Here is a 144,179-nt window from a genome sequence, read left to right as displayed (position 1 = left end):
GCTTACATTCATGTTAAGCTGATATTCTTCAAGTACTTATGTACCATGATTTGAGTTGTTGTTCCTTTACTGTTCTACATTTAATACGAACATCTGTCGTAGTGTAATGTGTGTGGGACTATGCATTAGTCCAGGAAATCGGTAATCGGCCTTAAGATCGTGGCTGAGGTTGCTTTCACCACGTAGGACGTATTAGACGAACCCGAGTCGTATTAGAGTTGTCGGCAGTGGTTTGGCCACGCGGAGTGTTTACGCACTCTATGTCGTTCAACCCAACGTGCGCTCGTGCTAGTCGAGTTCGTCAAGTAACCCGATTGTCCGATGTATGTTCACCATGTATGGATGCTACTGCTTGAATCTAGGGTACCGAACTTACCAGTGAAATCCTATTAACCATGGTACCTTGATCCGCTAAGACTCATGAGCCGGACATGGTGGTATGGGACACCGTGGTCGAGCTGTCGGCCTACGCTGGGGTGACGAGCCTCCCCGTAGTGACCAGTGAGCAACTAAACTCGTGAGCCGATTATGGTGGTATGGGACACTATATTCGTGCTGTCGGCCTACATTGATTGGTGACGAGCCCTTTGTAGTGACCTCGAGCATACCTGGATACCGCATTGAGGTGACGAGCCGAACTGTGGTAATAAAGGTGTGATAGGCGTGCATTGATTGGTGACGAGCCCTTTGCTACGACCTCAAACCATATGATCGTATGAGATGCCTAGGATTGATGACCCTAGAATGGATCACTGTTTGGATGGTGATATGAGGAAGGTATCTTAGCTTCCCAATCCTGCTATATGAAAAGGACTAATAACAACTTGGTAATCATATCCATGCACCGCATTTGCATGTGCTTTGTAGATGTGGCGCACTTTGAGGTGGTGTCATGCGTAACGTAAGATGAAGACGCTGAGGGTGTACGCGTGAGGGCACGCATCATTTTGCATACATCCTTGCATTAACAAGAGTACTTAGGTTATGTTTAATTGTTCTGCTTTATAACTGCGCTGATTGAATCGATAACATGTTAACCTTAGTGCCTTATTATTCCACCGAGTTGATCACTCACTCCCACGTTTCGGCGTGTTAAACACCCACCAAACTCGTCTTAGGTTCTCGTTGATGTTGATGTTAAACATCACTCCCACCGAGTTGATGTGCAGATGTTGATGCGACTTCCGAGGCAGAGCGGAGATGGATGATGATGAGGCTACTTTCTCTTATATGCAGTTGAAGGGTTCTAGTGAGCCTTGGTCTGATGCGGGGACTCCGGGATTATTTTTGGGATTTAAATGATGTAACTCGATACTTGTAATTTTGATAGGTAACACTTTCATATGACCTGGTTTGTATATGTACTTGGATTTATACTTGTTCACATATATTTCTATAAGTCTTCCGCTTGCTTTCTTCACTTATCCCTCAATTATCTCTGTTTTGGCTTAATCTATTCCATGTTTATGCACTAATACAATCAACATACATCCATCATTAAATATGTTGCATATGTGATGTTTTGGAACTCGGGAAGCTGAGTTATGCTCGACCCCGAATTTCAAGGCGTACAGGCATATAGGCGTGTTGACTATAGAGGAGAATTGTCTTGGGCATGGGAGGAAGAGGAAGATTTTGTGATATATTGTATTATGATGTGAATGATATCTTATATTAAATTAATGGTGATTTGTGAATTGTGAAATGCTGATTTGTGAATAGAGAATGGTGATTTGTTTGTGAATGGTGAATAGTGAAATCCTATGTACTTGGTGCATTCAAAGGGTACTTTATATTTTTCAACGAGTATGTTGTAAGTTTAACCGAGTACTCGGTCAAACAACTCTGTACTCGGTGAATATTCACCAAGTACTTGGTCAATTCCTCTTCTGTACTATTGTGAATAGTTATCGACCCATGGACAACCTCCTCGACTAGTAGACAGGTCGAAAGCCATGCCCGACAGGTTGAAATGGCAAAAAATAAGACAAAAGAAAACTCATGAACCTGAATATTTTGACCCATGGATGGATTATTTTGACAGGTCGAAGATTAAGTTCCACAAGTCAAAAAGAAGGGTCAACAGATCGAAAGTTTTAAAATCTTGATAGAAAATAAAACTCATGATCCTGGAGATTTAGACCCATAGATGGATTATTTCAGCCGGTTGAAGGTCATTTTCGATCGGTCGAAAAGAAGGGTTGACAGATCAAAAGTGGAAAAACTTGGACGGAAAAGAAAACTCATGATCCTGGAGATTTTGAACCATGGATGGATTATTTCGACAGGTCAAAGGTCAAGTTCGACCAGTTGAAAAGAACGGTCAACAAATCGAAAGCAGCAAAATCTAGACAAAAAAGAATACTCATGATCTTGGAGATTTCGACCCATAGATGGATTATTTCGATAGGTCAAAAAGAATGGTCGACAGATCAAGAGTGATAAAATCTGGATAGAAAAGAAAACTCATGACACTAAAGATTTCGACCCATGGATGGATTATTTCAATAGGTCGAAGGTCAATTTTGACCGGTCAAAAAACAACATATCGAAAGTGGCAAAATTCGAGCAGAAAAGAATAATTTGTGCCACTTACTCAACCACTTATTTTTTATCAAGGTAATTATTTAAGACTAAGTTTGATTAAATTTGTGACATTAGCCATATCTCTAAGTCATACTTGTAATAGTAAATCCATAATTTTAATAATGTTTAAAGATATCTCGCTATTAAATCATTCACTGTTACATTATATTCAAACAAAAAGTACATTAATGTGCATTAAAAAAATACATTAATGTCCATCTTAATAGGGAAAGTATGATACATTATTACTTTGGTATTGGAAACTTGTACCTCCGTCAATTATGCCACATTTCTTTGCACCTTTCATACTTTACTATTTTTTTATCCCTCTTCGCATGAAGGAATTATTGTCTTCTTCGGTCTTCTAGCTGACCTCTTCTGTTCTGGGGGTTTAATTTTCGCATAATACTCCTTGAATTTGTTTAATATTTTCCATTCGCACTTATCACGTATTGGGTACATGGATTCTTTTAATGTGATTTGGTAATTTTGCAATGTATAGTAATTATGTGATGTATAGAATAGGGAACAGTGGGTATAATGAGGAAGATTATATTGTTAGTGCACTGATTTGTGCATCGTGTTTATCAATCGCGTGAGTCCTTGTGTCATGTAGTTGATTGAGCCTTTAGACGCCAATGATCAAAGACAAAATAGGACAAGAGCATCAAGGAGCAAACAACATGTAAAAGAGGTGACATGATGACCCTAACCCATGACCTAAAACAACTCTTGAACTTCTAGATGATCTTGACTTAATAGATCAACCTTTCAAACAGTCGACCCATTCAACTTGCAAAGAAACAGGTCTTTCAAACAGTCAACCCGCTCAAGTAATATAGTAGGTCTTTCAAACAGTCGGCTCACTTAAGCAAAGAATGGGCCTTTCAAACAGTCAACTCATCCATATATACAGATTAGCCTTTTAAACAATCAGCTCATCCCAAATAAGAAAATGGACCATTCAAATAGTGGGTCCATTGAGGAAAGATAATGGGTCTTTCAAACAGTCGACTCATTCAACTTGCAAAGGAACGAGTCTTGCAAAAGGAACGGGTCTTTCAAACAATAGTTTAGGCAGTCAAATATTGCATATTATCCTCCATTTATTAATTGGTTTTATGAACATGATAATGTTTAATGTTCTATTTTAATCATGTTTGTGTTGCAAGGTAAATTTAAGAGCTTGGATTGAAAAGGATGTTAAAAGTATCGATTTAACGCTCAAGAATCACCAAAGGATGGATCTTGTGAGACCAAGAATGAAGAATTCACGTGCCAAAGATATAAGAAACCAAGTAAGGAATGAAGAAAATTGAAGACTTGAAGTGAAGAAAAAGAGCCCTAAAAATCTGCCGGCTTCAATTAGTCTAAAGTCCTCCTTCAACCGGTTAAGCTTTGGCTCGACTAGTCGAAGGAACTTCGACTTAAACTCCAGCGATCAAAATCCTCTAAATTCCCTTCATCCTCGACTAGTCGAAGGTAACCTTCGACTAGTCGAAGGTGACCTTCGACCAGTCAAAGGCTATCCTCGACCAGTCTAAGGTTACGTAAATTCTACGCGGACTACATATATTTGAGGCGGTTTTCGGATTTTTCCAACTCGGTGCGAAAGTTGGAGTTACATAACTATAAATAGGAGTCCCTAGGATGTTCCTAGACATCTTCTAGGATTTGAGGAGTAGAGAAAAAGCATGGAGAGCTGCCGTTAAGTGTTTTTCTTATTCTTCCTTAGTTGTTTTTATGCTTTTCTTTATATATTTTAGTTCAACCATATTTATGGTTGGCTAAACCTCTAAGTTAGGGCTAAGAGGTGAAGCTTGCAGCCTAATTGGGATTTTTTTTCTTTGATTCATGTTTATGTTGAACTTCATGAATTCTAATTTAATTTTTAAGGAATACTTTAAGTTTTTAATAGTTTGTTGTGACTCAAATTACAATAGAATTGCGATAGCTTTGAATATCTTCTTTTCCTGATTTGAGATTGTGAAATTAGTAAGCCCCATTGTTCACCATCGTCCCTTGGGCATGGTAGGGTGATGGAATCCTTCTTAATCTTCATAATTCTCCTATGATCGGTTGTAGGTTTAGTATATCCTGTTGTTTGCCATTGTCTCATGGGCATGGTTGGATGATGGAATCACTTCCAATCCTCACAACTCTCATCCATTGAGACTAGGTTCATGAAGTTCAAAGATTCAATTATCTCTCTTTTCCAATTGGATAGGATAGGACTCCAATTCTAGTTAGATTTCTTGAATCAAGCAAGGTAGCATCCTGAGAAGCTACAAGTGGATCCTTGGCACCCTAATTCCTTTTAATTGATAATTTAAACCTTATTCATAATTACTCCTTTAAATTCAGATTTTTGTTTTAGTTCTTCATCTAGTTCTAGTTCTAGTTAAATTCAAAAGACACACAAGTTCAGTCCCTGTGGATTCAACCTTGGTCTCACTGAGATTATTACTACATCGTGACCCTACACTTGGAGTTGTGAACATCGCCTCCAATTTACGCACTCTGCACAGTTTTTCAAAATATGCTCGAGTTTAAACCACCTCAAATTTACGCACTCAGCGCAGTTTCCAAAAATAGACTTAGAGTTTCAAAATACGCTTTTTCAGGAATATGTTTGTTTTCAAGATTCCTTTTCTTTACTTCAAATCTTTGATTCTCTTTATTCCTCACTTTATTTTCTTGGATCTTTGGTATGTGAATTCTTCATTAATAACTTTCAAATCTCCAAATCTTCATTTAGTAATCTTTTGAGCATAAATCTTCCTTTTGACATCAATCTCACATTTAAGCTCTTAAAAGCATCTCGCACATGAAAACATGCATAATAAAATTGATTAAGCACTATCATGTTTATGAAACAACGTATAAATATAGGAAAATATGCAATATTTCACACTCAACATGTACAGCATGTGCAGCAGGCTATGTACGGTCGAGGTGGGGTCCACATTCAGATTTTAATAAACGATGGATTTTTAGATTTAGGTCAGTCTATCAAAGATATTAAGGTCTTAAATAGATGTCTCTAAAGTTGTGATGGACTCTTTTGAAGACAAAAGAAAACTCATGAACCTGAATATTTTGACCCATGGATGGATTATTTTGACAGGTCGAAGATTAAGTTCCACAAGTCAAAAAGAAGGGTCAACAGATCGAAAGTTTTAAAATCTTGATAGAAAATAAAACTCATGATCCTGGAGATTTAGACCCATAGATGGATTATTTCAGCCGGTTGAAGGTCATTTTCGATCGGTCGAAAAGAAGGGTTGACAGATCAAAAGTGGAAAAACTTGGACGGAAAAGAAAACTCATGATCCTGGAGATTTTGAACCATGGATGGATTATTTTGACAGGTCAAAGGTCAAGTTCGACCAGTTGAAAAGAAAGGTCAACAAATCGAAAGCAGCAAAATCTAGACAAAAAAGAATACTCATGATCTTGGAGATTTCGACCCATAGATGGATTATTTCGATAGGTCAAAAAGAATGGTCGACAGATCAAGAGTGATAAAATCTGGATAGAAAAGAAAACTCATGACACTAAAGATTTCGACCCATGGATGGATTATTTCAATAGGTCGAAGGTCAATTTTGACCGGTCAAAAAACAACATATCGAAAGTGGCAAAATTCGGGCAGAAAAGAATAATTTGTGCCACTTACTCAACCACTTATTTTTTATCAAGGTAATTATTTAAGACTAAGTTTGATTAAATTTGTGACATTAGCCATATCTCTAAGTCATACTTGTAATAGTAAATCCATAATTTTAATAATGTTTAAAGATATCTCGCTATTAAATCATTCACTGTTACATTATATTCAAACAAAAAGTACATTAATGTGCATTAAAAAAATACATTAATGTCCATCTTAATAGGGAAAGTATGATACATTATTACTTTGGTATTGGAAACTTGTACCTCCGTCGATTATGCCACATTTCTTTGCACCTTCCATACTTTACTATTTTTTTATCCCTCTTCGCATGAAGGAATTATTGTCTTCTTCGGTCTTCTAGCTGACCTCTTCTGTTCTGGGGGTTTAATTTTCGCATAATACTCCTTGAATTTGTTTAATATTTTCCATTCGCACTTATCACGTATTGGGTACATGGATTCTGTTAATGTGATTTGGTAATTTTGCAATGTATAGTAATTATGTGATGTATAAAATAGGGAGCAGTGGGTATAATGAGGAAGATTATATTGTTAGTGCACTGATTTGTGCATCGTGTTTGTCAATCGCGTGAGTCCTTGTGTCATGTAGTTGATTGAGCCTTTAGACGCCAATGATCAAAGACAAAATAGGACAAGAGCATCAAGGAGCAAACAACATGTAAAAGAGGTGACATGATGACCCTAACCCATGACCTAAAACAACTCTTGAACTTCTAGATGATCTTGACTTAATAGATAAACCTTGCTGATCATCCCTTAGCCTTAAAAACCTAATTGGAACATGATAAGTAAGGCTAGAAGAGGTGTGAAGTTATTGTAAAAATATATGCCCAAAATAACAGATTTCGAGTGATGCTCGATTCCATCGAGCAAACCTCGAGCGGTCTTCAATGGCATCAAACAGAAAGTCAGATATGTCCCACAAGAATTGATCATTTTATCTTATTTTCACGATGGCATCAGAGGTTCACTTCGATGGCATCAAAGACCACTCGACGGCATCGAAAGGTGACTTACATACGTTGTAACGCCCCGGTTTTCGAAACCCGAGTATACGACTCGTTTTCCGAAAACCTGAGTGTTAACCTTTAAACATAGCCAAATTTCATGAACATTTTTTTCTTTTATTTTCTTTTTCAGAGTTCGCGATCTAGAGGAAGAGTGGCAAATTAAACATAAAGGGAAGTCCAAGTATAATATCCAAATATCGAAGTGACTACTCGAAGGCTTATACAAACCAATATCTCAATCTTACAATTAAATGAAGAAATAACTTGATATATGAAACAAAGCAACATTTTAACTAATCTTGAACTGTAAGATCATGCAGCAGCTCTTGGGGTAGACTTTGTACCCTACTCCCATCCACCTGAACATGTATATCATTTAAAACCACCTGCACTACTTGTACAGTTATATATTTAAAGGATAAGTGGCTAGCTCAATGTGAATTCCCCTTAAGATTACACACTGCCGCATTAGTTAAGCATAATTTAAACAAGGAAATATATAAAATAATCCAAGATGCGATCTTATTTAAATGCATGGATGTGTAAATGCACATCAACTGGGGATGCACATCAAGTTGGCCAAATGAATGGACCATTCAAATAGTCAGTCCATTCATGCAAGAGAATGAGCCTTTCAAACAGTCGGCTCATTCATACATAGGAATGAGCCTTTTAAATAGTCAACTCATTCCTAATAAGAGGATGGACCTTTTAAACAGTCAGTCCATAAAGCAAGAGAATGGGTCTTTCAAACAGCCATCTCATTTAACTTGCAATGGAACGGGTCTTTCAAAAAGTCGACCTACTTAAGTAAGATAGCGGGCCTTCCAAACAGTCGGCTCACTTAAGTAAATAATGGGCCTTTCAAACAGTCGGATCATTCATGCATGAGGATGGGCCTTTCAAACACTCGGCTCATTCATGCATGGGGATGGGCCTTCCAAACAGTCGGCTCATCCTAAATAAGATAATGGACCTTTCAAACAGTCGGTCCATCAAGGCAAGAGAATGGGTCTTTTAAATAGTCAACTCATTCAACTTGCGAAGGAACGGGTCTTTTAAATAGTCAATCTGCTCAAGTAAAATAGTGGACCTTTCAAACAGTTGACCTGCTCAAGTAAAATAGTGGACCTTTCAAACAGTCAGCTCACTTAAGTAAAAAATAGGCCTTTCAAATAGTCAACTCATTTATGCATGGGGATGAGCCTTTCAAACAGTCGGCTCATCCCAAATAAGAGAATGGACCTTTCAAATAGTCGATCCATTGAGGCAAGGAAATGGGTCTTTCAAACAGTCGACCCATTCAACTTGCAAAGAAACAGGTCTTTCAAACAGTCAACCCGCTCAAGTAATATAGTAGGTCTTTCAAACAGTCGGCTCACTTAAGCAAAGAATGGGCCTTTCAAACAGTCAACTCATCCATATATACAGATTAGCCTTTTAAACAATCAGCTCATCCCAAATAAGAAAATGGACCATTCAAATAGTGGGTCCATTGAGGAAAGATAATGGGTCTTTCAAGAAGTCGACTCATTCAACTTGCAAAGGAACGAGTCTTGCAAAAGGAACGGGTCTTTCAAACAATAGTTTAGGCAGTCAAATATTGCATATTATCCTCCATTTATTAATTGGTTTTATGAACATGATAATGTTTAATGTTCTATTTTAATCATGTTTGTGTTGCAAGGTAAATTTAAGAGCTTGGATTGAAAAGGATGTTAAAAGTATCGATTTAACGCTCAAGAATCACCAAAGGATGGATCTTGTGAGACCAAGAATGAAGAATTCACGTGCCAAAGATATAAGAAACCAAGTAAGGAATGAAGAAAATTGAAGACTTGAAGTGAAGAAAAAGAGCCCTAAAAATCTGCCGGCTTCAATTAGTCTAAAGTCCTCCTTCAACCGGTTAAGCTTTGGCTCGACTAGTCGAAGGAACTTCGACTTAAACTCCAGCGATCAAAATCCTCTAAATTCCCTTCATCCTCGACTAGTCGAAGGTAACCTTCGACTAGTCGAAGGTGACCTTCGACCAGTCAAAGGCTATCCTCGACCAGTCTAAGGTTACGTAAATTCTACGCGGACTACATATATTTGAGGCGGTTTTCGGATTTTTCCAACTCGGTGCGAAAGTTGGAGTTACATAACTATAAATAGGAGTCCCTAGGATGTTCCTAGACATCTTCTAGGAATTGAGGAGTAGAGAATATCATGTTTATGAAACAACGTATAAATATAGGAAAATATGCAATATTTCACACTCAACATGTACAGCATGTGCAGCAGGCTATGTACGGTCGAGGTGGGGTCCACATTCAGATTTTAATAAACGATGGATTTTTAGATTTAGGTCAGTCTATCAAAGATATTAAGGTCTTAAATAGATGTCTCTAAAGTTGTGATGGACTCTTTTGAAAATCAATCAGATGGATGACTTATTATTAAAATGAAGGTTGTACTATACGGTTAAGATGGATAGGTAAGTTACGTGTGTTCCCACACACATGTAACTAATTTAAATCACCATAGTAACACCCGAGTACTGAAAAGTATGGGGTGTTACATATGTCCAACAAGAAACATACCATATTATCTAATTTTCTCAATAGCATTGAGGTACCCTTCGATGCTATTGAAGGTCACGTCGATGGCATTGACAGAGTCGTTATCAGCCCGTTTTCTAATCATTGGAACTCAAACTTCTTATCAAAAGGCATTCAGTTCTTGAGCATTGGTATGGGTTTTTGGTGTAATAAAAGCTTAGGTAAATCAATGATCATATCCATCATCCCAAGCCTCTAAACCAATAGTTCTAAGTCATCTTCCTTAATATTAACACTCTAATGAAGATTCCAACCTCCACCTTGAAGATGTGCTTAAACTCCATTTTTTAGAGTTTAGACTTAACCTCTATAAAAAAACCATTGTTTAAATCCTCTAGAAGACTCATCTAAGTGAATCCCTTCGGAAATACAACTTTTCAATAGTTGTAAGAGATTCAACCAACCTCCCATCACCTTGGTCACCTCAAAGGAGCACTACATGTAAGGTGTTTGATCTTGGAACTGGAGCTTTGGTAAAGCATCGGCATTATGATCAAGGGAGAAAAGGGGAGCTAATTGAAGCACATGAGAGTATAGATCAAGCAACCCAAGATGGAGCTACAGAAGGGACTCAATCCAATAAGTATGTTGTCAAGTGTAAGAATTTGTATACTCTCTTTCCTTGGATAGGATTAAGAGTAAGAGTTTATGATCCAAACTTGACTAAGTTCTTATGTAGGACCTTGACTCTTGTGTAGGGCCTAAATCCAGGTTCTTGTGTAGGACCTTGACTTTGTGTATGGCCTAAATCAAGTCTTGTATAGGCCATCGGACACGGGTGCATATGTGTTATTCTCCGTGGGAGCCTCCGGCATGAGCAAACGTAAGCCATTATACTAAGACCGAGGTTATTAGTTAGCCTATGAAAAACCAACTAAAGTCTCTTGTAAAGCCTTTGACGGGAGTGTACGTCAGTAGGTTCTTATGTAGGACCGATGTTTTTAGTGAACATATATAAAACCACATAAAGTCTCTTGCGGTAGCCCTTCCTTGTGTAGGATTGTAAATGTTAAAGGTTAACCTAATTTAAAACCTCCGAAAGTGAAATATGGTACACTCATAGGTTGAGTGCGTCCGCCAGAAGTGGAGTAGGAAAATCAAACCACTATACATGCTTGTATTTGGGATTGTCATTTGCGCACCTGTTTAATTATGTTTAAGTGATTGAATGTTTAATTATCTATATGTATGATTGGATGAATGCTAAAACTTAATAGTTAGCACATCCCACACACACATATACATATAATTTGTGAGTTTATGTGATTGGACCCTCTATTAGCTTAAAAGTGTTAGAGTTAATTGCCTTACTTAGCTTAATTTGCATATTAACATCAATAGGTAATTACAGTTTAAAAAGATGAAAAAAAAAAAATTGGTCATAATCACCCCCCGCTCCCCAAGACATAGCCTTCACTCATTAGCTTCACCAATCTTCTGCACGCATAGTCGTGGTAATCCCATTACACCACAAGTGAATTTTCATATACCATGTTGAAAGAACATGCAAACAAAGCAACCCTTTGACGTCAAACTCGTGATATGTAAACAAAATCTCATTGAGTTTAATTATGTCATTATAATCTCCTACAATATAATACTCGTCTTAAGAAATTGCATGACAATGGACATCAGGTGCCTTCGGTAGAAGAACCTTTAGTCGTTCCTCCACCCATGGTGTCAACGATCCAGTAAATGGTGATGCAAATTCTCTTCTCTTATAGAACATTTCTTGGATCTTAAATCTAACCGTCTCTATCAGTATGGTCATTGAATATTCTCTTGCTTCCTTGAATAAAGTATTAACACACTCCGATATTTAGTAGTGACCAAGTTGAATCTTTTTCCTGAAAAATGCGAAGATACCTATTTTTCGTATCCAATTTCTGTCAACCATGAGTGTACTGGGGGGTTAGCTATTTCGATATTATGTATTGATTTTCCAAATGCAGCCTTCATGCATGTTTTTATAGCCCACCCATAATATTTTTCCAACAACTTGTCTTTAAATGTGTCAACCAAGTTTTTATAGATAAGGTAGGCGCAGTAGTCATGGATTACATATCGGAAGACTTCGAGGACTTCTTTCATTAAACCTTTATGTTGGTCTAATATAATGACAAGACCCAGAAGATACCCCAATGTATAATTGAGATGGGAATGAACTAATTCCAACTATTACTGTTCTCCGATTCCCCGATACCAAATGTTATTAGTAGGATATGATTGTCTTCATCCAAGACTATAGCCATGAATAGAACACCCTTGTATTTACCTTTTAGGTGCATCATGTCGATGACCAACACCCTTCGTAAAGAATTTTAAATACTTCTAACGCACTATCCGAGAGAAAGAAAACATCTCTTGAACCTACAAGTCTATGGGTTAACAAGCACGACAGTCACCATCCCTATGCTGGCCCTCCTCAGCTCATACAAATAGACTGGGAGTTCATTGTAAGAGTCATCATAAGATCCCATTACATACTTGATTGTGATCTTCTTAGCCCGTCATGCCTTCTTATAGCTAATAAGAATATTATATTTCTCATGCATAACTAATATAATGTTACTTGGCCTTAATCCCATGCGCTGCTTAATATTACTAATAACCAACTCATTGGCTAACTTATTACTCGGTTGTCAGTGATCGCTCTTCATTCATGACATGTCACATGTGTGTTTGGACGTGTAAGTCCTTATCTTGAATATCCCCACAGCATTCACCCTAGATGCATGAACCCTCTATTCACAATTATCTTCGAAACACATCATGGTGAATCTCTTGGATGATAAGTACATGACCCTATATTCAAAAATTTTACAAATTGTAAATTCACTCAAAACATATTAGCACCGACTCTTGTCCTTAAATGTTTGTCCAATGACTATGTCAATCGGGTCATCTAATAAATCTGAATATTCTTACAGATATGCATCGATGAATGTACCATCCTCGAAAGGCACATTAACTTGACTGATCATGAAGTTTGATGTTCGAGGTAACTCGGGTAGTGGAATGTCGCTTAGACATACATATTCATCACCGGTGATGGAGGATCAAGGCACATGCACTCTTATAGATAAAGGTGATGACATATATTCACATTTGAGGTTAAGGTCAATTGTCTAGCTAACACCATGTTCCTCACACAAATTTTCATCCTTGAAAGGCACATTAACTTGACCAATAATGAAGTTTGATGTTTAAGGCGGCTCAGGTGGTGAGATGTTGCTTAGATGTACTCGTAAAAGTGATGTCATATATTCACATTTCAGGTTAAGGTTAGTTGCCCAGCTAACGCCACATTCCTCATACGGATATCCAACTACAAGGGTATCATATTCAACACCACTACAACCGACAGGGTCTTTGTTTATGGTCTCATTAATGTGTTGTATTGTCTCTATGATTGAAGGTATGTATGCATTTGGATGCTCCAACTGTGCTGCCAAGAACACTCGCACATCTTCATCGTCTTCAATTTCAGATGGAGGGATTAATTGGTTTGAGTATGGGTACAATACTTTCATCCTAATATCATAATCTTTTGGTGTACTCTTAATAATCTATACATTTTAGATAGAAGCTCCTCATATGTAGTCCTTGTCGAATGTGAAATATTGCATATTTCTCCCTTATTCTTCCTTGGTTTTATGAACATGGATGCACTTAATCGATCTAATTACAGATGTTTTCTCTAATGAGGTGATTTTGAGAGCTAAGGAGAAAAGGATACTTAAAGTGATGATTTGATGCTCAAATGATTACCAAGGAAAGGATCGAATCTATGAAGGTCAAGATTGAAGAATTCAAGAGCCAAATATCCAAGGAAACCAAGCGAGAAGGGAAGAAAATCAAAGTTGTAAAGTGCTGAAATCGACACTTCGATGCCATCGATGACACTTTTAATGCCATCGATGACACTTTCGATGTCATCGAAGTAAGTGTTGAATGACATCAAAGTCGCTCGATCCCATCACAAAAATCATAAATTTTTAATTTTGGTTGTTAGACATATTGGAGCATTCTTCGAAGCTATCGAGGAGATGTTCGATGCTATGGAAGCTAGTTCGATCCTATCAAAGAAGGTTCGATGACATCGAGAAAATATGTAAATTTGAAAGTTGGTTGCGGGAAAGTTTTCTATTTTCATCCGGACTCTACGATGGGACTTCGATGCCATCGAAGCTGCGATAGTTGTGTAAATTTGAGTAAGTTTTGAAGTCAGTCCGAATCAAGCCTATAAAAATGGTTGTTTTAGGAGTTTCTAAGCACGAATTAAGGTAGAAGGAGTAGAGCAATGAGTTGTGGAGCTTCAAAGAGTCATCCCTCCTTTTTAATCCTTCGGTTTTAGTTGGTTTTTATATTTTTTTCTATTTGAGTTTTAGTTCTACCATGTCTATGGTTGGCTAATCTCTTAGCCAAGGCTAAGGGATGAAGCTTATAATTAATTTCAGTACTTAGCTTATTGGTTTCAATAACATTATTTTGAATGATGATAGTAGAATTGATTTGGTTTGAATTTACTTTAAGTCTTTGAGTTGTTCATGTCTAGATTTGTTGTGCACTGCGGGTATAATCAAATGTTTTGATTTAACAATTGTTTAGCTTGATTTAAAGAATGATTTAATTTGTATAATTGATTGATCCAATGTCGCCTATGAGTGCTTTAGATGCTTTTGATTCCTTGCTATTGAGATCCAAATATTTAATGAGAGAATCAATCAATTGAAATCATATTCATATTAATATTTATGAATGGTTTAACTGAATTAACTTTCGATTGGATATGAAAGGACTTTTGACTCTAATTGAGATATATATTGAATCAGTAAATTAATATTGTAATTTCTATGAGTGGATTCCTGAATCCTTAGTATTTATTTATTTGTTTTTATTCTTAATTCATTCGCAGGATTAAAAACCCAGACAAATCGTTAGACTTAGATTAGTTCTAAATTGTGTTCCTCATTCCTTGTGGATTTGACCTCGGTTTTATTGAGTTATTACTACTTGCAACCTTGCACTTGGGGTTCGTGAACTGTCCCAACACTCAAAGCAATACGTTTTTACTTTCGACCCTTATATGTGTATCCATTATTTTCACATATTAACTCCCCACTTGTAATGTCCTGGATTTTTGCTATTTTGAATTTCTAAAAATTCTTGAAAATCTTTGATATGACTAACCTATGTTGTCACTTGTTGACCCTTAACGCTTGAACTGAGCCTATATACGGGTAATACCAGTAAAGAACCACACAAATCCGATCAATTAACTGTAGGAAGCCAACGAACCTGCCCGATCACTTAAACATCAAGCTTAGCCTCGGGATTTATTCACGTAGGGTCCAAATCTAGCCGACTTATCACTAACTCTAAATAAAGAGCTACCCAAAGCAGAGACAAGTAGGGGTCAGATCTTAATTAACAAACAAAATCAATCCAGTTACTTCTTTAGCCTAAAAACCAACGATTTAGGGTTATTAAGACCGAATCATCATTTCTGCTAATTATAAATAGGTCATACTATGAACGTAGTTAATCTAAACCCTAATAATTGCACACAAGAAATCTTGATACCTAATTCATTCCAAAAATGCCCTGATTTTCCGAACAAGCTTTAGACCGCTCATTAGTGGGCTACTAGTTCCGAAACTATAGAATAATGTCCATCTCGCTGGGCTTGACATCCATCTGGGTGGAGAATCATGATAGTACCCAGAACTACGCAACTTGGGCCAGAGGCCGAGTGCTTGAAATGCGTAAATACCCTACGCTGAAGCCTGAAACTTAAGTGAAATAAACTTTTCGCTCTTTCATGAAGTTGGAGCTTTTTTACCATTAGATCGTAACCAAACTCGAGGTATGAGTTAAATATACTTCCTTACTCATATCCGTATAGCCACGGCCTCAATCAATCACTGACGATCACTAACGACCATTCATCGTAAGTGGGGCCCCCATGATTGATCGAAGAGTCCAATTGCCACCTAATTCTGACAAACTATAGATCCTATAGTGGGGCACCTTTCCCCTGACATGGATGAGCCCCCGAAAAGACCCTATAAGTGGGAAATAACCTCCCTTAGGGTTAATATAATGGATAAAGGGCCAACAGGACCATTTTCACCACTTTTAACACTATATAATGGCCTCATTTGGGCACCCCCTTCTCCCATACGAATTTCATACCTAGCTTGGGTGAAGGAGAAAAGAAAGAGAAAGAGAGAGATTGAGAGAAAAGAAAGAGAAAGAAAGAGAATGGAGAGTGTGTGTTTGAGTGATGGAAATCTTGGTGCTTGTAGGGTTAGTACTTCTTCAACCAAACCTTTAGCTACTACCAAACTTCCACCAAATCCACCCATGCCAAGAATCGGAAGTAAAAATTATATCTTACCCTTCGATTAAGCAACCTAGTGTAGATTTCTAGTCATTAATTGTGTTTTCTTGATTTTGATTTAAGAATTGATGATTTTTCCCCAAATCCCTAGCCTTAGGACCTCAAAATCGGAGATTTCTTCTTAAAGGTGTGGACCATTATTTCTAAGTTTCCATTTATCAACCCTTGAGGGTCTCAAATCAATGATTTTGTTATTTGTATATGGTTGGTATATACTAACATATTCACATATTGATTTGATCACAACACATGTTATTACTTGGTTATGGATGCCCATATGTTTAATAGAATACCTAAGTAAATAAATGTGTTATTTTGTTGATGATCACATGTTTGATGGAATGCCTAGGTGAATGTTTGGTTTTTATTAATGCTCACATATTTGATGAAATGCCTAAGTGATGGTGTTATGTTATTGATTCTCACATGTTCGATGAAATGCATAAGTAGCTGTGTTGTCAAATTTAGGTTTCATATGAAATCTTAATGCGATTTCCTGATGAATTGTTAGCTCTTAGCGATGTTTAGAATTATTTAAGTATTGGGTCAGTCGGTAAATCACTCAAACTAAGAGGTGGCCCAAGTTAAGGCGGCCACCCTAGGCTTATTCAATCGATCCGAGTTGAACACAGACGACCGACAGTAGCTGGACTACACGGGATGCTTGCACCCAATGCCTATTGCGTCGTGGTTCTCCCAAGTCAATCAAATTAGCCCACTAGCTAACTAATCATGTATGTTCACAATATATGACACGATTAAATGGAATCTAGGATACCACGTTCCCAATGGATGTGTTCATTCATAACCATTAGTGCAATACGATCCCACTAAGACTCATGAGTCGGGCATGGTGGTATGGGATACCGTATCCGAGCTGTCTGCCTACGTTGGGGTGACAAGCCTCTCTATAGTGACCAGTGAGCAACTAAGACTCATGAGTCAGGCATGGTGGTATGGGACACCGTGTCCGAGCTATCGACCTATGTTGGGGTAACGAGCCTCTCCATAGTGACCAGTGAGCACTGATGGAGGTGATAAATCATTATTCGAATGGCCCCCATTAAATTACTCGGCCAATGATTCTATGCCAGAGTACCATTTAAACGACATGGATGTGAATGAAATTGGGTGACAAGCCCTTTCCTTGTGGTAATTTGATTTTATGTGATAAGCCCGCACCTCTGTAATGCCCCAACCACTATTCGTCCGGATTGTGGTCCGAGCGTGGGTTGGGGTGAACCGTCTAATCCGGACCCCCTTCGAAAATAGCGCTCCAGTCGGTCAGGGCAGCATGTTGTGGGTTGTTACAACCTTAGAATTGAGTGATCATACTCGGTTTGGGTGACAACCCATACCGGGTTGATCCTCATACATTTAGGTATTAAACCGTACCCTTGGAATTGTTAATTTGTAAGATAAACGGGTGATACCTAAATTTGGATCAAGGGACACTGACAAGGAGTCGTTGAAATTGCGGTAAAGACCGCTCTAGTAGAAGTAGGAATAGGTCAAAGTGTCCTAGAGGGGGGTAAATAGGACTTTATAAAATTTTATGACAGTTTAAAATCCTATCATCATCATCTTGATCTAAATAACAATTTATCAAGATATCTTTATCTTAACTCTAATGGCTTCCAAGCCAAATAGAGTATCCAATCACAAGACTATTCAATATCTAAGCAATACATAAATTTAGTCTATGATGAATGGACAGAGTGGCTATGTGTGAGATGTGATACTTATCAGTTCTAAATAATCATGCATCATGTGATCATTCAAAGTATACACGATAATAGAGTATGTAAATAAAAATCTCAAACACAGTCATTTTATAGTGGTTCGGCTATATGCCTACTCCACTTCCAGTGGACGCACTCAACCCTTGAGTGTACCAGATCTCATTAACAGAGGTTTTAAATCAGGTTCACCTCTAACCTTCACAACCTACACAAGGTCGACTCTAGGACCTACACAAGGAACCTAGATGTGTCTCCACGAGACACAAGTTTATGCCACACACAGGAACAAGGGTCAACACACAGCACTTAAGTTTTATGCTCTACACACGAGCAAAGGATCCACACAAGGAACCTATGGTTTTAAGCCACATAGACCAAGGATCCACACAAAGAACCTAAAGTTTATGCCCTACATAAGAGCAAAGGTCAACACACAACACCTAGGGTTTTAGGCCACACAGGCCAAGGACCTACACTAAGGACCTAAGTTTATGCTTACCAAGAGCAAGGGTCAATACACAATAGCCACACGTATTCTCCCATTGGAGGCCTCCTATGAGGACTTGAAAGGGGTGAAAATCACTTGTGACCCGATCCTACATAAAGGAATGATCAGCAGGGTCTCTGGACTTTAATGACTTACAAATAAGTAGATAAGCCCCATTAAGCACGTTGATGAAGATCTCCTCCTTTGATGACGAAGAATCTTCAGCTCCCTTGATCTGCAACACTTATGATACTCTGATGTAAGGCAACAAGTTGAGTCAAGGTTTTGTTGGTAATTACTCTATTAAATTATTAATCATTGGAGTGACAGAGTAATACCACGATCAATGCATTCAGGGAATCTCAGCTCAGCAATTTGCCATTAAGGTGGTACCTGAAGGATCTTTGAATGCAGAAGTTCATTCACCAATCCACTCTATTGAATATCAATGATGAGGGTGGATTGAGGAATGAACTCCCATGAGAGAAAAGGGCTTAGGGTAGGTGATCTGAATTAAACACTCAAAAGCTCTATCTATTTTCTCTTAAAAACAACCTACGGCAAGCTCTCATTAAATAGGCAAAAAGTTCCAATGGAAATAAAACGGTCATATTTTTTTTACAGAGTTCGATATCATCAAGCGGGCTTTGATATCATCAATCGTATACTCTTGATAACGTTGAATGGCCACTCGATGACACAAACTCAATCTGTCGAATGCTTTTGAACCTTTTTTCCAACTTAATGATGATATCGAATATGTTTCAATGTCATCGGATTTCGAACTCTGATTTCATCGACCCATGGTTCGATTCCTCGACATTTAAAAACACGAGAGCAGACTTGCCTTTAGAACTGAACAGATATCGATATGATCGATCATTCCTCGAAATCATCTAGTTTTGAATTCGATGATATCAATACCAGTTTCAATTCATCGATCTTTTTAAGGAATTTTCCTATAAACTTGCTGGACAGCTTTGTGTCCCAATTCGATGACATCGACCTGGTCTCGATATGATCGATCTTTGAATATTGATATTATCGATTGATTCTCAATACCTCAAATATTTAAAAGAGTTTACCTGAAAGCTTGCTGGACAAATTTGTGTCCCAATCCGATATCATATAAGATCCATCAATATCATCGAGATTTGAAATTTGAAGATATCAAGGTTCTCTTCGAGTCATCAAAAATCACATGATTTTCCTTAACTGCTTACTGGACACAAACTGACCAAATGTCGATTTTATCGAGCCGGTTCGATGAACTCGATATTCAAAAGTCGATGATATCGATCCTGTCATCGATTCATCGAGACTTCAGCCCAAGTTTCATTTTAGTTGCTGGACATCTAAAGTCCTCATTTCGATAACATCGAGTGATTTTTGAGGACATCGATAATAAAGCCTGATTTCATCAAAGCACTATCGATAAATAGAAAAAAGCTGAAAACTTAGAGATTTTCCTGATTTTGCAAAACAATTTTTACACTTTAAACCCTATGTTGTTCTAACCATTTTTAAGGGTTTTATATACCTGGTGTTTTGGGACATAGGATGTGAGACTAAGTTTACCTTTGTAAAGATCTGAGGCCACATCAGTTAAGGCAGACGCTTGAATGATCTTCCTATGGGGCTCACTTGTCTTGCTGACTCAACACTCACGCTAATTGACAAACTAGAGCACTTTCAGTCGCTACGTGCGGCAACGAGCTACGTGATCCAAATAAGGACTAATGATATAACATCAGTATCCTAGTTTTGCCAATATATTAGATGAATCGAACTTAATAATTACTCGGCTAACATGATCATTCATCGCATCACATTAGTTTAGAATGTGGTCAAACAGGCGTTGAAGTCGCATGTTAAGGAAGTGTTGTCATTTACAAACCATAGTCGCATGTGAGGGAGTGTTGTTTAGAAAGGGCATGCATCATGTCATATCTTCATATGCACATTTAACAAGAGTATTTAGAAATTGTTTGATTTCTTATTTATCATTGACTGTGCTGATTGTGTTGATAACATGTGTAACTTAGAACTAATGGAACCACTGAGTTAGCTACTCAGTCCCACCTGGGACGGTATTTTAAAACACCAACTAGGAGTATCATTGATGCAGGTACTAGTGAAACCTTAGACTGGTAGGCTTATATCGGGTTGTGCCAATGCCACTATGTTTTAGAGAATTAGGCGTAAACTGAAAGCTTTATACTTTAATCATCTTGGGTATGTATATTGTGGCTTGTATAATCCCATTTTGGGCGATCATTACTACTGGAATTGTATTTTTGACTCTTAGCCCTATATTTTTGAATCTTTCACTATCTATACCTCACTTTGGATCCGCTAAGTGAATTACGTTACTTTAATTATCCATGTGCGGAATGAATGTGAATCTGAATTAAGTCACATGTGCATTCTCATTAGGTTAACACCCGGGAACTCGAGATCGGGCTCTTTGTACTCGGGTGCCAATTTTTGGGGTGTTAAACTACTATAAGAGCATACAATGATTCTCGCAGCCATTAACTACAAACAAACACATTGAAATATTCTTAGCGAATCGTTGCACGTTAAAGTTTTTTTGTCAAAAGAAATTGAGAAATTTTCCTCCGTAGACTTCAAAGAGTATAGTGAAATTGACTGAGTTCTCTTTGAATTTCAATATACTTGGTCAATTTCACTGAGTAATGTGATATTTAGAGAGAACTCGATTAATATTCACCTGCACTCAGTGAATTTTCATTTATACTTGGTGAATTTTCACCTACACTAGGTCAATATTCACCTATACTCAGTGAATTTGCACATGTACTCAGTCAATATTCACTTGTACTTAGTGAATTTACGCCTGTACTTGATTAATTTCTCTATACTCAATCAATTCCTCTATACTCAGTCAATTTCATTGTACTCAGTCAATTTCACAGAGCACAATGATATTCAAAGAGAACTTGGTCAATTTCACTACGAAAAAAACACATTCATTCTTCACTCTTACATCCCACAACCATCGTTCTAATGAAACATGAGTTCAAGAAGAAGATGAAGAGTGCAGTGAAGTGAAACATGATTTCAAAATAGAAAACCCTCATAGACAAAACCTAGAAGATTCCAAGTTTATCAACGTGACCAATGAACAGAATCCTGAGAAAGATTTGAGATGTAAAATGACAATAACTGATGATTTAACTGGAGATTCCAGGAAGAAAATGAAGAGACGAATATGGAGTTTTAGGTGTAGCTGAATGAAAGGAATATAACCCAAAAAATAAGGGTATTTTCGTCTAAAAAGGCCAATTTGTATAACATAGGTTTAGAAATGAAAAGTAAAGTTTTTAAGGTTTAGTTAAGCTGGTCGGTGAAAAGTAAAGTGTAACGTCTCGAAAAAATCCGTACCAAGACCCGAGTACACCTCAGGCAAAAATCACTCAGGACCAAATCCTTTAGAAATTAGATGAGAATTAACTAAGTGTTAAACGAGATTATCTATGAAATTAGCTTAGATCACTTTAAATACAATCTGCAAGACCCAAAACTAGTAGAGTCATTTACGCTATATTACCCTGAAATCTAGTATCAATCTCAAAACCCAGTTGCTCTCGGGAGCATCGCAAAACTCCGTATTGGACAAGGACCGCACGTCGAAAGTCCGATTACCCCAAGACTATACAGTTATGACCGCCTTGTTGGGCTTGATGATGAAATCAAGTCCTAATAATATCCAGAAATGCACAACTTGATCCCAGAGTGAAGTGTGTGAGAAACGCGAATATCTTTAGAAAATGAACTGAAACTTAAGTGAATTGAGTCATTCGCTTGCAGGCCAAATCTAAGGTTTCAGACCGTCAGAATCTGACCCAATTACACCCTCGGATCAGGGAAAATTCCCTACACAGGTCAGTGTACTTGTGGTCCTGATCGAGTGCCGACGACAATTGAACTGAAACTGGTCTGCCACGGTCGATCCACAAATCCGATTAGACTGAAAACTTAGTCTGGTATAGATCCAATGTCAAGAAACTTTCTCTGGACCGTATGCAAAAAAGAGGCCTCCAGATGTGCTCCGTTAGACCGAAACAGCGACTATTTGGCTATAACCTAAGTATACAATGGCCCTGGGGCCATTCCCATCAATTTTGGGCCTATATAAGGGCCTTAAACCCTCTCTCTCCCTTCACATACAAATTTACAAACCCTAGGAGAGAGGAGAGAGCAAAGAGAGAAGGAAAGAGAGAGAAAGTATGTGAGAAAGTGGGAGATCATTCCTGGGATTCTTCCCTGCCACTCCACGTGCTTAACCACCGTTACCGTATCGCTATTCCGGCGATTTTGACTCCGCACTTGGGTAAGAAATCCTAACCCTAATCTGTTTTAGGGATCCAAATAGAGTATGTGATGAAATAGCTAACCTATTTCATACTATAGGTTGCCGTTGTGCCGTAGACGATGAGTTAGTGTTCGAACTGAGTTCGTTACGAGTCTACCGGCGTAAGGTGTGGACTATAAACATTTAGGTTATGGTTTTCAAGGCCTTCAACGTCAGCAATGATTTATATCTGAGTTGATTGCTATCACATATGCCTAGATACAATGTCTTCCGTATATTTCATATATATGTATACTATATTGATTTTAATGCATTCCGAGTGTTTGTTTAAATGTCTGAATGAATATGGAATTATGATTTATGCTTGCCATGATTGTTGTTTGGGTATGCATGATTGTTGTACGTGTGGCAACTCCCTTGTGAAAGGATTTGCTATAATACCTGTTATAACTAATATATTACATGTATGTTGATTTGTGTAATGTAAGTGTTTGATAAAATACCTGAATGAGAAAATGCTTGTTTAAAGGTATGTAATAAGGGTGTTGAGATAGGATTCTCAATTCCCTTATCTATGGTTACAGTTTCCTTCATGTTATCTATCTTACTACTAACTGATTTATTGATGAAATGCTTATATATGTTAACATGTACTCTATGTGCTTGTAAGAATGTTGAGATGAGATTTATATTTAAATTGGTTGTTACTTGCGATCTGGACTAGCACATATGAATGTCATTGTTTGGAGTGTGATTTAGGGCTATAACGTAGTCCAGGTAATCGGTAATGGCTTACGATCGGTGGTCGAACTGGTTTAGCCACGATGGATACGTTCAAGGAATCTAAGTCGTACGGTAATTATCGACAGTGGTTAGGCCACAAGGGGTGCGTATGCACTCCATGTCGATTAATACAACGTATGTTCGTACTAGTCGAGCTTGTCAAGTAACCCGATTAGCCCAATGTATGTTCACCATGTATGGACACTACTGCTTGAATTTAAGGTACCAAACTCACCAGTGAAAAACCCGTTTAACCTTAGTACCTCGATCCGCTAAGACTCATGAGCCGGGCATGGTGGTATGGGACACCGTGGTCGAGCTGTCGGCCTACGCTGGGGTGACGAGCCTCCCCGTAGTAACCAGTGAGTAACCCAGACTCGTGAACCGAATATGGTAGTATGAGACACTGTATTCGAGCTGTTGGCTTACGATCAGGTGACAAGCCCATAGTGACCTCGAGTATACATTAGGACTATGTTAAGGTGACGAGCCTTTCCGCAGTAACTTCAAGTATAAACCAGGCCTGCGTTGAGGTGACGAGCCACTCCGTAGCAACCTGGAACTACCTATGGTATGAGACTAACTAGGATTGATGACCCTAGATGGATCATTGTTTGGGAAATGACATAAGGGAGGTACCTTAGCTTCCCAATCCTGCTGTATGAATAAACCTAATTAAGTATTGGCTAACACGATCATGCACCGCATTGCATGTGCTTTGGCAAGGAAGCGCACGTTTCGGGAGGATGTCATGTGCGAACGTGAGATGAAGTCGCTGAGGGAGTGTAGGCGAGGGCATGCATCATTATCACATACCATGCTTGCATTAACAAGAGTAATATAGGACATGATTGTTGTATTGTATTATCACTACTGCTTGACTGAATTGATAACATATTAACCTTTGCCTTATAATTCTATTGAGTTGATCACTCACTCCCACTCTGGGACGGTGTTTTAAAACACCAACCAGACTGTCTTAGTTACAGATAATGGTGCGGCTTATGAAGCGGAGCCTGATTTTGATGTCAATGAGGAGTTCTCGTATATGCAGTATTCAGGCGGGTCATGTAGGCCGCATTCTAATCGTTGGGGCTACAGGGATTTCATGATGTAGACGGACCTACACCTTTGATATTTTGTAATTTGAAATGATACATGTAATTGTTTAACCTGGAACATGATTATACTCCGGAGACGCACTACCACTTATATGTTTTATATATATATATCTATTACAGTCTTCCGCTTGCGAAATTTAACTATCTCTGGAGTATGATATGCTGTTTTGGTATAATCACACTCGTGCCTAATGCACTAACATAGACAACATTAAATCATCACTTTCTATGTTGCATAAGTGATGCGTTGGAACTCAGGAGTTGGGCTCCTGCTCGACCCCCCGATTTTCAGGGCGTTACATAAAGTCTACAGAGGGAAATTTCTCTAAACTTTAGTGCGGATTGTCTGTGTTAAAGGAAAAGGAAATTCCAGTGTCGTCACTTCTCATTGGTCTACGTCATTTTCGATGACTCGAGCTAACAATATACACCATATTTCTCTCTTCCAAATAGATTGCATGCTGCACAACATGACTTTTAACGTATGGAACTTCTTTGCCCCCATAGTAACTTATGTTTTAGATCCACAATGTCCATCAATTTTTACAGAACATTCTAGATCATGAGACCAAAAATGAGCCACATTCAAAGCTCAAGTGGACCCCACAAAAAAGTAGTGGGGATTAAACAAACTATCGTTGAAACTTTCATATGGCCAATCTTGAGGCTTATTTTCCATTTGACATGTTCATAAGATCACACATACCTAGATGAGATTAAAATACAATTATTAGCTTAATCAGAGGCTTTTGTGGCCCCAAGAAGCTTTCAACGGTAGCATCAATTATTTTTGTTGCAAGTGGCGTGGTCTAGTTTAGGTTTGGATCTGCATTGGTTTTGGGCTTGTATCCTAAAATGATCTGAAAAAAATTTATGGACGGTGTGGATCTAAGAAATACATCATCATGGGGCCCACTTAAATTTTAGACGTTAGGAAATTATGTTGCTTGTTGTAGTGCATGGGAACAGATTAAGTGAGACCCAGCCTCACCCAAGGCGTTGCAACCCTTACCGTGGGGCTCACCTTGATGTGTGTATTATGTGTCCACTCCGTCCATTTGTTTTTTCATATCATTTTAGAGCATGATACCAAATTTTAAGAAGATCCAATTATCAAGTAGACTATACTCTACGAAACATTGGTGATTGAACACCCTACAATTAAAAACTTCTTGGGCGCACTCGTTGATAAGTTCACATAAGCCTGGATGAAGGGAAAAAACAAATATTGGCTTAATCGAAAACTTTTTTCCCATTAATGATGAATCACTACAATTTCCTATGGTATGGCCCACCTGATAATTGGATCTAATTCATTTTTTCCATAATGTTGTAAAGTGATCTTGAAAAATGGGTGGACAGGATTGATACAGAATACACAAATAAAGGTGGGCACCACGGCATGGGTCTCACCCTCTTGGGTGAGGCAAGGGTCTCACCTAATTCGCTCCAACGGTGCATCACATTCTAGCTGGAGAGAAGAAACCCAAGTGTTGACATGTGGAACTTCCGTCGACCTTATCATGATGTACGTATCAGATCCACATTGTTCATCCATTTTTTCATACCATTTCAAGGAATGAGAAAGAAAACGAGGTAGAGCCAAGGCTAAAGTGTGCCACACTACAAAAATAGTAGGAATTGAACGCCTACTGCTGAAAACTTCTTAAGGCCACAAAAGGTCTCTGATCAAGTTGATATTTATATTTTCCCTTCATCAAGTCTATGTAACATTATGAAGATGTTAGATGGCAAAACAAACCTCATAGTGGACCCTAGAAAGATTTCAACAGTAGTTGTTTAATACCTAGTGCTTTCTGTGATATGGTGCATTTGAACTTTGGATGTGCCTCATTTTTGGGCTCATGCTCTAGAATGATATGTAAAAATTGATGGATAGTGTGGATCTAAAACATAAATAATTGTGGGGCCAAAGAAGTTCCACATGTTAAAAGTAATGTTGTGTAACACGCAAAGTATTTGGGAGAGAGAAATCTGGCGTATCTTGGTAGCCGAGTCAAGAGGCGATGACGTGGACCAATGAGAAGTGACAACATTGAATTTTACTGAGCCTTCAACACAGATGATCCGCACTCAAACCACAGACTGGATCCAGATTGAGGTTTTCTTAAGGGGTCGTTCAGATGCCTACAAAGTCTTTAAGTTGTAAAGGGATTATAACTAATTCGATTGCAAGGGCTGTTTGGATGCATGTATTTTCCTTTAAAGGCTTTATAGGCTATAAACAAATTACAACTGTAACACCCCAAATTTCCAAGGCTTGAGTCTTTGCTCGCCTAGGGAATTCTAGCGTTAATTCCATTCACACGTCGTTCAAATAGTGTGATTAAATTCATACATTCTGAGTATTCAAGCACCACTCATGAAAAGGAAATTCTCTGTAATTATTATTCCAATTTAAAGGAAAAGAAAGTTCAACAAATCATTAAATGCTCACTCAGATGGGAGTTTATTACAAATTCAAGTTACAACAGAAATGTAAATAAAACAAATCATGAAACTATTTTCTTGTCTATTCAATATAGTCTTCCTCGGGGAAGTGGTTCTCTGGGTCTTCAATCTGTTTATCACCTGCATCATCTATACGGTTGAAGAGGGTCAACGCCCTACTCATAGTGATGGTCATTCCTTTAAAAAGATTAAATAATTTATAAGGGTATTAAAAGGATACCAATATACCTCATGGTCCACCTACATAAGGGATATCGGTGTGCGTTACATTCTACATAAAGTATATGCCTAGTAGAGTATGTGCGATCCATCATATGCAGTGATCATGATTACAAGGTGGAAGACAGTTTACTATATCCGACTCGCCCCGCATTCTCACACTACGAAAATTCGTCGGCGTGTCTAATGTTAACGTGGTTTTACGCAAACATCTCAAGGCGACACAACAACGCGGTTGGGGGATTTACGTAACACAATATGTTCATGGAGCGACTAATTGCGACATCCAATCCTGAAAAGTAATGTAACACGCATGACGATTTACTTATATAGATTATGCATTGTGCTAACCAACCCATGGAATTACGTGCCGACCAAGAGGGCAGCCACTCATAACGCATTACGTTCACAACGTTATATTGACCACTAGGAGTATAATTTTAGACACAATACTTGCGTGCATGAACAATAAATAAAATGAGGAAAGAATACAATAGGGATTCAAAGGTGTATTAGCAATGTAAGGTAGAAACTACTAAGATTCTTTTTAAAAATCGTAGGAAAACCCTCACCTTGGTTGTTTGGATGTCTTTTTAGGTTTTAATGTTTGGGTAGCTTTAGGACCAATATCGCTTCACCTGTTTTGAATTCAACTAAAACGACTTTAGATTTTTCTAAATTAGGCTTATGTAAACTCAAGTTTTCGGGACTTGAGTGTTCTTCTACGAGTCATCTTGATCCTATTTTGGTGGAATTCTCCTTCACTATAGGTAAAGGAGGTTTGAAAGAGAGTTATTAGAGGAAAGAGGAGGGTAGGTTTTCACCAACCGTAGTGCTCGGACTAACCTGAATTGCTGCTGGCATCCGTTGAATTTCGACGGAATTCGGCGCTTCTTCTTTCTTCGTTCTTTCCTTCTCCCTTTCTTTCTTTCTTTCTTTCTTTGCTCCCTTTTTTCTTTCATCCGTTCTTCCCATCTCTTTCTCCAATTGCATGTATCTCTCGAACGGAGGGATCGATCCCCTTTTATAGCTATCTGTTTTCTGGATTCTTACTGCGTATCTCCGATGCAGTCGAACAGCGGAACGAGTGACGTAATCTCGTTCGGTCGAGAATTGCGGTGGTGTTTACATAATGGTATTACTCCCGTTCTTATCTTTTCTTCCTTCTGAAATCTTAGTGGGTCATTCATTAGGTAATGGCCTTCTTAATCGTTCAGAACATCATCTATCGTTTGGCGTTTATTAGGCAGGTGGGTTCCTATTTTAATGGCGTTTCTGGCTAGCCTCATCCCTTGTCTGATCAGCTCCGTCAGACGGTCTGGATCCTGTTGCGAGTGATTTCTGGTCCTTAAGATCAGCAGCCCGGATCGCTCTACAGCAGTTCTTTCGAGAAGGTCTTTCCGTAAGACATCCGTGTTGGAGAGAAAGACGGAGTGTCTCTCTTCGATCCCGCTCGACCCGACTCCTTTGTTGGAAGGGATCGGAACATCCATCCTCGAGAATCGAACGGTCCAGATCTTCTTTGGGCAGCGATGTATGTCGGTCGGGAATCCCTCATTCTCAGGTCCTTGGCGCGGATTTCTGTTCGTCCACAGAGTTGGGGCCGTTCTCTGGCTCTTCATGGTCAAGAACTTCCAGGCTTTGATCGGATGTGGGACCCACATTCGATGGACGTCTCGGATTTCTTGATTAATCCTTGGTGGTGGACCCCATCTCCGTCCGAATTGCGGGCATTTTAAACGTTCCCAACGCGTGAGCGTGTAAGACGAAGAGGCTCGGGCGTAGTCCGGTCAAAGCATGCTTTGACTGGGTTTATTTTGTATGGTTTGTGGCTATTAACGTAACAGGTGCACACGCGCCATGTTGTGGTCATTTGGTGATGGCTTTAGAGGATCCACTTCGTCCATTTGGAGCGTAGGGTCCCTTTAGGGGTGGGGTTAGATCTGAGTTCTAAGTGGTTACGTTTTGGCAGTTTTATTAATACTTTGTAGTTTGTTTTAGTGTGTATTTTTGTTTGGTGTATATATAGTTTGATGTATGTTCGTGCTTTGTCTTTGCAAGGGTGTTCGAGTATTAATTGGGAGGATTTTGGGGTGTTACAACAACTTTTACCTGCAATCTGAAACCTGGCAAAAAGCCATGTTTCATATTACTGGTAAAGTTTTTAAGCTAAAAAGGCATTATACATAGTGAAACACAATTGTTAATATACACTCATGATATGTGGGGCCCACCGTATTGTGTATGGTACAACAATCTATCCATCATCTGCTTCCCTTGATGCTCTCCCATGGCTCTAAAAAATAGTTATTTGATTATTAAATGGACCACATGAGGGAAGGATGGGATGTCCACTGTTACAAACTTCCAAATTGCATTTGGGCCCCACTATGATGGGTGGATAACCAATTCATCTAGTGTGCGCATATTTTGATGCTCTCCCCCCCCCCCCCCCCTTTTAAAAAAATAAAAACAAATCAAATCTTTATGTGGTACGGCTCACATATTTGTGGGTTCCAAGTACCCGACACAGGAATATCTTCGTTGCAGGGTCATAGGCAATCTGCTTCCTACAGAAATCTCTTGAGGCCGGGTCAGAGAGCGTATGGCCCGTCAACCATTATCAGAAGCTTGTGGGGCCCACAGAGGCATTAGAAATCTACTCTATCCATCAGTTTTGCAAGACCAGAATAAGACATGAATCTAAAAATCAGGGAGATTCAAAACTCACATGTGCCATGTCACGTGTGTTAGCTTTACAAAGCCCAAATGGTGACAAGTGCAGCTCCCAATACAAGGGAGAAAGAAAATATGTTGTATTATTTTTCACCAAAGGCTGTTACTGCTGTAAAGAGAGGCACTTGCTGCTTTTTTTTTATACAGCTACATGTTTATAGCACTCCTATTTATAAGTTTAATAAGAGATTACAAAAGACACTACTGCCCCTGTATGATACATTCACCAGGAGTAAATACACCACAAAATTCTAAAAATAATAAATAGCATTAGGTAGCCAACATTTTTTTAGAAAAATCTGTATTATACAGGGATGATGAATGTAACGCCCCAAAAATCGAGGGTCGAGCAGAAGCTCAACTCCCGAGTTTCAACGCATCACTTATACAACATAGATAATGATATTTAAATGTTGTTCATATTAGTGCATTAAACATGAGTGAGATTATACTAAAACAGCATATCATACTCTAGAGATAATTAGATAACGCAAGCAGAAGACTGTGATAAATATATAAAGTACATAAGTAGTTGTAAACCCCCAGAGTATGACCATGTCACCAGGCTGAATGTATACATGTTTGTTCCAAAATATACAAAATGACCAAATGTAATGTCCAACTAGTTTATATCCTTGTAATCCCATCGACGCAACTCCATGTCTACATAGACCCGCCAGAGAGTTGTATGTAGGAGAACTCCTCGTCATCATAAAAGTCAGGCTCCACCTCGTAAGCCTCGCTATCACCTGTAGCTACAACAGAGTCTGGTTGGTGTTTTAAAACATTGTCCCAGAGTGGGAGTGAGTGATCAACTCAGTGGAGCTATAAGGCAAAGGTTAACATGTTATCAATTCAGTCAAGCAGTAATGATAAGGTAATACAGCAATCATATCCTAAGTACTCTTGTTAATGTAAAGATGGTATGTGATAATGATGCATGCCCTCGCCTACACTCCCTCAGCGACATCATCTCACGATCACGGCATGCACCACTCCGGATACGTGCGCTTCCTCGCCAAAGCACATGCAATGCGATGCATGATCGTGTTAGCCAATACTTAATTAGGTTTATTCATATAACAGGTTCAGGAAGCTAAGGTACCTCTCTTTATATCATTTACCTAAACGATGATCCTTATAGGGTCGTCAATCTCAGTTAATCACATATGATAGGCAAGTTAGAGGGCAACGTCACCCCTGATTTAAGAGCAGTGGACGGGCAAGTTCAGGTCGCTACGGGAGGCTCGTCACCTTGGCATAGGCTTAGTTTATACTCGAGGTTACTACGAGAAAGGCTCGTCACCTTAGCGTAGGCTAACAGCTCGAATACAGTGTCCCATACCACCGTATTCGGCTCACAAGTTTGGGTTGCTCACTGGTCACTACGGGGAGGATCGTCACCCCAGCGTAGGCCGACAGCTCAACCACAGTGTCCCATACCACCATGCCCAGCTCATAAGTCTTAGTGGATCATGGTACTAAGGTTAAACGGGCTTTTCACTGGTAAGTGGTACCTTAGATTCAAGCAGTAACGTCCATACATGGTGAACATACATTAGGTCAATTAGATTACTTGACAAGTTTGACTGGTACGAGCGTACGTTGAATTAGTATCGCAATCTCGTTATGGGCTGTCACTACTCTAGTATCGCAATCGATCTCTACCTTTATCTCAGTGAGCCAATCCATACCAAGAATGACATCATAATGACATAATGGGGCGACCATCAGGTCAATGAGTATTGTTCTACTCCCTAAGTCTATCGATCAACCTCTACAAGTATTGATGGAGTCTGAGAAGGTCCCTGTGGCAGTGAGGATTCTCACCCCAACTATAGGAGTAGTTTCTAACACTAGTCGCTTGACCGCTACACATGATATGATCGAAATAGTGGACCCAGTGTCCACCAATAAGAAGATTGGTGTACCTTGGATATGTGTCGTGACTTCGAAAGCCAAAAGTGTTGCGGTTGCTGCCTCGGATGCCTCAGCTGCAAGTGAGTGCACATGAGCCTGTTGAGAACAGTTCGGTTGTGGTGCCATAGGCCGTTGAGGCGGCCTAAATCGAGGTACGAGTGGCCTATAAGATGGTTGTGCAGGTGGTACTGATCGCAGAGGTGGAGCTGAGATGGCTTGAGGTAACTGACGGTTAATCTTCTGAGGCGGCGCGAAGCCGTTGTCCCTTATCCTGGTGAAGCAGTAAGTGTCAGTATAGCCCGACCTCTTGCAGTAGATGCACAACATATCAGATCGTCTCAACTATGTCGATGGAGCCATAAGCTTAGGAGGCGAATCGGAACGTGGCCTCTTGCCGAGGAAGTCTGCTCGGTAAATCTAGTCGAGGCCTCGAACCTATGGGTGCACGTGTACGGGACAGTCTGTCCCCATCCTACTCAGCTTGCAGAGACATGTTCACTAGCTCAGCATAGTTGAGAATGCTGGCATAACACATCTTCGTACGTATCTTAGGTTGCAAACCCTCAGAAAATCGCCGCATTCGCATCGGATCGTCTGTTAGTATCAACGGAGCATATCTGGTCAGCTCCGTGAACCTGTTCTCGTACTCTGCCACGGTCATCTCTCCCTATCAGAGGTGAAGAAACTCTCCCTCCTTTTCATTGCGGTAAGTGAGAGGGAAGTACTTCTCATGGAAGCGGGTCTCAAAAGTGCCCCACGTCCATACATGTCCTACGGGAACTGTCCGCAGGATGCTATCCCACCATAGGTTGGCCTCCTTCTCGAACATGTAGGTGACCATCTCAACCTGCTCTGCCTCAGTGCAGTGCAGTGGCTTTAGCTTCTTAGAGATGCGGTCAAGCCAATACTCGGCCTCCTCAGGTCTGTGAGTACCCGCAAAAGTAGGAGGCCGGAAGTGTTGGAATCGCTCACATAAGCCGCCGACACTCATGTTTCCATCAGGGTGCACAGGTGGTACAGATGGGGTCATGCTCATATTCTAGGCAAGGGCCCCAGCGATGGTGGTCCAAATCTTCTACTGCTGTTGCATAAGGAGCATCATCTGCTCCAACCTATCAAGAGGAGGAGCCTGATGCATGTGGGGCGTCGACGAGGACGCACGGTTCTATTCCGGAACCGGTGGTGCCCTAGGTGTTGGCCCATTGGTGGGGCCAGTGGCCGGCTGAGAATCTAGCATAGTCCGTGATTCGGGCCCAAACTGGGGTCCGTCTGCCTATCGCTTAGGGGAGGTGCCCCATCACTTGATTCGCCAAGTGTAAGACGTACCGTACTCCAAGTGACCTTAGATGGCATTCCCTATATACAACATAGGGTGCAACGTGTGTGAGATTCAGCATAACAACACTTAATTTCTAACCAAAATTGTCACAATACATGAGAAGTAGTTTTACATGGATCATGATAGAAGATGCATGTGAGCTAATCTAAACAAAATTTTTGAACATTAAAACATACCAACCACTCTACCATACAACTAAGCCTATCAAGGCTATATCATAGAAAATAAGAAAGCAAAGAAGACCCAAAGATGACTACAACATAGGATTAGTCATCTGAATCTGGTGATGGTGGAGGAGCACTCTTGTCCTACAGACAGCACGGGAGAGCCTTAAAGGTGCAAGACACCTTCTTAAATTTTTATTTCATGAAGGCCCGACTCTCTTCAAGCTTGGCCCGGGTCTCTCCGACCTCCTGTCGCAGGGCGACTTGGCTCTCCTCCATCTGAGTTAAGTGGGCCTCTATGGCGGGCTGATCACGGCGCTGCTCATGTGTAGCAGGAGGAGACCCCTCTTCAGCCTCTTGGGCCTCCTCTTCACCTTCCTGATGCCCCTCTTCATCACTACCTTCATCTTCTCTGCCTTCCTCACCACTCCCTTCTTCTTCGCCCTCACTTTCTTCCTCTCCTTCACTTCCCTCGACATCTTCGCTCTCTTCTTCTATATCATCGCTCTGTTCCTCAAGTTGGGCTCGGCGTCACCTAAGCTAAATTTCCCATGTTGTCGAGCGTGTTTTCGCTAATAATGTGGATTGGGGCAACGTCATTCATATGGAGTCGAAAATAGTAGTGGCGAGCAATTTTGTATACAAGTCGTCCAAAAGGTAGCGAGGAGTTTTCCCTAGTAGACCGTGCAGTGCGGATTATCTGGGATAGGATAAGAGTAGGCAGGCACACTTTCTCTCCCTGCCCAACTCTGAACAAGAAATCCACCATGAATCTTATGTATTTGGTGCAGTTATTCCACCTAGGATACACGTTATACGTGCATATGTGGTGGAGCAGGCGGAAGTCGTTCATCAACAGTATCATGTTCATAATTCCAGGCAATAACTGGGGTATAATATGCAATATTTGACCCTCAACACTCACTAGCGAGGTTCTTCTCACTAGCGTGCACCACACCTCTTTCAACTCCCATAATGTGGGCAAACTCGTCACACCAACTATAGCCTCCTGCCTTCCCAAAGGGATAGAAAACTGGAGAGGCTTCAACAGTGGATTCCGAATGTGAGCATAGAAGGCGCGCAAAGTGCCTTCTCTCGCATGAGTGTTTCCCTCAAATATGGGACCCCACCCATTTTTCAGGAGAAATTCGATGACTAGGTACGTCCCAAACAACTTCTCATCAACATAAACCTCAAACACAACCCTGCAGTTGCGGAACTTACCAAGAGTGGCGTCCGGTGGTAGCGATCTCTCCAATGGAACTCGAGGATCGAGGTCCCACTTGGACCTTCGTTCAAGCTCGGCACTCGTACTGGCTTTGGCGTCCGCCCTCTTCATAGTACGGCATGGTCGGCTCGGCCCGGCCTCATCCAGGGCCGCTCTCTTCCTTGCCATGAGAGAAAAATGCATAGAGAGTGAGGAGATGGTGGCAACAGACTCAAAAGGGGCCCTTGGAAGCAGAAATGCTTGAAGGATGAGATAGGTTGGTGGGTTTTTTGAGGGTTTGAGATGCAAAAGGAGAGCCTTTGTGCTCAATTGATGGAAATAGGAAAGAAAGGGAGATGAAAATGATAGTTTCAAAGCAATGGAGGTGGGTAGATGTGATGGGTAGAGGGTTTGGAAGATTTGGAGACACAAAAGGGGGCTTTTGTGCTCAAATGAGTGAAAATAGTGAAGGTGGAGAGATGAATTGAGGAATGGGAAGGTAATGATGAACAAAGTGGGGGATTTGAAGGTTGAAAGTGTAGGGAAGAAAAGATTTGAGAGGGAAAGGAAGTTTTTTGGAGGGTTTAGAGGGCTAGGAGTCGAAGGAAATAGCAAAAGGGGAGGTGAGGGGGGGTCAAACGGTGCCTCCGCCCGGACTCTAGTTGTCCAGCGGTGGCTCCGCCTAGGGGCGTTGTCCACCCCTCCCCGGGATGCAAAAAATATGTGAGACCCCCCTGAGTCCCTTTGTAAATTATGGTGTGGCCCCCACAATCGTTTGAGGTACTTTCGAACTTCAACTCGCACGTATTCACGCTTTTAGCTTGTTTTGAGCATGGGATTTGCTAAATCATCGCCCAAACTCGTCGATTGACGGTTTAGAAGGGGATTGGGATCATCTTTACATGATCTTATACGCATACGGGGTGAAATTCAATGGTCGGTTTTGCCTGCCAATGAAACTAGGAAACTTACGTTTGTTTCTACATTTTTTTTGCCCCCACCTAAGTCAAACTACGTCAGCGTGCGTCACGTTATCATAACCTAGGTCTAGTTTAATCCAAATTGTGCTCTGATACAAACTTGTAACGCCCCGAAAATCGAGGGTCGAGCAGAAGCTCAACTCCCAAGTTTCAACGCATCACTTATGCAACATAGATAATGATGTTTAGATGTCGACATAGCCCCCCGAAAGAAAATGTTTCTTGAATCCATTAGTTCCAATACCAAAAAAAAAGCAATGACGACAATAGAGGTATGGGAGGTACCATGACCCATGTCATTGCTGCACATGTGACATGCATACATTAGATCCAAACTGTCATGCTTGAGCAATCAATACAAGAATTGATATCCTTGTAATCCCATCGACGCAGCTCTAGGTCTACATAGACCCGCCAGAGAGTTGCATGTAAGAGAACTCCTCATCGTTATAAAAGTCAGGCTCCACCTCGTAAGCCTCACTATCACCTGTAGCTACAATAGAGTTTGGTTGGTGTTTTAAAACATCATCCCAGAGTGGGAGTGAGTGATCAACTCAGTGGAGCTTAAGGCAAAGGTTAACATGTTATCAATTCAGTCAAGTAGTAATGATAAGGCAATACATCAATCATATCCTAAGTACTCTTGTTAATGCAAAGATGGTATACGATAATGATGCATGCCCTCGCCTACACTCCTTCAGCAACATCATCTCACGATCGCAGCATGCACCACTTTGGACACGTGCGCTTCTTTGCCAAAGCACATGCAATGCGGTGCATAATCGTGTTAGCCAATACTTAATTAGGTTTATTCATACAACAGGTTCGAGAAGCTAAGGTACCTCCCTTTTTATCATTTACCCAAACAATGATCCTTATAGGGTCGTCAATCCTAGTTAATCACATATGATAGGCAAGTTATAGGGCAACATCACCCCTGATTTAAGAGCAGTGGACAGGCAAGTTCAGGTCACTACGGGAGGCTCGTCACCTCAGCGTAGGCCTAATTTATACTCAAGGTCACTACGAGAAAGGTTCGTCACCTTAGCGTAGGCCGACAGTTCGAATACAATATCCCATACCACCGTATTCGGCTCACGAGTTTGGGTTGCTCACTGGTCACTACGGGGAGGCTCGTCACCTCAGTGTAGGCCGACAGCTCGACCACGGTATCACATACCATAATGCCCGGCTCATGAATCTTAGTGGATCGTGGTACCAAGGTTAAACGGGCTTTTCACTGGTAAGTGGTACCTTAGATTCAAGCAGTAGCGTCCATACATGGTGAACATACATTAGGTCAATCGAATTACTTGACAAATTTGATTGGTACGAGCATACGTTGAATTAGTCGAGATGGACCGTATATGCACTCCTCGTGGCCTAACCACTGTCGATAATCACCGTACGACTCGAATTTATCGAACGTATCTATTGTGGTGAACTAGTTTGGCAATTGATCGCAAACTGTTATCGATTGCTTGGACTACGTATTAGTCCCAATCATACTTAAACACAATAGGCATTCATATGTGATAGTCAAGTAGCATGTGACAACCAATTCAAATACAAATCTCATTTAAGCATTTTATCAAGCACATGGTATACGTGTTGTCATATATAGGCATTTCATTCATAAATCACGTAGTAGTACGACAGGTTACATGAAGGAAACTGTAACTATAGATAAGGTAATTGAGAATCCTATTTCAACACCCTCATTAAATATATTTCAACAAGCATTTTCTCATTCAGGCATTTTATTAAACACTTACACTACACATATCAACATACATGAAATAAATTTGTTATAACATATATTATAGCAAATCCTTTCACAAGGAGTTGCCACCCATGTAACAATCATGTATTCTCAATCAATAATCATGGCAAGCATAAATTATGATTCCATATTCACTCAAACATTTTAACAAACACATGAAATGCATTATATTCAAAATAGTTCATATATATGTGTAATATACAAGAAACATCTCATCTAAATACATGTGACAGCAATCAAGTCAGTCATAAATTATTAACTGATATTGAAAGCATTGAAAACCATAACTTAAACGTTTATAGTCTGCACCTTTCGTCGGTCTACTCGTATCGAACTCAGTTTGAATCTTATGTTCCCAAATACGGAATAACGTTACCTATACATTGAGATAGGTTAGCTATTTTATAGATTCTTCTATTTGGATTCCTAAAATGAGATTAGGGTTAGGATTCCTTACCCAAATCACAGTCGAAACCAGTTGAGTAGCATAGCAAAGAGGCGATCTAGGGCGTGTAGTTGTACGAGAGAACCACCGCCTCGATCTCCTTAACCTTCACCTTTCTCCTCACACTTTTCTCTTCTTTTCTCTCTTAGGGTTTGGAGGAAATTCGTATGGAACGAGAAAGGGGTGAGTTAAGGGTCGTATATAGGCTCAGAAGTGATGTCAATGGCCCCAGGGATATGGTATACTTAGGTTATAGCCAAAAGTCGTCTGTTTTGGGCCAACGAAGCCCATCTGGAGGTCCATTACCTGCATACGGTCCGGAGAAAGTTCCTTGACAATAGATCTATGCCAGGTTAGGGTTTTGGCCTGATCGGATTAGTGAATTGATCGTGGAAGACCCGTTTCCATTCAACGGTCATCGTTATTCAATCAGGGCCACAATATGCCAATGAGTGCAGGGAAATTTCCCTGATCCAAGAGTATAGTTAGGTCAGGATCTGACGGTCTGAAACCTTAAATTTGGCCTACAAGCGAATGGCCTAATTCACTTAGGTTTGAGTTCATTTTTTAAAGATATTCTCATTTCTCACACACTTCACTCTAGGCTCAAGTTGTACGTTTCTAGATATTATTTGGACTCGATTTCCGTGATGGTTGTCAAGCCCAATATAGCAGTCATAACCTTATAGTTTTACATTAATCGGACTTTTGACATGTGGTCCAGGTCCGATACGGAGTTTCAAGGTACTCCCGAGAGCAACTGGGTTTTGAGACTAATCCTAAGTTTCTAGGTAATGTTGGGTTAGCGATCCTAATAGTTTTGGGTCTTGCGGTTTGTATAGAAAGTGGTTCAAGCTAATTCCACTGGTGATTGAGTTTAGTACTTAATTAATTTTCGTCTGATTACTAAAGGATTCTCCCATTAAACATTCTTGCCTGAGGTGGTACTCGAGTCTTTGTACAGATTTTTTCGAGACGTCACAATGAATTTTCTGGATGAATATGAAATTCTAGGGAGAATGAATCTGCTAGATGAATCTAAAATTCCAGGAAGAATGTATCTGGTTGAATCTGGACAATTTGGTTTGGACATTTCAACACTTCCCTTCAAACCAAAACTGGCTTCGTTCCGAGCATTAACCTTAATCGTTTGAATCAATTTGTCGATAGTGCCTTGGTGAAAATATTTGTCACCTGTTCAATAGTATGGCAGTACTCCAATTTCACCGTTTTCTGCTTGACTTGATCTCTTAGAAAGTGATACCTAGTATCAATGTGCTTGCTCCTTCCATGCTGCACTAGATTTTTAGGAAGTTCGATTGCTGACTTGTTACCCACGTATATAACATGGATTCCTCTAGTGGATGTTTCAACTCCTTTAGCAAGTTCTTTAACCATATTTCTTCACAGACTATGGATGATGTTGCCACATACTCTACTTCACGTGTGGATAAAGTGATTACGCTTTGTTTTTTAGTTCCATGTGAAGGCAATCGACCCAAGATAGAATACATATCCTGTGGTGCTTTTTCTTTCATCTTGATCACCTCCCCAATCACTGTCTGAGTATCCATATAATATTGCTTCATCATTGTGTGGATAGAAGAGATCGAATTTCACGGTTCTTTTGACATACCTAAGGATTCTTTTTGCAGCGAGTCAGTGTGATTCTTTTGGTGTTTCCATGTACCTGCTTAGAAGTCCAGCACTGTAAACGATATATGGCCTAGTGATTGTGAGATATCTTAGAAACCCACACTTCTTCCTTCTCTTTCTTTTGTCATCTTTAGGTCCGTTACTATAGGCGTATTTACAATATTGCAGTCGGTCATATTGAACTTTTCAAGAAGTTCCTTTGCATACTTCTTCTGAGATTTATAAATGCCATCAACTTGTTGTTTCACTTCGATGCCCAAGAAGAAGGACATCAATCCACCGTCAGTCATCTCGAACTCATTGAACATAGCCTGCTTAAATTCTACAAACATTGCCTAATTATTTCTTGTGAACAACAGATCATCAACATATAAACAAGCTATAAGTATATTGCCATGACGTTCTTCTTTATGTAAACGGCATGCTCATATGGACATTTGACGAAATCATTCTCTTGAAGATAGTCGTCAATTTGTGCATTCCAAGCATGAGGGGCTTGCGTCAACCCATACAGGGATTTCTTCAGCCGATACACCTTATGTTCCTCCCCTTGCATGAAAAAGCCTTCGGGCTAGTCAACGTAGACTTCTTCTTCAAGTACTCCATTTAATAATGCGAATTTTCACATCTAGTTGGTAGATCATTTAACTGTGATGAGCTATAAGGGAGATAATCATCCTTACAATGTCAAGGCGAGCAACTAGGTAAAAACTTCTTTATAGTCTACCCTGTATTTCTGTTTGTAGCCTTTTGCTATGAGCCTTGCCTTATATCATTCGATCTTACCATCGGCATTTTGCTTGATTTTATATACCCATTTTGAGACCAATGGTCTTCTGGCATTTAGGGAGTGAGATCAGCTCTCATGTGTGATTCTTCTTGATAGCATGGATCTATTCTTCTATAGCTTTTCTCCAACATTCTTTATTCATGGCTTCGTCGAATGTGAGAGGCTTATGGTCCGCATACAGGTAGAGTAAATTCACTTCATCAATTTCTGCGTAGATCTCATTGACGCTTCTTATTTTGATAGGAGCCAAGGGTGAAAGAGAATTGGATGAAGATGTGCTGGCTAAATTCTGATTTAATGAAGTACTTCCATGGGAGATGGAACGTACTCCCGGACTTCTTCGATCCAAAGGGTGTGATGTGGGTGTCTACTCGTAATTCACATGCCTCTCTTCTTCATATCCTTCGGCCTCGACTTGATTTTCTTTGGTCGAATCTTCCTGGTTCCACTTCCAGGCTTCTTCCTTGCAGAACATTACATCTCTACTTACTACGACTTTGTTGGTTAGTGGATTGTAAGCCTTGTAGGCTTTGGATTCTTCACTATATCTAATGAAGATACATTTCTCACCACAATCATCGAGCTTCTTTCTTCTTACCTCTAGAACTTGAGTGTAGTAAACACACCCAAAGATTTTAAGGTGTGCCATGGTCAGCTTGTAGTCGCTGCATGCCTCATGTGGTGTCATGAACCTGACGCTCTTAGTGGGACATCGATTAAGCAGATATGCAGTATATGCAACTGCCTCTCCCCATAAGCTCTTCAGTAGGCCTTTCTCCTTCAACATGGTCCTCGTCATGTCGAGGATGGTGTGGTTCTTTCGTTTTGCCATTCCATTCTGTTGTGGTGTGTAAGCTGCAGTGTGTTTCTGCTTAATGTCATGTTCCCTGCAATTTTCTTGAAAAACATTTGAGGTGTACTCCCCACCTCTATCAGATATAAGGACTTTGATTTTATAGCCACTTTCATTTTCAACTCTGGCTTTAAAAATTTTAAAGATAGAAAAGGCTGTAGAATTTCTTTAATGCAAAATAACCAGAGTTTTCTACTGTAATCATCAATGAAGGTAATGAGATATCTGTTACTCCAAGAGATGGTGTCTCCATGGTCCACAAATATTAGTGTGAACCAATTGTAATGGTTCATTTGCTCTTCGGGATACTCTAATTGGGAAAGAGTTCCTTTGCTGCTTGTCAAGTTTGCACGCCTCACACACATGTTTTGGAGCTTCAATAGCAGGCAATCCATGCACCATGCTTGATGAGGACATGGGCTTAAGGCCATTGAAGTTTAGATGGACAAAGCGAAGATGCCACTTCCATGATTCATTGTTGGCATGTCTATAAAGACACTTCTCGAGCCTTATGTTTATATGGAGTGGGAACATTCGATTTTTCGCCTTTCAGACCCGTGCCACATGTCTACTGCATGTATCTTTTAATGACATAATTGAGTTCTCCATGTGTATCACATACCCCCTTTTAAGTAGTTGGCCGATGTTGAGGATGTTACTTTTCATATTGGGTACGTAATATACATCAGAACTGAATTGTGGCTCACCATTTTTCCGGTAAATTTTGATTTTACTTTTACCTTTCACCAGAGTTTTTGATGAGTCTTCGAATGTCACATCGCCATGAACTCCTTTTGTGAGTTTCATAAATAGTTTTTTGTCACCGCACATGTGATTGCTTACACCCATGTCAAGATACCACACATTTGACTGATCACGACCTTTCTCTTATGCAAGGAAGAGTGTGGTTTTTTCCTCTTCATGATTTGATGCTTTTACATAGTTGGATTGTTCATCTTGATTCACTGGCTTGCTCCAACAATCCGATGCATAATGGCTAAACTTGTTGTAATTTCGGCACTAAATATTTTTCATATTTCCACGAATTGGCCTCTACCATTTCCTTTACCACGGAAATTCGTAAAATTTTGTTAATTTTGTGGATTGCTTGGATTATATCCACACCCTCTTTCTCTTGTACGATCACTATTGGTGCGGCCACCTCGAAAATGGGAGCTTTCATGACCATAACTGGTCTTTTGTTCATTTAGAGTCAATCTTGACTCCAATGTTTGTTCTAGCATCATAGATTTGGTGTTCTTTTGCATTCATTGCTCATAAACTTGTAACGATCCTATCAACTCTTCAATGGAGATTTTTTCTAAATCTTTTGATTCTTCAATGGCCACAATCACACAAATGTCTTTGATCTTTTCACAATTTCTTTTTAAGTTATTAGCAATAATGAGTAGTCATGAAAAATAATCTAAGATACTCTCGCCTTCCTTCACGTGAGTGGCCTCGAACTTGGCTCTTAATATCTGTAACTGGATTTTCTTTACACGATCCACACCTTTGAAGATGATACTTAGTGTCTCCTATGCTTGCTTGGTTGATGTCGCTTCAACGATCCTTTCAAAGGTGAATTCATCCAACCCTTGATAGATAAAAAACATTGCCTTTTTGTCCTTCTTCCTTTGATTTTTGAGGGTGGTATTTTGTTCAGTATAGTGGGTGGCTTCTTGCGTCATAGTGAGCTCTCTGTACCCGTTGATGACGATCTCCCATAGATCTCGTGACCCGAACAGAACCTTCATTTGGATGCACCAATTTTCATAGTTGTCGTTAAACAACTTTGGAATTTGTTGATGGATTGTGGTGGCCATTTTTACGCGAACAAGTTCTTTATGGATAAAACAAATTCGCTTTGCTAAGCCTCAAGGCGGCTCAAACAATCTTATTTTTGGAGAATGAAAAATAGAATTTTATTTTTTATTTTTTATGTTTTTGAACTTCAACAGATTTTTTTTAATTTTTTATGTTTTTATGGTTTGAAAAGACACTGGGTAAAAGGTGGTGTTTACGGTGGTCAATTTCTCCCATTCCATTGGAGTATACTCGCAGACACATGGGCTTAGAAATTATGCGCTTGCCATACAATGCCTACACTAGAACGGTCTAGACTGTGGATCACACTGTCGCCGAGTCAGTCCCAAAATAAGATTGGTTGAAAAATCTTAACCTCTGGCTGGTGGACACTTATTGATAGAAACAGCCCTATTAGATATGTTTCATTTTTAACCGTCCAATAAATGTCCACCCATCATGTAGCCATGAAATAAAGAAAATCAAGTTTTTTGGTCTATGATATATCTAAACTGATACCCCTAATTTGTACAGTTAAAGGAATTACTTGAACGCTACATACACAATTTTTGAGTGCCGGCCTATCATTCATCACACCACCGGAGTATCAAAGTTTTTCTGTTTCTCATTTACGGTGTGTTCCTGCGCGCCATTTTTTTTCTTTCTCATTTATGGTGTGTTCCAGCGCGCCATTTTTTTTTCTTTCTTTCCAGGCTTACTTGAAGAAGAAAGGGGAATGTAGAGAGAGAGAGAGAGAGAGAGAGAGAGAGAGAGAGAGAGAATGGGGATTCAGGGCCTCCTCCCTCTAATGAAGTCGATCATGGTTCCATTCCACATCAAAGACCTCCATGGCTGCTCCGTCGCCGTAGATACCTATTCATGGCTCCACAAAGGTGCTCTATGTTGCAGCAAGGACCTCTGCATGGGCTTTCCCACCTCTAGGTATTCTCACAAATCCTTATATTTTTCTTCTACATTCCCTATTTTATTTTCTTTTCGCCAATGGTCGGATTTCCTTTCCTACCTGCTTGCTTCTGTTAGTTACAGGTAAGCCCTTTCCTTTTCTTGGATATGCAAAAATTCTCAAGAAGGAATAGAGAATACTGTTTTCTGGCAAACAATCCATCATACATTTGGGATTCATTTGACTGAATCTAGGCCGTACGAATCATGGGCCCTGCTGGGGATACCCATAAAAAGAAACCCCAGAACGCAATTTTTGGACAATGCTAAACTCCATTTGGTGGGCGATGAATGGATTGTTGGCTAGAATGAAAATGCACAGCCATTGAAATAAAATGGGCAGAAATCACGTGGTTGTGATTGTTTGGTCAGTGAGATTTCGAGCTATGCTTCATCTGCAACATGGCCCATGAGTTTGACAGCCTGGAATCGTATCGGCCTCGTTCATTGATTGTTTTCCATTTTCAACTTTCTAATGAAGCTGGTTCATTAGGGGTAGATTTGTAGTATTCTTGTTATTCATGTGGTGGTGACGTGGCCCTGGTTGGAGTCAGGGAATGAGGGAATGGATTTGATGAATCCATGAACTTTTCAAATTCATGGATTTGGATTTGGCAAATCCCAAAATCCACTGTTTGGAAATCAAGCTACAAATCCTTGGATTTGGGAACATTTATGGCAATGGAATAGCTTTTATTGCTTTTCAGCTAGTCTCTCATCTTGCGAATTTGCAATGTCTTTACTTCTTTTTTTTTTTTTTTTTTTTTTTTGGGGGTGGGGTTGGATTTGCTCCAAAACCATGGGTTTATGGTGGTCTGGGAAATCCATGAATTTGACAAATCCTCAACAGAAAACAAAAGGGGAGATTTGAAATCCATGGATTTCACTAATCCCTGCCCCAAATTCTTCACTCCAAGCAGCCACTAAAAGCATAAATAGGGGGCATAGTTTTGTAAATCTACCAAAATGAGGTGCATTCTTTTACCTCTTTTTATTTCACAAATTAGTGGCATGGCTGTGTCCGTGAATACAGGGTAGATCATACAAGTCTTAGAAATAAACAGACAGTCTGTTTTGATGAATTCATATCTTCTGAGACAGCTCACCAACTTATCCACCCCACATGTGTTGTATAAGGTACACTATCCAGGCCATCCAAGTCATGGAACCCACTGTGTATGCAGCACAACCCACAGAAATCAGATCCAATATAAAATCTTAACCATCTGATTCCATCAGCTGAATTTTGACCGTGACGATTTTATTTCAATCACCCATTTGATAGCCACTACTCTGATAGTTTGGATGATTTGATCAGCGGGATTTCAAAACCATGCTAGTCTACTCCACAACGAACCCTATGAGGTGGACATTTTCAACTGGCTCACACATCTTTACAGTGGATGAGCTCCACCATTTAAAGAATTGCAGGCATAGGACTGTTCTCTCTGGAAGAGCTAATTCATCAAGAAGGGTTTTGATGTGGCTCAGTGTGCCAAGCTAGGATAAATATATGAGACTCTACAAACATAGGGCTGTTCCTCATATTCAAACTGCCCAAATAGTGGGCCTTGTTGCAGAACAAAAACTCAGATTTATTAGAAAGTCATTATCTCTAGTCAATAGGCATTTTTCTAATGTTTTTGGACCATTTAACACCTTTTTTTTTTTTTTCCTGATATGCCATCCTCTAATGGCTTGAGCTTTTACAACAAGTGGTTGTTTGACACGCTATCAGAGCGGAAGGCCTTGTGTTCGAATCTCGGGAGCAACAAATATGCCTCCCTAGTATATTTTCCCACAGGGGGACGTTTATGGTGTGAGTTGTGAGTGTCCCTCCACCCTTGCCTAGTATGTTCCCGTGCAGAGCTCCACCTAGCATGTGCGGGGGAGTGTTAAAGTCCGTCGATATACATATGCCATCCTCTAACGGCTCGAGCTTTTAGAGCAAGTGGTTTTTTGACAGTAAGTTTTTTTTTTTTTTTTTCCTTCATTTAAATATTAATTAGATGTTAAAGTATCACCTAATCAATCAACAAGGACTCTTCTCCCCAGCTACCCTTATTCAAATCCTATGACCATCTACCAAGGGCACGAGTGGATTTGGCCCATTCCATAGCTTTTCATTTTGCTTTCCAAAGAAATCTTCAATGGAACACTTGATTTGTTGTGGACTATCTTTTTTTTTTTCTTCCCTTTCAAACCATATGGACCAAAGCCTACTGAGCTTGGCTAGACACCATGAAATCAATCTTTGTTTTCCCCTTTTCTGCTACAGTCAAAATTTCCAGGACCTATAAAAGGTCCTAATTGAATCCGGCATCACTCAATCCACTGTGAGTTGGTTGAAAAACCTCCACCAAACATTTTATAAGAAGCTGCAATGTATGAAAAGATGATGTATTGACTCTGCATGCGGAAGACACGAATGTTAAGAATGATCATTTGCCTGCTCTTGATGGGTTATGAGGACCTTATCCTTTGAATCAATTTAAACATGTTCCTTCTATTCATGAAGATTGACTTTTGAGTTGGAACTTGCTATTTAAATATTAGTTATCCAAAATTGAAGTAATAGATTGACTTATTGAAATAAGAGAAATAAGAAGAGCAGATATCTTTTTGTACAATCAATTATGCAACATTAGCGAATCCCAATGCATAGGAGATAGGGGTCCATGCCAACAACAGTGAAAGACTTTGAACTCATAATACAAAGAATAAAACTTATTTTCCTGCACTCAAGCTTAGTTCTAAGATTAAAAGGAACTGGATGGCTTGGATTTTCAGGAGTATGATTACTTGGGATGTTTAAATACTTATTTTAATGAGTTCAGGTACATATTAATTGTAGCTTCCTTCTCTTTTGCTTCCCTTGAACTCCTCTAGTTAATTCGAGAAGGGTTGTGGTTATTTTGGTTTGTTCTATGCAATTTCTATCACACTTATGGGGATTGAGATCATAGGATTTGCATTCGTTTGTCTTTACTATTTATGTTTGAGTTGTTAAAAACCGCAATCTAGCTAACTTTTAGGGATACAATCATGTGATTTTAAACTCTTTAATTAATCATGGACTTCTAGGCACATTGATTACTGTATGCATAGAGTAAATTTGTTGCGGCATCATGGTGTCAAACCTATTCTTGTCTTTGATGGAGGGCTTCTACCAATGAAGAGTGACGAAGAGACCAAGCGTTCAAGGTATAAAAACATTCGAATCTAATTATCTGTGAGATATTTTCCACGTCGTAGATGTGTTTCTTTCTTATCTCCTTTTCACATAAAAGAATTACAAATAACAACATAAATCTCCATCTCTAAGTGTTATGAGTACGTCTTGTTGTTATTTGACTTCTGAATTCATGAAGCATCAATCAATTGTTTCTCTTATGTATTGTTATCTTATATGGATCTTATGTTAGTTGGTTTAAATACTTTTGAGATACATTTTAAAAAGTATTCTACATGTCATTCATATGTTGGTTTGTCTTCACTATATTCAGTTTGAACTCAAGTGCTTGCACCAACTACACTTTTCAAGGTAAGTATTCTATGACGCTCATTGGACTTCTCATATATAACGCAAGGTTGTAAAACTTGGGGATTTCAATTTGGGTATTTCTACCTTTAAAATTTGACTCAATTGGGTTGATGCAACAACTTTGTCTGAGTTATTTTGCTTAATTAAGTTATTGAAAAGGGCGCTTAACAATCCGGGGGCCCGCGGGGGGAAATAAAAATTAAAATACTGAAATAATAAATAAATTAGAATAAATCAGAAATCTCAATAGCACTATTATTGAAAAACTTGATTCAAACTTAGTTCGTAGGACAACCTTCACCAAAAACAATGTTTTAGGCATGACAACCTTATTTCACGAACGTTTGTAAGGATCAAGACTTCAAACCAAGCAAGAGATAATAAAGTTATCTATTACAAACATTCACCACTAGTAAATAAAATTACAATCATTCACCACTAGTGCAGAAATAAAATTACAATCATTCTCCACAGATACAAAAATAAACATACACCACAACACCAGGAGTTATAGTGGTTCAGTGTGTACACCAACTGTTCTCAAACAGCCACACCTACTCCACTCCCAATAATCACAACCCACGTGATATTGGCTTTCACTAAAAACAAGGTTTTCACAGGTTCACCTTAAAACCTTATACAATTGTGATTTTAGAAGGGCTATCACAAATAAAAAGCCCCCTTTTTCAGATTTTCTGGCTATCTCAGACAAACCAACAAGTGAGATTTTCTGACTATCTCAAAGAAACCAAAATACGAAGATAGATTATACTTATCTTCACCTTGAAGACGTATCTCTTAATGTAGCCTGTAGAATCACTTCTCTTGAAATAGATTGTTCAATGTTTAATCACATAACAAGGGTTCTAGGTTTTAGATAGATTTTAAATCGATTCAAACTAGAAGCTACTTGTTTGAATTCCTCTAGATCTCAAGGTAGAGTATCAACTCTCTTTATAAAGTAAGATTCATAAAAATGAGATCTAGAAATTAAAACAAAAAGCTATTAAAAAAATATTAATTAAAATGCCAGGCAATAGCTTCACTATAATAGGGGCTTCTCTCTATCCAGATGTAGGCTTTTTTTGGCTCTAATTGCTAATTTTGGATTGAGAGAAGGCCTCTATTTATAGTTAGAAATGTTGTTGCTTCGACTCGTCTAAAGTTCTCTTCGACTCGTCTAAAGGTTCAACAAATTTTCAAATTTTGAGTGCGATCAGATAAAACGGTTTTTCGACTGGTCGAGCATGGGCTTTGACTAGTCGAGGGTGCCAAAATTTAGTTGCTGACTCGTTGGACTTCGAGTCGAGCTACCCTCGACTGGTCGAAGGCCTCTCTTCGACTGGTTGAGTAGTTTGCTCGACTGGTCGAGGAAGCAACAGAAAAATCCGCTTTTCTGCATTTTGAACTTAGACTAGTCGAAAATTTCTTAGACTGGTCGAGCCACAACTTAGACTAGTAGAACCTAAGCCTAGACTAGTCGAAAATTAGTCTATATTAAGTATAAAAACCCATATACGATTATGTTTTGAAAGGACCTAACCCTAAGGTCTTTCTAGGGTCAATTATACCTGAAAAGACTGACATGAAGTAGTTTGAACTTTTTGGAGCTTGATCTTCTAGTTGAATCTTCAATAGGGCTTGAAGAAGGAGCTTGATCTTTTATTAGAATTGAAGTAGAGTTTATCTTGAAGGTGAACTTTCCGTCTTGATCTACTTCTTGACTTGAACTTCAGGAAGGTCTTGATCTTAGTAAAAACCATGTCTTGAAGTCATGTCATGAACTTTCCATCTTGATCACTTGAAGTTACTTGTTGAACTTTCCATCTTGATTCACATTATGTGAAGCACATCATAAGCTGTTTTGTCTCATCGAAATTTAACAAACAAGAGTGTGCTTTATATACCTTATAGCACTTACAATTATTTTATGATTATGAATACATTTGAGAGAACTTAGGAGAGGCATCAATAGGTAATAAGATGAGGGAAAGTAGACTTACATGTTTGGTCATGTGCAATGGAGACTAAGAACTGCATTGGTTAGGAGGAGTGAATTAGTACAAGTTAAAGTCTTTAAAATGTCAATGGGAAGGCCAAAAGGACGTGAGCAAGGTGTCCCGTATCGGTATCAGTTGGCGTAACGGTGACCTCCAAAACCGATACGGATACGGGGGCGTAATGGCGATACGAGGGCGTAACGGCCTGTAACGGGACAATTTTTTTTTTGCCAAAAAAAAGAAAAAATATGGATTAAATCCGGAATATTCCAAGCATTCCAAATATGCATTCATTTATAAATTGGAACATGTTTATGGTGGTGTAACAGTCCACTCTTTGGTGAGAAGTTGCATTGGACTGTCTGATGAATTTATGAACCAGATAACCTGAACTTGACTACAAAATTCATATATTTAATTTTCTAACTATCTACTATCAATGATAGATATATTAGAATGAATATAATATAAAAATATCTTACATTAGGTGTTTGCAATTATTTTTGAGGAATTTCTCGAACATACCTGTGCACGTGACTATGATTCCTGTCTATGACCTATCATCCTCAAGTCAAGAATATTAAAGAATAATAATTAAAAAAGATACTCCCCTTCAACTTGATTAAGGATTACTTGATTGGTTGTCGGAGCTATTTTAAATACAAGTTCCTATGTCTTATTTCCTTCTCATTCAGCTTCTTGTCACCAGAGCCTTCGGACATCTTGTTGGTAAATACTTCCTTATGGTCTTCGCACCATCCTTAGAGCTCCGGGCGCATATCGTTTTGGTGGTTGTTGTGTAGGGCCGCGAAGAGATTCCATCGCGGGCGTAGTCTTCGTGGTCGTGGTGGACGTGGACGAGGACGTGATGGTTCCCGCATTTGTTCACATCAGTGGAACTAATCACACTATTGATTATAGGCACTACATGGTCGCCCCACGATGCCCGCATTGCCTGTTCCAACCGGTGCTTCGATCAGTCTTCCACCCCGATAGCTGAGCAGTCTACTTCAGGGGAGTCTCTTATTATTTCTCGGGGCGACATATGATGCCCTTATGCGGCTTCACATTCGGGATATTCCTGAGCCTTCTCACACAGCTTCGGCCCAGTCAGGTACCGCCTTTCTTGCGTCATCCTCTCCCACCTCCTGGGTCATCGACTCTAGAGCTTCCTCCCATATGACTGGTAAGTTGCAATTCTTTTCTTCTTATTCTTCTTCTTCTCCCACTCAGTATGTCACAGTCGCAGATGGAACCCAATCTCCCATCTCTGGGATTGGTTCCATCCCTCTCTCTTCTTCCTTGTCTTTGTCCTTCGTATTGCATGTGCCTCGTTTTCCATTAAACTTATTGTCTGTTAGCTCTCTTACTAAATCACTCAATTGTTCAATCACCTTCTTTCCTTCTTATTGTTTGTTTCAGGACCTACAGACGAACAGAGTGATTGGTGGGGGGCATGAGCGAGGAGGCGTTTATCTTCTCGATGATACACCTGTTGCCGCTTCTAGTACCCTTTCTCTAGATCAAGTGTCCATGACTTGGTGGCATTGCCGCTTAGGCCACCCATCCATTGCTAGATTGAGACTTTTGTTTCCCTCCTTACCTGTCACTAAACCATTATGCTGTGATATTTGTGAATTGTCTAAACATCATCGTGCTACGTTTCCTCCTAGCTCTTCTGGGAGGAAATCTCAACCTTTTCTTCTGGTTGACTCGGATGTTTGGGGACCAGCTCCGGTTACCTCGACTTTTGGATTTAGATATTTTGTTACTTTTATTGATGATTATTCCCGCATGACTTGGATTTATCTTTTGAAATCTAAAAGTGAAGTGTTTGATGCGTTTAAAGTGTTTTATCATGAAGTGTGCACTCAATTTCATTGTTCCATCAAATCCCTCCATTCTGATAATGGGGGAGAATACATGTCTACTGCCTTTCTGTCCTTCTTGCAGGAACGTGGTATTTTATCTAGGACGTCATGTGCTCGCACTCCTCAACAAAATGGTATTGCAGAACGAAAGAATCGTCATCTTCTTGAAGTTGCTCGCACCCTTCTACTTGGTATGCATCTACCCAAACATTTTTGGGGTGATGCTCTTTTAACTGCTACTTTTCTTATTAATCGTATACCCTCACGTATTCTGTCTTATAAATCTTCATTTACTATATTGTATCCTCATGATAATCCATTTCCTCTACCACCTAAAGTTTTTGGTTGTACATGCTTTGTTCAAATTTTGGATGGGAGTAATGATAAACTTAGTCCCAGGGCGATTAAATGTGTCTTTATAGGGTATACTTGGAGTCAGAAAGGTTATAAATGCTTTGACCCATTGACTCGCAAGAAATATGTCTCTGCCGATGTCACCTTCTTTGAGGATCTGTCTTTTTTCTCCTCTCCAGGCCGATCCCTCTGTGATCCTCTTGCGCGTCAGGGGGAGTATGACTCTTATCCTCTTTCCACTAGTGATCATGGGAAAACTCCCCTCCCCTCTATTCAGCATCCTATTGGTGATATGGGTGAGCCTAAGCCTCTGCGGGTGTATCAGCGTCGAGATAAATCTTCATAAGCTCAGTCATCTACCCTTCCGTTTACTTTGGATGTTGGTTCAGGTGACTCTCCTAACTCGAGTTTAGATCTTCCCATTGCCTTGCGCAAAGGGTCACAATCTTGTACTCAACACCCCATTAGTAATTTCGTTTCATATGATCATCTTTCACCGTCTTTTCAGTCGTTTGCAGCTTCCCTTTCATCATAGACTATTCCTAGATCTCTTTCACATGCTCTTCAGAGTCCTGATTGGACAAAGGCGATGATGGAAGAAATGTCTGCTCTTGAGAAGAATCATACCTGGGATCTTGTGCCACTTCCTGTAGGCCATAAGCCTGTTGGCTGTCGATGGGTTTATACAATCAAGTTTCTTCCAGATGGCTCAATTGATCGCTATAAAGCCCGTCTTGTTGCTAAAGGTTACACCCAGACTCATGGTGTGGATTACTTCGAGACATTTTCTCCAGTGGCTGAGCTTAATTCAATTCGTGTTGTACTCTCCTTGGCCGTTAATTTATCATGGCCCTTGTTTCAGCTTGATGTTAAGAATGCATTTCTCCATGGGGATCTTACAGAGGAAGTTTACATGCATCAACCTCCTGGCTTTGTTGCTTCTCACAACCCTGTACTTGTATGTCGGTTGAAGAAGGCTCTTTATGGACTCAAACAATCTCCACGTGCATGGTTCGAAAAATTTAGTCAGGCTCTCTTGGAGTTTGGCTTTGTTCGTAGTCATGCTGATCATTTCCTCTTTATATGTCGTCGATCGACGGGCATCATGGTTCTCATTGTCTACGTGGATGATATTGTTTTGTCCGGTAGTGATTCTGCTGGAATGAGGGAGGTCAAAGATTTTTTGAAGACCAAGTTTGAAATCAAGGATCTTGGTCCTCTTCGCTACTTCCTCGGAATTGAAGTTGCTCTCTCATCATCCAAATTGGTTTTGTCACAACGAAAATATGCACTCGATCTTCTCATGAAGACCGGCATGTTAGGATGCAAGCCTGCTACCACTCCCATGGATACTTCACAGAAGCTTCGACCAGATGATGGTACTCTCCTTACTGATCCCGAGATGTATCGACGACTTGTAGGCCGGCTTATTTACCTGACTATTACTCGCCCAGATCTCTCATTTGCTGTGGGGGTTGTTAGCAAATTCATGCAAGCTCCCTGTACTTCTCATCTCACGGCTGTCTATCGCATACTTCGGTATTTAAAATCAGCCCCGGGTCTTAGCCTCTACTTTCAGTTGCATGGTCATCTTCATTTTTCTGGCTATTCCGATGCTGATTGTGCAGGTAGTACTTTTGATCGCCGCTCTACATCCGGCTTCTGTACCTTCCTAGGTGGCAATCTTATAACCTGGAAGAGCAAAAAGCAGCCAGTTGTTGCCCGGTCCTCGGCTGAAGCTGAATATCGTGCTATGGCTCATGCGACATGTGAACTTGTGTGGCTTCGCAATCTTTCCTTCGGGTCCTATTCCTCTTCACTGTGACAATCAAGCGGCCATCCATATTGCTCGTAACCCAGTTTTCCACGAGCGAACCAAGCATATTGAGGTTGACTGTCACTTTATTCGGGAGAAAGTCGCTTCTAAGGAAATTGTCACTCCTTTTGTTTGATCTGGGGATCAACTTGCTGATGTTCTTACAAAGTCCTTGAGTCGAGATGCTCTTCATCGTGTTCGTGACAAGTTGGGCATGATCAACATCTATGCTCCAACTTGAGGAGGAGTATAGAGAATGCTAGTGTATTGTATTTATTGTGTGTCCTTTTAGTGTAAGTGCATGTGCACACTTCCCTATTCCCCTGTAGTGTACTATATGCTTTATCATAATAAAATATTATGTGTTAGGGCAAGCAAGCCTAACACATCATCTCTCCCAAACTCTCCTCCTCCTTCTCTCTCAATATTCTCATCTCTTCTTCACATTATCCTCATCAAATCCTTCTCTACTGCCTCAACAACTCTCGTCATTTCGTGAACTTTCTCATTATTGCGACTACTTGATTATGGTTGTAAATAAACGTTGTCACTTCCCTTGCCCTTTCGACCATTTCTTTAACATTTTTCTTCTTCCCAATATCTTCCAATATAAGATCAATACAATGAGCAGCACATGGTGACCAAAAAAGATGTTTTCTCTTATCCATCAACATGTCCTGCAAGCTTATATGTTGCTTCATTATCTGTCACAATCTGCACTATATTCTCCTCTCCAATCTCGTCCACAACTTTTTCCATTAGTCCATTAATATAAGTAGAATTTTTTGTTACCTCTGAGGCATCAATTGACTTGTAGTATATAGTTTCTAAGTGGCAGTACACCATGAAGTTGATCATGCTGCGTCTGGTTGGGCCAGTCCAACCATCACACATGATCGTGTATCCTCTGGCTTGCCATACAGGTTTAAAGGTAGCCACGTATGCTTTCACATCCGCATACTCTGCATCTGTCCATTTCCCTCTAATCCCCTTAGCCGTGGGAGCTTTTATTCCTTCACCTGCTTCTGCTGCTGCATCAATTACCACCTGCCAATATGGAGAATTGGCTGCGTTAGGAGGTATGTTGGCATGTATAAATAACTTTGCTGCTGCTCTACCTAATTTCTCAACGAAAGTTCTACTCCGCATTTGTTTTATCTTCTTTTGTTTAGTTGATTATTTCCTAAACAGGACTGGATTAATAGAGGGTCTCCTAGGCTCATTTACTTATTCATCCAAACGTATAGGGGCATCACGTGAAGATGTCTGTCATCGGCTCCCAAACATACGTTGTAACCCACCAAACCTACCCCCCCCACCTGCAGAAGCAGTTGCACTCCCACTCCCACTCCCACTGCCCCCCCCCCCCCTTGTATCACGCACTGACCCATGCGTGCCAAATATGCGGCGACGTTCTTCCTCTTCACGAGCTAGACGCAAGCTCTCTCTCCTAGCTATAGTAAATTCTCGATCTGAATCTTCGTTAGAATCAATAATATCTTCATCACAAACGCTCATATATTCAGGACCAAACACCTCCTGTCGAGCTGCATCCAAAATATCATCTTTCTTCTTTTGTACAGCAGCATGTTTACCCTTCGACTCATTCAGACTAGCTTGCATTAAAAGCATTATCTCTTTCGGTGCTCTACTACATGGCGCAACTTGACCCTTTCGATGTGCCAAATGTTGTTTGAGATAGGTAATTCCACCAGTCACTAGTCTATCATAATACTTGCACTTCATTTGGTGCCTAGTACCACCAACCCTCTCACAATGTTGCCATCCAATATCCTCATTTGTTGTTGGCCAGACCTAAACATTTCTTTAGGTTTAGGTAGATAGTAGATAATTAGAAATGAGTATGAGTGTATGAATATGTTAATAAAGATGGTTTTATGTTCTAACTAAACCCTAAGAAGCTCTAAGGCAAAACCTGTCCAATATAAACAAATAAAAACATAAAGTCACAAATTCGAAAATAGAAAAAAATTATAAAATGACACTACAAATCTGTAAAATGCACATTAACATATTCTACTATAATTAACACATCAAATTCTATGATTAAATCAGCAAACTATTTATTAAAAAATGATTTTTCGAATTAAAAAAAAAAGGCCAAAATTAATGCGTAAATAGAAAAAAATATAAAAAAAATATAAAATGACACCTCAAATCTGTAAAATGCACATTAACATGTTCTACTATAATTAACACATCACATGGCATGATTAAAACAGCAAAACAATCATTAAAAAATTATTTTTCAAATTTTATAAAAAAGGGCTATAATTAATGCGTAAATAGAAAAAAAATATAAAAAAATTATAAAATGGCACCCCAAATCTGTAAAATGCACATTAACATGTTCTACTATGATTAACATATCATATGACATGATTAAAACAGCAAAACAACCATTAAAAATTGATTTTTCGAATTTAAAAAAAAAGACCAAAATTCATGCGTAAATAGAAAAAAATAAAAAAAAAAATATAAAATGGCACCCCAAATCTGTAAAATGCACATTAACATGTTCTACTATGATTAACACATCATATGACATGATTAAAACAGCAAAACAACCATTAAAAATTGATTTTTCGAATTTTAAAAAAAAAGGCCAAAATTCATGCGTAAATAGAAACAAAATATAAAAAAATATAAAATAGCACCCCAAATCTGTAAAATGCATATTAACATGTTCTACTATGATTAACACATCATATGGCATGATTAAAACAGCAATACAACCATTAAAAATTGATTTTTCAAATTAAAAAAAAAGGGTCAAAATTCATGCGTAAATAGAAAAAAATATAAAAAAATATAAAATGGCACCCCAAATTTGTAAAATGCACATTAACATGTTCTACTATGATTAACACATTATATGGTGTGATTAAAACAACAAAACAACCATTAAAAATTGAATTTTCGAATTTAAAAAAAAAGGGTCAAAATTCATGCGTAAATAGAAAAAAATATAAAAAAAAATATAAAATGGCACCCCAAATTTGTAAAATGCACAGTAACATGTTCTACTATGATTAACACATCATATGGCATGATTAAAACAGCAAAACAACTATTAAAAATTGATTTTTCGAATTTTTAAAAAAAAGGGTCAAAATTCATGCGTAAATAGAAAAAAATATTAAAAAAATATTAAATGGCACCCTAAATCTGTGAAATGCACATTAACATGTTCTACTATGATTAACACATCATATGGCATGATTAAAACAGAAAATATATTAAAAAAAGTATAAATACCTATTTTTGACGAATTTCTGAAAAATGGCCCACCGAGCTTTGATTCAACAAAATCCGTAATATAATGTGTTTTTTTCTCAAATACCTAGCCAAGGTTGGTCAAAATTAGTATTAGAAGGAGTGAGAAACAGTTTGGAAGCAAGAAGTAAAAAAAAAAAACAGTAAAAACAGAGCTTAAAATGAAAAAAAAAGTTACCATTTTTTTACCGTTATGGGTCAGTAACGGCCGTTACACCCGTAACGGGCCCGTATCGGCCGATACGGGCACAAAAAACGATAACGGCCGATACGACCTCGAAACGCGTATCGGCCCTTACTGTTACCGTCACCGTTACGTATCGGCCGATACGTAACCGTTTTGGCACACCTTGCACGTGAGTGGAGGTAGTAAGAAAAGTCTTGATGACCTATGGTCTAACTAACTGTATGGCCCTTGATAGAGTGGAATGGCGGAAAAGGATTCATGTAGCCGACACCAATTAATTGGGATAAGGCGTGGATGAAGAAGAAGTTAGTTTATGATTATAAAAAAAAATTTAAAAATAAACTACTTATAACATTAATAATTCATGTGGGATTTGAGCTTTATAAAAGTAAATGAGTCATTTTATAAGAATAAATTATATAAAGTAGAGCATTCAACAAATGTTGGAGCTTGTGAGATACGTGATATTTATTAAGTGACTCCTCATGATGTGTATCACCATCATCATAATCCAAGTGATATAGGACAACTAGCTGTTTGTACCCTATTCGACCGGATCATGTTTTCGGTTGGTTCTATGCGGATTACACGTGTATAAGGTTAGTGGTCGAAAAGTTAGGGTGAATGTAAGCGATCGAGTTTTAGAGGATTGCCATCACGTGCCTTGCACACGACAGATAGTCATTAAAGCGCAACTGAATTCAAGCGACCAAATGAATGTCTGGTAAGCGCTCAAGTTGCTACGAATGCCTAACAAGAGATTAAAGACCTAGGAAAGATCAGGTTGCGGGAAGAATCTAGAAGCAGGAAACAGAACATGGGCAAAAACGGTTATGATAACTGTCAGATCGTGGGAAGAATCGAGAATGCTTGGATCAGAGTTATAAATATGATAAGATGTCAACAGGAAATAATGTCACCAACCCATGGATCAGAGCTATAAGTATGATAAGATGTCAACGAGAAATAATGTCTCATACCAACCCAAACAAACCAATTATCTTTCAATTATACTGTCAAATTCACCTTCCGTAGTGTAATCGTGGCTTTTATCAAGTAATTCATTTCCTTTGGGGCGTGTTTGGATTCACGGTTTCGAGTGTATGGTATCGTATTAGTGGGGTTGATGGGACATGTCCCTCTTTTGGAAACGAACGGCGGGCGACGCATTCAACGCGCGTTAATACGCCTGAGAACCACTTTGCATCATCGATGGGAATGTACTGCGCAACTGGCCGGAAATTCAGTCAGACGTAAACAGGAAGAAAGCATTTTCTTCTTTCACTGTGTTGCTGGTAATGCCCAGTATGGCCGTCTTTTGACAAATCCACACCGTCCATCATCTTCCTCTCGAGATTTAAACCATGAATGGTGAGCTTTGATCATCCGATGATGTGGCCCACTGAGACAATCAAGTTGAAACAATAGCCGAATGGTCTTCTTTTGATCATTGTAGTGATCATGAGGAAGTACATGGCTATGAAAGGTCAACATGTTTTTGATGGGTTTTTCTCCCTCTACCTGATGAACGGTTCAGATCCACCTTTCAGTGCATGATGGTGGCCCACAACGAAAAGACAGAACCTCTGTTTCGTAACAGAGTCGACGTACGTCGACTCTGTGAAGTTTGGTGGCCCACTTATTGAAGCTTCATGGAAAATCCACTTCGTCCATTGGATTTAGGATGAAAAACCATCCGGAAGGGAGTGCTTATGGAGTGAAATCAGCGTGGCCCATGAGGGTGTTTACTTCGCCGTCCATTTCATGTTTAACAGTTGAGATTCTACAATAGTTTGCATAGAAACGAAAGGACACCTAGGCAAGGGTAATGCCCACCCTCTGAAGTGAATGAACGACTCAGATCATTCAATGGAACAGTGAGCGGGCCCCACTACACGCACGTATATACATCGTGTGGCCGTTATCCGATCGTTTCCAAACATTGATCTGACATGAAATTGTATACATGCTAGAGTAATACGTCCTATCCAAACATTGGTTAGTGGCACGTCTCCGCTGGATGTATTCTGAATATCGCCTAACGGATACGTGAACAGTACCAGATACAATACAATACAATACAACCAAAACGTGAATCCAAACACGCCCTTAGAGTAATCATTTACTTATTGCATTTACTTGCTTTCCTTAGTATAATTTGTAGCGTAAATTTAGTAGTCCACAATGTCTTAGCGTTCAAACTTTCCACTACTATTTCATTAAGAAAGTCCTTTCGTACGGAAGGCAAAGAGGAACCCATCATCAAAGGACAAACCCCACCCTCTGACCATCGCCTGATTCATATTTACACTTTGAGCGAGTGGCCGAATAGGTGACCGATCTCCTCAGACCTCGGTCATACCCAGTGTCTGCCTACTTTGGCACTCGGGGTCATTGTTGTTCGGTTTGAATTGGAATCGCAATCCCAATTTTGGCAACGCCCTTGCACCTGTCACCCGTGCTAGAAAGAGGAAAGTCGAAGCAAAGACGAACAATTTTGTGGCACGCCCGGTGGGACTCGATCTATCGTAGGTCACTTATTCAATTGTTGCCAGAATGCAACGGAGGAGTGACATAATTGCCGGGAACGAACTCGTAACGACAACCGCACCACCCCTGGTGGATGACGTGCAGGTTCAGGCACCTCCGAGTGAAATTAACTTGAACGCTAATCGTAGCTGTTTACAACTGTATATGTCACGCCCCGAAATTCGGCACCTAGGTATACTTGACCTCAATCCCATACCCGAAGGCATGACTTATATGTTGTATGTTTACATTTCATAATTCACATATACATTACTACATGATACCCTTTCATATGATATAACAATCCAAAAATTAAACAAATAAACATTTATTTAAAGAAGAATAGAATATCCATGTCCCAACAATTAAAGATCATCACCGAATTCATGTCTTAACACATGCCATCACCATACTATCATACTACCATTTAATGTTCATTACAACTTATTCAGAAAGCGTTAAAGAAACTAGAAATAAATCTAAATATAAGTAATTCTCCTTAATTGCCTCTGCGAGATCCTGTTCCTGAAAATTTAAAATCCCAACAGGGTAAGTTATGAAGCCCAGTAAGTAATCTCAATATAGGTTTCAAAAAGTAATCTTACATAAATCCGAATAAAACGTACAAAAAAAAACACAATAGCTGTTTATGTAGAGCAAAAAGATGAAGATGCTAATAAATAAGATTTTGATATGTATATTCATAAAAAAAGATATGAATGAATGGAGTCAACATATGCCATAATCCACAATAGTAAGTGCAGTTTATTCTTTTTAACACCAGGGCCAATTTACACCGGTTGGCCAATACTCACGTCAATACAACACCTAGCCTGGCAATGGGAACCTTTTGCATGTCAAGCTCACCCATTCAAAGGGCACTTTGCCTGGCAATGGAAACCTTTCGGTGGAAACGCTCACCCATCCAAAGGGCACTTGATGAGGGACCCATTTGTACGTTAGCTGGTCAGATTGCTACCCTATCGAACCTGGCAGCAGGAACCTTTTGCAATCCCAACATGCTTATCAGCTTAAAGGGTACGATAGAGATTCTAAGAGATACCAATTGGGTTTTTGGGATTTTCAACTCAAGGGTCTAAGTTGCCCCACCTGTTTACACTTTAGGGCCTGTTTGGATGCCTGCGAGTTCTTTTAGTTGTGACTTATAGGTGAAAGTCACTTATAGGTAATCCTGTTTGGATGTAAGCCGTAAATCACTCACATTACAAGCAATGTTTTAAATATCGTTATCGCGTAAAGTATCGCACCCTTGGGATATGGATAAATAACGATTATTGCATGGGATATATTGATTGTATCGCGTAATGTATCGCTGTTGTTAAGAAACATGAGAACATTGGGAAATTGGTCGAATTTTTCAATGAAACTTCAGGGATTGTTGAAAAATACATCAATACACACTTAGAAATCAAAACATTACAAAAGAAGTACACATAATAGGGGTTTCCTTTGTATGGAGTCCTAATATATGTGCTTTCCAACTGAACTGATGCAAGTATATTCATAGTCTATTCATATAATTTATAAACGTAAGAAGACATGTATGGAAACACAAGCGATACATTCAAAAGCAAAAGAAGAATCACTAGATCAGGTTACATACATGTTTAATTTTGTGTTTGGATACAAAGATTGCAACTGATTTGTGAGAAATTAAGAAATTTTGATTTTTCTTAATTTTCCACAACTTGATCCATCTCTCCCAAATCTCGTAATCGAAGTTCCGAATCCATGATTTTTCATAGAAAACATGAAGAATCGTAGATTTGTAACCATTTGACACTGGTTTAACATGATTTACAACAAAAACATGGATCGAAAATTGAAAATGCTCACTGGATCATATAGGTGTGATATATCGGCACTACCTGTGTGTTTCGTATTACACAGGTGGGATACAAGATATATCGTGGGATATATCGGCTGATATATCCCACGATTTGTAACCATTTGACACTGGTTTAACATGATTTACAACAAAAACATGGATCGAAAATTGAAAATGCTCACTGGATCATATAGGTGTGATATATCGGCACTACCTATGTGTTTCGTATTACACAGGTGGGATACAAGATATATCGTGGGATATATCGGCCGATATCATCGATATTTAAAACACTGCTTACAGGTAGATTTTTTGTGTTAAGGTAGCCTGTAAGTTACAAGTAAGAAGTTGTATATTCACACCAAGCAAAACTTGGAGTAGGGAATTGTTCGAAAATGTTATAATCATATAAAAAATCTTGGCACAAAATATATCATTTTGTTAAGCCCACCTAGAGGAATATTTAAGCCAATTCTTAGGCTATTCCATGGTGGGCCATTTTTTATATTTTAGTTGTACAGCTTGTAGTGCAGCCCCACTACACCTTGGCATATCTACAAAAATCTGAGAGTCATCCATCTGGTGGGCCCAATCACATAAATATACCAATGCCTAGAAATAGGTGTTCATTTGTTTCACATAGCATGTTATGGATAACAACAACAACAATCCAAATGCATTAAAATAATTAAATAAAAAATAAAAAACTAAATAAAAAAATAAACACTAAAAACTAAAGAACAATTGTCCACCTTGATAGACTAGACTATGGGGTCCACCTTGATATATGTATGGTATATCCATGCTGTCCATCAATTTTGCCAACTCATTTTAGAGCTCGGCCCAAAAAATGAAGCATATCCAAATCTCGGGTGGGCCACAGTACAAATAAGAGTCATTCACGTGGGCCACACAAAAATGGTGATTGAATACCCACCATGAAAACTTCACATGGGTCACACAAGTTTTGGATCAAGCTGACATTTTTATTTTGTTGTTATCTAGGTCTCTGTGACATTATCAACAGGTTGGATGGCAAAAAAACCATTATGATGGGCCATCAGAAGTTATTAATGGTGGACGTTCAATCATCACTTATTCATGTTGTGTGGCCCACCTGAGATTTGGATTTGCTTCATTCTTAGGACCAAGCCCTAAAATGAGCTAGCAAAACTAATGGACAGAGTGGATGTACCATTCTGGTTGGGCTAGTCAGCCATCACACAATCATGCATTCTCTGGTTTGCCATGCATGTATAAAGGTAGCCATGTATGCCTTCATATCTTGATACTCTGTTTCTGTTGCCGTGGGTGCCTTAACTCCTTCGCTTGCTTCCGCTGCTGCAATGATTACCACTTGCTAGTATGGGGAGTCGGCCACCTTTGGGGGTATGTTGCCATGTATAAATGACTTAGCTGTTGCCCTACCCGGCTTCTCAACGTAGTTCTAGTCTACATTCGTTTAATCTTGTTCTGTTTTGTTGTCTCATTTCTAAACAGAATCGAATTATATGGGAGTCTCCTGGCCTCCACCACATCCACATCATCAGCCACAAGAAGAATATGCGAGTTCTCCCGTTCGCCACTGAAGGCACGTTGTAATCCACCAAACCTACCCTACACCCAGTTGCACTCCCACTCCCACTCCCACTCCCACTCTCAATATCCCCCTGCTTGACGTACGGACCCGCTCCCCCCAACATGCGCTGACAGTCTTCTTCTTCATGAGTAGTGCATATGCTCTCTCCTAGCCACTATCACCTCTCGATCTGAATCCTCATCTAATTCAAAATTCTCCTCATCACCAACACTCATATAATCAGGACCAAACATTTTAAGTGGCCCACACTAAAAGCATCTTGTTTTTTTTTTTTCCTGCACGACAACTCTTTCCCTCTTCGACTCCCATATTTTGTTCCATTATCTTCATTATCTCTCTTGTCATGCTATTGCACCTCACAACTTGGCCATTTTGATGTGCCAAATGTTGTTTAAGTTGCATGATTCCACTAGTTATCACTCTACCACAATAGTTACACTTCATTTGATGCCTAGTACCACCCATGCTCTCAGAATATTGCCATCCAATATCCTCAATTCCTTGTCGGCCAGCCATTTTCTTACTACTAAAGTCTAATGTAAAGTTTAAACGAAAGTCTAATATGTAACTCCAAACTCAAATGGGACATTCTATCCTCGTCTTATTAGCCATTGGTTCTACTCCTAAGTTCCCTTGAAAGCGTTCATTTCTTATTCTATCCTTCCTCATCTTATCACTCATCCATCTCAACATACTCATTTCAGCTACGCTTGTCCTATGAACATGATTTTCCTTAATTGCCTAGCATTATGTCTCATAAAGCATGGTTGGTCTTATAGCTATCTTATAAAATTTTCCTCTTTAGTTCGAGTGGTACATGGCGATCACATAAAACTCCAAGGGGACATTTCCATTTCTTCTAGCCAGCTTGAATTCTATGGGCAACATCCTTCTCAAACGCATTCTCTCCACTTGTGAATGATTACCCAAGATATTGAAAGTGGTCATTTTGGGAACTTCTTGGTCAAGAATCTAACTAATTCCTTGTTTACACTCCTATTGTTACTAAAACTACACTTTGTATTAATCCGACTAATTTTAAATCCTTTAGATTCTAATGCATCCCTCCATAAATTTAGCTTTGTGTTTACTGCTGCCCTTGTCTTGTCAATTAAAACTATGTCATTTGCAAACAACACACACCATGGGATGTCTTCCTATAAATGGCTAGTTAATTCATTCATAACCAATGTGAAAAGGTATGGACTCGATGCTAACACTTGGCAGAAGCCTATAATAAATGGGAACTCACTTGTCTTTCCTCTAGTGGTCCTCACATTTTTCATCGCTCCCTTGTACATATATTTTATCCAGTGTTTCAAATAGCGGCAACGTGTTGTGTAGCATGTAGTGTAAACTACACGATCCTTCTATTTTTTTAAATTTAAAAATAGAAAAAAATATGATAAATAGTAAGAAAAAAACAAAATTATAAATAAAATGCCTAAAAGATGATTCATTTTTTCAAGTATAAGCAAGTTCAAGCAAGTTATTAATTATCATTTATCAAAAGCGAATTCACATACATAAACCAAATCAAATCATTATCACATCAACAACTTTTTAAGAAAACTACTTTAATTAATAATGTCTAATTGAAACCACAAGTCACAAGTACGAAAATAAATTAAAATCTCACAGGTTGAGAATATTAAGTACAAAATACAAAATATAATTACCGTTTATAAATAAAAAAGCGTAGCCTATGCTACATACGCTACTCGCATGCTACACTGCTATATACACTACATGTACGCTACATGCATTATGCATACGCTATGTAGCGTCATAGCTATGCTACACTACGCTATGGGCGCTATTCAAAAAATTGCTTTTATCATGTCAATATATCCTCGAAAAATTCCTTTCCTCCCCAACACTCACCACATTAACTTTCTAGGAATCCTATCATAAGGTTTTTCTAAGTCAATAAAGACCATGTGGAGATCCTTGTGCCTCTCACTATATTTTCCCATCAGTTGTCTTGGTAGGAAAATAACTTAAGTATAGAGATCTGTTACATGAAACGAAACTGATTTTCTGATATATTTGTCTCATGCCTTAGTCTTTTCCTCTTTGGTCAATCAGTCTCCTAAAGTTTCATAGTATCGCTCATAAGTTTAATCTTATGATAGTTAGCGCAATTCTATATGTTTCCTTTATTCTTATAAATAGGTACTACATTGCTTTTCATCCATTCATTTGGTATTTTCTTCGATTTTACTTTTTTGTTGAACGACTTTATGAACCAAAATAACTTAGTGTCTCCCTTACACTTCCAAACCTCTATATCCGTTACGAGGGCCTTTTTTTATTTTTGTCTTTCTCAATACTTCTTTCACTTTAGAATCGATATACTAATCCTATGAAAGTATCTATGCTTTCCAATGTCATTTGAGTTTATGTTTCCTTCTATCATGTGCCTTTTGAGTGGCTGTCATTTAACACAATTTGGAAATAACTTTTCCAACTTTCGTTGATATCATTGTCCTTGTTTCGTACCGTCTAGTTATCGCTCTTAATGTGTCTAACATGATCTAGGCTCCTATCCTTCATCTCTCTCATTTTTGCGAAATCGGATTGTGTACTTGGTAACCCAGTATGCTTTATTGTACTGAGTAAACTTTGTTGGGCCCACCATGAATGTATATGGCTTATCCACGCCGTCCATCTATTTTTTCATCTCATTTTAGGGGTTGAGCCCAAAATGGAAGCATATCCAAAGCTCAAGTGGACCCCACCACAGGAAACAGTGGGGATATGATGTACACCATTGAAACCTCCCTAGGGCCCACTATGATGTTTATTTGTCATCCAACCTGTTTATAAGGTCACACAGACATGGATGAAGGGAAAACACAAATATCAGCTTCATGGCCCCCCTTAAGATTTCAATGGGAGGTGTTCCAATTCACTCCGTCTCCTGTGGTATGGTCCACTTGAGCTTTCGATGTGCTTTGATTTTGGGCTCATACCCTAAAATAAGCTGGTAAAACAGATGGATGGGGTGGATAAGACACAGAACTCATGGTAAGCCCCACAGAGTTTACCCAGTAGCTAGCATGCTATAGCTTACTGAGTTACCCAATCCACAATTCGATTTCCATTTTTGCAAGTTTGAAGAGATCTTTCTCACCTTCTCTTGTCTCCAACCTAATTTAAATCTAGCGTCACTACTACTTTCATAACAAATTTTTTTTTTTTTAATTATTATTTTTGGTTTTTGCATTTCTATATTGTTTAAAATTATCATCATTTCTAGTCCCTTTCTCGGTTTTGAAACATGCACATTTCTCGTTAATAGCTTTTTGTACTTCATCATTTGACCATTTTCTTATATGATTGCTTTTTCCACTAGATACTCCTAAAACATCTTTTGCCACTTTTCTAATTTACCCAACCATCTCAATCTGCACAACCTTTACTTTTTCCTCGACATTCCACTTTCCTTCTTCTATCAATTTATTCAGACATTGTTTTCTCTCCTTTTCAATTCCACTATCTACTTTTTGGACACCTATTAGCTTAACTCCCTCTCTTCCATCTCGTAATGTAAACATCCATAACCATTAACCTAGGTTGCACAATCAAACTCTTTCTTGGTATAACCTTGCAATCCATACATATCGATCTTTCTGTTTTCTTTAGCATAAATAAATCTTTTGGCTTGTATTATATATGATCTACTTTTGAAAGTTATCAAGTGTTCATCTCTCTTTCTAACTTATTTGTTTGCTAGAGCCGGGTTGTATGCAGTGTTTTAAATACCGAATAGTGTGTAGCATAGCATCCACTCTCTGAAGCGTAATGTGTATGCTACAGTGTGTAGCGTAAGCTACATGCTACTTCTAGATTTTTAATCAAGGGTGTGCTTGGTTGCATAAATTTCATGACAACTGCACCAAATTAGACTGATTAATAATGAAATTTAACAAAATTTCATGATATTTGGTGCAACCAAATGCAACCTAAAGTAATAGGAAAAGGAGATGATTAAGTATGAAGGTAAAAAAAGAGCAACGAAACTGATTTAATACTGTTACTTATATTATTTTACTAAAAACATTGAAAAGGTAAACTATTTTTTATTGAAAATAGAAAATATAGAAAATCTTTGAAAACATTTACTGATCCCTGAATCTCTACCACCAAAACATCCGCCACGACCTCCACATCCTCCACCATGACGTTCTCCATCTCCTCTACCAAATGTAGAAACAAATGCAGAGTGGTCCGACGAAGATGAACTTTGTGAATTTATACTCATCTGCTTTGCAATACAAACGTAACTTAAAGTGATGTGTGACGTGTCGGACATAGGTGGGACTCGTACGTGATGACTGTCATGGAGGTTAGATGTAAATTCTTTTGTGTTTTGTAACAGCCATCATTCTACTCTTGAATTTGTAGATATTCCTCCACACTTATTATCTATTGAAGCTTGCATTCAATTTTGTTTTGATTAAAAATTTCATTACTAACCTTTGTTGCTGACTTACAGTCTTGATGATCTGCTGTGAGTGATGTCCAGTACACCATGTTATTATTTTATATAGATGAAATCTTGACCAAAATAAAATCTAATAAACCAATGCAGGGCAAGGAAGGAAAATCTTGAGCGTGCAATTGAACATGAGTCCACTGGCAATTCTGCTGCTGCTTATGAGTGCTACCAAAAGGCTGTTGATATATCACCTTCAGTTGCCTTCAAACTAATCCAGGTAGGATAACATTTGATGTTTGCAACATCACGGAAAAATTGCTCTTCATCAAGACCTGACGATCACTTTCTAGAACACAAACTTAGCTGTCTTCAGTTATTCAAGTGAAGTGCTATTTTGCTTGTGGTGTTGGAAAGGATATCTCGATTATCTTTGTTCATGTATTTTGAACAAGTTCATTATGTTATTGACATAGTTGCATGTGGAAGGTCTTAAAGGTGGAAAAAGTTGATTATGTTGTTGCTCCCTACGAGGCTGATGCCCAGATGGCCTTCTTGTGCCTTAATAAGACTGTTGACGCAGTTATTACAGAGGACTCTGACTTGATACCATTTGGGTGTTCCAGAGTAAGTAATCTGTTGGTTGAGATTTATTTGCACTTACCTTCTCATCATTATTTGGATTGCGACTGTCTACAGTGGGAATGGAAGTAACTTGCTAATTATTTTTTATTTTGAATTGCGGCCTGAGATTGTGGTAGCTTTGTTCCTAAAATCAGATTATCTTCAAAATGGACAAGTTCGGGCAAGGTGTTGAGTTTCGGTATTCTATGATTGAACGGAATAAGGAGATGAATTTTAGCGCATTCACCAGGCAGATGCTTCTTGAGATGTGCATCTTAAGTGGCTGTGACTACCTACATTCATTGCCTGGTTTGGGCCTGAAAAGGGCTCATGCTCTTATGCGGAAGTTCAAAAGCTATGACAAGGTAAAGTTGCCTGTGCACTTGATGCTCCTTAGCAGAAACTTCTATTTACTTAATGGAATTATCAATGATGATGCACTTCTTTGTTTCTAAAAATGAGGTGGGGGTATAGTAGCACTTGTTCTAGTAAATGGTTGACATTTGACAACTGGTTAAGCTTTAAATTCTTCTTCTTCTTCTTTTTTAAATCTCATCTTGCCACTGGTGCCATCTTTTTTGCCATGCCAAGAAGTAATTCTTCGGCAATTATCATCACAAAAAATGATCATAAAATGGTAACTAAGATAATCTAAACTGATAATACATAATTTTATGCTTTAACATATTCCTATCTATGATCTTTTGTTTTTCTCAATATTTTCTTTTGAAGGTACAACTTGTGTTTCAAATGATTCTAAGTTCTTGATCAGCACTTGCGAGAACCCTTTTATGTGATAATTTAGCATATACTTTTATATATGGAATGTCTAGTCTTTATATTCATAGTGCATTCTCTCATATGGAATGTATAGGCTGTCTAGGCTCTCGTTATCTACTTGCACAGTGAGTACACATTTCTTTTCTGTATTTATATTCATACATGGGTTATCTAAGTGAATCTCAATAACAGAGAAGTTACTTCGAAGGTTTTATTTTATTTTATTATTTATAAATATAATAATATGTTTCAGTCTGTTATGGTATCCTTCTTTGCCATCCTGGCATTTGTTTTGTTTTGTCTAGACTCAAGGGCATAATGTGTAATTTGTCATTGACATTTAATCTAGTGGAAATTATTTATCCCTCACTAATTGTGAGAGGATCCCAAACTTCTCCATGGTATCATAGTATGACACTCCTGGGTTTTTACTTCTGATTCTGCAGCGATCTTGATCTTCACCAATGGTGACTCTCTTCTTAAGGTGTGTTTGTCTTTATGCAATAACTTTGGAAAAACATGGATATTAGTTCCTGGGAAAAAAAGTTGATAAATTGATCTCTAAGTGCTATAAGGAGATAAAGCAACCATTTGACTATTAAAATTTTCACATTTCTACATGAACCATGGAAAAATGAACTGCAAACCAAACACGTATATTTCCTTTTGGAAATACTTTGTTTTTCATTTCCTACAGATTCCATGTTCGTTTTTCATATCCATGAACATGGTTTCAAGAGAATGAAAGAATGCCTACAAAGAGGTATTTTCTGATTGTGACTGAGCTCCTCCCACATATTTTGAAGAGAGTTGAAATACTCAGTGTTGATGGACCATGATGGATGGTGATGATCTCAATTGTGGCCCGCTTCATGTGGATATTATGATTTCTATTGTTTCATATTTCAATTTTCCTCTTTAGTCCTTAAAAGTGATGTGTTAGAATGGAGTTTAAGTTAATGGGCTTTGATTTATGTAATAACTTAAGCACGGGAAATTTTTGTATTTACACATATATTATGGAAGCACTAATGATGAGGGAGAGGCTAGGGGCATTGGCACCTCTTCGAGCCTTCTCTCTCTTTTGCTTGCTTTTCCTTACATTCTCTCTTTCTCCTTCTCAATCTCACTTTAGGAACATGGTATCAGAGCGATAAAAAATTTGGTATCTTCGTTCATGTTGGATATGGGTCCACGGGCCCCACTTGTGAGCAATGACTAGTGGGTAGGTTTAGTAGAAGATGATTTGATGATTATAGTGTGGAGGAAAGAGGAGAAGAGTGAGAGAGAAGAAGAGGAAAGAAGAGAGTTTGGGGGAAATGTTATGTGTAAGCCAACATGCCCTAACACAATGTTTTATTAGAATAGAGCATATAGTACACTGCAAGAGAAGAGGAAAGTTTGCACATGCACTTACATTAAAAGGGCCACTAACCACACACACTAGAAACTAACACTCTCTAGACTCCCCCTTGAGTTGGAGCATAGACTTCAATCATGCCCAACTTGTCACGAACACGATGAAGGGCATCTGGACTCAAGGACTTTGTACGAATATCGGCAAGCTGATCCCCGGATCGAACAAAAAGGGTAATGATTTCCTTAGTGGCAACTTTCTCCCGAATAAAGTGACAATTGACCTCAATATGCTTGGTGCGCTTGTGGAAAACTGGGTTATGAGCAATATGGATGGTCACTTGGTTGTTAAAATGAAGAGGAATAGGAGTCGAAGGAGGATAACCAAGTTCTTCAAGAAGGGTGCGAAGTCACACGAGCTCACATGTCGCATGAGCCATAACACAATATTCTGCTTTAGCTGAGGACTGAGCAACAACCGGTTGCTTCTTGCTCTTCCATGTGATAAGATTGCCACCTAGGAAGGTACAAAAGCCGGATATAGAGTGGCGATCACAAGTACTACCTGCACAATCAGCATCAGAATAACCAGAAAGATGAAGATGACCATGTGACTGAAAGCGTAGGCCAAGACCCAGGGCTGATTTTAGATATTGAAGTATCCGGTATACAGCCGTGAGATGTGAAGCACGGAGAGCTTGCATGAATTGGCTAACAACGCTCACCTCGAAGGAGAGATCTGGGCAAGTAATAATCAAGTAAATGCGCCGGCCTACATGTCGTCGATACATCCTGGGATAAAAAAGGAGAGCACCATCATCTGGCCGAAGCTTCTGTGAAGTATCCATGGGGGTGGTAGCGGGTTTGCATCCTAACATATTAGTCTCCATGAGAAGACCAAGCGCATATTTTCGTTGTGACAAGACCAACCCGGATGAGGAGCGACCAACTTCAATTCGTAGGAAGTAGTGAAGAGGACCAAGATCCTTAATCTCAAACTTGGTCTTAAAAGATTCTTTGACCTCTCACATTCCAACCGAATCACTACCGGACATAACAATATAATCCACGTACACAATGAGAACCATGATGCCCCTTGATCGACGACATATAAAGAGGGAATGATCCGCATGACTACGAACAAAGCTAAACTCCATGAGAGCCTAACTAAAATTTTCGAACCATCCACGTGGGGATTGCTTGAGTCCATAAAGAGCCTTCTTCAACCGATATCGAAGCGCAGGGTTGTGGGAAGCAATAAAGCCAGGGTTGATGCATGTAGACTTCCTTTGTAAGGTCTCCATGGAGAAATGCATTCTTAACATCAAGTTAAAATAACGGTTAGGATAAATTGATGGCCAAGGAGATCACAACACAGATATAATTAGGCTTAGCCACCGGAGAGATGTCTCGAAGTAATCCACACCATGAGTCTGCGTGTAGCCCCTAACAACAAGACATGCTTTAGAGTGATCAATGGAGTTGTTTGGAAGGAACTTGATCGTGTAAACCCATCGACATCCAACAGGTTTATGCCCCGAAGGAAGAGGCACAAGCTCTCAAGAGCAGACATTTCTTCTATCATCGCCTTCGTCCAGTCAGGACTTTGAAGAGCATGTGAAGGAGACCAAGGAATAGTCTGTGATGAAAGGGAAGTTGCAAACAACTGAAAAGATGGTGAAAGATGATCATATGAAATGAAATTACTAATGGGGTGTTGAGTACAAGATCGTGACCCTTTGCGTAGAGCAATGAGGAGATCCAAACTCGAGGTAGGAGAGTCACCTAAGCCAACATCCAAAGTGAGTGGAAGGGTGGATGACTGAGCGTGTGAAGATTTATCTTAACGATGATACACCCGCAGAGGCTTAGGGTCACCCAAATCACCAACAGGATGCTGAACGGAGGGGAGAGGAGTTTTCCTATGGTCACTAGTGGAAAGAAGAAGAGGATAAGAGTCATGCTCTCCCTGACTTGCAAGAGGATCACAGATGGATCGACCTTTAGTTGAGAAAAAAGAAACATCCTCAAAGAAGGTTGCATCGACAGAGACATTCTTGCGAGTCAAGGGGTAATAACATTTATACCATTTTTTTATTCTAAGTGTACCCTAAGAAGACACATTTAATTGTCGTGGGGCTAAGTTTATCATTACTTCCATCCAAAATTTGAATAAAGCATGTGCAATAAAAAACTTTAGGTAGTAGAGGAAATGGATTGTCATGAGGATACATTATAGTAAATGAAGATTTGTAAGACATGATATGTGAGGGTATACGACTAATAAGAAAATTAGCAGTTAGAAGTGCATCACCCCAAAATTGTTTAGGTAGGTGTATACCAAGGAGAAGGGTGTGAGCAACTTTAAGAAGATGACAATTCTTTCGTTTTGCGATACTATTTTGTTGAGGTGTGCGAGCACATGACGTCCGAGACAAAATACCATGCTCCTGCAAGAAGGACAAAAAAAATAGTAGACATGTATTCCCCCCATTATCAGAATGGAGGGTTTTGATGGAACATTGAAACTGAGTGCACACTTCATGATAAAACACTTTAAATGCATCAAACACTTCACTTTTAGATTTCAAAAGATAAACCTAAGTCATGCATGAATAATCATCAATAAAGGTGACAAAATATCTAAATCTGAAAGTGGAGGTAACTGGAGCTGGTGCTTAGACATCCGAGTGAACCGGAATAAAAGGTGAAGGTTTCCTCCTAGAAGAGCTAGGAGGAAATGTAGCACAATGATGTTTAGACAATTCACAAATATCACAACATAACGGTTTAGTGACAGATAAGGAGGGAAACAAAGTTCTCAATCTTGCTATTGATGGGTGGCCTAAGCAGTAGTGCCACCGTGTCATGGACTCTCGATCCAGAGGAAGGGTACTAGAAGCGACAACGGGTGTATCATTGAGAAGATAAATGCCTCCTCGCTCATGCCCCCCACCAATCACTCTCTTTGTCTGTTGGTCCTGGAATAAACAATGAGAAGGGAAGAAGGTAATTGAATAATTTAATTATTTAGTAAGAGAGCTAACAGACAATAAGTTTAATGGAAAACGAGGCACATGCAAGACTGAGGACAGAGGCAAGGAAAGAGAAAGAGAGATGGAACCAATCCCAGAGATGGGAGTTTGGGTTCCATTTATGACTATTACATATTGAGTGTGGGCATGAGAATAAGAGGAAAAGAGTTGTGACTTGCCAGTCTATGGGAGGAAGCTCCAGAGTTTATGACCCAGGAGGTAGGAGAGGATGACGCAAGAAGAGTGACACTTGACTGGGCCAAAGCTGCATGAGACGGCTTAGGAATATCACGAGCATGAAGCCGCATCAGAGCATCATATGCAGCTCGAGAAATGATGAGAGACTCCCCTGAAGAAGACTGCTCAACTGTCGGGGTGGAAGATTGTCCCTCAGGAGCAATTGTAAAAGCAACACAATCAGTGGCACATGTAGGACGACCATGGAGTTGCCAACAACAATCAATAGTGTGATTGGTTCTATTGCAATGCGAACAAATGCGGGAACCATTACGTCCTCATCCACATCCACCATGACTACGAAGATTACGACTGCCACGACCGTGATCTCCCTCGTGGCCTCTACCATAAACACTATAACAAAAAATGTGCCTGAAACTCAAGGATGGTGCCTGAAGGCAAAGAAGAAGAGAAGATTGATCGCCCGCAAGATGTGCTGATCGCTCTGGTGGCATAAATGAATGGGAAGGAAGAGCGGAGACAGTAGCGCGCTGGCACATGGCATAGATTGTCGTCAATGGGGGAAGATGATCTTGCACAACAACCTGATCTCGAATATGAAGATAATCGGAGTTCAGCCCGACTAGGAATTGCATGATATGAGTATCATCCCGCTACTTATGGGCACATTCATGATCCTCTTTACATTTGGAAGGAGGAGGCTGATATAGGTCCAACTCATCCCACATGCCCCAAAGTGTCAAATGTAATTTTTTAATGATCTTGAGTTTTGTTGGAACCGACCAATTTCTTGAATAAGCTGGAATACCTATGAAAATTCTGAGACTCCAAGAACATATCATGAAGTGTATCCCAAATGCCTTTAGTCGATGATAAAAAAAATCACCGAGTGGCTAATCGAAGAATCCATACTATTCAACAACCATACAATAACTTGATAATTCTCCTTTGTCCAAGACATGTAAGTAGCATTTGTAGAGCTTAGAGGATCATCCAAAATATATGACAACTTCTCATGGGCTCCTATGAACACTTTTATAGATTGCGCCCATTGAAGATAGTTGTCACCATTCAACTTAATGGAGGTAATTTGCAAAGGGTTGGATCCAAGAGAGCCCATGTAATGTAGGAGAATTTTCACACCGGGCTTGAGTGGGGTGGCCTGTGGGATGCAGGGGCACACTTGAGGTGGGCGGCCCGCGAAACTCATGCATTTGGGGCCTATGTGAGGCGAAACCCATGGATTGGGGGCCCATGAGGGGGTATAACCCATGGATTTGGGTTCCACGAGGAGGGTTCTGCTGAGGACCTAACATATGGATTTAGGGCTTGGGCTGGATTAATTTGTCATGCTCTATCAGTTCGAGCTTCTAGAGCAAGTGGTTAATTGTCCTGCATCAAATTGGTATCAGAGTGGAAGGTCTTGTGTTCGAGGTTACTCAACGAGGGTGATTAATGCCGGGGCATTTTCACACTGGGCTCGAGTGGGGTGGCTTGTGGGATGCAGGGTCACACTTGAAGTGGGCAGCCCGCGGAACCCATGGATTTGGTGCCCAGGAGGAGGGTTTTGCCAAGGACCTAACCTATGAATTTTGGGCCTGGGCTATAAGACAAAGGGATTAATTCGCCATGCTTTATCAGTTCGAGCTTTTAGAGAATGTGGTTAATTGTCCTGCATCACCATGCCAAGAGATGAGGATCTTTTGTCTTCCATAGGAGACTCCAAGTAAGAAGGATTGATTCAAACAACTCTTTCTCACTCAATCCTTCAAGGGGATGAGAGATGAAGCTCAAACAATAAGTAATCCTCCAAAATAACAAGAAATCCAGTCAGATTTGATGCAAACGAGTGACAAATGACCCAGCCGCATGTCCATTTGAGGTTAAAACCCACTCAAACATGAATCATAGCTAAAAAATCCTCCATTAGTAGCTTGAGAGGAAGATTTTGGTCCATCTTAAGCAAAGAAACCAAAGAAAAACTTACCAATTTGAGGTAGATCGAAGAAAAATGGATTAGGGACCCGATTTTTGAATTTCTCTATTTCGGCCAAAACACCATGATTATAATGTGAAGGAAAGAGGAGGAGTGAGAGAGAAGAAGAGGAAAGAAGAGAGTTTGGGGGAAATGTTGTGTGTAAGCCAACATGTCCTAACACACAATGTTTTATTAAAATTGAGCATATAGTACACCGTAGGAGAAGAGGAAAGTGTGCGCATGCACTTATATTAAAAGAGCCACTAACTGCACACACTATACGCTAACACTCTCTAGAGGTTTCAACTAGTTTTCCTCCAACTTCCCTCCTTTAGGGCCGCTATTTTCTCTTTCAAATTTAAAATTTTAAAAAATAAATATAAATTAAAATTTGGAAGAGCTAGGGATGTGAGAAAGAAATTGATAAGATGGGGATAAGCCCTACCTTATCCAAACACCTCCCATATTGCCCGATTCTTCCCTTTATAAAAAGGGAAGGCGTTCCTTCATAAAATGCATCCCAGAAACGAGAGTCCCATAGAGAAAACAAGGAGGACTTTTTATTCTTTTTGTCCATTTGGCCCACCTTTAGATGATATAAGTCATTGATCAGATCCAGGGACCATCTTAACTGTAGAATTAGAGGGATGACAAGATCCTCTCTACTCCTATATTGGTTAAGTGGACCAATGGACGTAGATCGTCTATCTTTGGCTTTGTGTGAAGGTTTTAAGATTGTGTAGACTTTCAGATCCTATGGGGTCATTTATTCGGGTTGTTTTCAGTAGTATCTGAGTGACAATATTGTTCTCCAATTTTTGCGGAACAAATCGCATTGAGTTAAGTTTTTACCAAAACCCAAACTTTTATTTTATTAATTTCCTTTTATTAATTAATATGTTCGATCATTTTTTATGCTCTTTTTTCATCAAAACCTAGGAAGAGTGGTATTTTATTAACTAAGTCTGGAATGAGGGATAGTATTTGGAGACTGGTGGTGTATTGAAAAGGATGGAATAAAGAAAAGAGAGAAATTAGAAAAAAAAAAGGAGAGAGATTAGAAAAGAGAGAAAATAGAAATAAATAAATAAAATAAAAAGGAAAGTAAGAGTTTGGGAAGTCATAGATGATTGGGGCTCATGTCAGCAGCAGCTGCGGCGATTGTCGGCAATCATCTTCTCTCTCTCTCTCTCTCTCCTTCTTTGGATTCCCCTTTGCTGTCAGCCAGCTGCAGTAATGGTTGTAGCCCCGCTCACTCCCACTCCACCACTCTCACCCCCACTCCCATTGTCTCCTCTATGTAATTAAGGATCCCCTTCCCCCAAACGTGTGCTGGCCCTCTTTATCTTCACGTGCGGTGCTAATACTCTCTCCTCGCCATCGTCACCTTTCGATCTAAATCCGCAAAGACTCAACATTTTCATCATTACCAAGGCCCCGTATAACGAGGACCAAACACATCGTGTTGGGTTGTATTAAGAGCATCTTGCCTTTTCTTTTGCATACTAGCTATTTTCCCCCCTTAATCTGTTCTAAATTTCGTCTCATCATCTTCATTACTTCTCTTGGCACGCTTGTGCACCCTGAGACTTGCTCCTTTTGACGCGCTACATGTTGTTTGACTTGTGTGATTCCTCCCGTTATTATTCTGCTATAGTAGTTGCACTTCATGGAGGGCTGATTCCCACCCACTCTCTCATAATGCTGCCATCTAATATATTCACTTCTTGGTTGGGCCTCCATTTTTTCCTGCTTACAACACAAGTCACTATAAATCCACAATTTCAAGTCACCACAATCCCAAACTACTCCAAAGGAACTAAACTCCTCACTTGCTAAAAATTAACATGTAAAGAAATACAATTATATAAATCAGAAATTTAAAATTAAATTCGGATGAATAGTGCCTTTGATTTGAGGGACCACTGGAATGCCCCCCAAATTCATGCAATCAATGGCTATCATCCCACTAATGCATATTCCTAACAATTTAACATAATTCCCCCTCAACTAATTACAAGGAAAAAATAAATAAAATTTAAAACTAACACTATTAATTCTAGAAAATAGCTGAAAAAAAAAATTGTGATTAAAAAAATTGGCCTAGTGCATATATGTGTGGATGTAAAACATGTATTCCAACTATCCACACTAAAAAAATTTGAATTTTGCTCAAAATTTAAATTGACACTATTTAGTATAAAATCTGATCCAATGCATGCATGTGTAGATGTATATAGTCTGCATGTATTACAACCATCCACAATCAAAACAAAAGAAACAAAAAATCAGCTTTTGCTGAAAATTAAAACTGACACTATTCATTTCAGAACTAGCCTAAAATAAATTTTATTTTTAAAACAATAGAAAATGAGATGAAAAAAAATCGGATCTAATTCATGATTGTGTAGATGTAAAGAGTTTGCATGTATTCCAACCATCCACTCTCAAAGCAAAAGAAAAAAAGAAAAAAAGAAAAATCTAATTTTGCTGAAAATTTAAAACTAACACTATTCATTAAAAAAAGTCTGAAAATAAAAAATTATTAAAAAATAGAAAATGAGATGAAAAAAATCTGATCTAATGCACGCTTGTGTAGATCTAAAGAGTCTACATGTATTCCAATCATCCACACTAAAGAACAAAAATTGAATTTTTCTGAAAATTTAAAATTGACACTATTCATTCTTGAAAATAGCCAAAAATAAAAAATGATAAAAAATAGAAATGAGATGAAAAAAATCTGATCTAATGCTTGCATGTGTAGATCTAAAGAGTGCATGTATTTGAACCATACACACACACACGTAAAACAAAAGAAAGCAAATTTTGCTGGAAAATTAAAATAACAATATTCATTCCAGAAAATAGCCTAAAATAAAAAAAATTATCAAACAAATAGAAAATGAGATGAAAATCTGATCTAATGGATGCATGTGTAGATCTAAGGAGTCTACATTATTCCAACCATCTACACTTAAAAATAGAATTTTTTTTTTTGAATTTTGGTCAAATGCCTGTAAAAAACAACAAAATAAAAAAATAATGCCAAACCAACAAGAAATTTAGCAAGATATGGTTAATTTGGTGTTGTAATCTTGAATTTAATTATTTCCAGCAAGAAAGAAGAAAAGAAATTGAATTTTACCCTTTTTTTTTTTCTTTCAAATTTCTATAAATTTGGCCCCCGAGCTTTGATTCTTCCAAAACTATTTGATTTTGTGTTTAATCTCCATAGGATGCACAAGAATGGCTAAAATCACCTTAGAATTACTCTCACAAAAAAAAAAACATGAAAACAATTCGAAGAATAGTGTAAACATCAACTCCAAACGTCGTTTTTTACTATAAAAAAAGAGAAGAAAATAAAAGAAAAAAGAAATTAGCTATTATACGACTGTTATGCCCAGATCGGTGCATTACGCCCTGTAACGTGTAACAGGTCAAGTCGTTACTGTTACAAAACTGACTTTACATACCTTGGGAGGGTGGTGAGCCATGTATAGTGGCCCTGGGCTACAAAAGAAAAGCTCATTGCAGCGAGGTACACATTTAACAATTTAGGATTGATTATTGGGTTATTGAACAATTTTTTTGGATGGGTTTAATCATCAAGGATATAATTTAGCAAGTAGTTGTATCTTAGTAATTTTGCTAAGTTTTATTTAAATTGCATAGAGAATAAACTATACATAGCGCCTAACTGATGCTTTTATTTATTTATTTATTATTGAGTTTGTGAGTGTGGCTTCTCTTTAGAAAACTTTAATTCCATTGTTGGTTTCGACTACATGGGCTCCCATTGAAGGAGATTGAAGGGTTGAGAATTTAGGTCTTTCCAAAGTCTACTTTGAGTCTGTTGAGACTGTTAGTGCTACAGGTTTTTATCCTTCTCTTCTATCTTCTTTGCTTTTATTTGTTTGTTTCCTTCATTCAATGAGATTTTAGCGATTTGTCGTTGGGAGTTGATTGAGAAGAGGCCAGAATCTACATTCTGGCTAATCTATACACATATCCCAAATATGTGATACATCCTAAACATGTGGAAGGAAATCTGAAACAGAGCTTGGCATGAAACATGCCTGAGTCTGAAACAGTTTGAAAACTTAATCAGATCTGAACTGAACATACCTGAAACAAGTCTAAAAGTGAACTAGAATCTGATCCATTCTTGTTTACAATAATGGATTCTCTTGTATTTATTGATTTATTTAAAGAGCCTTGTGTTAAATCATGTTGCCATCTACATATTTCATTCAATGAACCACTGATCTGAGGTTTCCTTTTCTCCATACGATTTTTGTGCAATGTTTTGTTTATTGATTTTTCTAGCTTCTAATAGTTTACTTAGTTGAGAATGATACGGTAGCTATAGCTATTCTTTTCTTAAGCTGCATGTAATTCAAAATAAATTTCCTGTTGTGGCATTATGCATTAAATGTTTTAAGCCTTTTATGATAGGCTTCTTATTTTTGTTGTATATTTCTATATGCTATCCATTGTCTAATTCAGATTTTGAAAGTTGTCAGTGAGGTCATGCCCTCATAAATTCTAACAAAATTAAGTTTTGCACCTAAATATCAGGTAATTAAGCACTTGCGATACAGTGCTATTTCAGTTCCGCCTTTGTATGAAGAAGATTTCAAGAAAGCAATGTTGACTTTTCAACATCAACGAGTTTATGATCCTACAAGTGAAGATATTGTGCATTTAACCAGCATCCCCAATGACCTTGGTTCCGACTTGGACTTTTTGGGCCCATATCCTTTATGCAAAGTTCAAGATATTTACACATTTTATGATAACTGAATTTTCAATCATTGATTTTTTTTTTTTAAATTATTATTTTTTTTTAAAAAAAGTTTTTATCTTAACCATTGATACATCGATACCACAAAGTGTGGTTATCGGCATAGCCAAAGGCGATCTCGATCCATTTACTAAATTGCCATTCCAGGTATGTCATGATTTGCATAATGGATTTTTTTTCTCTATCCACTTGCAAATGATTTTCTTTTTGTCTGGTTCTTATTTATTTATTTATTTTTTTAAATTTAAAATTTTAAAATTATATATTTATTTTAAACATCAAAGTGGATTGTATACATCTATTTTGGCTGGTGATTTCTAAATTCATTAATGCTTTCTTTGTATCAGGCATGTTCTTTGTTAATTTTTTATCCATTTCTCTAAGCGTAGTCTATGTAATTTTGTCATTCACTTGATATATAAAGAGAGAGGGGTAGACATCTAATTCTCTCTTTGAGTTTCTTTTCTTCCCAAGTTCTTTCTTTCTTCGGACAAGGTATCAGAGCAAGAAAGTCCCTAGGGTATCTTATCTCTTTATCTCTTCTCCTTCTCTTCTAATCTTTTCTCTTATTTTTCCTTTTGTTTTCATATAATCTCTCTTGGTTTGAGAGTCTTAACCTTTTAATCACTGATTGTATGTGATTTGTGAGGGGTGGTCCTGCAACTATGGTGTCTTGGAGATCTTGTTGAAATTTTTGCTGGAAGTTTTGATTGATCAAGTCTTTAAAGATTCAAGGCTGTTGCGTTTTATCAGAAACAACAATAGGGTTTTGCTGGAAATTCTGGACTGATTTGTTCTCTTTGGTTGGATAAAAAACAGATTTGACTGATTTTGATTTGCTGGACTTTTATATTTCTTTAGATTTTTTTGGTTTTTTTTTCTTCCAGATTTACTGAAACTGAATTGTAGTAATGAGGGTTTGCTGGTCATTATCTTTTGGATAGTTTTTTTGGGGCATCTTTCTTCCATATTTACAAGAATTTCCTCATGGTAACACCAATGTTTTAAATATCAACGATATCGACCGATATATCTCACGATATATCTTGTATCCCACATGTGCGATACGAAAGGCACTGCTAGTGCCGATATATCCCACATGTTCAATCTAGTGAGCATTTTCAATTTCCGGTCCATTTTTTTTTTTTTTTGTTGAAATTATTTTAAATCAGTGTCAGATGGTTACAAATCCATTGGTTCTTCATGTTTTGCATGAAAAATCATAGAGTTTGAGCTTTGATTTCGATATCCATTGGTTCTTCATGTTCTCCATTTTTTTGTTTTTTGCAAAATTTTTCTTCAACCAGCTGTCAATTGAGACTAATTTTGAAGTATTTAGGAGTATTTGATGAAATGATACACTCTAATTTCGAAATTTGAGTGTAGGTGGTCCAATTTGGAAAATTTTGGGGAAAATTCAAAGTTTCCCCAATTTCTTCCAAATTGCTTGCAATGTTGCACTCCAATCATGCAATCAAACATATGTGAGGACTGATATACTGATTTGTTAAGCCTGTGTCAATTTTCAAAAAACAAAAAACATTTTTAATTTAAAAATTAATAAAATATTATTGTTATTTTTTAAAATTTCCCTTCAAACAACTGTCAATTGAGACTAATTTCGAGGTATTTAGGAGTGTTTAATGAAATGATAATCACATATACTCTAGATGTTATCCATTCAATTTGAATACAGTTGCATTAGTTTAATCAGATAGTGCATAGCTTAGGACCTTATACAAAGGAAACGTATTATGTGCACTTCTTTTTTAAGATGTTATGATCTAAAAGTGTGTATTAAGGTATTTTTTAAAAATATGTTAAGCTTCATTGAAAAATTCAACCAATTTCCCCATGTTTCCCAGAAAGTACGATAAATTACCCGATACAAACGATATATCCCGTGCGATAAATGATACATATCTGTATCCCAAGGGTGCGATACTTAATGTGATACCGATACTTCGAACACTGGGTAACACTATATCTTCCCAGTTTTGTTTTCTTTTATTAATTCAAGCGTAAGAACACCCTTTTTTTTTGGGTTTCTTGATGATTTGCTGATTTGAACATTCATTATTTGAAATTTATTTTCTTTTGAGTATTCCTTTTGAGATTATTGCATGCTTTATTTGCCTATAGCGTCCTTTGGATTTTGGTTGGTGAAATTTTGAGACTTGCTGGGTTTGAATATTAGCTTATTCGTCTACATAGAAGACAACAAACACAATCAACCCTAAGATAGAATTGTCGATTCTTCACCACCTTTTTGCGCACTCCGTCTCCTTTTCTTTCTTCTCATAATCTCTTTCTCCTTCTCAATCTCACTCAAGGAACACGATATTAGAGCGGTAAAAGATCCACTATGTTATTCCTACCCCTTTCTTTCACTTTCATTCTGTTCTTTTTCTTCTACTCTCTACAAGGTGAAAGCTAAATCATTTGGGGGATGATTTACACAAAATGCCTTCATTCATTGCTCAACCACCATATGGTGGGTTGTGTAGTTGTGCCACTTGAGTATGTTTGAGGCTCACATCCACATACATGATACAACCAGTCATGATGGTTTAAAGTAGGCCATAGTGCATCTATGGCCTGATTTAAAGATCAAGTAAGGGTGTAGAGATCATGAATGAAAGTGAAGGATTTTTTTTATTGATAATCAGTCGGTCCGTATGTGTGTAGTGGTGATCATTAATTTGCTATTTCTTAAAGCAAGTGTTGGGTGAGTTCAAGTTCAAGTTCTTCCCCATGTATTTAATCTCCTCTTCCTTAAATATGGATGTCAAGAATGATGTTAAGACTGGTGTTTTAAATAGCTATGCTATGTAGCGTGTAGCTTATGCTACGTAGCGTAACTTAGCCTTAACGCTACGTAGCTCATGAAAATAGCTCAAGTCATGTGTAACCTACGCTACATGATAATTTGCATACGCTACACGCTATAAACTATACGCTATGTAGCTTACATTACAAGTTATTTTTCACTACAATAAAATCAATTATATTTTCAATGATTTGTTTCAATTTTCTATTTTAAATAAAAATTAGATAATCTTTTCAATGCTTAATATAAGTAACAATATTAAATCAGTTTTGTTGCTCCTCTACCTTTATACTTAATCATTGTCATTTCTTATTACTTTAGGTTGCATTTACTTGCACCAAATATCATGCAATTTTGTTAAATTTCATTATTAATCAGTATAATTTGGTGCAAAATCTCATGAAATTGGTTTAACTGAGTGCAACCTTGAATAAAAATCTAGTAGCATGTAGCTTACGCTACACACTATGTAGCTTACATTACTTCATACGTTCCAAGCTTGGTAATGAAGTTTATCCAATCATTGCTTCCATCATCTTCCTACTACGTTTGAAGATTATCGTCCTCTTGAATCTCCTTCTTTAACATCTAATGAAGGCGACATATCCATCTCTCTTTGAAAGGGTATACATTCTTGCACTCAACATCCTATATCTTGTTTTGTTTTATTTGTTGGTTCATCCATGTCTTTTTGTTAATTTTCTTTGTCCTTGTCGTTTGTGTGTATTCCTCATTCTTTTTAGAAAGACCTTGGTCATGATGGATTAAAATGAGCCATGGAAGACGAGATGGCTGCTGTCCATCATAATCAAATTTGGACTCTACCTGACTTCTGCTGGAACATATGCATTTAGGTGTCGATGCATGTGTGCGGTTAAGTACAATCCTGATGGGTTAGTGGAATGCTTAAAGGCTCGATTGGTCTCCGAAGGGTACTTGTAAGCACTAGGAGTCGAATATTTGTAGAAATTTTCTCTTGTGGTAATACTTAATTCTATGGGTGTAATTGTTTCGGTTTTGCAAATTTCGATTGACCCTTATACTAGTTTGATGTGAAGAATACGTTTCTTCATGGGGATCTTACTGAAGAGGTTTATATGGACCAATTGGTTGATTTTGTTTTTTACGGGGAGTCAGACAAAGTGTGCAATCTTAAGAAGGCGATCTATTGTTTAAAATAATCTCCAAGAGCTTGGTTCGAAAAATTCAGTTACGTGGCGTTTGAATATGGGATGAAAAGGAGTCAAGCTGACCACTTTGTGATGCAGGGGCATTTTCACACTGGGCTCGAGTGGGGTTGCCTGTGGGATGCAGGGGCACACTTAGGGTGGGCGGCCCGTGTGAGGCGGGTGGCTCGTGTGAGACGGTACCCATGTGATGTGGGGCTCATGAGGAGGGTTCGGCCAAGGTCCTAACCCATGAGATGTGGGGCCTGGGCTATGAGATAAATGGATTAATTCGCCATGCCCTATCAGTTCGAGCTTTTAGAGCAACTGGCTAATTGTCCTGCATCACTTTGTCTCTGTGAAGTGAAGTGAGGTAGGTGCCATTATGTTGGTAGTGTATGTGGATAATATCATTGTTGCTGGTAGTGATAGTGTGGGTATTGACAAGTTGAAGACATTTTTAAAGCAAAACTTTGATACGAAGGACTTGGGTTGTCTTCAATACTCTTAGGTATTGAGGTAACAAGATTTAAGGTGACATTAATTTGGCACAACAAAAATATGTGATAGATTTATTGGTTGTGACAGGTCTCATGAGGGCCGAGCTAGTTGAAACTCCTACGGACCCAAATCAGAAGCTGTGTGGATAACAGAGACTTGATGGATAATTTAGGAAGATATCATTGTGTTGTTGGATAGTTGATTTACTAAACAATCACTCGACCTGATATCATTTCTCCCATAAGCATGGTCAGTAAGTTTATGCAAGCTCCCTGTGTTCCTCTTATGGAAGTCGTGTTTTGTATACTTAGATACAGGGAGCTCCAAATCATGTTATTCTATATAAGCATAATGACCATCTTCTAGGAGAAGGGTACTTAGATGCAGACTAGGCTGGTTCTTGATCTGATAGACAATCTAGTACAAGCTATTGTACCTTTCTAGAAGGTAACTTGGTTACATGAAGTAGGAAGCAAAGTGTGGTGGCCCATTTAAGTGTAGATGCAAAGTACATGGCAATGGCTGATACTGCGTTTGAGCTTGTTTGGATGAAGACAACAACTTGATTTTCCCATTAAGTTATGTTGTGATAATCAAGCTGCTTCTCATATTGCCAATATTCCAATCTATCATGAGAGCAACGAGCACATTGAAGTTGATTATCACTTCACCAGAGAAAAAAGTTAAGGAAATTTGAATGCCATTTGTCAAGTCTTAGAATCAGTTGGTAGATGTGTTCACTAAGGCTCTTGGTCACACTCATTTGGATCGTCTTTTCACCAAGTTGGGTATTCATGATATATATGTTCTAGCTTGAGGGGGAGTGTTGATGGACCATGATGGACGATTATCATCTCATGGGTGTTCCGCTTCACATTGAGATTATGGTTTCTATTATTTCATATTATATTTCCTCTGCAGTCCTTAAAGGTGATGCATAAAATAGAGTTCAATTCAATGGGTTTTGGTTTATGTAATGAGTGTGGGGTTGTTTTTTGTACTTTCACCTATATTACGCAAGCCCTGATGATAAGGGAGAGGCGAGGGGTGTCACCACCTCTTTGATCCTTCTCTTTCTTCTTCTTATTTCTCCTCAGACTCTCTCTTTCTTCTCCTCTGTCTCACTCAAGGAACAAGAATCATGGAGGTAAGGATGTCTTTATCACTTGTTAGATGATGACTCACATTGGCATCAACAAGCCAAGGTGCTTTATATGGATTAGCGAGTGAAAGATCTGACATGACATGAGGTACTATGGCATTCTTGTAGTTCATTGATACTTGGGTGGAATACGATGCTATCAATTTGCAGTTATATGATTTCTATGGATGCATAACTAACATGCTACCCAAGTGGTGAACCCATGAAATTGTAGACAGTCATAACATGGTTCGTAAGGTCGTGATGGGCCATTCAAGGTCGTGACGGGTCCTTGCGTTTGCTCCAGTGGTAGACTCTTAGGAGTTTCAACACCTGGTTAAGGGTTCAAGTACCCATAGGTGGTGAAATCCCACTAAGGCGTGAGTGTGTGGTGGTGTGTGCGCATGTGTTTAAAAAAAAAAAAAAACAAAGAAACATTGACCATGTTGGAAGGAAACTGACTCTAAATTTTTTTTTTGGAATGCTGTCTATCGTTAAAAATATTGTTCAGAATGCTACCATGACTAAAGGATATGCTGTTCAGTTTTGAATCCTATTGTATCAAATATCATTGTGGCTTCTGTTGCTTCCTCGTCCACCTTGACCTTTTGGCCATATGGGGTCCACAGGAGAACACCTCCTGTAGCACAATAGAAGAAGGAACATGTTTTCTAATAGAGACTAGTTGGTCGCAATTCAACGAAGTGGGCAATGGAACTTTGTTGGAGATAGAGACTGCGACCATGAGAAAGAGAAAGACAACTTTGTTTTTATCAGCAACTAAATGTTTCATTACTGCCAACTGATGAAAATATTAGTAAGCAACACATTTTTTTTTTGAAGAAAGGCAATGAGGAAACTATACATCAAAGCAATGCATCATATAAACAACATCAATATACAATGATCACACTCCACTCGTTTAGCCAACACATTGGCCCAAGAGTTGGCCTTTTCTGTGACTAGGCATTAGAGGGTGCTAAAGTGCTGAAACTTGACCTATGTTTTTAGAAAAAAAAAAGGAACTAAAATAAAAAACTGACCATTTGAAAATCGAGCCCACCAACTGTCCAATCTTAATTCCCACAAAGGAAAAAAAAAAAAAACTGTTTTTTTCTCCAAATAATCGAAGAGGGATAGTTGGATTCACCTCAAGAAGGGATTAGAAGTGGAAGAATTGACAAAAACTGGGATTTCGTAGGTTTTATTTTTTGTGAAAAAAGGAGAGGGCTGTTGGTATCGCTGGTATCAGTGATACTTTCGAAAGGTCTTGTCGATACATTGTTACTTGCAAGTTGCAACATCAATAGAATGCGATATTTAGCAATATTTTTGTTAATACCTAGAAGTCTAGTGACTCCTGGGGTGTTTCGTTTTGGCCAAGGCCGAAATTGATAGGGCCGTTACCATCACACTCCAAACATTGGCTTTTGGTGCATTTACTACCTTTTTGATGGCTTCCAAATTTGCTTTCATGCATTTTCCCCTCTCCTTGGTAATCATGCTTTTTATTTATTAAGTGGCTTTCTTAGGTTTAATGTATTGTAAAATTTAAGTGCCCAAACTCAAGCAATCCTCATTGTCCCAGACTCCCAACAGCTAGTACTTTTAGCATCCTTAGAAAGGTTTACATGGTAAAAAAGGGTTTCTTTCTCACAAGGTCACTTCTACCACTCATTTTTTAGTGGGGTGGGTGGGGTGGACTTAGATTAGATGTACTCCAATATATTTCCTTATCATCGTGGTTCACTTTAATTTTGTAGGAACCAATTTTTTCATTTTTTTGTCTAAACTCATTAACCCGGAAAGTCGTCATTACCTCAAGAATGCATTAAAGTTTGTTTTTATTGTAGAAAACATAAAAAGAAGTTTGGCGATAGACTTTGAGAACAAATTACCTATTTCATTTTGAGACAAAAATTGCTGAAATATAAAATCATTTCCTTTTCAGTTAAGAAATTACAATATGTACATGTAATGATTTTTTTATTTTTTTTTGGTTTCGGTAATAATGGATTTCATATTTCTTTTGCAATTTTACATTTCTTTTAGCCAGAAGTGATATACATTATATTGTTCCCATTTTAGATAGTATACCTGATAACTTCGTTTTCTACACATGCTGATGAGTCATTTAAATTTAAATCCTAATATTTAGTTATGTTCATGTTTACTTTCCATTTAATGTAATGCTCTTTTGGCTATTAGGGGGAGAGCATTTGTGCTGGGCTTGTGCATGAAAAAACTTATCCAGTTAAAGAATTTAAACTTGAGAATAAAAGGAAGAAGTCAGATCTGTCTACGCACAACAATGTCTTGACTAATTATTTTTGTATCCATTTTTCTTGTTACTTTTGGATTTTTATTTATTTATTTAAAATCTTTCATTTCATACAAATATGATATTATCATTCTATCATTGGTTAGTGTAGTTCTTTATATAGAATATTTATGTAAACTTCCTTGGAGAAAAGGTATTTGGAGGCATCCTATGATTAAGGACACTTAATTGCCTTCCATGCACATTTATCACCCTCATGTCATGAAAGCTTTCCATTTTCTCCAATAGATGGGACTAGTTTATAATGATCATCAAGGTGTACTGTTGTGGTAACGGTGCCCACCATTACCGTTACAGGCCGTATTGGCCGTAATACAACCCTTGTAATGGTCATTTTTTTTTTGGTAAAAAAAAAGGTGGAAAAATGCTCATTAAATCCAGAAAATTTTAAATATTCCAAGTATGCATTCATTTATAATTTTGAACATGTTTATGGTGGTGTAATGGTCCACTCTTTGGTGAGAAAGCTGTATCGGGCCGTCTGATGAATTTATGAACCTGACAGCCTAGAATTGACTGCAAAAATCATAGATTTAATTTTCTAACTATCTAATACCAATGATAGATATATTAGAATGAATTTAATATCAAAATATCTCACATGTGTAGGTGGTTGCTATTATTTTCCATAATTTACTCTGCATTACAATATTGCATACCTGAAGACTTGCATAAATTACAACGTTTACTTTATTCTATGTAAAGTCTTGAACATGCTAGAGACTTCTCTCTTGTGATTCTTGTCCTGTCATCCTCAAGATAAAAAAAAGAAGAAGCAATGTTTGATTTACTCCTCGACAACTTGATTGGTTGTTAGGGGAGTTATTTTAAGCACAAGTTCAACAGTGTTAAGTATGTGCTTGCTTGGTGAATGTGTGGGCAATGGGTGTAGAAATACTTACCTTAAATGTAAATAATGTTTAAAAGAAAATATATTTTGATGCAGGGCATGAAATTCAAGTATGATGTGCCAGATTTTCAGGCTTTAGATCACACTAGTTCAGAAACAATTACACAAAATTCCACATCCCACACAAAAGTTCAAACACTCATTCAAGGGGAATCTTACGCGGATCCAGGCCTACACATTCTAGGACCGGATCAATCAAAATTATAGACCAAACAAGAATCAAAGGAAGGTAAATTCATCCACACATGCACAAAAATAATTCCCCCAATCCACGGGATTCAAAAATTTCAATTCGGGGAACCCTACGGTTGAAGAAAGGGCATAAAATTGGGGATTTGAGTAATTTAGGGTTAGGTTTAAGGATTTTGAGTGAAAGAGGAGTGAAAGAGAGGAGAGACGAACAAGAGAAGTACCATAAAATGTGCGTGTGATCCTGGCCGCATGTGTGTGGGGCTCACTATTTAGAAAAAGGCCGCCTTGGCCCTGGTCGGCCAGGGATGGACTCCGAAACCCCCAAATCTCAACTCGATCCTACACACGGTTTGTGTGTGGTGCTTCGCCAAAGTTTTAGCCCTCCTGTAGGGCTAGATTCTAGAAATCTGCTGTAGAGAGAAAAACGCCTGCAAATATTGATAGAATTGCAGATGGAATGCTTGTAGGAAAAGAGAAATATGAATGGAAGAAGGTGGGGGCAAATCGAGATAGGTGCGGCTTTGCACCACGGTAGTTATCCCTTCGAGAAAGGGAAGATTTCACACCCATTTGAATCTCCACAACTCAGAAATTTAGAGGAGCAAAAAAACGCAGCAATTTTATTAATCTTCATTGAGAAAAAAGACTACAAGGAGTTCTTATTTATAATAAAACCCTATACCTCAAAACTCGCGCCATGTGCGCAACCTATTACTTCGAGATGAAGTAATAAAAAATAACAACTAATCAAAGCAATCTAAACCATCCATGACATTCCTAATAACAATAATAAGCAAAACCCAAAGTACTAGATTATTTAGAATAGTGGGCCACGATTATGAGAACCCATGGTGGGATTCACATGCCGACCGAGTCCACTCCAAAGAACCAAAACGTAGTCCTCTAACTAGGAGGCCCTCCTTGGACATCATCATCGATCCAGATCGATGGTGGGGCCCTCCTTCTTGCGTACGTGTGTAGGGGGGCGTGCGTGTGAGCGTGATGTCCTTATCATATTTACCTTAATAAAACTCTCGAGTCACCACCAAAATGAAAATATGCTTTATTGTGGTTGCTCGACTTCCATGTCCTAGTCATTATCAGGCTGCGATTGTGGAGTAGCTGCGTATCCATAATATCCCATGCCAGAGGAAAAGATCAGGTCAATGAAATCAGAGGACGTGCACTGATTTATGCACCTTATTTGTCAATCACGTGTGTCCATTGTGCCATGTAGTCGGTTGAGCCCCTGGAAGCTGAGGACTGAAGACAAAAGTGGAGGTGGAGCATCAAGGGGCAAAGAATAAGTATATGAGGTGCCTTGGTGACCTTAACCCTTGACCCAAAACTACTTAAACTTCTAGATGATCTTAAACCTAATAAGTAAACATTTTATTGATCATCCCTTAAGTCATAGGAGCCTAAATTGAGCATCCTTAGATTGGCTTTAAAGGTCTCGTGTTGCTGGAAAAATTGCACAATTTCTATAACCTTCAGCCCCACCGAACCCACCTTTAGTCCGACTGAAATCGGTTAAAACATGATAGCGTGCTGTGACAGAATTCTAGGTAATTCGACTTCAAACCGAGTGCCACATCTGGTCCCATCGATGATCATATTCGGTGCGACCGAAGTCCACCTTCAGTGCGACCGAAGGTGCCCAAGTTTGTCTAGCGGTTTTCCTGTTTAATTCAGTGCGGCCAAAGACTAGTATTTTATGCCCGTTGGAAGTTGATTCCTTTATAAAGAAGATTCGATCTTTAGGCATTTGAGAGGGTTTTTGGTCCAATAGAAGCTTAGGTGAATCCCCAATCATATCTTACATCCAAAGTCTTCTTGAGCTTTACCACTCTAACGAGGATTCCAACCTCAATGTTGAATATGAACTCAATCTCCACCATTTTCTAGAAATCAGATCCAACCTTATTGGAGTATCCATTGTTTATACTCTCTAGGAGACCTTTCTAGTAGAATCCCCTAGGCATTTCAACTTCTCATTAGTTATCGGAGATTCTACCCAACCTCGCATCACCTTGGTCACTGAAAGGAGCATCGCATGTAAGGTGTTTGATCCTGGAGCTGAAGCATTGACGATGCATCGACATCATGATCGGGAGAGCTAGGGGAGTTGATTGAAACAGGAGAGAGTATCGATCAAGCAACCCAGAAAGTCCTACAAAAGGGGCTTAATACAATAAGTTGTCATTTGTAAGAGTTCATTTACACTTCATCCTAGTGTAGGATTGAGTGTAGAGTTTGAATTGCCAAACTCGATTAGGTTCTTGTGTAGGCCACCAGACATGGGTGTGTACGTGTTAGTCTCCGAGGATGCCTTCAGCATGAGTAAACATAGGTCCTTGGACTAGGACTGAGTTTCGTGGCGAGCTTATAGAAAACCAGGTAAGTCTTTGAGGGAGCCAGTCCTTGTGTAGGATTATAAAGGTTAGAGGTGAACCTGATTTAAAACCTTCGATAGTGAAATCCGGTACACTTATGGGTTGAGTGCGTTCGCCGGGAGTGGAATAGGGAAACCGAATCACTATACATGCTTGTGTTTGAGATTGTTATTTGAGCACTTGTTTAATTATGCTTATGTGATTGAATGTTTAATTATATGTATGCAGGATTAGATGAATATTAGGAGTTAATTGGTAGCACATTCCCCCCCACACACATGTACATTATTATATTTATAGACTAGTTGCTTAATTACCATATCTTTTGTAGTCTGTGGTTGGACCCTCTATTGGCTTGGAAGCCTTAGAGTTAATTACTTTGTTTAGCTTTAATTGGAAATTGGTTATGTAGGAAATTGTGTTTAAAATGGCATAAATTTTATTTGGTCCTAATCATCCCCCCTCTAGGACATAGCCCTCATTCCATATCTCTGCCAAGCTTCCTCGCATAGCTCGTGGGCCCACCACGCGTAATTTCAATGGGTATCAGAGCTGGTTCCTCCTGAAAGGTTTAACTGCCCGGAGTGAATTCCAAAGGGGCATAAGGACGTTGTCTACCCAATAGGGGTGTGCCGTCACACGACCACCATATTTTGACGGGTCTAACTACGTCTATTGGAAGGCTAGAATGTGGGTCTTTATAAGATCCCTTGACCCTATGGTTTAGGCAATTGTCGAACAAGGATGGACGATGCCCATGGAACAAGTTGTGATTGACGGTAGAACCATTAACGCTCCCGAAGATAAATCCAAATGGAGTGCCGATGAGAGACCGCGATACTTGTGATGCCAAAGCTCTCAATATTATTTACTGTGTGGTTTTTCCCGGTGAATTTAAACGCATTTGCACATGTGAAACTAGGAAGGAAGCTTGTGACATATTGGAAGTCTCTCATGAGGGAACTAGTACAATCAAGAGATCAAAACTTCAATTCTTAATGATCCATTTCAAAAACATTAAAATGGAAGAGTATGAAACTTTCATTGAATTCTACTCCAAATTGAATGATATTTGCAATTCCATGTGGGGTTTAGGAGAAAGGATTCCGGAATGGCGTATATGTAGGAAAATACTTAAATCCCTACCGGATAGGTTCACTCCCAAGATAACCTCGATAGAAACATAGATGATATGAAAGTAGAAGAATTCTTAGGTTTCCTACAAACATATAAACTACACTTTAAGGCCTCCTCTAGAGCAAAGAAACTAGTTATCCTTAAAACATCGCATAAGCATTTACACAAGCTTAAAGCTATTAGATCTAAAAGTGATAGTGATGTTGAGGATGAGGATGATGATTTTGAAAGAAAATTCAAGAAATTCTTTAAATTGAGTAGAGGGAAGAGTTGTGATAAGAGGGATAAGACGGTTGAGAAACGAAAAAGATTGAAATAAATGATTTTTCCATGGAAAATGCCCACGGAGCTTCGATTCATCCAAATCATTGTAATAACTTGTTTTAATCCTCAAATTCAAGCTAAGAGTATTCAGAATTTACAGTAGAATAGTTTAGGAATGAAATTGGAAGACAAAAGTGCCAAAAAATGAGAAAATTCGGAACTTAAAAAGGCTGGAAAACTAGCCGTTTTTCTGACTGTTACATCCTGACTGTTGCGGGGCAATAAGGGCTCTTATGGGCTGTAATGGCTGTTACGGCCTCCGTAACGACCAATCTGATCCCAAAAATGAGGGGGTCATTGTTTCGACCTTTTATCGCGTAACGGTGTTGGTCGTTGCCATTACGTATTGGCCATTATAGTCGATACATAACCGATTCCGCACACCTTGTTGATCATGATGATGATTTATGTTGTAAGTTTTCTTGTATAGAATGTTCAAGTATCTTACCTTTTGTTATTGAGACTACAAATGTTCAAGTATCTTACCTCTTGTTATTGAGACTACGTTATTTGTCCACAATTTTTTATATGTCACTCTTTTTAGTTGTGTTTGTATAATAACATAAATGTTACTGACATTGAGTGTATTCCCACGGTTCTCCTGTCTAACAACATGTATTGCTTGCTAAGAAGAAACCCTACCTTCTCCTTTATAATAAGGGGTGGCATGTACAAAACATGTGAGGGTTCTTGGGTCCTTCCATATGGGTTGGGCTCATGCCCATTTACACTTATTCATGTTGTTCTATTAAGGCTATTCATCTATTCACACTTACTATTCAACTCATACTTTCAACACTTCCTCTCAAGCTAGAGCATCTTATACCAATGATATGCAGCTTGGAACAAGAGCTAACATAATAATCTAAGAACAAAATTCTTTAACATCCCCCCTCAAACTTAAGGTGTTTTGGAAAAAAGAAAAGAAAAGGAACTTGAGTTTGAATAGGCACATGCAACATTTATTTAAAAAAGAAAAAGAAAAGAAAAGGTAATGTGGCTAAGTAGCACGGGCTGTGATGAGTAGTGGAGGAGATGAGACGCCGAATAACTTCAGGTGAGCAGGCACTTTTGTGACTTGAGTGATGTGAGCAAGTGGACCAACTATCCGGCACCAATGTCTAGATTAACTGTCTAGCTGAAACAAGGCTGGGGCAACTGCCCAACTCAAATATAAGTTTGGGCCAACTACCTAGCACAAATAAGAATTGACCAACTGTCCAATATAAACAACAAGTCTGAGCCAACTACTCGGAGTAAACGAGGCCGGGACAATAATCCAATCCAAACACGAGTCTGGTCTAATTGCCCGGTACATAAATGAGCAAGGCCAACTGCCCTATATAAATATTGGTCGTATAACAGATGTCAATAGAGGAGGCGCTTGATACAAAAGAGCTACTAAGGTGTTGAAGGAGGTGGTGGAGAAGAGCTTAGCCTATGTCATACAACAAGAGATGATCAAGTCAACGTGGTGGGTCACAATGGCTCAATCCTAACTATCCATCAACAATAATAATGTCCCAACAGCGCAACAGAAAAATGATAACAGATCCACAGACTGCGAGTCAGGCCCAACAGAAACCGCGAGGCTAAACAGGCCTGACAGTGTCAAAATAGACCTACTAGCGACGACCCACAACAAGACATTTAATCACATTCAGATAGTAACAATAGTAAAAGAAAATGGCCAGTAATCCTCAGTGAACACAGTGACCCAACTGGTCACAGATCCAATGGCGCACTACCTCCAAAAACAATCTAGACCCACTAGCAATGACTAGGGCTTGGCCAAGTGAGGACAAATGAAGTGAACAGATACTTCCAAACGTCCACGAACAATACATCAACATAGTGCAGTACATGCTTCCAAACACAGGGCCCATCATGTCAGATGGGATCAAGTTCCAGCAATAGGAAGATGCACACCAGCAGATTAATGGCCCAGAAACACAACGGTTAGCAATGAGTCCAGAAAAAATGTGGCCCCACCAGAAGATCAAAGTTGTATCCAGAACATATGAAACAAGTAATGTGGATAACAATGTGGGCATGAATCAAGCAATAGAAAACCGTCTATGAAAATGAAATGGATATTGTCCAAAAGCAAGGTGGGCTAGCAACGGCGTTGATCAGATGGCCCACAAGATCAGCAAGCAGCAGTAGCAAATCATGTCAGCAAATTGGGATGAGGCCCACAAACTAATAGATGTCAGCAAGCAGTGGGCCAGCACTGCAATGGATCCAGGAAGATTGCAATCGCAAGGGTGGCCCACCAGCAGACAATGATGGAAGGCCCAGCAAAAATCAATGGTTCTGATGGGCAATATATTCCAGCAACACGTTCAGCAGCATGAGATCCTGGTAGCAATGGTGGGCCACCTGATTGTGGCAGGGGTCCAGCAAGGTGACAGCCACTTGTGATAACAACAGATGATCCGCGACAGATCTACTAAAGTGGGCCCCATGATACAACAAATGGATACACCAACTAACACCAGAATGGCCAGCAATCATGGACAGAAAAGAGAGGAAGACAAGATCCAAAGTTTATAGTAGCAACACCATTCATCAGCAGGCAGGCCCACCGGAGATCAAAGGAGAGGTGGGGCACTGTCATAGAATGGTAGCAGCGATCAAGGAGGGCCACTGTTTGGTCTTGGCGTGAGATTCAGAAATTCACACTGATCTCTGTTGATCTGATGAACAAGTAGCAGCAGGCAACTAAAGGTCGGCCACAAGCAGATCAGTGCAGACGGGTCTGGAGTCACGTTTTGGCTACAGGTGGGCCAAGCAAGCTAACAGTAGTATATGCAGCCACGTGCTGTCAAAAAACAGATGGCTCACCACTTCAGCATGTCAACAGCAATGAGTCCACAACAATGCTGATGACGTGGATGAAGAGGCGAACTAGCAAAGGCGGTGATCCTGGGCCCTGAAAACAGCCAGAAAACAATCACCTTGGGCCCAGCAGCATCATCAGCAGGATGTTACAATGGTATTCTACATAATCAGAGGACACTGCAACATGATCAGCAGATCTCCTCGGGAAAGGAACCCACTCTCATGCCATGTTAACTTCTACATGGCGCTGATCTTGTAGATGGTGAAGATGAGAAGAGAATTTCGAGATGCTCTCTAAGAAGAAACCCTAGGCTTGTCAAGGATCTTGTTGTGCACAGATACTTCCAGCATACATATGTGCGCACCTTAAACAAGTACCTCGTAAAAGATATTCGCACATAGAATCTCGTTCTTCCACAAACTCTTGATTGCTTTGCTGAAACATTGGACTTTTATGTTCTTTTGTGACTTAAAACCTAACAAGCAACATCTTCTATGAGTGTTCTTAACAAAACCACCCTTCTATATAGTCTTGGCCCTGTGGTGTGAGAGAAAACCGTAGCACTGAAGGAAAGTTGTCCACTTTGTTGGTTGGTCACTCAATTTCTTCCAAGCGTTCAGGTACTGTGACACTTCATGATCCGTCTAGAAAATGGACTTCATGCAAGAAATGGTTAATGAAATAAAACTTGCAACACCGCGACATAGATTCTAATTCATAGGTGTAGTCTTCGAAGCATCAGTTGAATTTTCACTGTGAATATGATCCACTGTCCTTCTTGACTTATGCTAGCTCGATTTCGTATGTCAACACCATCGCTTTTTTCCTCCAACATCTTGCCAAAATCTGACAAGGTGGGTACAGCTGTTGTCATTATCTTTTTCTTGATAAAATCAGCTGATGGATCCCATTCTTCTTTCACCCATGCAATTAGTTGCTGCCTTGCTGGTTCTGTGCTGAAATTTCTGATGAAATGCTGATAGAAAGTTGCCAAACTATGAGAAAAGCATACTTTTGAGATGATCTTTGGCGCAACCACTCGTTTATGGCTTCTCTTGATCTACTTTTATTCCCTTCAAGGATCCACCATGAAAGAACAATTTTTTAAATTCAGTGTGTTCCCTTCCTTACGAGGTGACAATTTGGATTAGGACAAAAATCCAAGATATGAATTGTTTGTTTAAAGCTTAGAACAACTCAGTTATTAGCATAGATAAAAGTGCTTGCAATGTGGGAGAGACCGAATGGCATAGCCGTCTTCCTACAGTCTGTATTGTGTCTTTACTGCGTCTTCCACTCATCTGCAGTGCAGATCTGGAATTGATGATAACTGCTCTCTAAATCAATCTTTGAGAAGCGTAGATAAAAGTTCTTGCAGCGTGGGAGAGGCCGAATGGCGTAGCCATCTTCCTACAAAGTCCGTACTGTCTTTACTGCTTCTTCCACTTGTCTGCAGTGCAGATCTGGAATTGATGACAACTGCTCTCTAAATCAATCTTTGAGAATATCTTCGTGCATATGGTGCAAATCTAGAATGTTCTCAAGTCTTCGGATGGGGAAGCAGTGGTTGGCAGTGATTTGGGTAGTGGTTAGGTTACCGACACTCATCCTCAATGAACCATCCTTTTTTGGTGTGGGAAAAATATGCATGACGGCGTGTCTTCTCCAATCAGGTCCTTGTTAAGTGACTTTCAAAATTTTACATGCTCAGTTGGACTCATCTGGTAGCGTGCCATGTTTGGGAGGCTCGAACTGTATACGAATGTGACGTGTTACAGAGTATTTCACATAGATGGGAGTCCAGCAGGAAACTCACACCAAATCAGCATATGTTCAAGTTGGCCTTCCACCAGCATTGGGACCATCTTTGGCGTCGACCCTTTCATGACTAGTGTTTGGGTGTAGGATGCTGACAGTCTTTTGCAAAGGAAGAGGTATTTTTGCCACACCTAACGCAACATATCTTAGCCATACAGCAATTATCTGCCCAATTGAATGTGGAGGCATCAATCAACACTGTGGCACACCAAACCTCACCCCTAAGTGCCAATGTTGAAAATAACTAAGCATCAAGTGAGGACTCGTAGTTCTCCATTGAACCACTAAATGTGGTGTCATGGTGGATCTTTACGTTCCTTCAACTTTAGATTGTCAAACGTTTTTGTGAAACTATGCTTACATCGCTTCAACCATTTGTGTTACTGCAATCATGTGGCCAAGAATGGTTGCATCTTGCGCATCAAGGATGCACAGTCCGTAGACCACCTTTTTCAGGTATTATGAATTTGCTGCCGCAATATGTTCAATTTGGAAGGAACAGAACAATAGAACCTTCAGGAACTGCTCGGACCACGTTGAGATAGTGTTCAGAAGGGCAAGGAGTAGGGCTCTAACTTGGCATGGGGAATTAATGGAACACAAGTCTCAGGGAACATGTAGGAGAAGCATGGGGTTCGAATCATGCTTATTTGGGTCGCAGGTTGCTTCAGTATGTGATATGGAATGGGTATGGGGTATGCTACCACAATATTTGATATGCTGGGGCGTAGGATCATGTGGTTGACTATAATACATAAACTGAGCTCATGCAATGCAGTTTTATATGTGAATTCATATTGCAATTTATATAGAAACGATGAATGATATTATTATATGCCCCTCATGCATGTATTATTTGCATGCTACTGAATAAATGGCGGTTATAAATCTCTAAACTGTTAATATAAGTTTGCACTACAACTTAATCAACAGTAATGGTCCAGAAGTTTGGAGAGAATAGCCCATTGGATGAGTAAGTTTGTATGGAGTTTTCGATTAGTTGTGTGCATGGGCATAACCACATTCGATCCAGAAGTTTGGAGACAATAGCCCATTGGATGACTAAGTTCCTAGCTTCTTTGTCTCTATATAAATCTGCTTCTCAAATCAATTCTTATTTTCATTTCTGGAAGACAATGACCTTTATTAAAGAACAACAAGGCAAAACAAAAGAACAAGGGCGGCTAAAAGCTCAAGGAGCCTATCAAATAAGAACACACAACGAAATGACTCCATTACTCTGGTAAAGGCTACCTCAAAATCACCCACTGACTAAAGAATACAAATAGCTGAAGCTAGAATGGCTAACTTTATTAAAGAACAGCCAGCAAACCCCCAAAGATGAGCGGTGGTCCACAAACAATCTGGAGAGTTTATTGGTTGGACATCCCCTTTTGACTGTTCCTTATCCCATGCCCACTGGAGTTTCTGATCGGGCTGATTTTTGGTTGCATGGCCTAACATTGAAGGGTGCACCTGGTGGATGGAACCGATGTCATGCACTGATCACAATGGGCCCCACAGAGGTTGACTCTAAGGTAGTGTCAACACTACTGGATCATTCTCCATATAGGTATGTACATGCGTATATGATCATCACGACCACGACCACCACCACCATCATAACTGTGTCCTAGCTATTTGGGCTTGGCCACGGATGTTCATATAGGCACACATGCGCATATTCCTATACATGCACTTCCTTCTATCTTTCCTTGACATTGAAGGCTTAGCATCTCTTGAAGCAAAGAGGAACTTCAAGGTCCCTCGAGTAATTCCGAAGCACTTACGATCAACGTATGAATCTTCTCCTAGCATCACAAACCATGGTTCTGATTTTTCTTCCGTGGCCGAGGCTGTTGTTTGTACCATAAACTGCTCACAGGGATCTCTAACTGACTCAGGAAATAGCCAGGATGCCCTACCTTTCAAGGATTCTGTGAGTAATGCTACTGAATAAATGTGAAGCATTTTAAATTGTCTTTGTTGTTGAATGTAATTACCCTCTTTGTATCAGGTGGAAGATGATTTTGCTACTGAAGGCAATAAGCTTTTGGAGTTTCAGCATGATGGTAAGAGTTGAGTTTTCTTTTCAGATCTACAAATTCAATCATTAATCAGTGCTAACCTTCTTTTTTTTTGCATGTCAATCCAGTTGGTCGAAATGTCACAAGTGATGTTAAAGAAAATTTGAATTGTTTGGAATATGCTGTGATGCGGCGGCAATCAAATGGTGATACAGTTAGGCCTTCTATGGAATTGGGCGAGAATCATTTACCTAATTCTTCATTGGAAGTCGTTGATGACAGAACAGTGAAAAGAAAGGTCATCATAAGGAGTCGTTATTTCGAAACTAAGTTATTAGATAAGAATGACAATGACAATGAAAATGAAAAGCTTGTTGTAGAGGAGGAAGATGCAAGTTCTGTTCTTTGTGGCAATACAGTACCTAAAAGTGTTTTACTAGGGAATAACTACATGGGAAGTTCTAGTAAGAAAAGAAAGTCCACTTCCAGTCAAAATATTCGAAGTGTACGCCCCTTCTTTTTGTTTGCTGACTTTAAATTGTATTTTCTTTCCGTAGTTTTGCTAACTTCTCACTTACCATTTATCCATGCAGGGAACTGCAAAAGCGATGGGTACATTGGCAAATTCAATGCATTCCAGGGAAAGTATGTTTCAACATTAATCGCTGAAACTTGCTAAGATTTCTTTTCTTGAAAGATAATATGCCATTACTCGTTTGTGATTTGTATACAATTTACCATCGCATCTAAAGTCTAAGCCATCTTCTGCTTCATTCATACAAAGAAAGTTACCTTTTACACTGACCACTGCCAACTTCAGAATACTCATCTAGACATCAACATGCATTGGCTATGCATTTATCTGAGTTGGTCTTCATTATTTCACTTTGTATTGAAGTTTCTGATCTTGGCTTTGTATCTGTTAATGCTTCAGCAGTCTTGTTTCAGTCTGTTGCATTTGAAACCTTAAAACTCATATGATATTCCATTATGACAATAGAAATGGACTTGGTTGTCTCTCAAGAGCTAGATGTCTTGACTTTTTCACCCCGAGTTTATTATGAAATAGTTCATCCTTAAATAGCTGTGATGGTACTTAGTTTAAGGTAATTGGAAATATCGTTGGTTGCAAACCCCAACGCTTTTTAGCCCATCATTCTTTCAGGCTACTAAAAGGGTCAACTGGACTATTCCTGAACTGAATCATGATCTCAAAAATTATCTATGAACCAAGGGAGATTTAGAAGGAAACAAGAAGAACAAGATCTAGTAACATGTTCGCATGATAAGAGATGAGCTCAATTCACACAACCAAAGCATAAATGTGAAGAAAGAGTGTGCACTGAACTGAAAGGTCAACATTAAAAGAGATAACCCAACACTACAGTACATTGGACTCCACTGGACTTCATGGAGAGAAGCTCACAATGTGAGGAGAATCTGAAGATCTATTACTCTTCCTCACTTCTATGCCTCTGCTTCTAGTCTCCCCAGATACAAATGTATAAGCTCGTGGGAGATTATTACATCACTGTGAACATGAAAAGAAAACTACTTTTCATCTACTTATCAGCTAAACACTTCATCATATAGTTGCATGAAGAGTGAAGTGAAGCGACAACAAATTCGGGTGCAGGAGCTGAGAAGTGTCTATTTCAAAATGTAAGCGGGAGCAGGAGTGAGAGTTGAAGTGCAATTTGAAACGGGAGCGACACCCAGTTAGAAGGTTCCTGCAACAGTGTCATCCTTGACCCATGACCAAAAGCTAAAGTATGACATGACACTACCTTTACTTTCTTAGAGGTCATAGTTGGCCATCATTGAAGTTGATGTATTGTGGACTATACAGCTGTATGGCCCAATATTGTAGGCTGTTTAGTTGCATGGTCCATCAGTTTAGTGTGCATGAGCGTGTCCCAATTTGGCATCAATCGTGGTACACAATGGTGTTGAATGTATGGTTCACACTATATGTACACTTGAGTGCATGTTTTTATCAGTAGGGCATTTTTGTCATTTTAAAAATTTTAATTAATAAGAATAAGAGAGTCAGGGTGCATGTGACTTCATAACACACACTCTCTCTCTCTCTCTCTCTCTCTCTCTCTCTCTCCAAGTATGAGAAGGGGAATTCAAGGGGTTTGGATAGGCGAGTGGAAGACATTGAATAGAGCTAGGAGCTTGAAGGCAAGAGGTCCTCTCTCTATTCATTGGCAATCTTGCATTTTCCTTATTTGTCTGGTGTCGTAAGAGAAGTATTTGAAACTTAATGACCAATCACATTGTCTTCATCCCTGGATACGTGGGACAGGCAAAAACAAAGGGTATGGTTCCGTGAGGTGCCAAAATGAAGAGAATTCTTGGAACGTGGTGTTGGTGCTCAATAGGAGGTGGATGGGAGCCCGATTTTGATAACTGTATTTCGGGATGACATTTGAAGGAGATGCCAACACAAAAGGAAGATGGATGGCTAGACTTGCGAGATTCTGTCACTCATTAGGATATTCCATCACCAAAGGTCTCTTACAAGGATGTTGTAGAGGGAGGGTGAAGGGAGGAAGGTCGACATATCAAACTCTAGATCCCTTCTAGTGGCATGCACCACTAGTTTCGAGGGAGTAGGTCACTGCTTCACAAGAAGAAATTATAAGTTTTTGGCTAGTATTATAATCTCCTTTTCTGAAGGCCCAATTAAGAAGATCAAACCATGTCATCTTGATTTGGTCCTCTCATCAGAGGTGGCCACAATGTTGTCAGATTTGCTCAATGACCTTCAATTGAGTGGTCCTTTTCTTATATAGAAATCATTTTCCCTACTTACAATATATCCCTTAATTACAGCATAACAACAACATCTATATCCCCTAATTACAACCCTTAATTACAGCATAACAGCAGCATCTATATTCCCTAATTACAACCCTTAATTACAGCATAACAGTAGCATCAATATCCCCTAATTACGCCCTTAATTACAGCATAACAGCAGCATCTATATCCCCTAATTACAGCATAATATCTCCTAATTATAGTAGCATCTATATCCCCTAATTACAGCATCATATCCCCTAATTACAGCCCTTAATTACAGCATAACAGCAACATCTATATCCCCTAATTACAGCCCTTAATCATAGCAATATATGGTACAATAATATATGGTAGGTTTGTTGTCTATCCTACTAACATCCCCCCTCAAATTGATGCTTGTCGATTAAGAAGCATCAATTTGCCAACAAGAAATTGATGACGTAGTCGTGTCATAGCTTTGGTGAAGACGTCCGCTATCTGAAGGTCGCTTGAGACATGTGGAAGAGAAATAACTCGAGTATCAACAACTTCCTGAATAGAATGGCAGTCTACCTCGATATGTTTGGTACGCTCATGATTGATGGGATTGGTAGCGATCTGAATAGCACTCGTATTATCAGCATGAAGAGGAGTGGGAGTAGATTGAGGAAAACCTATTTCAGTAAGCCACGGAGCTACATAATTTCCGTGCGGGCTGCCGACATGGCACGGTACTCGGACTCGGTCGAAGATTTGGAAACACGATCTTGTTTCTTACTCTTCCAAGAGATAAGTGAATCACCAAGAAACATACACCACTCGGTGACAGACTGGCGAGTATCAGGACATCCTGCCCAATCAGGATCACTAAAAGCCACAAGGCGAAGAGGAATACCGGTAGAGAAGAACAAGCCACGGTGAGAGGAACCCCGGAGATATCGAATAATTCAGCGGATTGCGGCAAGATGAAGGTGGCGAGGAGACTGCAGAAATTGACTGACTTGTTGGATAGCGAAGGAGATGTCAGACCGTGTAATAGTGAGATCATTGAGACTACCAACTAACTGTCGAAACACCATGGGATCAGGAAGGAGATCCCCCTCCTCACGTCGATACTTGACATTCACTTCCAAAGGGGTATCCATTGAAGATGAGTGCTGCCAAGCAGACAAGGAAATCAAGTCCTCCGTGTATTTATGCTGATGCAGGAAAACCCCAGAGGAATCGGACTGAACCTCCAAACCGAGGAAATACCGGAGAGGACCAAGATCCTTCATATGGAATGAATCATGAAGATGTTGCTTGAGTTGATCAATGAGGGCAGAATCAGTCCTAGTGATGACAATGTCGTCGACATAAACTAGAAGAAGAACGATATCAACAGAAGTCGTACGAAGAAACAACAAAGAATCATACTGGCTTTGGATGAAAGAAATCGAAGTAAGGTAGCCCGGAACTTATCAAACCAAGCCCGGAGAGCCTGTTTCAAACCATATAGAGAGCACTTCAGCTTACATAAATTCGACGTTGATGACGAGCAAAGGCCAGGAGGAGGTGTCATGTAAACATCTTCCTATAAATCACCATGAAGAAATGCGTTCTTTACATCCATCTGGCAAAGGGACCATCCTTGAGAGGCTGCGATGGCAATAATAGTATGCACAGTGGTCATTTTAGCGACAGGAGCAAAGGCCTCCTCATAGTCAACCCCATACTCCTGGCAGTTACCAAGGGCAACCAAACGAGCTTTATAACGGTCCACAAACCCATCAGGTCGAAGTTTCACAAAAAAAACCCACTTACACCCGATTAGACAAGAGACCATGTCCCAAGTCTGATTTTCTTGAAGAGCTTGAAGTTCTTCCTGCATAGCCTTTCTCCAACACTCATGTTTATCAGCTTGTGAGTAGGAATTAGGAATCGACACAGTTGATAAGGTAGCTGTGAAGGAGGTATGAGGGAAACCATACCTATCCGGTTGATGAGAAGTACGGCTAGATCGTCGAGGAGGATGCAAAACGGGATCAGGTGGCAGATCAGACTCAGGAAGGGGTAGAGTTGGTTGACGACGTTCATACACAAAACCAGGCTTGAAGCGATCAGGAGGGCACATCAAATCATCAAAGTAAGGAAGAACAGAAACTGCAGGAGATGATATAATAGAACTAGGAAAGAAATATTGATGCTCAAAGAAAACGACATTACGAGATATATGAAATTTATTGGAAGAAGCATTATAGCACATAAATCCTTTTTGAGATAAGTTATATCCCAAAAAGACACATTGCACAGATTGCGCAGAGAGTTTTTGACGTTGATGCGGAGGTAGATGCACAAAACAGACACAGCCAAAAGTGTATAAGTCAAGAAAGCTAGGGTGCTGTTTATGTAGATGATAGTATGGAGAGTCGAAATTTAGCACTTTAGAAGGCAACCTATTAATCAAATATACTGTTGTAGCTAAAGATTCAACCTAAAATTTAGGAGGAACAGAAGATGCAAGTAACAAGGTCCTAGCAACATCTAACAAATGTCGATTTTTGCGCTTAGCCACACCATTCTGTTGAGGCGTACAAGGACACAAGCAGTGAGAAACAATTCCTTTGTGACGAAGAAACTCAAGAAATTCATGAGACATATTCTCCGCCAGAATCAGTTCATAAAGTCTTAATGCTAGTGGTAAATTGATTCTCAACAGATGTTAGAAATGATTTGAAAACAGCAAAGACTTCAGACTTAGAGCGTAGAAAATATACCCAAGTATGCCGACTATGGTTATCTATGAATGTCACAAAATATTTATAATGAGCATGAGAAATGACAGGAGTAATGCCCCATGCATCACTATGAACAAGGTCAAAACAATTCTTTGCCCTACTCCCAGAAGAAGGGAAGGGAAGAATCTTACGTTTTTCCGATTTTACTCGTAGAACAATCAAAAGACAAAGGATGAGGCAAAGAAGAATCTTTTTTTTTTCCCCCAATGAACCAGAATTTAGCAAATGAGATAAAACAACATTGTTTGGATGGCCTAAACATTTGTGCCATACTTCACAATTATTGGAGACAGTAGTACAAGCTAAAGAAATGATACTAGGAATGGAAAAGTATAATGGAAACAGTCTCCCAACTTTAGGCCCCTTCGCTATTGTCCTCACCGACACCGGATCCTGCACATGACAACCGTCACGAGAAAACTGAACATTATAATTATCATCCACTAATTGTCCAACCGAGATAAGACTCGTGGAAAGCCCAGGTGATACAAAAATATTAGTAAGTGATGGTGCGATATCACCAACCCTAGTAATCGGTAAACGATGGCCATTAGCAACTTGAATATTAGAAGAACTAGTGTACTTATGAACATTGCTAAGCATATTAGGAGAACTGGTCATGTGATTGGATGCAGCGGAGTCAACAAGCCAATATTGAGAGGGTATAGTACGTATAGTACCCTTACCTTGTAGCCCCAAAGCAGAAAATGCCGATACAATCATTTGGTGCACCATTTCTAGTGTAAGGGCAGGTATAGCAACAGTGGAAGATGACACTGGAGCGAGATTTTGAGTGCTGGTTACCCCATCCGAAGTGTGGCCAGTAGCAGTAGCATGATAAGCATTCACGGGTCGATTTTGAGGATGTGTTGGGCATTCTTTGATGATGTGCCCCTTTTATTTACAGTAGCTGCAGAACTTTTTAGCACAATGGGCAGCAATATGCTCATAATCTTCGCAACTGTAGCACTGAACTGTACGTATGTCTCGAACCCTCCCTTTGCCTTGAGCAGCGTATGCGACAACATTCTCTTCCGAAAGCGAAGATTGAGTAAGAAGACGTTGTTCCTCTCGAAGAAGTGCTCCAAAACACACGTCAAGAGATGGTGAAGGATCCCTGTGCATCAGGTTGGAGCGAATAGACTTCTTTTCTTATATAGAAATCATTTTCCCTACTTACAATATATCCCTTAATTACAGCATAACAGCAGCATCTATATCCCCTAATTATAGCCCTTAATTACAGTATAACAGCAGCATCTATATCCCCTAATTACAATCCTTAATTACAGCATAACAGCAGCATCTATATCCCTTAATTACAGCCCTTAATTACAGCATAACAACAACATCTATATCCCCTAATTACAGCATAATATCTCCTAATTACAGCAGTATCTATATCCCCTAATTATAACATCTATATCCCCTAATTACAGCCCTTAATTACAGCAATATATGGTACAACAATATATGGTAGGTTTGTTGTCTATCCTACTAATAGATGTCTCCTCTTTTCTTGTATCATTCCCCACTGAGGAGCTTGCAATGGAGCAATGGGTTTCCTATTGTTAGGACTATTTTGGTGGGATTCATGAGATACCTTCTGTTATGGGAAAAATGGGTTGACCAATAAGATAAGGTCAGGTCAGAACTCCGTGTACTTCGCCAGGTCGGTCAACAACCGATATGACTAAAGGCTCGACTTCTGGCTCCAATCTGAGCCGGAAATGAGATCAGCCTTGACCTTTTGTCAGTCCTCGACAGCTGGTTGGAAAACCCATTGATTCGCCCGACACCAAAAAGAACTCGACTACTACTTGTTAAAGGAATCAGATCAGCATAACCCTTTTACTAGTTTCGACCTAGTCTCGACGGTGTCTACCCGAGATCCTAGTCGAGGATCTAGGAAGGTGATCGCAACACGGATCTGCCCGAGATCTTGGCTGAGGATCTCAGAAGATCCTCACAACATGAACGAGATCCGAATCCCTATACAATACGTCCCTGCTAAACAGGGAGACTACCTTCTATGCCACTGCCTTCTCCCTCCTATAAATAGGAGCATCCCTAATGGTGAAAGGTACGCATAATCTTGAGCCCAAAACCTTGTTTACGACTAGACCCAGAAACCCTACCTGACTTAGGCATTAGAGGGTCCTCTGTCACAGCTAGGGTCTACTTAGTCCGCTTTTTGTGTAGGTACTCGAAGGTCTAGGGAAGGCTACCCTGCTTTTTTGCATCAACAGTTTGGCGCCGTCTGTGAGAAAGACAACGAAAGCCGTCTTTCTCATCTATAGTGCTCCAACAATGGCGAAAGGGAGAAAGAAAGCCCAAACTACCACTGTTATGCCCAACCTTGCGCCACCAGAGCAGTCGGAAGACCGTTGGGACTTGTCTTCAATCTTTAGCCCAAAACCCTGTTTACGACCAGACACAGAAACCCTACGTGACTTAGGCATCAGAGGGTCCCCTGTCGCAGCTAGGGTCTACTTAGTCCACTTTTTGTGTAGGTAGTCGAAGGTCCAGGGAAGGCTACCTTGCTTTTTGCATCAACAGTTTGGCACCGTCTGTGAGAACGACAACGAAAGCCGTCTTTCTCATCTATAGTGCTATAACAATGGCGAAAGGGAGAAAGAAAGCCCAAACCACCACTGTTTTGCCCAACCTTGCGCCACCAGAGCAGTCCGAAGACTGCCGGGACTTGCCTTCCCAACTTCAGGCTGACTCTGTGCCCGCAGGCCTGGTGCAACAGTCCCGAAATAGGGGTGGTCAACTTGTCTCCTAGGAACAACAAGTTTTAGCATTGATTAGCAACATTGACCAAATAAAGTGAATGCTAGAGCGACAGAACCCTCCCGATTAGGGGGGTGAGGAAGTGGTTGCTCGGGCAGTAACTAAAGTTTCTGCCCTGTCTCGAGCACCCATTGACTCTTGGAGAAGCAAACAGATCGGCGCAACACCTTCCCACGCTTCGGGCATTGCCACGTTGGCTGCCTCTGACTTACGTCATGAATTGGAGAAGAAGAGGAATGACAAAGCTCCCGAGGTCGAGGTCAAGGTGATAGCCGAAAACGAAGATCCTTGGGAGGCCGAGCTCAATGAACTGTGGGGCCAGATTGGCGACTTGCGATAGGCTTACGGCAAACATGCTTTGACCTCAATAGAGGCAATGCTGGAAGAAACTGAACCATCATTTACTGTCGACATCATGCATGCCCAACTCCCGCCTAGGTTCTGGATGCCACAGATCGCCCCTTATTCCGGAACTAGCGATCCGGCCAACACCTGGAATCTTTTAGAGCTTGGATGGAACTTAATGGCGCATCAACCGCAGTTATGTGCCGGGCGTTTTCCTTAACCCTAACAGGAGTAGCTCAGAAGTGGTTCCGACAATTGAAGCCACAGTCCATCAGCTCATTCACGCAGCTCAGCAAAGCGTTCATCAATAACTTTATCAGAGGAAAGGAAAGGCTCAAACCGACTACTCACCTTCTCACCATTATCCAGAAAGAAGATGAGCTGCTGAAGGACTATATCAAACGCTTCAACTTGGAAGCAATGCAAATTGAGGGCTATTCAGACCGGATCGCCTTGGCCACCATGATGGGAGGCCTAAGGGAGGGGAGGTTCCTCTTCTCACTCGGCAAGAACCCACCAACGACATTGACCGATCTCCTCAATCGAGCTCAGAAATACTCCAATGCCGAGGAGCTTTTCAACTAGCGAAAAGCTACTCGGAACAAGGGTAGCTCGACTAAGGAAAAGCGACCTAAGGAAGAACAAGCCTCGACCACTAGTAGCAAACAGAGAAAGGACGATAATTCAACTAGAGGTCAGCGTCCGAGCAGACAGCTTGAGAGCAGGTTCAGCTCTTACACCCCCCTCAATGCAATGCCCGAACGGGTTCTCATGCGAGTTCGCGACAAACGAATTCTTAAATGGACAAATAAAATGAAATCCGATACAACAAGCGGGACAAACGGAAGTACTGCCATTTCCACCACAACCACGACCACTCAACCAACGACTGCTTTAATCTAAAAGAGGTGATCGAAGCCCTCATCTATAACGGGCATTTGTGAGAATACGTCAACAAGAGAAAGAACGGGAAGATCGGAAAAACAAACAGCCCATCAACAACGAAGCTACTGGGGAAATTCGCACCATCTTCGGCGGACCCGCTTGAGGAGGAGACTCGAACCGAGCACGAAGAGCTCATGCCCGAAGTATCAGTCACAATAACTTGGAGCATCAAGTCCAAGTCACCAACAGGCCTCCGAAGGAATAAAAAGTAGCATCCTATGAGCTGACCTTCATTGAAGAGGACGCCCAAGGTGTCCACCAGCCCCACGATGATGCGTTAGTGGTGACCATGACTATAGCTAACCTCAAGGTATATCCGATATTGGTGGACAACGGCAGCTCGGCCGACATCCTCTTCATTAAAGCCTTCGACAAGATGGGAGTTGGGAGGTCCCGACTCCGACCTGTCAAAACTCCCTTACTCGGGTTTGCAGAGGACAAAGTCACCTACGAAGGATCCATACAACTCCTGGTCACGGTAGGAGAAGGACAAAACCAAACAACGACCATGATCGACTTCTTGGTGGTCGACTTCCCCTGTTTACAACGTCATCCTCGGACGTGCCTCTCTCAACACCTTACGAGCAGTAATATCAACATACCGTCTTACGATGAGGTTCCCGACTGAGCACGAGATCGGATAGGTCAGAGGAGACTAGCAAGAAGCTCGTCAATGTTACTCCATGGCACTGAGAACATAGCACCACGCGATGGCCATCACCTCCTTCGATCCCCGGGAGGACTCGATCGAAAGAGGCAGTCCGATGGAAGACCTCGTGACCATCCCACTCGACGAATCCAACCCGACCTGAACAGTTCAGGTGGGCTCATCATCGATTCCAGTCTTGCGGGATGAGATCATGGATCTCCTCCGACGACACATCGATGTATTCGCCTGATCTCATTGGGACATGCCTGACATTAGCCCAAAAGTAATGGTTCATAAATTAAACGTCGACCCCGACCACCGACTAGTGAGGCAGAAACGACGGGCGTTCAAACCTGAACGAAATGCCATTACGGTGAAGAGGTCGGCAAACTCCTCGAAACAGGCTTCATAGAAGAAATCTATTACCTTGATTGGGTTGCTAATGGGTCTGTGTTGATTATACCGACCTGAACAAAGCCTGCCCCAAAGACAGTTTCCCTCTCCCGCGTATTGACCAGCTGGTCGACAACACTGCCGGGCACAAACTCCTAAGCTTCATAGACGCCTACTTAGGATATAATTAGATCGTTATGCATCCCTACAACAAGCAAAAGATGACCTTTGTCACCGACAAAGGAATCTATTGTTACAAGGTCATGCCTTCCGGGTTGAAGAATGCTGGGGCCATATACCAGCGACTCGTCAATAGGATGTTCGCTTAGCAAATTGGACGCTTGATGGAAGTCTACGTCGACAACATGCTCGTCAAAAGTATCAAGGCTGCAAACCACATCGCCGACCTCGAGGAGATGTTCGCAATCTTGCGGAAATATCAAATGAAGCTAAATCCGAGCAAATGTGCCTTCGGCGTCAGCTTAGGAAAGTTCCTTGGCTTCCTGATCAGCCAAAGGGGGATCGAGGTGAACCTCGACAAAATCTGAGCTCTTCTAGAAATGAGCCCACCTAGAACGACGAAAGAAATTCAATGCTTCACAGGAAGACTTGCTGCTCTCAACCGTTTCATCTCTCGAGCCACCGACGTGTGTCTCCCCTTCTTTAAGCAATTAAAAGGAAAACAAAAGATGGAGTGGACAGAGGAATGCGAGCTCGCCTTCCAGCAGCTCAAACAATACCTAGGTTTACCCCCACTACTTTCAAAGCCTGAGCAAGGAGAATCACTTCTGCTATACTTAGCAGTCTCGACAGCAGCGATCAGCTCGACCCTTATCCAAGAACAAGAAGGGAAACAACTACCGGTGTACTACGTCAGCAAGGCCATGGTCCTAGTCGAGACTAGGTATCCAGACATCGAGAAGCTCGCCCTAGCTCTGGTCGTCTCATCCCATCGCCTCTGACCTTACTTCCAAGCCCATACCATCGTAATCTCGACCATTCAACCTCTCGTCCAGGTACTTCATAAACTTGAGGTATCGAGAAGGGCGATTAAGCTCAACATTAAATACCAGCCCCGAGCTGCCATCAAAGGCCAGGCAGTGGTTGATTTCATTGTCGAGCTCGCATGTGAGAATGACTGGAAGCCAGTCCGAGCAACAAGATTGACTTGCCCAAAAATCAGACAGCCGAGCCAGATATGCTGACATGGACACTATATGTTGACTATTCATCCAATTTTAAAGGCAGCGGGGCCAGGGTAGTCCTTGAGGCTCCTGATTGGACCTGCACAGAATATGCCTTAAGATTCAGATTCCAAACATCAAACAATGCAACGGAATATGAAGCATTGCTCGCTGGACTTAGGCTAGCGGCAACAATGGGAGCCCATAACCTGAAAGTCTACAATGACTCATAGCTAGTCGTCAATCAGATAGCTAGCGAATACCAAGCAAAAGAAGAAAGAATGATCGCCTATTTACAAAGGGCCCAGGAACTCATCAGTAAATTCCCCAAGTGCAACATTAGCCTGATTCCCACGTCGGAAAACTCTAAAGCAGATACACTAGTAAGGCTGGCTACAGCGGCAGAAGACGACGTCCCGAAATCAATACCGACAGAGTTTTTGGCTGAGCTTCAGCAAGTCCGATCCGGGGACAGTTCTCCTAGTGAATTCAAAGCCGAGCTGGATAAACACAATAATCAACTGCCTTCAGGAAGGCAGACTGCTCGAAGGTCGACTCAAGGCACGAAGACTCCGATCCAAGTCAGCCCGGTACACCATGATCGGGGACACTTTGTACGAAAAAGGATTCTCCCTGTGATGCAGGACATGGAAAATTAAATATGATATGCAAGATTGCAGGCTTAGATCACACCAATTCAGAAACAATCACACAAATTCCACATCTCACATGAAAATCCAAACATTCAATTAAAGGGGAATCTATGCGGGTCCAAGCCGACACAGGCTAGGACTGGACCAATAAAATTATAAACCAAACAATGTCAAAGGGAAATAAAATCAACTACTCATGCATAAAAATCAGTCCCTAATCCAAGGGATTCCCTAATTTCAATTCAAGGAACCCTAAGGTGATAAAAAGGGGCAAATCAATTAGGGATCATGTAATATAGGGTTAGGATTCATGAAAAAATGACTATGAGAGGATAAAAGAGGATAAAAACCTGAGCCAAAAGATGATCCCGCGTGTGGACAACAACAATGGCCCAAACGGACGTGCGTGTGATCCCGGCCGCACGTGTGTGGGGCCCACTATTCAGAAAAAGGCCACCTTGGCCCTGGTCAGCCAGGATGGACTCCAAAACCTCCAAATTTCAGCTCGATCCGATGTACGGTTTGTGCGTGGTGCTCCGCCGAAGTTTCAGCTCGCCTGCGGGCCGAAATCTGGAAACCTGCTGTAATGAAGAAATCTGATGCAACAAAAGGACAAATTCGAAGTACGGATGGTGGGGGAAGATGGAAAAAAAGATGATGGAAGATGGGGGTGAATTGGGATCGATGTGGCTTCGCACCACGGTAGTTAGCCCTTCGAAAAGGGAGGGCTTCGCACCCACTTTTGAATTCTTCCACAACTCACGAAGAGAGCAGAAAAATAAAGCAGGAATTTTTTATTAACTTCAATGAATGAAAAGAACTACAAAGGGTGCCTATTTATAGGGAGAACCCTATACCCAAAAACTCGCACCATGTGCGACACCTATTACTTGGTGATGAAGTAAACTAAAATAAAAATCAAACAAGGAAATCTAAAGCGTTCACGATGTTCTAAATAATAACAATAAGCAAAACTTAAAATATAAAACCAATCCGACGAGTGGGCCACGATCATGAGATCCCATGGTGGGCTTTTCTTGACTATCGGGCCACTTTTCTGAACCAAAACTTGTCTTCTAGCTAGGAGGCCCTCCCTGGACGTCGTCATCGAGCCAGATCGATGGTGGGGTCCTCCTTCTGCGTACGTACGTGCGTAGGGGTGGTGGTGTGCGGGCATGCGTGTGCACGATGTCCTCATCACCCTGCCATACATCCGATGTCTCCGACCCGAGGAAGTCGAATATGTTCTTAGAGAGATACACGAAGGAATTTGTGGCAACCATTTTGGCAGTTGTGCCCTTGCCCACAAGATCATTTGTTAGGGATACTTTTGGCCGACCATCTAGAGGGATGCCAAGCAGTACGTACAGAGGTGCGATAAGTGTCAAAGGTTCATAGCAATACCTCATTAGCCTCCCGAATAGCTGACCCCCATGATCGGACTATGGCCCTTCGCTCAATGGGGAATAGATATCATCGGTCCCCTGCCAACTGGTAAGGGACAAACTAAATTCGCAGTTGTCGCGGTTGATTATTTCATTAAGTGGACTAAGGCTGAGCCCCAGGCCAAGATCATCGAGCAGAAAAGTACTGACTTCGTCTGGAGAAGCATCATATGTCGGTAGGAATCCTGCACACGATCGTCTCAAATAATAGGAAACAGTTCGACAACGATTAGTTCCGAGGTATGTGTGAGAACTTAGGAATTCGAAATGTCTACTCGGCACCTCAGCACCCCCAGGCCAACGGGCAGGTCAAAGCTATCAACAAAATCATCAAGAACCATCTCCGGACGAAGCTCGAAAAAGCCAAAGGAGCCTAGGCCGAAGAGCTCCCCCATGTCCTTTGGGCATATTGGACCACTGCCCGAATGACCATAGGGGAAACTCCTTTCTCCCTTGCCTTCAGAGCTGAGGTCGTTGTCCCAGTTGAGATAGGACTCCCCACTGCTCAAGTTCACTCCTACAACGAAAGTCAAAACATTGAGCAAATAGCTCTGGACCTTGACCCACTCGAAGAAAGAAGGGAGCTAGCTTAGCTCAAGGTAGTAGCTCAACAACAACAGGTCACTCGATTCAACGACTCCAGGGTGAGAACGATGAGATTCTGATCGGGGATCTGGTCCTACGTAGAACATTCCAGAATACTAAAGAACCTGGCTTAGGGACACTAGGACCAAACTGGGAAGGGCCCTACAAGGTGACGAGTACGACCCGACTTGGGACCTACCGATTCGAAGATTTGGAAGGCCGACCTCTGTCGCACCCATGGAATGCAAAACATCTGAAGATCTACTCTCCATGAAAGTCTACTTACATTTCAGATCTCAGATCGAAATCCACATGTCCGCCACCTATAATCTACAATGACCGATCTGCAAGGTCGGAACCTACGTGTTTTTATTCGGAATCTGCAATAAAACCCCAAGGCTGGGGAGTTTTATTTTATACTCGTTATTTACAATGGTTTGATCTACATAGTCCACTGAGGATTTCCTTTAAAAAACAAGGAGAAACTATCCTCCCACCAATCGTCCGACCTTTAAAGAAGAGGTCGGACCATTAACCGATTCTACTACATGGCCTACTAAGGACTTCTCTTAATGCAAGAGAGGAACAATCCTAACTAGTCGTCCGACCCTTAAGGAAGAGGTCGGACCACTAATTAATGATACTACTTGAGTTGCGCGACCTACAAATGAAGGACCCCTCAAGATAAAGGGAAGCGGCCCCCCTAAGTGAACTGCTCGACCCTTCGTGAGGGGATCATTGCAATTAGACCGACCTGATAACTAAGGATAAACCGATTTGACAAGTCTACCTAGAAAATTCAAGCACAGCAATCATTTCAACAAAAGGTTCTTTTCATTCGTAAAAAGGGAGGGGGTACATAATAAAAAAAAACTTTTTACAAAAGGGGAAAATAGATCAGGGCTTCTCCAAGGTCGGTTGCCCGGCTTCCGGAGGAGTTGGCTCTTCAGTAGGGTTGTTCTCGAAAGGAGTCGGGTCGAGCTCGGGATATGACTACTTGATGTCCTCTAGGCACTTGCCGTGCCTGAGGCTGAAGAGTGCATCCCTGTCCTCCTCAAACTCCTTGGAGGCCTTGAACTCCTCACGATCACCGCCCGAGCCACTGGAATAGCTGCCTAGGCCTCCATCTACACATCGAAGCTGTACCTTAACTCACCCAGCTCGGATTTCCATCGTGCACCCTTCTCCAGAGCTTCTTTAAGAAGTGACTTTGACGCTTCCAGCTTAGTCTTTGCCCCCTCCACCTGGGCCTTCAGAGCAGCATTCTCAGAGAGGAGCTGCTCGAATTTGACGCTCTTCTGCAGTAGAGTTGCCTCCGCCTCCTTGTACTCTGTCTTGCCGCGCAATATCTCGTAACGAACATTCAGAAGGGAGGGGGTGAACTGAAAACAAATCTACGTTAGAAGACAAGAAAAATTACTAAGTAATGAAAGACAACTATTACGAAAGTTACAACCTACCCTGTAGAAGAGTGCCGCCAACTGACCCACAACAGCTGCCGGAGGCAGGTCTATCACCCTGGTGAACTCAACATCTGGAACTTGCCGAGCTATCTAGGGCAGGAGGCCCTCTGTCGAGGAACGAGCTGATATGAGAGGTCCCCGAGCCTTACCACCTCGGCTACCAGCCGGACTATCCACTTGAGGTGAGAGGGAGTGAGCTTCACCATCAGAAGCCACTCGAACCTTAGAAGGCCTGGCCTCAGTAGCAAAGGTCGCCCTCGCGGCGACCCGGACCACCTCTGAGACCGTTGGCAGGTCCGAAGGGGTAGTAGCGGGAACAATGTTGGGGACGATGTCCGCACCCTCCCGACTAGCAAAGGACGATGAGGCAGCAGTCCCCTTCTTCTTCGGGGCTGGCCTTTGCTTCTTCTGGGCCATCTCAGCCATGGAAGGGCATTGCGCTTTGAGCTTTTCTGGTTATGCATTTCTACACAACGAAAGGAAATGATCAGCAGGAAGATAAGAACAAAGTAATTTCGGCTATCTCCCAAGGGTATACCTGGTATGAACAAAGTGAGGCCTGATTTGAAGAGCAGCTCGGGTGTAATAAACTGCCTCCAAGACCTCGATGTGGTGTCCAAAGACCTTGCCTCGGCAATTTGGCTGTGCGCTGACTCACTCACCCCAGCGGGATACTTGGGTAGAGCTGTTAAAGACAACCATGGTCAGATACGAGAAAAAAGAAAATAAACTAAGGAAGATTCAGTTCGGATATACCGACCTGGTGCAGAGAAGTGGGTCGGAACCCGGGGGCGGAGCCCGAAAGTTGCTGGGCCTCCCAATCTCTCAACATCTAGAACCATCTACTCTTCCAGTTCTTGTTCGAGGTCAGGGCAGCAGTAATTATGGCCGTACTAGTCTTCTGCCAAGTGGAAAAATAGTACCAACCCTCGTGGTGCGGGTTGGACTTCACCTGGTACATGTGGAGAAATTCATCCACAATCAGCTTGGGTTGCTCGAGCTCTGACCATAAGATGAATGTCCCCACCAGCGCCCTCCAGGCATTGAGGATTATCTACCTAGGAGCTAACCTTAGGTGTGTAAGGACTTTCCTGACTATGCGTTGGAGAGGGATCCTCAAACCGCACTGGAGGGCAATTAGGAATATGGCCACCTTGCCGACCTGGGGCTCGTTCGAAAACTTGCCAAGTACGGGAGCTCGGAGTACCACAGAGTTTGGAATGTTATACCCTGACCTGATCTGTACCAGGTTGGTCTTTGTTAACGTCGACTCAATTGGTCCCTTCTCCACCTTTGACGAGGACCCACTGGCTTCCTCCGTCACTAGGACAGCCCCCTCAGCGTCCTCTGGTCGCTCGGCTAAGGATCGGGCAACCATCCTCGACTCATGGGTCACTTGGAAGTCCCTGTCACTCATCATCATTAACGGTGATGGTGGGTTCGACATAGGGCAAAGATCGTCTGGCCCACCATCACGTTGGGGTTACTCCCCCTGCTAGTCCAATGATCTCGACATTCTCCTTAATGGACAACGACTGGAAGTCGGAGCTTGGAAGAACAAGAAAAATGAAAGGGGAGGGAAGATAAGGAATGCAGCTCACCGGAGAGGGGGAAGAAGGCTGGATTTCGTTGGAAGTCGTCGGAAGTCTAGGGAGAGCTGAGAGGCAGAAAGGCGACAGGGCAAATAGCCCTGGGCGGTGTTAGGGCACCCCCTTTTATAGCTAACCCGACTATGTAGCATTTAATGGACGTACTCATTACAACGACCCAAACAATGCCTCGATAATTGTGCCCGATCACGTGGAACGCTCCCACTCGCTGGCCGACCGGACTCCCCAGGAAACACCACGCGTCAACACCTCGTAGGTCAGAAGCCAAGTAGGCGTGCTGCCAGCACACGTGACCTCGAGCGGGGCGCATTATCTCGAGCACGCCGTACCATGATTGCAGATACACCTTGATTCTTGTGCACACTGCCTTATCCGACATTAATGACAAGCAGACACGACACTCTAGGCACAAGATAGTTCAACCTAACCAACATCGACCTACTTCTCGAGCCTGCTGTGTGAGCTCAGAAGTAGGGAGGCTTATTGTTATGGGAAAAATGGGTTGAACAATAAGATAAGGTCAGGTCGGAACTCTGTGTACTTCGCCAGGTCAGTCAACAACCGATACGACTAAAGGCTCGACTTCTGGCTCCAATCTGAGCAGGAAATGAGATCGGCCTCGACCTTTCGTCAGTCCTCGACAGTAGGTCGGAAAACCCATTGATCCGCTCGACACCAAAAAGAACTCGACTACTACTCGTTAAAGGAATTAGGTCGTCATAACCCTTTTTCTAGTTCCGACCTGGTCTCAACGGTGTCTACCCGAGACCCCAGCCGAGATCTAGGAAGGCAATCGCAACACGGATCTGCCTGAGATCTTGGCCGACGAGGATCTTGGAAGATCCTCACGACATGAACAGGATCCGAATCCCTATACAATACGTCCTTGCTAAACAGGGAGGCTTACTCCTACGCCACTGCCTTCTCCCACCTATAAATAGGAGCATCCCTAATGGTGAAAGGTACGCACAATCTTGAGCCCAAAACCCTGATTACGACCAGACCTAGATTCCCTACCTGACTTAGGCATCGGAGGGTCCCCTGCCACAGCCAGAGTCTCCTTGGTCCACTTTTTGTGCAGGTACTCGAAGAAGGCTACCCAGATTTCTGCATCAACACCTTCCATGTTTGATAGTACGTAGTAATAAGAAAGACCGCAACCAGATTCGGTAAAGTCCTTCAAGTGGACAAGAGATCATTGGGAGGAAGGACTTAAATACTGCGATGGTAAAAGTAACCCCCTTGGGGGTTCAAAGATGGGAGAGGTTATCTACATGGAGGTCATAGGTTGAGGTTCTTGATTGTTGTAGTTATGGAAGGATACGAGCTAATCAAATTTGGCCCAAGATTCTAGGATGAGGAGATGTGTAGGATAACAGCTCCCGATGGTTCTAAATCACCGGTGAACATTATTAGATTCATGTCAGTAGGAAGGAAGAGGATGCTACATTCTAGCTAGTTGCTTGGACATGTGGTGAAGATCCTATGATGATTGGATGGTGGAGAGGTGGAGACGGTGGGAGGTCATATGGGGTGATAGAGAAGCTCAATGTTTTTGAATTTGCTGGTGATAGTTGTCTTGCTTCTTCATAAAAAAAAAAAGAAGAAAAAGAAGAAAAAAAGGGAATCAAATCCCAAAGACCTTGTAGTCTTAAAGACTTCGGAGATCACTTTGAATGGATCCAGAAACAATCCTGACCATGGAGGGAGAGCCATGTTTTCACTAGAGGTTGTAGGTAGGTCCACGTGCCCAACGAATGCTTGGTAGCCTTTTTCACCTTGAGTAGTGGTCCGGGAGGTTGACGGTGATATTGGAAATACGGTGGGCTTTCTTACTTTAGTAGTTTCAAGTGACTTATGTATCCCTCGAAATATTTTGAGTAGAATTATTATTCCAAAAAGTTGCGATTGTATAGAAGGTGCAGAGAGATTTTGGGCAAATCCATATAGAATTGACCATCCCCACCCATCTCAGATGCAGGGTGGTGAAAAGGAAATATCATCACAAGAGATGTGAAGGGCGAGTAGGGGAATACTCTATTTATGAAGGGGTAGTCACAGGGGAAGTGTGGCCGATGGTGAAGGTAGAAACGACAATGATAAGGGTACAAGATGGACATACATGGGAAGTGGGCTGAGTTGGTCACTTGTTGATAGTCTTGGGTAGACAAAGCAAAAGCTCAGGTTGCACTTGTTGCAATGAAATATCCAACTAGTAGAAGAGAGTTGAATGATATGGCACTGTTGTGGGTCATAAAAGAAAGATAAAATGGCTGAGGCTTTAGAGCTAACCATCAAGGGAGGAGGAAAACTTAATAGTCATTTTTAACTGACTGGAAGAAAGGGAGAGGAAAGTTGAAGAGGGTATAGTATGTAGGAGTATTGTAAAAAAGGCTAAAGGGGCCAAAGAACTAAAAACTTACAATCAACAATAAATTACAAGCCTATAAAATAATCAAGGAGTGTGACAGGGAAGGCTTGGGAATGGTGAAAGTTGAAATGAATTTAATGCCTTGGAATATTATGGGTTTGGGTAGTCCCAAGAAAAAGGCAACCATCAGTTTAATTGGTATGTGGTGTTCGCATAGGACTCCAGAGGCGCAACTCCACTTCATCCACCGAACTCTAATTCTATGAGCAACATCCTTTTGGATCTCTTCACTCATGAATTATTTACCCAAGCTATCGAAAATGGTCGGGTACTTCTTGGTTAGCAGTCTTAGCTAATTTCTTATTTCCCCTTCTATTGTTACTAAAATTGTATTCCATATACTCTATTTTAGTTTGACTAACATTAAAACCTTTATATCCTAAAGCATTCCTTAAGAGTTCTAGCTATGTTTATCCCCTCCCTCGCCAATCAAAACTATGTCATTTGCAAATAACGCACATCATGGGATCCTGTAAATGCCTTGTTAACTTGTCCACATACATACATACTTACGCACGTACCTATGTACCTACCCACATGCATACATGCATATGAGTATTGCTCACATCCATTTGGTTGGATAATATGTTGCCATCCACTGAGTGGATGACTTCCAACATTGCATGTGTGTGTGACATCCAACCCGTTCAATAAGTTGGCCTCACCATCAGGATCACTTTGTGTGAAAATCAATCCCACCCACTTATTAGGTGGACCACACTTATATTTTGTCATATATCAATGGATATACATTCTTTTCTATGGTGTTGCTCACTTGATGAGTGGATGATGCTGACTTTTGCAAAAGGTGATCCTCATTGTGTGGCCAACCTATTGGAAGGGTGGATCGATTTTTGGGGTTGCGGCTAGATCCCAATGTAATGGGTTTGGGTTGTGCGGTTGGACAAAAATAGGGTAAGGGTAATGGGTTTTGGCCTGCGACTATGTTGTTGTGCCGTGCAACAACCCTGCGGTAAAGATGAGTTGTGATAGAGATTCGGCGATGGTATGTGACTATGACAGGGCAGTGATGGCAACAATATTGTCGGGCTGAAGAGATGAGATTTCGCTCTCTGGTGGTGGCCGCACACAGAAGATGACATGAGTCTGATTGACGAGACTCCGGATACACGTGCTAGAGGCGACAAGGGCCTGACAATCGATACTCCAAGTCAATAGGAACAGGAAGAAACCCGCTCTAATACCATGATAACATAGGATTTGGGAGAATTCTCCTTGAGTTTTTCTGTATATTGCTTTAGCTCAATGGGGCTTTTATAGAGATATGCAATCTATTTATAGAAAGGAATCGCTAATTACAAAATCTATATACATGGAAGGAATTGATTCACTATCATGGATGTCGCTCGCACATGATAGATGGGTAGTAATTTGCTCGGTGGACAGTAACTTATCATCTAACTAGTTAGATGTGAGTATCTTTCTCTCTCTCTACACATGCACACACACATGCAAACACACCCATAGGGTGCTCATCAAGGTGTTCCAAAACCGTAACGGCCACCATCATTACCGTTATGATACAAACCTTTTTTCTTTTTTGGAAAAACTGTTACAGGACTGTTACAGCCTGTTTTTCTGTAACGGCTGTTACGGCTGTTTCGACCCCGTGATGCGTTACCGTTACGTAACGGCTGTTATGTAACCGATTTTGAATACCTTGGTGCTTTCACATTGCATCAGTACCGCCACAATTTGTGGTGGAACTGGGTTATTGTGGGATCCACATGATGTGTATCAGCTCCACCCCATTCATCATGCATGCCCCCTCATTTTCACCATAAAGCCTTAATCAGGCTAATCAAAGACTTAAGTGGGCCACACTATAGGGAACTATGTAAAAATCATACCTAAAAGCACTAAATTCATGTGGTGTGACCCACTTAAGATGTGGAATGAGCTGATTTTTGGTTTGTTCCTTCATCTTGGTGGGGTGCATCTGGTGAATGGATTGGATGGCATATACACAACACAATGGCCCTTGCAAGAGATCTGAAAGGTTTTAGTGGTTGTGGTCACCTCCCAACTGTCCCCCACAAATGTGGCCCACCTATGTGTTTGATTGATCTGATTTTTGGCCATGGCCTAACATCGAAAGGAGACCCTAGTGGACAGGGTGGATCTATTACACACATCACCAGTGCCCCACAATTACCTAGTATCACCATAAGTTGTGATGGTACTGGTAACATATGAGCATTTTCCAATTTCCACACAAACACACAGTTGTCATCATTTTCATCATGACAGCCATGATCTAGGTATTTGGGTCAACTTAATGAATCCAATTTCAGCTAAGGTCCTATCTTCATTAAATGAACTTGGCTTCATGTCCTCTCTCACCATCTCTATCCACTTTTTTAGTTCTTCCTCTCATCCTCTTTTTAGCCCCTTCCAACCTGATCAATGTTCCCTCATCGAAATCATCTCTAATCTTCGTTGCACATGATTGAACCATCTCAATTCGCTCCCCATCACTAGAGGTCTGGTGTTTAGATCTCTCGCTGTCCATATAATATTGTAGCCGACCAAAGTAGTAGGGATTGTTGTGTTTTTATAAGATGAATAAATTTCAAAAATAAAATATTTTATTTTAGAAAGTAAATGAATATATTATATATGGAAACTTTTTTAAAATATTCATTTGGATTAATGATAAGAGGGGTTTTTTTGCCACGGGAATAGGTTCAAATCTTGTGCTCGTGTGCTTTAGGCCTACTTGGGTGCTTTTTAGCTCTTTGTTAGGTGCACTTTGCACTCCACACATGTGCATCGTCTCAAGGATGATCCTAATCTTTTTGGCACTTGATTCGGACCCACTTGGGTTGTATACATGGCAGTAATTAGGCTACTTAGAATCTAGGTGGTAGTTGCATGTGTTACCATGTGGCAACCATTTTTTACTATTAACAGTTTCTGTCCATAAGAGGCAAAAAAAAAAAAAAAAACCTGTCACAAGAAAAAGGCCACAACTGTTTGTGGCAAAATGATTGTTTTATGTGAATGGGTGTGTGGATGTCCTGAAGAGGCACGGGAGTCTCTAGGAAAGACACTATATCCCTCTAGGTCCATATATCCTAGACATTATAGTCCGGAGACAATAACATTACTAAATCAAGCCATCTAAAGCCCTTGGACTCTCATCTCTTCCCTCTTGCACTTGTTTTCTAAGTGAGGCATATCAGTGTCAATATTTAGAAATCTGGTGCAACTTCTTTTGTTGAATCATGTATCTTTGAGTTCATTGTATCGTGAAGACAATTTGCCATCTCCCTTCTTTTGACTTTCTAGAATATCCAGAAAAGGGCGGCAAATTTGTCTTGAGATATTGATAATTCAAGCCAAGACTTGAACCTACAAATTTGATATTTTCATCTCAAATTTCTTCATTTCCTTCATTATATAGATGATGATGATTGGGTCCAACCCCGTATTGCTTCGGATGATCTTATTCTCAATTCTATCCTTATTATTCATCCTACACATTAATCTCGACATCCGCGTCTCTGTAACTCTCAAATCTCTCATGCTGCTTTTTAACAACCGAACACTTATGCCCCCATAAAATCAGATGGTTGAATAGTGTCTTATACAAGTTTCCATTATGGTTCATACTCATGTCACGACCTTGTGGCATTCCAATGTGCAGGGTGGACAGAGGGAGTTGACACACATTATCTGCCGTCACTAAAAGACCATTGGGTAATCTAGTGAACATTTCAAAATGAACTGCGTGTTAGCATTCCTGCCTACCAGAATTGGATGGTGGGAGATAAATGCGCACTATGGCATCATACATACTGTAGGATGGAGATGCATACATATTAGTGCAATGATATACTTACAAGTACATATAGCAAGATATCTAATGGGAATCTAGGTTTAAGTTTTCCACTTTAATCTAACAATGAGGAATAATCAGTTCTGGACATTGGTGGAGGTAGAAGAAAAGACTTGATGAGCTATGGTCTAATTGAAGTTATGGCCCTTGATAGAGTGGTATGGCGGAATAGTATTCATGTAGCCGACCCCAATTAGTTGGGATAAGGCTTTTAGATGATGATGATGATGAATTACAGTTCCGTGAGATCATCTTGGTCAGTTGGATTATTAGAGGACTGTGAATGTTGAGCCAGGTTCTTCCTCCCTCATGTTTCTGATATGACACATCTCTGACTTTTGGAATCACATTCCATTCCTTGAACAGTGGACTGCTGTGACCCATGAATCATGCATTTTGGTTTTCAATTGAACCCTTCGATGTTAGTGTGTGTGCTGATTTGTTGTCCCTATGAAAGGAAATACAGTATCTCATGTGCATCTTTCCTGCAGATAATGGCATTCCTGATCTTAGCAGTAAATTTATGGAGGCAGACACCAAGGATGGTAATTTCGGATGTGATATTTCCCATTTGAGCCAGTATTCTGATATAGCAGAGAAATCAATGGAGAGATTTGTTTCGGTTATGTCTTCGTTTAGATACGTGGCATCTGGTTCCCGTGCCAGTGGTCTTCGTGCACCACTAAAAGATGTGAAGAATACATGTGCAGTTAGGTATTAAAAATTTAAATGTCAACCTCATATTCTGCAATTTACATTTTCTCCTTATGGTTGGAAGACAGCATTGTTATACATGTAACACAACTCTTTGTTGATTGAAGGTTGCCTGTCATGCCCATGGACTTGAGCAAATTTGCGTATGTATCTAATAATAAAAGAGCCGCCTCAGCATCTCGGATGGACTAAGCTGGGCATGGTGATTAAGCAGAATCCACAACGGTTGCATTACCCATTTCAGTTATGGTGAGTCCTGAAGTCTACCTTTTGCTGATGGTGTTGGGAAGTGATGCCATGCCACTGAAAGACTCAGAATTTTATAATTGATTCAATCAGGTCCTCTTTTTTGCATCACTCCCCCATTATGTATGATTTATTTGTTCTGTCCTTGAAAACCTTGTATTGAGTTTTCTTTGCTCATTGATTTTCCCTTCTTTCGAGGTGCTGTGTTGATGTGTTGACGAAAATCTCCTATATTTTGAAAATATGGTGAGATATTAAGGAGAATGGCAGTGTCTCTGAAAATACCAATATTTTGTGAAATATCACCAAAACCCCACCAATGCAATGATATTATATTCTGATTTTTTTTGCACGATATTCTCTTTGATTGCCATTTAAAATGTCTTTGGAGAAGTTGGAAGTCAGCCGAGTCTATGTCAATTTCAAAGTGAAGACTGAATTTGTTGGTTCTAGAATTAGAAGCATAGCTCGGACTCAACTCGAAACTTGGCCAAGTCAACTCGTCTCAGTGAGATTTAGAGCCAAGTCATTGAGAAACTTGCTCTTGCAAGTAAATCAACTGAGTTTGAGAGAGACTCGTTGAGTCTACTCACTGGCTTGGTCAACTTGTGCAACTCGCAAGACTCAATTCCGAGTCACAGCTATCCAAACTTCCTTTTTAATTTTTTAAATAAAACTTAAAAATAGCTGTGGGTTTCACCTCTTCAGAGAGAGTACGACTTTAACCAATGCATTGCATTTAGTTGCTAAAGGTTACACTATTTTTATCTTCTTCTTCTCTCTCTCTCTTTTTTTTTTTTTTTTTAAATAAAAATAAAAATTCTTGTAAATATTCATTACTAGCACTAATATTTTATGTAATTATCATTAAATATTGAGTCAGTCATGTGAAGACTTGATCAAGTCTTCAAGTTGACCTGACCCGGATAGACCTCAAGTCGAGTTTTTTAGTTTTTGAACTGTGATTAGGAATGGCAATGGCCCAGGGAGGGGTCAAGCTAGATAGGAATTGATTATCTTGACTTGATAACAGTTGAAATCTGTCCAGCCCAACAGCAACGAATCAAGGTATGAGGCTACCCATATGTTTCTTCCATAGTCTCATATGAAAATAGTTCACCAGTGCTTAAAGTGGTGGTGATTTCTTCCACCACGTGCATGGTACAGCAATCTGTACTGCCCCAAGTCCGTGACCCAAGTTTGGATGGAGGATTCTGCCTTGGAATTTGGATGACTCAAAATGTTATTTTATTGTCTTTTTAGTGTTTGGCCATCCATTTGATAGTGCATCGATTGGATGGCTAGGATTGCTTGAACGGTGATTTACGATCCATTTGATAGCCATCAATTGGATGGTTAGGAATAGGATCATTCAATATAGACGTAATTTTCAGGATCTGGATTACCATACAGTAGATGGGGAGCCACATGTGAAGGAGGTTGAGTCTCCATCATCTTCGAAATGGTGAACTATCTACGTTTTAAAATTGTACTCAGGAAGGTTGTGGGCGTTCATAAGCATGTGCCCAATGCAAGAGTTGAACGCATATGCACGAGAGATGCATCGAACGCACGTGCATCTGCTCGAGAAGGCCCTGCATATGCAATATGCATATGCATTATGCAACCATACGGAAGATGCATCCACTCAACAGATTCAAAATGTTTTTGCACACCCAAGTCCAAGCATGTAAAAACATAACGAAAATGGTTAGAATAATTTCTTGCCCAAAAGAACTGTGGTTGGATTTCGTACTAGCTGAAAATAAATTCTAAGCTTGCTGCCAAATTGACTATAATAGAAAGTATAATTATCAACCTAGATCATGCATTCCACTGATACCCTTTGCTCAATTATTTCGATCAAGTGATTGTAACCATCGGTCGGTGCTTGATAAAATGGATGGTCTGTTACTTGTGTGAATAATCAGGTCCAATCATTGTTATAGATGGTCCATGTGGGACGCACTTCTTACTTCTCAAGAATAACTTTTACGATCAATGGCAAAGAAAATGGATGGCTGGCGTAGATTATTTATTAAAAAAAGGGGGGACCACATGATCTCTTGCTCTGCATGCCACTGAAGAGTGCCTTTGATCTCTGTTTGGTTTGGCACGTGTGTGATGCTAGGCATGCTTATAGTCTATCACTGCTCAATCCAAACGGAACACCTATGACCCCAAGTGTCAAGATAGATAAAGAGACCATGAGTAGTCATCTATGACCAAGAACTGAAGTAGTTTTGTTGTTTATTCAGCCACTTATAACTGAAACTAGGTGATTTGTGAAGAGGAGGGTTTGTACTTCTAATGATTTATTATTATTATTATTATTATTATGATTATTATTATTTTTTTTAATACTTTAGTTGAAATGATTTTTTCTTACTGTGATAATAGAGATAAATTGATTCGCACAATGTGAAAGTAGAAGGAACTCAATTGTACTTAATGAAACAAAAAATAAATATCACAAAGATATTTCTCAGCGATCCAGCATTTGTGGCAGAGATAGCGATGTTATAGAGGTAAGTCTTTCGTTGTCTAATGAATTGGACATAGACGAATGGACTTACGGTACTAAAAAGAAAATAAAAAGGTCATCCTTGCGATGTAGCGATTCGCGTAATGGAAGGGATTACACTACTCGGCTTAGTCAGTCTTGCGTAACAACATAAATGGACAAGATTATACTATTCCTAGGCTAAAGTCGGTCCAACGTAGCAGCGTAGATGGTTAAATTACATTACTACTACTATACGATAAAATAAGATAAGATATGTAATATTACGTTGTAGAGTTGATTTGTGTTAGGTTAGCTAGGGCTTAGAGCTTTTTTATCTTTCTCATATTTATAGAGTTTTGAGGTAGTCACTGGAGAGAGATCTTTGTACCTACTCTTCACATCCCCTAATGTAGAAATACTCGTCTAGGCTTATAAACAGTTGTAACTTATCTTACAACGCCACTTGTGATAATCTTTTGTCGTGGGCTGGTCCTTGGTTATGCGTACATTATGCTCCTGTTATGTGGACGAGAGTTCTTCTCGTAATGCCACGTGTTGGTGATTGTTTATCTTTCTCTGCATGAACGTGTGTAGTGCTTTGTGAAACTCGGTCAACTTTGCATTGTTGTTAATTGCTCCTTAAGTGGTTTCGGTCATAAGGACTTCTTTTATGTGATGCTATGGTACAACGACCAAATTGTCACTTGTTGCGACTGTGTTTCAATCGATACCCATTTTCGATCATGAGGATACTATGGTGAGTAGTTTGCTCTAGCACGTGACATGTGTCCTATGACAATAGCCAACTGGACTTATCTTTTTTGGGTTGTCATGACTTTTTGAATTTTGATCACATTTAGTTCTTAGGGCAGACAAAGAAATCTTTTGTTTGTCTCTTGTTGAGACTTCGCTGACACATGATATCATCTAACATGCTAGATCTGACAAAATTAGATCAACCGTAAACATTGCCCCCACATCTATTCACATTTGATCAAAATGTGAAGAGATGTAATCGCATTTTGTAGAGAGTCGCATTGACGTCTTCTAATGACCCTAGTGAATTTTAGGGATAATTTTCTCTCTTGAAAGATCCACATTGTTTATCTTTTCATCCAAACATCCATCCATTCGTTAAATTAGGAAAATATGCATTCTACATTGTTTTGACCATTAAACCTTGCCATCCCACCATTAGATTACCAATTGTGTTGTACGTTTATATATTTAGGCGTCTAAACATCCATCCACTAATTAACATGATAACTGTTCATTTAGAATTAATTACCAAAGTATTAGACCATCCAATTGTTCATTTATTAATCCAATAATTTAGTAGATTATCCAATCATGCATCTAAGTATTCATCTATTCAATTACCTTCTTATACATTCTTTTATCCGTTAAAAATTGACCATTCATTCATTATATTATATTCACCCATTTATCTTACAATCGGTCGGTAATTGTAAATTTCGACCATATATATACATGAATAACTAGTTTCAATCGTGATCAATAATTTATTTTTAATTGTGATCATGCACGCCTTGCCAACAAGTGATGCGTATCACCACACATTTGTACTATACATAGTACACTTACATTACATAGACATTATGTACATTTTTATTTCACACGCACATATGCCATGTATACCTCAAACACATGCACCCACCACACGTATATACCATGTGTGCACCTAGCTTAGAGAAGCTTCCTCTATAAATCCACCATTCATAACCCCATCTTACCGTTAACCTATAATCCCCTTCTCTCTTAATGTCAACCCATAACCCCCTCTCTCTTCAACTTTATACCCCCTCCCAGGGCACCCTTGCTCATGTCCGAGAGAGAGAGAGAGAGAGAGAGAGAGAGAGAGAGAGAGAGAGAGAGAGAGAGAGAGAGATATGCGTGTTGCATGTGAGTTTTTCTTCTAATCTTTTTATTTATTTATTATTAGTCTTATTTTATTCTTAGTAGATGAATTATGATTTATTTATTTATTTATTTTATTTATTTATTTTTTTGCACGAGAGATTTTGATTCAATGGACGATAAAATAAAATCATCAATTAAGGTTCAAAGTTCCACTAGATATTTTGGACTTCTAAACACACCAAAATCTAACTCTTTATTTTATGGTTAATTTTATTTAATTGACTAGCAAATTAGGTGTTTAAATCTATCAGATTTTAGATAATTGTTTGAGGCTTAAACCTAGCTGTTTTTATGTCACTGGCCAGTCTACTCAGTGTTGATCATTTTTTCCTATTTTTCTAGCTATCTTAAGACAATTTCTGGTGTCTAATATTAATCGGCAAGTGGAGCACATTTGGATTTCATTTAAAACATCACAATATATAATAAGTTTAATGTAGAATCGCTTGTATTCTATCGGCATCTAGTTTATATAAATATTTAAATAGAGTTGTCGTTTTGCATTTTAAGATAGGGTGACAATGATCAAGTAATCTTATTTTGTTTAAATTTTAGTTAATTATAATTTTATATAATGATAAAAGAAATGCATGTCTTAAGTATATGAAAGATTTGAGGCTAATCTAATTAATGCATTCTCATTGAGTTGAGCCACCTTTGATTAACGTAAACCATTAGATATTGTGATCAAGTCCCTGTAAAATTAGGGTGGATATTTGATTGGTTTCGTGTACATAGCCTTGATCAGAAGACTGCAATAAATAAATTAGCACGATTATTTGAACGTTTGTGGTTTGTAGTGGGCTCTAATATGGAATGGTCACCCTTATCATAAGGTGGGCCAAGTTGGGTTCCAATTGCTTCTCAATGCATTTCTTGTGCTCAAACTCTCATATTTTAACTTAGCAGATACGTGCGAGATCCAAGCCGTTCAGTAGTTCGTAGAAATCACGGGTCTAAACACATTCAAAATTAATGGACTGTTAAGATGCATCGACCATTGCCCACGCGCAACATACTTTTAGCCCACTTGAGGATAAGATCTGCCTTCCTTTTTGGACAAAGCATGTAATTGTCTTGCCTGATGATCGGCAAAGGTTTGAGCACGTCATCCATCTTGTCATGTCTGAGATGGACAGCCCATAAATGGTCCAAATTACACACTTGACGATAGTCCAACAACCCTCCAGCTATATACATCTGTTTTGAACACTCAAAAGATGTCACGCTCCCTATTCGGTGTGTGTTCACCACATCCTTGGACCCTTGGCTCATTCTCATTCTCCATCTCATTTTACATGTACAAGGACAAGACCCAATTTTTTTGTGTTTATTGCAAAGAACGTGGCCACTACATATTCTATTAACACGATTAAGGCTCATCTCATCTTGTATTCACAACCCATTTGCACGGTCATCGGCCCATCTCAATAGCCAAGACCCATCTTCATTACTTATGGCCCGTTTGATCGAACGAGGCACATTCCATTTGCATTTGGTCCGGTTCACAAGCCGTGGCCTATTTGTTTAGTCCACGACCCTTAGCGCTCTTGCATGGTCCATAGCTCACTCTTGACCTATTTCCTGGCCCAAGGTCCATTTACTTTGTCTGTGGGTCATTTAAGCTCTATTTGGATAGTTTCAGTCCATTCTATTAGACCACGGTCCATCTCATTAGCCATTGGCTATCACGTGGCAAGCTCATTCCACGTCTTACAACCATTCAAATGTTCCCTCGCCACCTAAATGTCCATTGTTTATTTTAATTAGTTAATTGTCTGACTTCAATAAGTCCGCGTGAGCATTTAGCTTATGACCCATTTACATAAACCTTAATCCACTTACAAAATTCACAGCCTAATTTTGTGACTGATCTTTTGAATCACAGTTAGGCCACACACATGACCCATTTAAATGCCTTCAGTCCTCGTCCAGACCCAAGACCCATTTAAAAAAAAAAACTTGCTTGGCCCAAGTTTCATTTCATATGTTCACAAGCCACGGATCAGCTCATGACCCGTTCACCTTTATGGTCTATTCTTATATTAACATCCTAGGCACATTTATACCACGCGTCCCATCCTTCGGACCGCGGCTTAAATTGATTAGTCTAATCATTATTTATGATTGATCTCTTTAATCTTTGGATCCATATAAATTACTCCATTGATATGTATACTTTTCAAAATTGACATACATTCATACTTACCAAATTTTAAATCTTAATACTCCTTGTTCCAGTATATTAATTGTCTATTGAATTGCCACTGCTTTAGATTCAAACCTTAGCTATTAATCGATGTATAAAAAGGTGCAAATCACCCATTGAGTAGCATGCAAATCTCTTACAAATGGGGCCATAGATTAGGAAATAAAATGCACCCGGACTGCACTACTTAAATTGGGTAGAAAAATCTATTCAAATCCTAACCACACAACATCCTAAAATTCGGGGGTCGAGCATAACTCGGCTCCCGAGTTTCAAAACATCACTTATGCAACATATTTAATGATGGATGTATGTTGTCTCGTATTAGTGCATAAAACATGGAATAGATTAAGCCCAAACACAGATATAATTCAGGATAAGTGAATAAAGCAAGCGGAAGACTTAGAAAAATATGCGTACAAGTGTAAATCCCAAATACATATACAAACCAGGTCGTATGAAAGTGTTACTTAACAAAATTATAAGTATTAAGTTACATCATTTAAATTCTCAAAAATAATTCCAGCATCCCGCGCATCAGAACAAGGCTCGCTAGAACCCGTCTGAAAACTGCATATAAGAGAAAGCAGCCTCATCATCATCCATCTCCCGCTCTGCCTCAGAAGTTGCATCAACATCTGCAACATCAGAACTTAAGACAGAGTCTGGTGGGTGTTTAACACCGCCCCAGAACGTGGGAGTGAGTGATTAACTCAGTGGAACAATAAGGCACTGGTTAACATGTTATCAGTTCAATCAAGCAGTAATGATAAAGCAAAACAATTAAATAAATCCTAAGTACTCTTGTTAATGCAAGGATGTATGTAAAATGATGCATGCCCTTACGCGTAAACCCTCAGCGTCTTCATCTTACGTTATGCATGACATTGCCTCAAAGTGCGCCACATCTACAAAGCACATGCAAATGCAGTGCATGAATATAATTACCAAGTTGTTATTAGTCCTTTTCATACAACAGGATTGGGAAGCTAAGATACCTCCCTCATGTCACCATCCAAACAGTGATCCATTCTAGGGTCGTCAGTCCTAGATATCTCATACGATCATATGGTTTCAGGTCGCAGCAAAGGGCTCATCACCAATCAATGCACACCTTTCAAACCTTTCCTACCACAGCTCGGCTCGTCACCTCATTGCGGTATCCAGGTATGCTCGAGGTCACTACAAAGGGCTCGTCACCAATCAATGTAGGCCGACAGCACGAATATAGTGTCCCATACCACCATAATCGGCTCACGAGTTTAGTTGCTCACTGGTCACTACGGGGAGGCTCGTCACCCCAGCGTAGGCCGACAGCTCGACCACGGTGTCCCATACCACCATGTCCGGCTCATGAGTCTTAGCGGATCAAGTACCATGGTTAATAGGATTTCACTGGTAAGTTCGGTACCCTAGATTCAAGCAGTAGCGTCCATACATGGTGAACATACATCGGACAATCGGGTTACTTGACGAACTCGACTAGCACGAGCGCACGTTGAGTTGAACGACATAGAGTGCGCAAACACTCTGCGTGGCCAAACCACTGCCGACAACTCTAATACGACTCGGGTTCGTCTAATACGTCCTACGTGGCGAAAGCAATCTCAGCCACGACCATGAAGCAGATTACCGATTTCCTGGACTAATGCATAGTCCCAAACTCATTACACTACAACAGATATATGAATTGAATAAAGAACAGTAAAGGAACAACAACTCGGATCATGGTACATAAGCATTTGAAGAATATCAACTTAACATAAATGTAAGCATATGTAATGCTTGAAATTAAACGACAAGGAATGTAACTTGCATAAAGGAAATCATGCACATCAATAGGAGTGTTGAGAATCACTTCTCAACGCCCGCAATTAGTGTAATTAGTTACACTTTAGATCATTCATGCATTTCTACAAACACTTAGAATACATGGAACAACATACATGACGTATGTTGAAAAACAAGCTTTTGGACAATTCCTTTTACCAAGGAGTTGTCATACATACATCTAGCATACATACACGACAAATAATCATGGCAAACACAAGTGCGTATTTTATACATATACGGTACTTTATACATACACATAAAATACACAAATCTCAAAGTAACACATGCATATCAGGAACGCAAAGCAAACATAACATTTGGCATGTGAAATCTCATCCATAACAAGAATAAATCATTAACTGGCATTGAAAGCCTTGAAAACCATAACCTATACGTTTAAAGTCCGCACCTTAAGCCAGAAAAGAAACACCGAACTGATTTAGACGAGTTGTCTTCGTCAACGGCGATAGAATACCCTAAGGCAAGAACAGAAATGAGATACAACAACACCAAGACTAATCTAAGCTATAACACAGATTAGGGTTAGGTTAACTTACCCCAATAACGATTCAAAGTGAAGGTTCAAAGATGTAGAAGAACAAAAAAGAATCCAAGATGATTCACCAACTTCTCTCTCACTATCTCTCTCTTTTCCACTCTCTTTCCAAGCTAGGATTAGAGAAAATTCGTATGGAAAAGAGGGCTAGGGTTTAAGGACTATAAATAGGCCTCAAATTGATGAAAATAACCCTAGGGCCAAGGTATAATTAGGGTATAACCAAAACCAGCCTCTTACTATCCAACGAAGCACTTCTGGTGGGCCTATAACCACGAAAGGTCGGACTTAAGCTCATTGACCATGGATCTAGGTCAGGCTGAGTTTTCGAACCGACCGGATCTTCAGATCAACCGTGGCGGACCACACTAAATTTAACGGTCACAGAATCTCAATCAGGTCCACAAGCATAAGGACATGCCTGGGCCACCTTCCCTGATCAGAGGGTGAAATTGGGTCAGAATCTAACGGTCAGATTGCTTAAAATCGTCGCGCAAGCGACACGACTCAAATTTCATAAAAGCTCATTAAATTTCCAACCGTTCTCACACTCTTCACTCCGAACTCAATCAAATCGACCCAGAACATCATCTGGACTTGATTTTTGAGGTGGTGATCAAGCCCAACATAGTGACCGCAACAGCCTAAGATCATCGCTATCGGACTTTCGACGCGCGGTCCAGGTCCGATCCAGATCTTCTAAAAATTTCCAAGAACAACTGGATTTAGCGATGGATCCCAAATTTAAGAGTAAGATAGCGCTTACTAATCTACAAGTTTTGAGTCATGCAGATCCAATTTAAAGTGATTGATGTAAATTTCACAAGCAATTGAGTATAGCGCTAATTACCCCAAAAACAACTACTTAAGGAAAGATTAGCACAAAATTTCCAAGGTCGTTACAACCACACAACATCAGTAATTTGGGCCACATCATTGTGCACACGAAGTAGCCGAGGATGTTTGATTTTTATTACATTACTCCATATTCATTTATTTTAGAAATTGTACTTGTGCAATTTTCATAGTGACATTGTACATGTACCCATTACAAGAATTTGAAAATTCATAGCATTGTTGGCTTTTGGTAATTAAAATGCATTAATAATAAGTGTTCTATTTTACATTCGTAAGATCTGAAAATCAAAGCAGAAAACTAGAAAATAGGTGGGGCGATCAAATCCTCTGCGTTGAAAGACCCTAAAGCGTAAAGAGGTGGGGCAGCTAAGACCCCCTAGGTTGAAAGTCCATAAACCCCCGAATTAGTTCCATTCGGAGGTTGGATGGTTGAGCACATTAGAGAGTATAATAAATCACTTAGTATAGGCCGAGTGGAGTAGTAGTCTAAACAGCTAACGTATGAATGAGTCCCCTAATTGATCGAGGCCAGGTGGATGAGCACATCTAGATGCAATAGATCACCTAGTATAGGCCGAGTGAGGCTAGTTGCAGTGAAGTGGACCTGATATTCAATGAAAAGAATTGCACTGATTGTTGTGGCAAACCTTTGGTGCATCATGGCATTCATTCATGCATCAATTTATTTATGTTATTACATATGTAAGTGCACTTGTTTGTCAATTATGTGTAGCAGTGTATCAGTGAGTCGGTTAAGTCCTTAGAAGCTAAAGACCGAAGACACATAAAGACTTGAAGCATCAAGGAGTGAAGAAATATGTAGACTGAGGTGCCGTGGTGACCCTAACCTTAGACCCTTTTAGGTCTAAAACAACCTACCTTAGATGACTTATTCCATATAGGAAAACCTTTAGTCATCACGTGTATGCCGGCTAGATCATGTGCAAAGTGCGTAGAAAGAAAGAAACTATAATGCATAAGTTTGATTGATCATCGATCAATCGAGCGAACTTTCAATTGGTCTCGATCGATTGAAGGCCATTCGCCCAATCAATCGAAGGTGCGTAAAAATGTCCAACAACATTTTGCCCATAAATCGAATTAAGTTCAATCAATTGAAGGATCGCTCGATTGATTGATATTAGCCATTATAGATCCGTTGGCGCCTTCTCTCTCTCTCTCTCTCTATATATATATATATATATATATATTGTATTCGGATCTTTGAGCAAATGAAAGTTTTAAGTGATTTAGAAGCCTTAGAGTATTCCAAGCCTTCCCAACGCTCCTAAGCTATCACCCAAGGAGATACATGCCTTCTTCATTGTGATTAATTACTCTAATTAGCATTACAACTCTATTCAATGAAGAACATAGTATCTTGTATTCTCTAGAGTAGAGAATGCCTATGTAGGTGAATCCCCAATTAGAACCAACTACCCCATAGTTGTATGAGATTGAACCTCTCTTCCATTACCTTAGCATCTTAATAGAAAGATCATTGCCGGTAGCTAATTCAAAGAAATGGAAGAAGATCGACTTCAAAGATTAGGGGAGCACAAGAGAAATGAATTCAAGAAGTGAAGTCGCATCTAAAAGAAGGCACATCAACGGGGCTCAATCTGACCAACAAGTAAGGTCATTTGTTAGAGTCCATTATATATTCTTTCCTTGTGTAGGATTAAGTATAAAGTTTGTAACCTAAACTCAATTAAGTCCTTGTGTAGGCCTCTTACGGCAGTGTACGTGTGTAAGTGAGTGTGTAGGCCTCCAACAGGAGTGTATATGTGTAAAGGTTAGAGGTAAACCTATTGGAAACCTTTGAGAAAGTAAAATCCGGTACACTTAAGGAGAGTGCATCCATCAGGAGTGGAGTAGGCAAGTTTCCAAACCACTATATATCATTGTATTTACGATTGTGATTTGTGTACATTTTTGTTCATGCTTATGAGCGTAATTAGTTGAATTATTGAATGTTTAAATAGATTGTATGCTTTACATCTAATTGATTGCGCACACATACAAAAGATATCTATCTCGCACATAGACTAGTGGCTCAACTTGTTGTATCATAATTTGTAGTATATGCAATTGAACCCACTTGGCTTGGAAGCCTAAGTGTTAATTGTTTTTAATTGGAATAAATTTTAAGTGGTTTTGTTCATCCCCTTTTAGCACTTAGCTATAATTCTAAGCTCTGCAAAGCTTCCGCGTAGTATGGTGTTGTGTTAGACAAGCGACGCAATTTCAACATATTCATGATTTTTAAATTTTTTTGCAGCTATATTTACCGTTGTTTAAAAAAATATAGTATGCATCAGTTTTTTATTTTCTCGCATATTCATGAATTGTTTTTAAATTCTTTGCATATGGATTTACCGATGTTTTTAGAAAAAGGTTACTGGAAGTTTACTCATTAGGCTATGTAGCTTACCCTGTTGGAATTTTAAAATTTCAGGACGATGCTTACATTAGAAGCATCAGAGAGTGAAGCTGTTTTTTTTTTTTTTTTTTTTTTTAAATTTAAAATTTTAAAATTTAAATAGCTTGTTTCAATGGTTGAGTAGATATTTATTTGCCTTTAATTTTGAAGCCCTTGTAATAAGAGTGGAAATATGATTGATCAATTTATTATGTGGTGAAATGAAATAATATTTTGCTTTCTTAGTTAATATGTTAAGTGATGATGATCATACCTTTACAATCGTGATAATGCAAACCTAGAATTTTAGTTCCACTCTCAAGGCAGTATCGTGCTCGAGCATACTCATGTGTTGAGCTAGTGGCGTGACATGCCTCCCATGTGGCAGTGTTCAGTTGATCTATAGCTTATATTCATAGTGAAATGATGGATCTCTCGCACAAGAAGGCAATCGTTAGTTCCACGCGGTATAGGCCCATTGATTCATCGACTGCCTATGCCGTTTCTGCTTTGAGAGTTGCTTACTACCATGATGCTGAATTTAATGCAAGCACGATCTCATGACAATTGTCTTCTTTTTAACGCCTTCTCCTCTCTTGTTCCATCACCCTTCCTGCTTGCTCGTTTAAAAAGTGTTCTGCTGCAAGTGCTCTTGATCCAGCAACAATGTATGCCTCATCTACTTTGGAGTTACAACAAGCTAAAAGATTATTGACTGATCTTCTAGTGTAGGAGATGTTTGATTTGATTTTTCCTATTAAACCTTATGAAATCCCTGTGATAGTAGGTTGTCTTCAAAAAATAGTTTTGAGTACTATTCCAGACGTAAACACAATTTTAAAATCCTTGGACAAATTCTTGGTGATCATAAACAAGTTTAGAGATGTAAGTGTTAGTGCACTTATTTGTGCACCTATTTTGTCAATCACATGAGTCCATGTGTCATATAGTCGGTTGAGCCCTTAGAAGCTGAAGACCAAAGACACAAGAGGACATGGAGCATTAAGGAGTGAAGAATAGGTAAATGAGGTGTCTTGGTAATGACTCCGTAGTACCCCATTCTCGGCTCCTGAAGCAGGTTCCGATCCTGGGATCCTACAAGGAGGATTTCCATAATAGTATAATCATTTTCCAATATGAGCATACCCAAGATCACAACAAGTACATCTGAGAATAACAAAGGCACACATCATAATATCCACTAAGAATTTAAACATTTACAAGTTTACATAAGGTTCAAAAGAACATACATAAGGTAATAAGGAAAGAGAGAGAAATCAGCAACACTGGAGTCCTCACTACTCAACTCTACTCCACGCTCTGCTGCTACAGTGCCTACTTAGAGTCTCCTGCATGCATCAATCATGCATAAGCTTATAGAAGCTTAGAGGGTGGTGAAAGTGTGTGTCAATGGTACACAGAAGAATAGTAGGAGGTATAAGGAGAGAAGCATGATCAATGAGTATAATAGCTTATCATGAATACCATGCAATGAGTATTAGGTGCCAGACGAAGGTAGTGCATGAAGGGGCTTATGTAGCAAATGCTAATGGGATGCAAGTAATGTCAGTGCTCATATCCAAACCACATGTCGAGTACATTTCCAATCATAAGAAAATCACCGGGGTCCATTACACTACTGGATGACTGCCACTCTACAGACTCCGCACAGTCAAACGAGCGTAAGAGACCTCACTACCCGCCTGTGGACAACCAATCACCAACAAGGCTCAACGGTAGTGGACCCATTTACGAGCTGGTCAGACTCAGCCTAGCAGTGCCTTCTTACACCAGGTGGGTAAAGCCACACCCCTACCCAACTGACTACATGACAGTGGGCGTCGCGGCCTAACGGTATAAAGCCCTCGTGTGCTCATAGTTTCCACTCAGTTACGGTGTTAGGGCAGATCTTTGGTACCATAGAAGTTTTAAAATTTTCACCCATGAGCATCCTATGCACCCAGTATGCTCAAGTAATATTTTTTGTGTCGACTCATACGGTAATCTATGAATATCCCTGTGGAGGTGAGGCCCTGATGAAGTAAGGGCGGTATCATTATGAAATGCTATGCCAATACATGAGTCACACACACAGATCATGCATTAGATGCAGGCACATAATGTGCATAAGGGGAGAAACTCCATCCCTCAATGACCACCGCACAATGCAATCAATTCATACAAATGATGCATATGGGTCACATAAATGTAATTGTGCTTTCTGTGGAATATGGAATCTTTCATCCTAAGGAGGGTCAAGGTCTAGGCATATAGACAGGTATTCTAAGAAGAAGAGAAGTCTTTTAGTGGGGGCCCAGTAATTTGGGATGGCCCACAAATTAAGAGAGTCAAAATCCTAAGGAAGAATGGTCCTAGCTAGGCCCAAGGTGGGCCTTCAACCACCTATAAGGGCTTCTATGAGCCTACCTTAGGGCCACCAACGAGGACATCCAACCTCAACTGGGTCCCAAAAGGTAGCCTGCTACATATGCGAAGAAAGGTCCAAGGCACAATCAATCCATGGCCTAGTGGGCCATACACTAAGCCCAAAACATAGGCAACCTGGTGGGCCCTTAAGTAAGGTTAGGGCCCAACCATAAGGGTCATGGGTTCACTCATTATGGTGGGCCTAATGGGCAGCCCATTATCCAACATATGGAAAATCTTTATATTTTTAACACAAGTAAGTTGGGCCTCACATCTCGGCCCAAGTATAGATTTACTATAGTGGGCAAATAAGGGCCCAACTACTTGAGTATTTGGCACATAAGACCCATCACAATGACATGGTAAATATAGGACCCAAAGGTTCAATAGGCCCATCAAAAGTTTCAGCCCAACTAAGGCTATAAGGCCTATACTTAACTAAGAGACTAGCCCAAGAAGAATCCCATTTGGGATGGGCCTTTAATCATGTACTAATTAAGCCAAAAAATATATAAAATTAAGATGGTAAGATATCGACTTAAATCATATTCAAATCTAGTGTGTTATATTAATGCGGAATTGGGAAAATTTTCCATGTTCAGTGGTGTTTGCTAATGCATTGTTAGCGCGGAAGACGGAATGCGCTAGGTGGTTTTTCACTGAATTCTTTCCGTGATAGGAGTCTCACTTAATGGTGAACGCGGAATGTGCTCCGTGATTTTTCATTAAACAAAAAATTATTACTTCCAAAAGTACCCCTTTCAAGTTAGTACGTCAATTTTTTCTTTTAAGTTATTCGTGCAATACAAAATCAACATTTAACCTATGAAACTTCTTTATGCCCCACCATGATTTATGTGTTTTATCCACACCGTCCATCAACTTTTTTAGATAATTTAAGGTGTGATCCAATAAAAGAAGCAGGTCTAATGATTAATTGAACCACAAGGTGGGGATTGAACGTCCACTGTTAAAAACTTTTTGAGAACGGGAGAAGTTTCATATCAAGCTGATATTTGTGTTTTCACTTCATCCACGTCTACATGACCTAATGAATAGGTTGGATGGTAAAAAAATAAAACATCATAGTGGCCCTTAGAAAGGTTTCAACTATGGCTATCATTATCACTGCAGCATCCTTTGGTGTGGCTCACTGCAGCTATGGACCTGCTTCATCTTTTATATCATATATTAAAATAATATAAGAAAAATGATGAACGACTTATATAAAATACTTACATCACGGTGGGCCCCACAGAGCCCTGACCGGACCGTAATCCGTCCGGGCGGAGGTAGGATGCAATCTGCGTTTGAAGCGAATGGGCTGGGGACGGACACGGATTTCCACACTGGGAACCCACGTGGGACCTACTGTGATGTTTGTGAGAAATCCTACCCGTCCATATGTTTTGTGAGTTTATTTTAGGACATGATGCCAAAAACTAACCGTTTCCAAATCTCAAGTGGGCCGAAAATGTGATAATTAAATGTCCATAGTTGAAATATTCGTGGGCCATAGAAGTTTTGAATCATGCTAATATTTGTGATTTCAGTTCATCCCAATAGAAATGAAGTTATTAACGGTATGGATAGCATATAAACATCACTATCGAACCCAAACAGGTTTCAACGGTAGGAATTTCCCAAACCACATTTTCCTTTAGCACGACCCGCTTGAGCTTTGGATATAATTCATTTTGGGCTCATTCCCGAAATGAACTCACAAAACTCTGATGGAAGGGAAGGATTTCTCACAAACATCACAAAGTGGGCCCCATCTTAGTTCTCAGTGGGAACTTCTGCGAAAGGCTTTGGCAGAAATCCGCATCCGTTGGCGACGGGATTGGAAAAGGATGCGGATTGGCTACTCCCCGCCACTAGCGAATGACTGGTGGGCCCCAACATGATTTTTGTGTTTCATCCATTCCGTCCATCTATTTTTCCATATCATTTTATGGCATGAGACCAAAACCGAGGTATATATAAATCTCAATGGGACCACATGACAGGAAACAGTGTCGAATGAGCGTCGACCATTAAAAACCTTTTGGGGGCCATAAAAGTTTTGGATCAAGCTGATATTTGTTTTTTCCCTTCACCTGTGCCTGTATGACCTAATTAACAGATTGGATGTCAAATAAACAGTAGAGTGGGCCTGAAGAGGATTTTAATGGTGGATATCCAATCACTATTGTTTTCCTATGGTGTGGTCCACCTGAGATTTATATCCCTCTCAATTTTGGTGTTAAGCCTAAAATGATCTTTAAAAATGGATGAAACAAATACATCATGGTGGGGCCCACTGAGCACCGACCACCAGCCACGGGGCTGGGGCTGGGGGAGTAGCCAATCCTTTTCCGATTGGGAAGCGGATTGGCTGATGTATTGACGTTAGCAAATTTTGTGGGTCCCATCATGACATATTTGTTATATCAAATAGTCCATCCATTTTAAGGCATGAGCAGAAAAATAAGATAGATTTAAAGATAAACTGGACCACACTGCAAAAGGCAGTGGAGGATTGAACGTCTATCATTGAAACCCTTTTAGGGGTCACAGAAATTTTGGATCAATATGAAATTTATTCTTCCTCTTTATGACCTTATGAATAGATTGGATGGAAAGTAAACGTTATAGTGGGGCCTGCAAATTTTTTAACAGTGAAAATCATTATACCTGCTGCTATTTGTTGTGTGGTCCATTTGATCTTTGGATATAATTCATTTTTTGGATAATGTTATAAAATGATCTCAAAAAATGGATGAACTGTATAGATATAATAAATACATCACTGTGGTGCCCATTTTACTTTGATCTCATTTGAACCGTTGGTACAATTCGGAGCTCGAGGAGCGTCAGCGCTCGTCTTTTGCACGACATATATTTACACCATATATAGGCGTGTGCATCTGAGAAACGTTTTAGTGGGCCTATATATTTGTTTTCGCTTCATCCATGCCCTTATGATATAATGAACAGGTTGGATGACAAATAAACATCATTGTGAGGCCTAGAAAGGTTTCAACGGTGGAAATCATTATCCCGACTGTTTTGTGTGGCAGTGGGAGTAGCCAATCCATTTTCCATGTAGTACACTAGCCCATGGATGTGGATTACGTGGGAAAGCCTTTCGCAGGAAGTTCCCGCACTGAAAACCTATATGGGGCCCACCCTAACTTTTGTGAATAATGATATTTTAAATTTTTTATTAAGTACTTTATAGTTTATTTGAATTAAATAGAATAATTGTATTTTTATTTAATAAAAAATAATTTCTTTATAATGTAAAACATTTCGAAACAGGAGATAAGGGCAAATGTGTCAAATTAACATATTTTGGACATTTCAGATGTTTGTTAACAAACAAATTATTTCAAATTCAGTACTTAATTTTCAGACTTCATTCATAATTACCAAACAAGTTTTTTGACTTCAGATTTCAGATTTCAAATTCAGCTTCAAATTTCATATATATATACAAAATTAAGATGGTAAGATACTGACTTAAATCCTCCTCAAATCTAGTGGGCCATATTGCCCCAAAAGAACATCTATAGGCAACAATTATTGGGCTCAATGCCAAATTCCAGCCCACCCAAATTTCTGGGTTGGTTGGAGTCCAACAATAGAAGTATTTCTTAGTATAATTAATTCCTGATGGCCCACACACATCACTGTGGGCCCCACCAGATGAGAGAGGATATGCAACACATATATCAAATGGGTCAGGCCGTTGGAATGCAGGCCCAGCAGTAGCCTAAGGCAGGGATGTCCCATGTGTAGGCAGCCCTATGGGCCTGGGGTGTCTGGCCCAAAAATCCACCCAATAGGACCCAATTGAATAAAAAAGGGAAGGATGATCAATCCCCTAAGGAACTCACATGGATGGGTGGTGGGATATACAACACATCAAGGTGGGCCCACGAAGCAGGCTAGATGCCCCAGCTTGGGCGTCCCTGCCTAGTGGGCAACTCTCGGCCGCACCACGGCCAACTCAAATGTCCATTGGGTATAAAAAATTTTAGGGTGATAATTTCATTTGTGGGACACATTCTCACAAAATTTCAGAATTTTTGGATATTCCTAAGTATTTTAATTAATTTAAACAAGACAGTCTGTCTAGAAAATCGGACAGACCTGGATGTCCCAACATGGTGGGCCAGTCCGGCCCTCGTCACGGTCTGCACAGGGGTCCATTGGCGCTGAAATTTAGTAGGTGGGTCTTACCATGAGTTTATCACACTTTCACAAAATTTCAGAATTTTTAGACATCTAAAAATATTTTAATTAATTTAAAGAAATCAATATATCCTGAAAAAATCGGACTGATCTGGACACTATATTATAGTGGACCGGTCTAGCCACCACCATGGTGTGTACAGGTGTTCATTGGCCTCAAAATTTTGTAGGTGGGTCCTACCATGGGTGGACCACCTCTCTGAAAAATTTTATTATTTTTTGATACTCATAAATATTTTAATTAAATTAGGAATTTCAATCTGTCCAGGAAGAGATGTTGCTGTCCATGCATTGTTTACC

General features: G+C 39.9%; 1 protein-coding gene and 1 long non-coding RNA gene across 5 annotated transcripts; one reads left to right on the top strand and one right to left on the bottom strand.

Moving 5' to 3' along the window:
* Positions 1-27,154: 27,154 nt before the first annotated feature.
* LOC131220435 (uncharacterized) lies at positions 27,155-29,534 on the bottom strand. The gene is made up of 3 exons (XR_009158578.1): positions 28,308-29,534; positions 28,034-28,099; positions 27,155-27,371 (listed from the first exon to the last, which is right to left on the bottom strand). It is a non-coding gene; the product is annotated as an uncharacterized LOC131220435 (long non-coding RNA).
* Positions 29,535-43,876: 14,342 nt separating this feature from the next.
* LOC131221203 (exonuclease 1) lies at positions 43,877-125,152 on the top strand. 4 transcript variants are annotated; one of them, XM_058216379.1, is made up of 14 exons: positions 43,877-44,082; positions 47,188-47,307; positions 67,748-67,871; positions 68,090-68,218; positions 68,371-68,580; positions 80,147-80,324; positions 80,449-80,519; positions 88,219-88,342; positions 99,701-99,912; positions 99,991-100,045; positions 100,129-100,505; positions 100,594-100,645; positions 124,420-124,642; positions 124,750-125,152. In XM_058216379.1, the coding sequence occupies exons 1-14, from the start codon at positions 43,922-43,924 to the stop codon at positions 124,832-124,834; spliced, it is 2,121 nt and encodes a 706-aa protein (XP_058072362.1). In that variant the 5' UTR covers positions 43,877-43,921; the 3' UTR covers positions 124,835-125,152. The 4 variants fall into 4 exon arrangements, with proteins under 4 accessions (XP_058072362.1, XP_058072361.1, XP_058072360.1 ...); XM_058216378.1 differs by having other exon boundaries at positions 68,081-68,218; positions 99,707-99,912; XM_058216377.1 differs by having other exon boundaries at positions 68,081-68,218.
* The last annotated feature ends 19,027 nt before the right edge of the window (positions 125,153-144,179 follow it).

The sequence above is a fragment of the Magnolia sinica genome, chromosome 12 (assembly GCF_029962835.1).
Source record: "Magnolia sinica isolate HGM2019 chromosome 12, MsV1, whole genome shotgun sequence".
Lineage (NCBI taxonomy): Eukaryota > Viridiplantae > Streptophyta > Magnoliopsida > Magnoliales > Magnoliaceae > Magnolia > Magnolia sinica.
This window is presented reverse-complemented; position numbering and strand designations above follow the sequence as displayed.

Bases quoted from the DNA above. Each gene is read 5' to 3' on its own strand.
- LOC131221203 (XM_058216377.1), top strand. From the start codon at position 43,922: ATGGGGATTCAGGGCCTCCTCCCTCTAATGAAGTCGATCATGGTTCCA. The intron at 68,219-68,370 runs GTAAGTAATCTG...TCCTAAAATCAG, and splicing joins TACCATTTGGGTGTTCCAGA to ATTATCTTCAAAATGGACAA. The intron at 124,643-124,749 runs GTATTAAAAATT...TGTTGATTGAAG, and splicing joins AAGAATACATGTGCAGTTAG to GTTGCCTGTCATGCCCATGG.